General features: G+C 46.9%; 2 protein-coding genes across 21 annotated transcripts in view; one reads left to right on the forward strand and one right to left on the reverse strand.

Moving 5' to 3' along the window:
* The window catches only part of AP3M2 (adaptor related protein complex 3 subunit mu 2), a 48,852-nt gene extending 38,920 nt beyond the window's left edge, over positions 1-9,932 (forward strand). For all 9 annotated transcript variants that reach the window (XM_075601520.1, XM_075601522.1, XM_075601516.1 and 6 more), the window contains 5 exons: positions 1,139-1,224; positions 2,562-2,695; positions 6,521-6,728; positions 8,564-8,708; positions 9,024-9,932. In XM_075601520.1, coding sequence (XP_075457635.1) covers positions 1,139-1,224; positions 2,562-2,695; positions 6,521-6,728; positions 8,564-8,708; positions 9,024-9,124 — 674 coding nt within the window. In that variant the 3' untranslated portion in view covers positions 9,125-9,932. The remainder of the gene's footprint in view (positions 1-1,138; positions 1,225-2,561; positions 2,696-6,520; positions 6,729-8,563; positions 8,709-9,023) is intronic.
* A 41,080-nt stretch (positions 9,933-51,012) lies between these two features.
* Positions 51,013-115,343, reverse strand: PLAT (plasminogen activator, tissue type). 12 transcript variants are annotated; one of them, XM_075601526.1, is made up of 18 exons: positions 115,173-115,343; positions 114,955-115,065; positions 98,618-98,699; positions 89,398-89,467; positions 87,913-87,999; positions 87,469-87,511; positions 86,312-86,443; positions 85,928-86,038; positions 85,266-85,440; positions 73,077-73,168; positions 68,198-68,369; positions 67,606-67,691; positions 66,946-67,141; positions 65,978-66,114; positions 65,276-65,404; positions 64,364-64,512; positions 54,311-54,420; positions 51,013-53,588 (listed from the first exon to the last, which is right to left on the reverse strand). In XM_075601526.1, the coding sequence occupies exons 2-18, from the start codon at positions 115,052-115,054 to the stop codon at positions 53,396-53,398; spliced, it is 2,064 nt and encodes a 687-aa protein (XP_075457641.1). In that variant the 5' UTR covers positions 115,055-115,065; positions 115,173-115,343; the 3' UTR covers positions 51,013-53,395. The 12 variants fall into 12 exon arrangements, with proteins under 12 accessions (XP_075457641.1, XP_075457644.1, XP_075457645.1 ...); XM_075601529.1 differs by lacking the exon at positions 54,311-54,420 and having other exon boundaries at positions 115,173-115,338; XM_075601530.1 differs by lacking the exons at positions 89,398-89,467; positions 114,955-115,065 and having other exon boundaries at positions 115,173-115,337.
* Positions 115,344-121,896: the final 6,553 nt, after the last annotated feature.

The following is a 121,896-nucleotide window of genomic DNA, read 5'->3' on the forward strand; positions in this document are numbered from 1 at the left end:
TTTCAGTGCCTGGGTCCGGCCGTTCTGCACTACGACCAGCGCGAAGGGGAAGGCCCACCTGTATCTGATCTCCTTGTCTCGGAGGAGTTTTGTGATGGGTTGGAGGGCCCTCCTTCGCGCCAGTGTGACTGGGGAAATGTCCTGAAAGATGGCCATTTCTATCCCCTCGAATGGCACCAGTGGGGTAGCCCTGGTCAGACGGCAGATTTCCTCCTTAGTGGTGAAATGATGCAGGCGGAGTATGATATCTCTGGGAGGGTTATTGGGCAATGGGCGGCCTCGCAGTGCGCGGTGACACCGGTCCATAACTAATTCGGCCTCAGATTTCCCTGGCATTATAGATGTCATCCACCTGTTAATCAGCCGCTCAGGGTCTAGGATTTCCTCCGGTATGCCCCTGACCCGAAGGTTGTTCCGCCTGTCCCGGTTTTCGCTGTCTTCGTGGCGTTCCTCCAGCTCGGCCACCCTCCGTTCCAGCCTAGCAATTTGGGCTCCCATCTCTCCTTGGCACTTGGAGGTCTCCTCCACCCTCTCCTCCAGTGCGCTCGTGCGGTTACCGATGCCCAGTATGTCCTTTCTCAGCTGGTCCACCTCCCCTCGGAAGAAGGTCTTTAAGTCGGAGAGTAACTGTGCAATCTCCTGTTTGAGGGAACCCGTGGGCTCCTCCGTAGTCATCTCTAACTCCGGTGCGGAGTCAGATTCAGATGCCGCCATATTAGCCGTCTCTCTGGGCTTTTTTGCGCCGGTGAAGTAGGTGCGCACATCTACCCTCTGCTTAGGCTTTTTGCGAGTCGCTGCCATCCTTTTGTGTCCAGCGCTGTTAGCTGAGTCAGGGGTGATATTTTATTTTGAGTTTTATTGGGTTTTTATCACTGTATCGTGCTAAATATCGCCGGCGGGAAACGGAGCACCCAGATCAAGCCTCCATCTCCGATCCCGTCGCGCATGCGCCTCATCTAACATGTTCTAATGCCTTAGAATGAGACTGCCTTCTAATGAGTGAGATGACCTCCTAGAGTGAGTGAGATTGCCATTGAATGAGACTGCCCCCCAATGAATGAGACTGCCCCCCAGTGAGTGAGATTTCCCCTCAATGAGTGAGACTGCCGTCTAATAAGTGTTTGCCCCAATCCTGCAGGCTGCACGGTGACAGCTGAAATTCAGGGCGTAATTGACGCCTGTGTGAAACTGAGCGGAATGCCTGATCTGACACTCTCCTTTATGGTGAGGAATTTATTTATTTATAAAATGTTATCCCAGAAAATTATACATTGAGAGTTATTTCTCGTTTTCAAGTATGTCCTGGGCACAGAGTTATGATGACAATACATGGTTACATTAAATGAACAGGGGTAAAGAGGCAGTGGAAAAGCATTGAAAGGCTAGAAAGGAACTGGGAGAAATTGGAAACTGGGGAGAGTGGCAGGGATTATGTTAAATTTAGGAGACAAAGGGAATAGGAGCGTTTGAGAGGGATTAGAAAAGATTGAGAGGCACTGGGCTATATTGGGAAAAAACTGCAGAAAAATGGAGAAAACTGGGAGGCATTATTGTAGAACGTACCAAAACACAAAAAACATCCCAAAGTGGGCAGGGAAACGCCCAAAGAACATGAGGGGGTGCAAGCAATAGAACAAACTATTAAACAAAACATAGTGGAATCACAAAACTATTAAAACTAATGAAAACAAACCTCCAACTATATTTAGCCGGCAACACCTGTGGCCTTTATGTATATTTAGGACTATTCAGTTTATAGATTTTCACATTTACTGGGACCCGTTGTTACCTTTCTGTTAATACTATACAGTATATTTTTGTTCCCGGGTACAAGAGCCCATATTTACCGTGGTGGTCCATCTGTCCCCCCTCCAGATCTATGATCTCTTGGTTTCATTTGTGTATTATACTGTTATTATGTGTTATTTAGGTGTACCTCTCCTGACGTTGTTTGTTTTAATTGTTTTGTGATACCGCTGTATTTTGTTTAATAAATAGTTTATTTTCAATTGCTTGTACACTTCTGACTGTTCTTGGGTGTTTCCCTGTCCAGTTTGGAAGGTTTTCTGTGTTTTCATATTGATTAATTACTCCTGAGGTGCACCCCATGTAATTTTACTGTGAAATAGAGGCTTTTTTGGTGCATATCATGAGCGGGTTGTAGTGCAGACCTTCTATTTGGCTTGATTAGTATAGAATGTGTCTTGGATATTGCAAGGGGATCAGATTAACTGGGCCATATGGGGGAAGGAGTGAGAGGACTGAAAGGGGTTAGGGAAGATGGGGATACACTAGTGAACTGAAAGATACAATGGGATTTATATGGATATGCTGGTATATATATAATATATATATATATATATATATATATATATATATATATATATATATACACATATACACATATACACATATATACATATATACACATATACACATATACACACACACACACACACACACACTGGGGCATACAGGAAAGGGTCTGGAAAGAGTACCCTCCAACCCACAGATATCACACTCCCCATCACGCCACTCACACGCCCCCTTTCATTTCCCAGAATCCTCGACTCCTGGATGATGTCAGTTTCCACCCCTGTGTGCGCTTCAAGCGATGGGAATCAGAGCGAATCCTTTCGTTCATACCACCTGATGGGAACTTCCGACTGCTGTCCTACCATGTCAGCGCACAGAAGTAAGTGGGGGGCACCAAAACTGATTACATTGGGTTACAGTCACTATACATGGGATTCCTCTAAGCTAGTAGAGTCCGTGTCACCTCTGTTTCACTAGACAGCAGGCTTAGCAATAGTGCCCAAAGTCATGCAGTAGCTGCAAAGGCAAACAAGATTTATCTTGTTTTAAATGGGCAATAGATGGAAGGGAAGTAAACATAATTATGCCCCTTTACAAAGCATTAGTAAGACCACACCTTGAATATGGAGTACAATGTTGGGCACCACTCCGTAGAAAAGACATTGTGGAACTAGAGTTAGTGCAGAGAAGAGCCACCAAATTAATAAAGGGGATGGACAATCTAATTTATGAGGAGAGGCTAGCTAAATTAGATTTATTTACATTAGAAAAGAGGCGTCTAAGAGGGGATATGATAACTATATACAAATATATTCGGGGACAATACAAGGAGCTTTCAAAAGAACTATTCATCCCAAGGGCAGTACAAAGGACTCGGGGCCATCCCTTAAGGTTGGAGGAAAGGAGATTTCACCAGCAACAAAGGAAAGGGTTCTTTACAGTAAGCAGTTAAAATGTGGAATTCATTACCCATGGAGACTGTGATGGCAGATACAATAGATTTGTTCAAAAAAAGGTTGGACATCTTTTTAGAAAGGAAAGGTATACAGGGATATACCAAATAAGTAAACATGAGAAGGATGTTGATCCAGGGAATCATTCTTGGAGTCGGGAAGGAATTTATTTTTTCCCTTTTGAGATATCATTGGATGATATGGCACTGGGGCTTTTTGTTTGCCTTCCTCCGGATCAATAAGTAAGTATAGATATAGGGTAAAGTATCCTTTGTCTAAATTTAGCATAGGTTGAACTCGATGGACGTATGTCTTTTCAACCTCATCTACTATGTAACTATGTAAGAAATACATTGCGTAAGAGCCTCTTGCCACATAAGAGGAAAATGCCACTGACACTATTGTATGTGTTACCCATATGTGAAACTGTGAAACACCCTTTCACCCCATAGTAAAGAAGTCCCAGTGATCCTATTAACTTATTGAAATAATCTGCGTTAAGACGTCCTATTATCCCATATAAGCGAGGTGCCACTGATGTAAACATTTGAATCCGGTCTGTGAGGCACACTCTTATTCCATAAGAAGATTCTATTAATCCGATTAACTTATATGAATCCTTTGTGTGAGACACTCTCGTATCCCATTAGGAGGCACAACTGACCCCATTAGTTTATTGAGATCCTGTGCATTAAGAGGTCTTCTTATCCCATAAGACAGGGGTGACAGTGATTCTACTAACTTACAGGAATCCCCTGTGTGGGCACCCTCTCTTATTCCATAAGTAGGTGCTACAACCCTAATAACTTATGTGAATCCTGTAAGAGACCCTTTTATCCCATAAGAAGGCAGTGCCAGTGATATTAATTTATAGGAATCCTGGGTGTAAACCACCCTCTTATCACATATAAGGACAGTTCCCCTTACCCTATTAACTTAAAGGGACCCCATGTGAGATACTGCCTGTTAACACATCAACTAGTAATATAGTCAGCAGGGATTTATGAAGGATAGGTCATGCCAAACTAACCATATTAGTTTCTTTGAGAAGGCAAGTAGGAATTTAGACCAGGGTAATGCAGTTGATGTGGTCTACTTATATTTTGCAAAGGTTTTTGATAAGGTGGCACACAAGGTTAGGGTACAAAATAAAGGAAATTGGTCTGAGTAAAAATATTTCCATCTGGATTTAAAACTGGTTGAAGGATAGACAACATAGAGTTGTCATAAATGGAACTTTTCAGGTTGGGCTAAAGTTGTGAGTGGAGTACCTCAAGGATCGGTACTGGACCCATGCTTTTTAATTTTTTTTAACTTGTTTATTAACCTTGAGGTTGGCATAGAGAGCAATGTCTCCATCTTTGCTGATGACTCTAAATTGTGTGTAAGGTAGAAAAATCAGAGCGGGTTGTAATTTCTGTCCAGAAGGACTTGGATAGACTGGAAACTTAGGCAGCTAAATGGCAGATGAGGTTTAATACAGATATGTATAAGGTTATGCATTTTGGAAAACAAGAATAAACAGACAACTTACAAATTAAATATACAAAGATTAGGGGAATCCTTGATGGAGACGGATTTTGGAGTGCTTATAAACAGCAGTCTTAGCAATAATGCCCAATATCAGGCAGTAGCGGCAAAGGCAAGTAAGATGGATGGGTATGGACGGAAGGGAAGAAAGCATAATTTGGTTACAGTTTTGGGCACCACTTCATAAAAAAGACATTATGGAACTACAAAAAGTACAGAGAAGAATTAATAAAGGGGGATGGAAAATCTGACAGAGAGGCTGGCTAAATTAGATTTGTTTACATTAGAAAAGAGGTGTCAGAGAGGATATAATAACTATATACAAATATATTCAGGGGCAATACAAGAAACTTTCAAAATAACTATTCATCCCAGGGACAATAGAAACGACGTAGGGTTATCCCCTAAAGCAGCACTCCTGTCGACACTTTGTGTTTTTATTATAGGTTTGAAAGAGGGGTCCCGGAGCTGAAATGCATGGATTTTAGCTCCGGGGACCCCCTGCTTAATAAAATACTTACCTCTGTAGGTGCTGCCGGTATCTCTGCACAGTTTAAATATCCTGCATCATGTTAGCCAATAGGAAGTTGCAAGGGATGACGTAACGGTTTCCTATTGACCCACAGGACATTTAAAGCCACCATATTTATATCCCGACTAGTCCCACCTGGGCTGCTACCGGCACCCCCTTTCGAGGTAAGTATCTCAGGAAGCGTAGGGTCCCCGGAGGAGAAATTACTGCAGTTCAGCTCCGGAGACGCTCTGCTTCAAACTGGGAAAAAATTATGAAAATAACACACAAAGTGTAGCCAGGAGTGCTTCTTTAAGGTCCTGGTGCTAAGTTCAGTGATAGCCAAACCATTACATTTAATATTCAAGGACTCCATTTCCACAGGCTCAGTACCACAAGATTGGTGTAAAGCGGACGTGGTGCCTAAATTCAAAAAGGGATCTAGATCAAAACCGGTGAATTTCAGACCAGTAAGCCTGACATCAATAGTGGGGAAGCTATTACCCATGGCAACTGTGATAGCAGATACAATAGATATCTTTAAAAAAAAAAGGTTGGACATCTTTTTAGAAAGGAAAAGTATACAGAGATATACCAAATAAGTAAACAAGGGAAGGATGTTGATCCAGGGAGAAATCTGATTACCATTATTGGGGGTCTGGAAGGAATTTATTTTTTCCCTTATGAAAACGCTTTGGATAATATTTCACGGGGGTTTTTTGTTTGCCTTCCTCTGGATCAAAAGATTGTAAATACAAATATAGGATACATTACTGTATTTGTCATCTAAATTTAGAATAGGTTGAACTTGATGGACATATGTCTTTTTTCAACCTCATCTACTATGTAACTTCAGGTTATTAATCCTTATTAAGTGGGTATTTATAGAGCAGAAGTTGGTGTTTTTTTCTGAGTCATGGGGGTGTGGTTTGTCACATTAATAAATAAGACTCATTAAGTATGTAGGTCGTGTAGCTAATTCATTATGGGAGATTTTCACATTAATTATGACTTTGCTCATTTGACTTGCAACTTGGGCCCTGATAATTAATATTTACGTGGCACGTCCTTGTTCATTGGTTATAAAGCAAATTCCTTTGCTCATCAGTTATGTGGTCTCATTAGATAAGCAGCAGTGGCCCTACTCATTAATTATGCAGGACCTGTCCCTACTCACTAGCTATGGGTTCTGATTGGCTATGCTTTGCAGCCTGGTTGCGATCCCGGTGTATGTGAAGCATGGTATCAGTTTCCGGGAAGGGAGCAGCGCCGGGCGCTTTGAGGTGACACTGGGACCCAAGCAGAGCATGGGCAAGACCGTGGAGGGGGTGACCGTAACCGGACAGATGCCAAAGGGCGTCCTGAACATGACTCTGACCCCCTCTCAAGGGACGCATGTCTTCGACCCTGTTACTAAGGTCAGAGGGGCAGGGGTGTTGTGTGTGTGTGTGTGTGTGTGTATATATATATATATATATATATATATATATATATATATATATATATATATATATATATATATATATATATATATATATATATATATATATATTAGTTAATTGTGTGTGTATATAGACTTGTGTGTTGTTTAACTGTTTGCCTGTGTATGTGAATATTTATAATGGTGTGTGCATGGTCATGTTTTCATTTATTGTCAAATGTGCTCGTATTATTATTATTATTTTGTGTGTGTGTATATATACATACATACATACATACAAAGCAACTGTTATAAACAAGGGCAAAGAGACGACAGCACTCAGCAGGTCTCAGAAACAGTAATTGTATTAGAAATACTTGCACATATGACCGTTTCGATCCACACAAGGGGATCTTCCTCAAGGGGGGGTGCAGCGAACAAGTGACAGCTAGTGACTTAAATACACCGCATCGTGGTCCCGCTCCATAAGCTTGTACGCTGTATCGTATTAAACTGATTCTATCAGAAATGGTGACAGACAGGTATAACTGGCAACCTATAGTAAGCATGTGTTTTCACTGTACTGTGTGCATTTGCAGGTTTTTCAGCAGCCATTACTGCCTCCCTTTACATATGAGCGTATATATCAGTATTTGCCATGCTTACTATAGGTTGCCAGTTTTACCTGTCACCATTTCTGATAGAATCAGTTTAATACGATACAGCGTACAAGCTCCTGGAGCGGGACCACAATGTGGTGTTGACATGCTCAATGCGCATTACTATTACCATGGCGATCAGGGACGCCAGTTACTGCCTGTTCACGTGAACGGACTGAGCCATATGACGGGACTCCATTACGGCTGTTGCTGATTACTGTTGATTATGCCACTCACCTGCAATTTCGCGCGTTTGGGTTATTTTTAATTAGTGGGTGTGTTCTAGAGCACTTGGGTGGTGGGTATTTAAGTCACTAGCTGTCACTTCTTCGCTGCACCCCTCCTGATGAAGATTCACTTGTGTGGATCAAAACATTGGTCATATGTGCAAGTATTTCTAATACAATTACTGTTTCTGAGACCTGCTGAGTGCTGTCGTCTGTCTGCTCTTGTCGGTAAAGTATACTTTATTATTTTTATATTACAAGCACCAGCACATTATTACATTACTATCCGCCAACAGGGGGGGGGGGGGTTGGCGTCCCGGGCCCGGTGAATCATGGGTGCCCGTTTCATTAAAAAAAATGCCTGCGATCCCCATGCGCAGAGCAGAGGTCTCGGTGCGCATGCGCAGGGAAGCATGGTGTCCGGCCTGCTGCCTGTGGTCACACTCCCCCCTGCTCCCAACGTGGGATGGAGGGGAAGCGCCGTTGCGAGCCCGCCAACCCAGCTCCCCCTGTGCTCGCCAACCCAGCTCCCCCCCGCACCAGCCGCGGGGACCAGGGGGGTGGGGGATGCTCCTGCGGGAATTAGCCCGTCAGTCTTGACCCCCCCAGCCCACCTCCCGTGCCCCCCCCCCAGCCCATCTCTTTCGCCCCCTCCTGCTCCTGGGTATATATGTACTGGCTTCTAGCTTGCCATTTAACTGTATTCCCCATCTCTCTCTCCCCACTTTCTTTTCTGCTTTCTCTATTCTTCATCTCTATCTCAATCTTTCTTCTCCTCTACTCTTCTCCCTCTCTTCTCAATCTCCTCCCCTCTACCCTCTTCCTCTCTGACTTTCCTTCTATTTCCCCCCTTCCTCCTCCCCCTCTCTCATCCCCCTTCCTCATCTCATCCACCCTCTCTTCCTTTCCTTCTCCTTACCCTTCACTTTCCCCCTTCCTCATCCCAGTTGTTGTCGTGGGACGTGGGGAAGATTAACCCTCAGAAGCTACCGAGCCTGAAAGGGACAATGATCCTACAGACAGGGGCGTCCAAACCCGATGAGAACCCCACTCTCAACCTACACTTCAAAATCCAGCAGCTGGCTATATCAGGTAAGGAGCAAAGAGAACTCAGAAGATGGGTTACCCTATTGGGATATCACTGCCAAGCAATAAGGCACTTAGTAGATGGGTTACCCCCTGATATCACCTTGTACTGTGATTCTGCCAAGGCACTAGGCACTCAGGAGATTGGATACCGTCAGGTGATATCACCTGATACTGCAAGGGCAATAAAGCACTCGGGACATGGGTTACCTCCTGTAATATCACCCTAATGGATTGTACAGTGATACTGCTAGGGCAATAAGTTACCCTGGAGTTTTCTACCCCCTGGAGGTGTATTAAGGCTGTGTTTTGCCCCCACAGGTCTGAAAGTTAACAGGCTGGACATGTACGGGGAGAAATACAAACCCTTCAAAGGCATTAAATACATGACCAAGGCCGGCAAGTTCCAAGTCAGGACATAGGAAGGGCTGCAGTGTCCTGGGGCAGGAGAAGGGGGTGTGACTAGGCCCCAAATACACACTCCACCTGTGAGATGAAGAACCATTCCTAACCTTCTGAGATTCATTAAGCAGGCTGTGCTGTGCACTGTGTGTGAAGAGGGTGCACTGTTGGTGGGTGTGGTGTTTGTGTGTAAGTGTATAAGTAAATGGTGCACTTTTGTAGTGTGTGTACAGGGTGCACTTTTGTAGTGTGTGTATAGTGTGCGCGCTGTGTGTATGTGTAGACTGCTCTGTTGTGTGTGTATAAAGTGTGCGCTTCTGTAGCGTGTGTGTGTGTGTGTGTGTGTGTGTGTGTGTGTGGAGGGTGTGCTGTTGTGATGTGTGTGTGTGTGTGTGTGTGTGTAGAGGGTGTGCTGTTTGTGTGTGCATAGAGTGTTCTATTTGAATGGTTGTATGTGATGACTGTAGCTCAGCTCTGCTGTATGTGTGACTACTATACAACCCTACCCTGTTAGTGATAATACTGTACCAGAACTCTGGTGTGTGTGTGTGTGAAAATACAAAACTACTGTGCTGTACTGTACACTGCTGTGTCTATACTGTATGTATATGAACATCCTCAATTACACTGCTGTGTTTGTGGGAGAATTTACCATGAATTATAGTATTAGGTGTGTGTGCGTGAAATAATTGTCTGTAACACTGTTATGTATGTGTGAGAATGTTATATGACTGCAATTTGGGCGTAACAATTGTTCATGACTGTTGTGTAGAAATCTTGTGTACAACAATGTCATGTGCGCCTAATAAAAGTTATCACAACCAGGCAGAGCTGTGTGTACTGTATTACGACACTTCCTGTATATATACACACATACACAAAAATATGTATGTATGTATGTCTTCAAATGAGGGCTCCACGGATTTGCTCAATGAACTAATTTATTGCCAATAGACTTGACGTTTCGGCCACACAGGCCTTTCTCACAAGAACTGCATTCTGGAGGCAAATTGTATCGTGGGTACCAATGTGTCCGAGGAGCAGGAGAAGGTACAATTGCCAGACGAGTACGCTGAGTTTCAGGACATCTTCGATAAGGTCCGATTGAAGGTTCTGCCCCCTCACCGCCCGTTCGATTGTCCCATCGATATACTTCCAGGCACTACACCCTCCAGAGGGACTTCTTACCTGTTGTCTATGCCGGAGACCTAGGCAATGAAAGAATACATTGCGGAGAACTTATAGAAGGGGTTTATCAGGAAATCCACTTCTCCTGCGGGCGCAGGGTTTTTCTGTTTGAAGAAGGACGGATCCTTACGCCCTTGCATAGACTACCGGTCCCTTAACAAGATTACCATTAAAAAAACGCTACCCCTTGCCCCTTATCAATGTTTGATCGATTTATAAGGAGCTAGTATCTTTTCGAAGTTGGACTTACGAGGTGCCTATAATCTGGTCAGGATCCGTCAGGGTGATGAATGGAAGACGGCTTTCAACACCAGAGATGGACATTATGAGTACTTAGTCATGCCCTTTGGTCTGTGCAATGTCATGTTTAAGGATTTCGCAAATTAAATTTTCAGAGATCTCCTCAACTCCTTTGTAATCGTTTATCTTGATGACATTTACATTTTCTCCAAATCCAGACAGGAACACATCTCTCATGTGAAACAGGTGCGCCTTCGCTTACGTCAGAACAAACTTTTTGCTAAACTGGAGAAATGTCATTTTCATCAAACATCCATCATGTTCCTAGGTTACATCATTTCTGATTCCGGTCTCACCATAGATCCCATCAAGGTCAAAGCCATCCTAGATTGACCACAACCTACCACCCTGAAGGCAGTACAACGCTTCCTTAGTTTTTCAAACTATTACCGGAGGTTTATCCAAAAAATGTCTTCTCCAGTGGCTCCACTTACGGAATTAACCAAGAAGGGAGCGGACCCTGCTTCTTGGTCTACTGCTTCTCTCCAGTCTTTCGCCCGTCTCAAAAGAGCTTTTGTATCCGCCCCCATTCTCATTCACCCTGATCCCAAGCTTCCTTTTACCCTTGAGGTCGATGCCTCAGATGTGGGCGTAGGCGCCGTTCTGTCTCAAAGGAAGAATTCCCTGTCCAGGTTGCATCCTTGTGCATTTTTTTTTTAATTTCTCCCGACCAATGCAACTACGACGTCGGGAACCGGGAACTCCTGGCCATGAAGCTAGCTCTCAAAGAATGGAGACATCTGCTTGAGGGCACTGAATATCCGATAACCATCCTCACGGATCATAAGAACTTGCTTTACATTGAAGGCGCACGCCGCCTGGGAGCCTGCCAAGCCAGATGGTCACTGTTTTTCTCTAGGTTTAATTTAATAATTTCCTATCTTCCCAGATCCAAGAATATTAAAGCTGACCCTCTTTCTCGACAATTCTCCCTGGACAACAAGACTGAGGATCATCAAAAACCCATTTTACCGCCCAAATGTATTCTCTTGGCCACATCATTTGGAGCACTCAAGGAAATTGTCCGCCAACAAAGCCACATCCCTCCTGGCATCTCGCCTCCACAGGACCGTCTCTTTACTTCACCACCACATCGTAAGAAGGTCCCCTGAATGGAGTCATTCGTCCAAATCTGCAGGCCATCCCGGCACCAAAAGGACCTTGGACCTCCTCTCTCGCACCATTTGGTGGCCAGGTATGCAAAAGGACATTATTTTTTTTTGTAGCTGTGCGCCCTACGTGTGCCAGGACTAAAACTCCCAGGATACCTCCTGCAGGTCTCCTTCAACCTCTACCTGTTCCGGATTGGCCATGAACACATCTGTCGATGGATTTCATTGTAGACTTGCCTAGTTCCAAAGGTATGGACACGATTCTTGTAGTAGTAGACCGTTTTTTGAAGCAGGCCCACTTCATACCACTCAAGGGTCTGCCCAACTCTCCCAGATTAGCTGACATCTTTATCAGGGAGATCTTTCGGTTACATGGCGTACCCTTGGAAATAGTTTCAGATAGAGGATCGCAATTGATTCTCGTTTCTGGCGCTCGTTTTGCCTTCAGCTAGGTATCGCCCTTTATTTCTCATCGGGATACCACCCACAGACCAATGGTCAAACGGAGAGGACCAACCAGTCTCTGGAACAGTATCTACGTTGCTTTACGTCGGATTCCCAAGATGACTGGGCGGAACTCTTACACTGGGCAGATTTATGCACGAAGCAGCTCTACTCTAGAGTCACCGTTCTTTGTGAATTACGGTTTCAACCCTTCTACTCTTCCTCTTGTTTTACCTTCCTCAGGGGTCTCAGCGGCGGATGACAGGATTAAGAACTTACAGGACCTGTGGCGAAAGATTCAGGTCAAAATCAAGCAAGCTGTCAATAGGCAAAAGAATCAGGCAGGTCGCCATCGCAGACCTGCTCTTGACCGTAAACCTGGCGACAAGGTCTGGTTGTCATCCAGGAACATCAGGCTGAAGGTACCCTCTATGAAGTTTGCAACTAGATTTCTTGGACCCTTTGCGATTTCCGAAAGGATCAACCCGGTGGCATATCGTCTCGCTCTCTCGCCTTCTATGAAGATTCCTTCTGTTTTTCACGTCTCTCTTCTCAAACCGGTGGTCCAGAATGCCTTTTCAGTTCCGGTGGTTCCCACCTCTCTCCTCATGGTTCAAGGACAACCTGAATACGAGATCCAATCTATCCTTGACTCTAAGATTTCCAGAGGTTCGCTACACTATCTGGTGCATTGGAGAGGTTTCGGCCCGGGGGAAAGGTTCTGGTTTCCGAGCCACCGAGTCCACGCAGCCAAACTGGTCCGTATGTTCCATGCCAAATTTCCAGAGAAACCTTGGTGGAGTTGCCCGGAGGTCGCTTCTAAAGGGGGAGGTACTGTGAGGATTTGAAATCCTGGCGGTCGCGGACCGTCTCCTCACCCCAACAAACTTTCCGTGATGGATAACCAAGATGTGCGGTTTCGTGGTCCCAGTACGCAAGCGCATGGACCTTGCGCATCCAGATCCCCCGCCTGCGGATTGGGATCCTGTCCCCATCTCTGTCGCACGACGGGAGCGTTCGGCCAGCCTCCCTGCTGACACGCGAGTCAAGCTCCGTCCCCGCTCTGGGGAAAGTCAGGACCGCCATAGGAATGACGCGTGTTCTCGTCTCCGCCCCCTGAACTCCGTGATGCACTCAGGTCGACACGCAACTGGTCCCACCCCCTCTTGTCTCAAGAATCGGTGTGGGGGTGACGCGCGCTCCAAACCCCGTCCCCTGGCCTCCGTGACACTTGCGGGACAGCGCGAGCAGTTCCACCCTCATCCCCGATTAGGCTGCATAATAGGGCACACCTGTGTGCACCAGCATCAGCTCTTACTTCCTGGTTCCGCCCTGGCTGGCTATTGGAGGCTCCTCCTATTTATACCTTCAGTCTGCTATCATTCCTTGCTGAGCATAGTCATTGACGCCGTGCCTTCCACATCCTTGTTCCTGAGACCTTGCCTTGCCTTACCTGCCTGTTAACCTCTTGTTGCCTGAACCCTGCTAGTGCCTTGGACTCCGTTTCTCTCCACTCCTGATCCGGCTTGTATGACCATTCTCCTGGCTCCAGTCCTGACCTTGGATAAGTACTCCAACGATCCAATATTCTCCTATCCTGAACCTGGCTACGTACCCCGACTATCCGATACTCTCCAATCCTGAACCTGGCTACGCACACTGACGATCGGAACACTCCTCTCCTGAACCTGGCAAGTACCTTAACCATTCTACTATCTGTAATCCTGACCTGGCTTGAACAACTACTCTACATCCTAGGCGTGGCTGTGGGTCAGCGTTAACCAATTCCCTACTTCAGCATCGCGGTCTCGCTTTGTTTGTGGTGAGCTATGCGTTACACGAATAAACCCCTTTTGTAGATTTTCATGAATATAATCCTTCATGGCTTTAGTCTCTGGAAGAGAAAGTGGGTATGAGCTTCCCCTAGGCGGTACTGATCCGGGTAGCAGGTCAATAGGACAATCGAATGACTGAAGAGGTGGCAGAACCTCTGATCTTGCTTTATCAAAAACATCATGAAAATCGGTGTAAACCTCAGGCAAAGTTATCCTCTCTTCTTTAGGTGCAGCAACCCCGCATATACTTTTGATGGGCACGGCACAGTTCTTGGAACATGAAGCGTTCCACAGGACAGGTTCCTCGTCAGTCCAATCTATATTTGGGTTGTGAAGCTGGAGCCACGGAAGGCCTAGAATCACGTCGACCGATGGGGTATGGATGGCATCCAGCTGGATCTCTTCCGTATGTTCATCACCTGTACGTAAACGAAAGAGAGTGGTCTGAAGGAGATGAATGCTGGTTGCAGTGGTCGACCATCAATTGCTTCCAACCCCACAGGGATTCTCGTTTATGTAGCTCTTTATCCCAGCCAAAAAATGGGGGAGCACAGGTTGAGGGACTATACAGACGTTTATAAACTGCACGGTATAGAGCTGTGAGTTGAAATATAGTAAGGTGTGCAATAACGTAAACACTTACTCGGCCTTGTGTAAATGCTTTCACATCAAGGTGTCTTTACTTTAGGTGTCTTCTCTGCAGTGTTCTTTCCGCTTATACTTTTCTTCTCCTCTGTTGTGTAGTTGAGTGTTTCTGGTCTTCTCCCCACGAATGATTAGCGATGTTGTCCTCAGCATTAAATGAAACGAGAACAAATAGCGTAAGGAACAATACAGGAAATAAAATGAAATATAGCTGGGGTAGACAACTGTATTAAAATCAAAAAAGCAGATGATTACTGCATCCACTCACACGGACAAGCGTGAGTGATCTCTGGAGGGAGGTATCTTTTAAGGCACTTAACTGCAGGGCTGTCACATCCCCCACCTGCTCCTTTGTACCATACAGATAGGGAAAGAAGGGGTAAAGGGGCGGAGGTGGATTTAAAATGTAACCACGTAAGGTTAATAATAGACTCACACGGCCATGTGTGAGTATAAACTCTGATTGGTATCTCTTCTCCCCTCACTGGAACTTCAAATCCAAACCTTCAACTGGGTTTGTTGAACCACTCAAATAGTGCCTGGATCACACGATGATACACAAGGGTGCAGAGGTGGAAAAGCGTGATATTTTATTAACAACAACAGGACAGAGTCCTAACAAAACATTTAAAAAAGCACTTAGTCAAAATGACTCAAGAGCTAGGTGTGCATAGACACAGCCAGTCCATCGGAAAATGTTTGTGCAGGATACTCAAGTGCGCAGCTAACTCTCCGCGTCCGGTTGGTCTGCTGTGCTCCTGCCTCCTGCTTCCGACGGTGGCTGAAGTGGTAAAAAAAGTCTCAGGGATACTAGCTAGTATCCCTGAGACTTTTTTTACCACTTCAGCCACCGTCGGAAGCAGGAGGCAGGAGCACAGCAGACCAACCGGACGCGGAGAGTTAGCTGCGCACTTGAGTATCCTGCACAAACATTTTCCGATGGACTGGCTGTGTCTATGCACACCTAGCTCTTGAGTCATTTTGACTAAGTGCTTTTTTAAATGTTTTGTTAGGACTCTGTCCTGTTGTTGTTAATAAAATATCACGCTTTTCCACCTCTGCACCCTTGTGTATCATCGTGTGATCCAGGCACTATTTGAGTGGTTCAACAAACCCAGTTGAAGGTTTGGATTTGAAGTTCCAGTGAGGGGAGAAGAGATACCAATCAGAGTTTATACTCACACATGGCCGTGTGAGTCTATTATTAACCTTACGTGGTTACATTTTAAATCCACCTCCGCCCCTTTACCCCTTCTTTCCCTATCTGTATGGTACAAAGGAGCAGGTGGGGGATGTGACAGCCCTGCAGTTAAGTGCCTTAAAAGATACCTCCCTCCAGAGATCACTCACGCTTGTCCGTGTGAGTGGATGCAGTAATCATCTGCTTTTTTGATTTTAATACAGTTGTCTACCCCAGCTATATTTCATTTTATTTCCTGTATTGTTCCTTACGCTATTTGTTCTCGTTTCATTTAATGCTGAGGACAACATCGCTAATCATTCGTGGGGAGAAGACCAGAAACACTCAACTACACAACAGAGGAGAAGAAAAGTATAAGCGGAAAGAACACTGCAGAGAAGACACCTAAAGTAAAGACACCTTGATGTGAAAGCATTTACACAAGGCCGAGTAAGTGTTTACGTTATTGCACACCTTACTATATTTCAACTCACAGCTCTATACCGTGCAGTTTATAAACGTCTGTATAGTCCCTCAACCTGTGCTCCCCCATTTTTTGTTTGTTTTCCCATATCACCAAGGATCCTGGATAGGTCCTCTTTGGGGTTTGAGCAGCGGGAAGAGAATCGGAAGTAGAGGGGACCTTAAAGTACCCTTTAAGGTTGTATTGTTCTATCACTAGAATTGTATCACCCCATTAGTCAATCTTTTGAGGTAGCGCCCGGGCTTTTCTGTACAGCACTTTATCCCAGCCACCCCGTCTCGGGTACATGGTCGATACATAATCGGGACTTCAGCCCAAGATTTAAAGGTATCTCATTAATGTGCTTCTCCAGGGGGACATCAACCTTGTTTCTAATACTTCCTAGATGCTCAAGTGTTCTCCTTCTAAATTGCCTTTTGGTCTTACCGATGTACTTTTTCCCGCAGGGGCACACCACTTGGGAGATTACCCCAGCTGTGCGGCAATTAATGAAGTGTTTAATCTTGTATGTCCTTGTATCATTCCAGTTATTGAAGGTGGTTGTAACTTGTGAAAACTGGCAGGCCCTGCAGCCCTGGCATTTATGGTTACCGCATGCTCTTTTGAAATGCCATGTAGTTTTTTCAATATTCTCAAAATGGCTGTGGACAAGAATGTCCTTGAGATTAGAAGCCCTACGACTCACCACAGAGGGTCTCATGGGTAAAACTAGTTTCAGGTCTGGGTCGTCTAAGAGAATATGCCAGTGTCTACTGAGTATGTTGTTGATTTGCCGCCATTGTCTGTTGAAGGTTCCTATCACTCTTATCACTTTCGTAGTCGTTTCTAAAGGTTTTTAAAATAGTAAATCCTGTCTGTTTGTATATTTAGCCCGGTGATACGCTCTCTCCTTATGCTGTTTCTACTGTATCCCCGTTCCTGAAATCTATCTTTCATTTTTTTGGATTGTTCCTCAAATTCCTCTTCAGTTGAGCAATTTCTCCTAACTCGAAGGAATTACCCTATTTGTATCCCATTAATAAGGCTCTAAGGATGATGGCTGCTGGCCATAAGTAGACTTTCGTTCTATGGACAATTTATTTTGTTTCCCCATCCCAGTAAGTGATTATTAAGTGTATTCTGAGGTTGTCGTGTGTTTGTCTGAAAATAAATAAATGACAATTTATTTTGCCCGCCTTGTCGTGCTCAATCGAGAATCCCAAAAATATTAAATTGTTCAGAAGTACTAGTCTACCGTGACAGGCTTATTTACTGGTGGCAGCGTGTGGGATACTGATTGAGCCTATGCTATAGTCTCATGCGGGATTCTGTAGTATAGTGGGGGACCTCGTGGCTTGCGAGCTCCCCAGACAAGTGGCAACTTACACACACTTCTAAAGAACATGAGATATTTCACTGTCCCCTTTGCCCATACCCTGATAGCACCATGAGTAACCGCTCAGGAACGTTCCGATCCTGGGACCGGGCGGAGATCGTGGAGAGATGTGCGGGTTATGGACTACCAACAGATGGTCAGTCAAAGATGCAGCTGGAGGAGGACTTGTAACTTCATGAGGCCAGGATGACCCCACCAGAGGGGCATGGCCCCATAGCTGCTGTGGCAGCGGACGCAAGATTGTATTGTATGTCTTTATTTATATAGCGCCATTAATGTACATAGCGCTTCACAGTAGTAATACACATGGTAATCAAATAAATAACAGATAATATAAATAACAGATCATGGGAATAAGTGCTTCAGACATAAAAGTAACATTAAGGAAGAGGAGTCCATGCCCCGAGGAGCTTACAGCTTATAGGTAGGGAGAACGTTCAGAGACAGTAGGAGGGAGTTCTGGTAAATGCGTCTGCAGGGGGCGATGCTTTATGTATCATGTGTTCAGAATATCCACAGTGCTATTCATATGCTTCTTTAAGCAAGTGTGTCTTAAGGTGGGTCTTAAAGGTGGATAGAGAGGGTGCTAGTCGGGTACTGAGGGGAAGGGCATTCCAGAGGTGTGGGGCAGTGAAAAAGGTTTAAGGCGGGAGAGGGCTTTAGATACAAAGGGGGTAGAAAGAAGACATCCTTGAGAAGAACGCAAGCGTCTGGATGGTGCATAACGAGAAATTAGGGCTGAGATGTAAGGAGGGGCAGAAGAGTGTAAAGCTTTAAAAGTGATGAGAAGAATGGAGTGTGAGATGCGGGATTTGATCGGAAGCCAGGAGAGGGATTTCATGAGGGGAGATGCTGAGACAGATCTAGGAAAGTAGCGTGACTCTGGCAGCAGCGTTTAGGACAGATTGTAGGGGAGACAGGGGAGAGGCAGGAAGGCCGGACAGCAGGAGGTTACAGTAATCAAGACGGGAGAGAATGAGGGCCTGAGTCAGAGCTTTAGCAGTCGAGCAACAGAGGAAAGGGCGTATCTTTGTTATATTGCGGAGGAAAAAGCAACAGGTTTTAGAAATGTTTTGAATGTGAGGGGCGAATGTGAGAGAGGAGTCGAGTGTGACCACTAGGCAGCGTGCTTGGGCTACTGGGTGAATGATCGTAGTTCCAACAGTAATGTGGAAGGAGGTAGTAGGGCCAGGTTTGGGAGGAAGTATGGGGAGCTCTGTTTTAGCCATGTTGAGTTTGAGGTGGCGGAGGGCCATCCAGGATGATTGCTGACCCAGTACGCCCTGACCACAGAAGCATACAGGGGCAAGTTCTGGACGGGAGGGGGGGTACTCCCCTGGGTGTCCTTTGCTGACTATGCCGGCCATTTGGCCTTACATGGGACTCAGTGGGTGGAGGGGAATGGAGTTACAAAATTCCATACCCTACTGGACTTGGTGTTTCAAGAGCAGCTACTGCAGCAGCTCCTCTCAGGCGTGAGGGCATGGGTTTTTAATCACAAACCTAAGACCTATGAGGAGGCTGCAAGGATGGCTGATGAGTATGTGGCCAGCAGGGCTGCAATGGATGAGTCAGCAGCTCCTAAAGGAGTGGCCCGCGCGGCCAAGGGAGCTAAAACCACCCCTCAGTGGGCACCCAAACCTGCAGCAGAAGGCAACGCACCCAAGGCTGCAGAGATTAGACACGAGAGGCGGTGTTTTTCCTGCAATAAAGCGTTCATCTCGGGCCAGACTGTCCGGACCAGGACTGGTCCGTGAGACCCCATCAGGGGCAACGATCACCAGCTGTGAGGGCGGTCGCCCGTGTGCGACTGGCACATACAGAGGAGCCAAGCACAGCAGTGAAATCAACCCACAGAGGGACGTCCACGGGAGAACCTGCACTTGCAACCTCGGGACCAGCAGTGGAGATCGGAGGACATCAGGTTGCGTCAGTGAGGCTGCAGCCCAGTGATGTCCGGCAGAAGCATCTGCGGAGGGTGTCCATCGGGGATCGGCAAGCGGACGGCTTGCTGGACTCTGGTGCCACTGTTACCCTGGTACGCCCTGATATGGTGCGGCCAGAGGATTTGCTCCCGGGCACAGGGATGGAAGTGACCATGTGAAAAAGGAAACTTATCTAATAGTGGCGCTCTATATAAAAATACTAGCTATACATATAATCATAGTGATAATAATAATCAAAAGGTGATACTTATGCAAACACATAAAACAGGTGCTGCTATGACCCGGTGAGGATTGCTCTGTCAGTCCTCGTGTTGAGAAGTAGGGATGAATCTCCGGGAAGCGCAGGGATATGTGAAAACAAAAATGTATATAGATAGTGCAATATTGCTGTGACAAATTAAATAAATTGGCTGATCTAATGCAGATGTACTCACAAGTGTGAGAAGGTTAAAGGCACGTAAAGGTATCTTTCCCAGAGTATGGATGTCACACTGTATTCAGGAAATCAATCTCAGCCCCATATAGAATCCAAGAGACCTTAGAAAAGAAGACTGGACATAGCGCAGACTGTATACCAAGAATTTATAAAAGGTAAGTGAAAGGTATTACACTCACATGATTTCAAAAGTTTAAAAGCATTTCGATCACACGCAGTGGATCTCAGCAGCCGGATAGATGGTGTATCTGGTTCCCCTCCTTCCTTGGCGTGCGTGTCACTGGTTTGCGTTCCAACTGCACAGGAAGTGATGTCATCGGCTTCTAGGGGTTCCGGCCAATAGTACAGACGTCACTCTACGCGTTTCATCTCATCGATTTCATCAGGAGTGACTTTGTGATGGGTGTGGGATGCATATATACCCCTAACTTAGTTCCCATTGGTGAATGGCTAACTAGATTTTAATTGGGTTAACGATTATACTGAGTGGATACACATGAGATAGAAAGAGACATGTAATTAATCCCTCTACATCTTACATATGCAGAGGTCCAAAAAATAATACAATCAATCAATGTTGAAAATTTAATGCAGAAATGTATCTTTAAAAATGCTAATGCATAGATATAAAAAATGTTTAAATAAACATTATAAAAATATAAACATAAAAACAGGTGTATATGAAATAAATAGGCAGTAAGTAAAACAATATGAGTCAGAACAGGGAAACTAGCTAATTATAAAGCATAGTTGATTCATAGGAATAGATGAAATCTATTGTGGAAACAAGAAACAGGGCATAAGTAACATTATAGAAAAGGTTTCAAATCAAATTCCAAATTCAGACCAGCAGGAGACATGGTTTTTAGTTCGAACATCCAATATGATTCTCTTTTTATCAGTGCTTTATCTCTATTACCCCCTCTCCAGTGAGGCATAACCTGTTCGATGGCTTTAAATTTTAACCCTTTAGGATCTGAATTGTGTGATAAATAAAAATGATTTGAAACACTGTGTGTGGTCAATTTTCTTTTTATGTTTCCTATGTGTTCCAATATACGGGTTTTTAAAGATCTTATAGTTTTCCCAATATATTGTAGACCACATTCACATTCTAGTAAATAGATTACAAAATTGGACCTACAATTTAAATGTTGTTTTATTTTGTAGCTTTTTTGTGTAGTATTAGAATGAAAGCTATCAATAATGTTAGAGCTATATTTGCAGGCAGTACAGTATTTACAATTGAAAAAACCTTTCGGGGGGTCCAACCAGGTTGGATTGCTGTTTAAACTAACATTTTTTAGTGCACTTGGTGCTACCTTATTTTTAATGTTAGGTGCTTTTCTATATATCATTTGAACCTTGTCGGGTAGAAGAGTTCCTAAGATAGGGTCATTTTTAAGAATAGGCCAGTGAGAGTTTAGTATTTTATTAATTCTATGTGCATCTCTATTGTATTGTGTAACAAATGGTACCTTGATGAGTGCACTATTAGTGTCCTTTACTTTTGGGACCAGCATAGATTCTCTTGGTGTACACTTGGTCTTAGCCAAAGCTTTCTGGATGACATCCTGATTATAATTCCTCTCCACAAACTTTCTGGACAGCACGTTGGATTGCTCCTCAAAAACACTGTTATCCGTGCAATTACGTTTCAGTCTACAGTATTGACCATATGGTATATTATTAATCCATTTATTCAAATGGCAACTAGACTGTAGGATGTAGTTGTTAGCATCCACGTCTTTGAAAAAGTTTTTTGTTTTAATAACATTGTTATCCAAATATATAGTAAGGTCCAGAAAGTTTATGGATGTTTTACTCATGGTGGAAGTGAATTTAAGATTAAACTCGTTGTTATTGAGGTACTGGAGGAATAGATCTAGGTCCTCCAATGTACCCTTCCACACAAAAATGATATCATCTATAAATCTCCGCCAGGTTACCAAATTCGCGTCCAGACCTGCCCAGGACCATATATACAGATTTTCCCAAAGGGCCATTAGTAAGTTCGCATAACTGGGCGCGAATTTGGTCCCCATAGCGGTTCCACATAATTGCAGAAAAAACTCATCACAAAACCAAAAGAAATTCTTATTCAAAACAAATTGGATACATTTAATAATGAACTCTATCTGTGCTTCTGGAATTCTCCCTTCTTTTTCCAGAAAGAATTGGACAGCCCTACATCCATCAGTGTGTCTTATAGATGTATATAGTGCTGTTACATCTGTGGTGACCAATATATAGTTATCCTGCCATTGGATATCCCTGAGAAACATAATTACGTCTCTGGTATCTTTGATATAAGATTTTTGTTGTTTTACAATATCCTGTAAATAACTAACTGCCAATCTGTCTGAATTTATCGACAGTTATTTACAGGATATTGTAAAACAACAAAAATCTTATATCAAAGATACCAGAGACGTAATTATGTTTCTCAGGGATATCCAATGGCAGGATAACTATATATTGGTCACCACAGATGTAACAGCACTATATACATCTATAAGACACACTGATGGATGTAGGGCTGTCCAATTCTTTCTGGAAAAAGAAGGGAGAATTCCAGAAGCACAGATAGAGTTCATTATTAAATGTATCCAATTTGTTTTGAATAAGAATTTCTTTTGGTTTTGTGATGAGTTTTTTCTGCAATTATGTGGAACCGCTATGGGGACCAAATTCGCGCCCAGTTATGCGAACTTACTAATGGCCCTTTGGGAAAATCTGTATATATGGTCCTGGGCAGGTCTGGACGCGAATTTGGTAACCTGGCGGAGATTTATAGATGATATCATTTTTGTGTGGAAGGGTACATTGGAGGACCTAGATCTATTCCTCCAGTACCTCAATAACAACGAGTTTAATCTTAAATTCACTTCCACCATGAGTAAAACATCCATAAACTTTCTGGACCTTACTATATATTTGGATAACAATGTTATTAAAACAAAAAACTTTTTCAAAGACGTGGATGCTAACAACTACATCCTACAGTCTAGTTGCCATTTGAATAAATGGATTAATAATATACCATATGGTCAATACTGTAGACTGAAACGTAATTGCACGGATAACAGTGTTTTTGAGGAGCAATCCAACGTGCTGTCCAGAAAGTTTGTGGAGAGGAATTATAATCAGGATGTCATCCAGAAAGCTTTGGCTAAGACCAAGTGTACACCAAGAGAATCTATGCTGGTCCCAAAAGTAAAGGACACTAATAGTGCACTCATCAAGGTACCATTTGTTACACAATACAATAGAGATGCACATAGAATTAATAAAATACTAAACTCTCACTGGCCTATTCTTAAAAATGACCCTATCTTAGGAACTCTTCTACCCGACAAGGTTCAAATGATATATAGAAAAGCACCTAACATTAAAAATAAGGTAGCACCAAGTGCACTAAAAAATGTTAGTTTAAACAGCAATCCAACCTGGTTGGACCCCCCGAAAGGTTTTTTCAATTGTAAATACTGTACTGCCTGCAAATATAGCTCTAACATTATTGATAGCTTTCATTCTAATACTACACAAAAAAGCTACAAAATAAAACAACATTTAAATTGTAGGTCCAATTTTGTAATCTATTTACTAGAATGTGAATGTGGTCTACAATATATTGGGAAAACTATAAGATCTTTAAAAACCCGTATATTGGAACACATAGGAAACATAAAAAGAAAATTGACCACACACAGTGTTTCAAATCATTTTTATTTATCACACAATTCAGATCCTAAAGGGTTAAAATTTAAAGCCATCGAACAGGTTATGCCTCACTGGAGAGGGGGTAATAGAGATAAAGCACTGATAAAAAGAGAATCATATTGGATGTTCGAACTAAAAACCATGTCTCCTGCTGGTCTGAATTTGGAATTTGATTTGAAACCTTTTCTATAATGTTACTTATGCCCTGTTTCTTGTTTCCACAATAGATTTCATCTATTCCTATGAATCAACTATGCTTTATAATTAGCTAGTTTCCCTGTTCTGACTCATATTGTTTTACTTACTGCCTATTTATTTCATATACACCTGTTTTTATGTTTATATTTTTATAATGTTTATTTAAACATTTTTTATATCTATGCATTAGCATTTTTAAAGATACATTTCTGCATTAAATTTTCAACATTGATTGATTGTATTATTTTTTGGACCTCTGCATATGTAAGATGTAGAGGGATTAATTACATGTCTCTTTCTATCTCATGTGTATCCACTCAGTATAATCGTTAACCCAATTAAAATCTAGTTAGCCATTCACCAATGGGAACTAAGTTAGGGGTATTTATGCATCCCACACCCATCACAAAGTCACTCCTGTTGAAATCGATGAGATGAAACGCGTAGAGTGACGTCTGTACTATTGGCCGGAACCCCTAGAAGCCGATGACATCACTTCCTGTGCAGTTGGAACGCAAACCAGTGACACGCACGCCAAGGAAGGAGGGGAACCAGATACACCATCTATCCGGCTGCTGAGATCCACTGCGTGTGATCGAAATGCTTTTAAACTTTTGAAATCATGTGAGTGTAATACCTTTCACTTACCTTTTATAAATTCTTGGTATACAGTCTGCGCTATGTCCAGTCTTCTTTTCTAAGGTCTCTTGGATTCTATATGGGGCTGAGATTGATTTCCTGAATACAGTGTGACATCCATACTCTGGGAAAGATACCTTTACGCACATGGAAGTGACCATGCCAGATGGAGGACCGTGGTCACTCCAGGTTTCCCTGGTCTTTTTGGATTGGGGTGCCAGACGTGGCATGAGGGAGGTGGGGGTATTGCCTGGGTTAGATGCCGCAGTTTTGCTCGGCAATACTTGGGGCATGTTACCTGTGTGTTCACATCCGAACTGGCTCCTATTGCAGCGATTCCTAGGAGCCAGTCATCAGGGATCACCACAGAATTAACACCTGTTCCCCTGCATTTGGGACCAACAGTTCCAGCGGTGTCTGCGGAGACCAGACAGGTAAGACAGACTACTGAGTCGCAACCAGTGACTGACTTACTGTTCCCTTTATCTGTCCCTGACTTAGAGACTAAGGGAGGGTGGTTAGTGTTAGGGACAGAATTTAGGGATGGGGTGAAAGCTGACCCCAGCTTAGAAGGCATGAGACTGCGGGTGTCCGCATCTCGGGAAAGCAGGGGGGGGAGGGGGGTCAGGCCACTTGCTGTGGCACCGCGGGCTCTGGGTTAGGGAGCCAGGACCTAACACGTTAGACATAGTCTGGGCAGGTAGGAGACTGATGGTGGGACCCAGGGAGTGTAGGCAGCAAGGATTGTGGGAAGCCCACTCCATTCCACTAATAGTGGGTCACTCAGCTGAGAGCCAGCTGTTGCAGCTTTATTCCTGGCCGGAGACATCAGGGGCAGGGGCAAAGTTCTGCCACCCCGGTGATGCCTGCCCGCCAGACAGTGAAGCGGGTGATTGTGTGCGGATGCTCCTGAACCTTTTACCAGGAATGGGGACACTAGTTCAGGGGGTAGCTAAGGCAGTGCTAGGGATCTTTGCTAGTACAGGTTCGCCTAGAAGGGTGCTAGCAGAGTTAGGGTGCCGGGTGAGTAGGCAGCCAGGAGCAGCAGCCAGAGCTAGGTCAGGACAGCATAGGGTTCTATTCTCGGACCAGCCAGGCAGAACACATATTGCAGATCCCCCCTGTGCTGACAGGTAATCTGTGTCCTCTGCATAGGAATGCCTATGGTGTATCAGCAGAGGAGAAGGGCAGTGTAGAGGGGGGCTAGGAAGGAGTCAGATTTCATAATTCTGAATGGTTTCTGGGAGTCTATCATGTCGCCATTCAGGGTGAGGAATGGCTTGGCTGCCTTCTGACGCCTGGTCCCCAGGGTACTGGAGGGAGTGCAGCGCAAGGTAAGGGCATACATGTGGCAGTTGCATTTCCACAGACATGGGTTGCGCATCCAGCAGAGGTAGCCGCAGGGCTAGCCAGGAGTCGGGAGGCAGGGCTTGCTTTAAAACCCACCAAGGGCTTAGCCGGGATGGCAGAGGGGTTATACCTGTGGCACAGAGTGCAGGGAGGGAAGCGGGGCTACGGTAGAAAGGTTATCCCACAGTCCAGTGCTGTGACTGAACCCCTGACTGACTACCCAAGAGCGACTGTCTGTGCTGGTTGTCTGGTCTCCTGCCTGTGAAGTCGCCTTCCAGGTGCTGAAGATTGCACTGGCCAGTGCCCCTATCCCTGCTGCTCCAAGTGCAGCGGCAGTGGTTCCGGAACGCACGGGTTAAAACATCATAACCAAGGATTTACCCCTACTTCAGGAATTCGTTAGCACTGGGGATCCCAGAACGAATCCCAATGAACCAGAACAAACTCTCTACAGTTGGCAGAAATATCGGGCAGGCAAGTTGCGCCCTAGCCAAAAGGATTGTGAGCCAGAGTCTATTTCTTCATCTTTCGTTCTATGGACAATTTATTTTGTTTACCCATCCCAGTAAGTGATTATTAAGTGTTTTCTGAGGTTGTCGTGTGTTTGTCTGAAAATAAATAAATGACAATTTATTTTGCCCACCTTGTCATGCTCAATCAAGAATCCCAAAAATGTAGTCTACCGTGACAGTCCGTATGCCATGTTCAAGGGTAGGAGAGATTGCCGTAGTCGAGGGTATGCCAAAGTCCAAAATCCAGAAGGGTCCACAAACCTTCGGTAAACAAGAGGTTTACTACAAACGAAACAAAGCACTGCACAACAGAAGTGAGCTACACAAGCTTACATGAAGTTATGCTGAGCAAAGCATGGGAGGAATCAGGAAGTATTTACAGGCAGGGATGACCAATGGGAACAGGAGGCAGAGCGGAGGCGCGGCCCCAGTGGAGCTGGGATAGGCTGCAGTCAACCAGGCAGGGAGGAGAGACTTGCCATGCAGCTGGGGAATGTCGCACGTCATCACGTGTGCGCGCCGTGCGGGAGAGACATGCGGGAGGCGGGACCAGGTTCCGTGCGGTAGATAGAAGAGCTGCAGGTGCGTGCGCAGTCTGTAATGAGAGCGGGGGAGCGCACATGGGCAGGAGCAGTGGCCGCGGCGGCAGCAGCAGGTAAGGAGGGAACATGCCGCAAGGGACGTGTTCCCCGATTCCTTACAGTACTCTCCCCCTTGAAGATCGGCCTCAGGACGATTCCTATATGGCTTATTCGGAAACCTGGCATGGAACCGCCTTAGTAATCCCAGAGCATGGATCTGGCGAAGTGGTATCCATGAGCGTTCTTCGGGTCCGAAAACCTTCCTATGAACTAAAAATTGTCTCCTCCTCTGGAGTGTCTAGAATCAATAATCGACTGAACCTCCAACTCTTCCTGTCCCTGAACCATGACCGGAGGTGGCCTAAGCGAGACGTCGGGGAATCGAGCTCTGAAGCACGGATTTTAATAACGAGACATGAAAGACTGATAGTAACTTCATCGATGGAGGCAGTTGAAGGCGATAAGCCACAGAATTGACCTGTTCCAGAATACTGAAGGGATCCATAAAATGAGGAGACAGTTTCATCATAAGCGTCTTAAAACTTATATGCCTTGAAGATAGCCATACCTTGTCACCTGGCCTATATTTGGGCGCCTTCTGGCGATGGAGGTTCGCCTGTCCCTCCTGTCTGAGGACTGTCTCCTGAAGGTTTTTTTTTTAATTCTCTTCCATGAGTTTTGAAGAAAGATTACCCTGGAGTCTGCTGCCGGAACTCCAGAGAGATTGGATGAGATAGGGAGACGGGCTGGGTGGAAGCCATAATTTAAAAAGAAGGGCGACTCTTGGGTGGAAGGAACTTAGCATGCTGAATATGTTCTGGAAGGGACTTAGAATAGATGAGGATGTGTGAGGATTCGGGATTGCATACCTTGCGGCGCGGTTTCTCCTCTCTACATAACAGTACTGCAGCGGCTGGTGCCTCCGATCTGCCCCCCGCTGGTGCGCGCAACCCCGCTCTGTTTACAGAGCGCGTGCGCACCCGCTCCTCTTCTACCAGGTCACAGACCTTAGCTCCGCCCCTCGGTCACGCCGCACCTCCGCTGCGCGCGGCGTGCACGCGTGACTTCGCGCAACGAGCCCCAGCTGCGAGTCAAGATTGCTGTGAGCCCTTGTCTCCTGCAGCCTATCCTTTGCATCTGCAGAGGCTCCGCCTCCACTCCGCCCCCTCTCCTACTGGTTCCTGTCTCCTATAAGAAATTTCCTCTTCCTGTCATACCTTGCTGAACATAACCTTGTGTAGCCTTTGCGTGTGCCTGTGTTGTCCAGCCCAGTCTTGTCTTGTTCTCTGCAGTTAACCTCTCGTGTACCGACCTGGTTTGCATTTGGATTCTCTCTGGCTCCTGACCCCTGGCATACGGATAACGACTACGAGTACCTCTCCAACCCCAAACCAAAGGCTTACGGACTCCAACTACGTGTACCTCTCCAACCCACGGACCCCGGCAAGTATTGGATTAACCCTTTCTACATACCCAGACCCAGCAACGCTACAAACCACCTTCTGGGCTCGCCCCCGCTACTGTGGGTGTGTGGCACAGTCCTTCCCATGTCAGTGCCGGGGTCAGGTCTTGTTTGTGGGCTCGCGCAAGCGTTACAGTATGTTCAGCCCAACAAACATTGACCCCCTGAGGTGGGCCAAACCACAACTGCTGCTACTCTAGTGGGAAACATACCCCAGGAACCACGTCTTCCGACACCCAATCGGTATGCGGGTGAACCCCTAGGATGCCGAGGCTTTCTAATCCAATGTGACATCCACTTTGAATTAACCCCTTTTCGCTTCCCTACCGATAGGTCTAAAGTGGCTTATATCATTGCATTGTTAACCGGAGACGCACTGGCCTGGGCATCTCATATCTGGGAGTTAATGCCTGAACTCACGCAGAACTTTATTTCTTTCAAAAAAAGGTTTCAACAGGTTTTTGGCACTCCTGGCCATGAGGCTACTGCGGCCTCTTCTCTTTTCCATATCACCCAGGGCCACTGGACCTGGCGAAGTACGCTCTTGAATTTCGTACTATTGCCGCGGAAACCGGTTGGAACAACGAGGCTTTAACTGCAGCCTTCTGGCATGGCCTCTCTGACTCCGTGAAAGATCAATTGGCTGCACGTGTAAGACCCACTGCCCTGGAGGATCTGATCTCTACATGTATACGGGTGGATCAACGCCTCCAAGAGAGACGAAGTGAACGCGGACTACACGTACGCCGGTACCTATACCTATCTCTCCTACTCTCTCTCCTTTTGTTCCAGTTCCTGAAGCGCCAGACCCCATGCCGCTGGGTACTCACCATTTGTCCTTTACAGAAAAGCAGCGCCGGAGAAGCGAGGAGCTATGTCTTTATTGTGGCCTAGCTGGTCATTTGGTGTACCGCTGTCCTACTTGTCCGGGAGAACGCCAGCGGCCTATAAGGTATGATGGAGTTTCTTTGGATACCATATCTTCTTGTCCTCCTTCCAAGAAAAATATGCCAAAAAGGATCCTTCTACCTATCATAATGGAGGGTACGGACTTTCATATTTCTGCACTTGCCTTCATCGACTCTGGGTCTGGAGGAAATTTCGTGGATCAGAATTTTGCAATAAAACACCGGATCCCACTGCTTGGGAAGTCCACTCCCATAGGACTCGAAGCGATAGACAGTCGTCCACTCCAGTCTGCCTTTATCACCCTGGAGACCGTGATCTTCACCCTTTCCACCAGGGATGGACACAAGGAACAAATCTCGTTGGACGTCATTCATTCACCATCTGTACAGGTAATCTTGGGCATCCCCTGGTTACAACTGCACAATCCCGTGATTGACTGGACTGATAAACAACCCATACGTTGGTCTACCCCATGTGCCATTCCTTGTGTTCTCACTTCACTCTCTCTTGCCGGTTAAGAGACTGCGGATCCTTCCAAAGGGTCCCTTCCAGATGTCTACCATGAGTTTATTGATGTTTTCGACAAGGTCCTTTCAGAGATTCTTCCTCCACATCGTCCCTTCGATTGTCCCATTGATCTGATTCCTGGTGCCGTTCTGCCTAAAGGCAAGTCTTACCCCCTGTCCCTTCCAGAGTCCCGAGCCATGTCCACACCGGTGGAAACAAAAGAGCGCGAACTGCTGAGATCATTGCGATCTAAATGCTGTTTTTAACCCATCAATATGTGAGTAGATTGGATTTTGTCTACTTCTTTTATTAAATGCCCTACAGTCTACGCTATGTCCAGTGTCTTCCTACCCTAAGGTTATCTGGGAATCTGTTTGCTGTGGCATCACCTTGCACCAGAGACTGAAGTCAGTCCATAAAGATACCTTTATGTGCCTATACTCCACCTCACGTTTGTGAGTATCCTGTGTATACATTCTGTGCTAGCAACTTTCCACAACACTGTTTGCACAATATTGCACAAAAAGCACTTTTTCTTTCTTATGTTCCCACATGGTATGCGCTTCCTGATGATCCATTCTCCATGTTCCATGAGGATTGAGAAAGCAATCCTACACCAGGTTACAGCTGCAATCGACCATTGTGTTTGTATAAGTATCATTTTTATCACTATTGTATTGATTATATCACTGTCATTATAAATGTATATGAGCGCCACTTTTGGTTAGTCACTTCACATACACAATACCTTGATGATATACTAATTTTTTCTAAATCCTTGCCTGAACATATATAGCATACCAAGCTAGTACTCTCTCGGCTTCGTCAGAATCGTCTGTATGCCAAGATGGAGAAGTGTATGTTTCATAAAAATTCTACTTCCTTCCTGGGTTATATAATCTCCGAGAAGGGATTTTCCATGGATCCTGAGAAACTAAAGGCGGTATTAGATTGGCGCCAGCCCACGTCGCTTAAAGCCATCCAGCGATTCCTTGGCTTTGCCAATTATTATCGTAAGTTCATCCATAAATTCTCCACACTGGTTGCTCCTATTACCGCTTTGACCAAGAAAGATGCTGATCCTTCCTCCTGGCCTCCGGAGGTTGGTCTTGCTTTCAAGTCTTTAAAGAACCGCTCCCATTTTGCATCACCTCGACCCCTCCCTTCCCTTCACGTTGGAGGTCGATGCTTCGGATATTGGAGCCGGGGCAGTGCTCTCCCAAAGACGTTCTCCTCAAGATCACCTGCATCCATGCGGCTACTTTTCCAAGAAATTCTCCCACGCGGAGATCAACTATGATGTAGGTAATAGAGAACTTTTGGCTATCAAACTTGGCTATCAAACTTGCACTCCAAGAGTGGAGACACCTTCTTGAAGGTACCGAGAAACCGATCCTTATTCTTACTGACCACAAGAATTTATTGTATATTGAAGGTGCTCGACGCCTTGGTTCCCGTCAAGCTCACTGGGCTCTCTTTTTCTCAAGATTCAATTATGTAATCTCTTACATTCCTGATACAAAGAATTTGAAGGCCGATGCTTTGTCCCGTCAATTCATTTCCGAAGACCAATCCGACGACCTTCCAGAGACTATTCTTCCTTCAAAATTTATCATTGCAGCAAATTCCTTCGATATTTTGGACAAAATTCTGGACTCTCAAACCCGGGTTCCAGAGGGCCTGGAGGTACCTGAGGGCTGCCTATATGCGGCAACCAAGTTCCGTCAAAAAATTCTTGAGTGGGGTCATGCTTCCAGGTCGGCCGGTCACCCTGGGATCAGAAGAACCACCGATTTAATCAGACGTACTTTCTGGTGGCCAGAGATGTTGAACGACATTAAGGAATTTTTTTAATCTTGTTCCATCTGTGCTCGTAATAAGTCCGTTCGAAAAAAGCCTTCTGGTCTGCTACGCCCGCTCCCCATTCCTGAACGTCCCTGGTCCCATTTATCAATGGATATTATTGTGGAGCTGCCCATTTCCAATGGCATGAATACCATCTTGGTTATTGTGGATAGGTTCTCCAAGCAGGCCCATTTCATACCCCTCAAGGGCCTTCCTAACTCTGCAACTCTAGCTGATATCTACGTCAAAGAAGTTTTTCGTATACATGGGATTCCTGTTTCAATTGTATCCGACCGTGGATCCCAATTTGTATCAAAGTTTTGGCGAGCTTTTTCTCAAAGACTCAATATCTCGCTTCTTTTTTCTTCCGGGTATCACCCGCAAACCAATGGACAGACTGAAAGGGTAAATCAATCATTAGAACAATATCTAAGATGTTTTGTTTCTGATACACAAGATAATTGGGCTGATCTCTTACCATGGGTTGAGTTCGCACATAACTCCCTTAGAAACGAATCCACCCAAGAGTCGCCCTTCTTCGTCAATTATGGCTACCACCCTAACGCTCTTCCTATTTCTTCTAATACCTCTGGAGTCCCTGCTGCTGATGCCAGAATCAATGCTCTTCAAAAGTCATGGAATAAGATTCAGAGAACTCTCCAGGAATCCGTTCTGAGACAAAAGACCCAGGCGGATCGATATCGTCTAGAGGCGCCCAAGTTTAAGACAGGAGACAAGGTATGGCTCTCATCAAAGAACATCAGATTAAAGACACCTACCTTAAAATTGGCTCCCAGATTCTTGGGACCATTCAAGATCCTGGAAAAGGTTAATCCTGTGGCGTACCGCCTGGACTTACCTCCCTCTATGAAGATACCATCGGTATTCCATGTCTCTCTTCTGAAACCTGTCAAACAGAGTTCCAGGTATCCTGATGTTGTTCCCCCTCCTCCCCCTGTGTTGGTGTATGGTCAAGAGGAATTTGAAATCCACTCTGTCATTGACTCAAGAATCTCCAGAGAAAAGGTGCAGTTCCTTGTACACTGGAGGGGTTTCGGTCCTGAAGAACGTTCTTGGGTCTCCAGTGACCAGATTCACGCTCCCGGCTTGCTCAGACGCTTCCACGCCAGGTACCCAGACAAGCCATTTATGGATCGTCTGGAGTTCGATCATCAAGGGGGGGGGTACTGTGAGGATTCGGGGATTGCGTCCCTTGCGGCGCGGTTCCTCCTCTCTACATAACAGTACTGCAGCGGCTGCTGCCTCCGATCTGCCCCCCGCTGGTGCGCGCACCCCCGCTCTGTTTACAGAGCGCGTGCGCACCCACTCCTCTTCTACCAGGTCACAGACCTTAGCTCCACCCCCTCGGTCACGCTGCGCCTCCGCTGCGCGCGGCGTGCACGCGTGACGTCGCGCAACGAGCCCCAGCTGCGAGTCAAGATTGCCGTGAGCCCTTGTCTCCTGCAGCCTATCCTTTGCATCTGCAGAGGCTCCGCCTCCACTCCGCCCCCTCTCCTACTGGTTCCTGTCTCCTATAAGAAATTTCCTCTTCCTGTCATACCTTGCTGAACATAACCTTGTGTAGCCTTTGCGTGTGCCTGTCTTGTCCAGCCCAGTCTTGTCTTGTTTTCTGCAGTTAACCTCTCGTGTACCGACCTGGCTTTGCATTTGGATTCTCTCTGGCTCTTGACCCCTGGCATACGGATAACGACTACGAGTACCTCTCCAACCCCAGACCACAGGCTTACGGACTCCAACTACGTGTACCTCTCCAATCCACGGACCCCGGCAAGTATTGGATTAACCCTTTCTACATACCCAGACCCAGCAACGCTACAAACCACCTTCTGAGCTTGCCCCCGCTACTGTGGGTGTGTGGCACAGTCCTTCCCACCTCAGTGCCGAGGTCAGGTCTTGTTTGTGGGCTCGCGCAAGCGTTACAGGATGTCATCAAGGTATACAATGACGAAAATGTTAAGGATATCACGAAAGATTTAATTCCCGAACTCCTGGAAAACTGCAGGTGCATTGCAAAGTCCAAAGGGCATAACTAAATACTAGTAATGGTCGTCGCGTGTATTGAAGGCCGTCTTCCATTCGTTTCCTTGTCGTTTACGTATAAGATTATAAGCCCCACGGAGGTCCAGCTTGGAGAAAATGGTAGCACCTTGCAAGCTGTCAAAGTTCGGAAATAAGGGGCAAGGGGTAGCGATTCTTCAGAGTAATCTTGTTTAAACCTCTGTAATCTATACACAGGCAAAGTGACCCATCCTTCTTGTTAACGAAAAAGAACACTGCTCCAGCAGGGGAAGTAGAATTTCTTATAAAGCCCTTCTTTAAATTCTCTTGAATATATTCGGACATGGCCTTAGTCTCCGGGAGAGATAATGGATAAGACCTAACTTTGGGAAGGATGGCACCAGACAAAAGATCAATAGGGCAGTCAAAGGGACGATGAGGGGGCAGAACCTCAGAACGAACCTTATCAAATACGTCAAGAAACTCCAAATATATTACAGGAAGAAAAGGGTTGGCAGGTTTTGAGGTCTCTAGGCCGGCAACGACTTGTACGGGTGGCGTAGAAGGACTCAGCGACTGTATCCCACTGTATAGGTTTGTTATCAGTCCAATCTATCTGAGGATTGTGGCGTTGGAGCCAAGGTAGACCCAGGATTACCGGCACCGCAGGGGAGTGAATTACGTCCAAAGATATCTTCTCTTTATACCATCCTTCGTGGAGAGGGAAAGAAGAACTGTCTCCAAAGAAATAAAGGCTGGCTGGAGAGGTCTTCCATCAATGACCTCGAGACTGACAGGTACAGACTTCTGTATCATAGTGATGTTGTGCTTGTTGGCGAAATCCTGGTCCACAAAGTTTCCCACAGACCCGGAGTCGACAAAAGAGGACCCTCGAAGATTGGAAGCATAATCCTTTTTGATATTCTTCCCATAGTAGGGGAAGAAGAAGAAATAGTACCCAATGAGATTCCCCATACCTCATTGGGTGTTGGGGTTTCCCAGCTTGTAGGGCAGCGGCGCACCAAATGTCCAGGTAGACAGCAGTAGAAACACAGACCCTCATTCTTCCGGCGTTGTTTCTCGGAATAGGAGAGTTGATGACTTCCTAACTGCATGGGTTCTGGGGCCTTTGAGCTGGGAGAATGGTAGGAGTAGGACTGCGGATAGGAGGCATAGAAGTGAGAGAGCGAGCATGATGGCGTTCAAGTCGCCTTTCCTGAAGGCGTTGATCCAACCTTATACATACGGCTATCAGGTCCTCTAACGCAGGAGGTCTTTCCTGAGCAGCTAACTCATTCTTCAGAGGCAATAAAGCCTTATTTTAATTTCACCCTAAAAACAGTCTCCATTGCGTACCTCTGCACACGTCTCTTACATATGGTGTCAGAAGTTAGGATAAGAGGTGGCCCTTGAAGTTCAAAGGGGACCCGGAGATTGCCTGTGAACATTTTTGTGCTTTTGCCTGCATACAGTTCCTGCAAACAGTCTGAGCAACAAAACCAAAAGAATCACATGCAGCAGTGACCAGAATTAAAGGCCTACACATCCAGGCAGGAAAACTACACTGCACTGAAGAAAGCCACAATGCCACAGTTGGACTGGGAGGACTGCGACAGACGGTGACCCACACAAGGGACTGATGCTGTGACCAGATTCTACCCCACCACTGGTGAAAAAAAAACAAAACCCTGGGAATTTAAAATGGCCGCCCAGCTGAAGTCAAAAACAGACTCTGCAAGAATGGGGAAGAAAATGTGTTCCTGGTGTAAAGAGCCCGGGCCACATGGAGCAGTGTCCCTTCAGGCCTTATTCAGACTGTGAGGTTGCCCCTAGAAAAAGGGCAGTAGCCAGAGGACTATTTTTTTCAATGAACCAAGGAACTGCAGCAGCAAGCAATGTGCTGTGGACCCAAGGAAGGTACAGAAGTTTTACTTAGCAAGTGCACATCCAGTATGACTGATGAGAAAGTATGTGTGCACAGTACTGCTGATGTTGTAAAGAAGAAAAAGTCTACAGAGACGCCTGTGAGAGCTATGAAATCTACAAGAAAAGTCTGCCCTCCTGTAGGACTACCACAATTTGGGGTTATATCGAATACAGTGACAACAGCTGCAATAGCGCATCCTGAGGTCAGGAAGAAAAATACACCTGACAGCCCCAAAATGGAGGACAAGATGTGGCGTTCCTGTAATGAACCCTACCCCACTGAGGAGTGGCCCTTCCGGTCCGATAAGGAGGAAGACATCTCTTATGGGGAACCCGAACCGAGTCACACCCACAAAACAACCCACGAATGGTGGGGGGTACCTGAACTCGGTACGAACCAAAAAGACCACTCTCTATGATGACGAATGTGATCGGCAGGAGCAAAAGCGGGAGCAGCAGATCACCGAATATTCCTGTCGGCTTTCGCAACTGCAAGAAAAGCCTGGCGGATACAGTAAAGCTGCTGAAATTCCATATAAAGACAGAGACCCCAGTATCCCTGATGGGAAGGAGTCATCCAAAACAAAAAGGCAGAAGAAGAAAAAGAAAAGCGGTTCTTCACTTACCATGGAAGGAACAGACACGTCCGCAGATCCCGCAGAGGAAAAGGGGGACCGAGATGCCCTGCAGCCTAGAGAAAATGGAGGATTCATCATGTGGATGACAGAATATCCAGAGGGCCCAAGGCAAAAGTCGTGTAACCCAAAGAAGTGTCTGTCCGGTGCCAAAAGTGAGGAACCCTCAACCAACCATCCCTGGGAAGCGGAAATGGAGAGGGAAAATAATTATGAGCTACAGAAGATGGTGCTGCGAGCCAAGACTGAGCTAGCCACTGCAAACATTACTAATGCCACCATGGTGCAAAAACAGAGTCAATCTGATAGAATGATTGCTAATCTGAAGCAGAAGTATGAGGAGGCACTGAAAGAGATTACAGTCTTTCAGCAAGAGGTTCGCAAGTGCCATAGAGAGGTGGAAGTCTCTAGGAATGAGGTTCACACTCTTCAAATGAAACTGAATGCCTCACACCAGGAGGTCACCAGTGTCCGGACAGAGGTGGACATATCCCTGAAGGAGGTTCATACTGTCCGCATAGCACTGGATACCTCACACCAAGAGATCAGCAGTTGCCACACAGAACTGGAAGTGTCCAGAAAGGAACTTCACAGACTCGCTGAGGAGCTGGACATCTCTCAAAAAACTATCCTCAATCTTAATATAGATCTCAGATAGTCTTTCAGAAGGAGCTTCAGACCCTCAAACTAGAGATGGAAGTCTCATGCCAGGAGATTGTTAGTGTCAAAGCATATGTGCGTAAATGGAAGGAGGACTACAAGGAGGCCCTGAGGACTGCAAAAAGAGAAAATTTAAGACTGAAAGAAGAAAATTCTGATTTGACAGACCAAGTCAATGGAAAAAATGAAAAGCTGCACGAGCTTGAAAAAATAAAGAAACTTTTGGAAGATGAAAAGTTTGAAGCAGAACACTGTAGAGGGAGAAAGGGGGTGGCCCGGTATTAAAGGGATTGCACCCCATTTGGCCATCCCCTGACCTCACCAGGGAGACAAGTGGTTAACTGGGCTGCGGTCCAGAAATGTGGTTTAACCCTTGTTATAACATGAAAATGTATATTCCTCTGTCCCCATGCTTTATTGTGATATCTGGTTATATCAGTGTCTGCATCACACACACACTGGGATCCATCCGGGAGGGCAAAGGTTAATAGTTCTTTAGTGATATAGCCCTTGTGTAATTTTCCCGCCTTTTCAGGCACCATTTTGCAGAGTCCCATAGGTCGCCATTAGAGCTCAATGCATTTCAATGGCGGATCTTGCTGTTTTGGACCTGTTTCCCTCGAAGACCAGCAGGTGGCGTCCGAGAGGAGGAGCGGCGGTTTACCATTGTAAGTCAATGGGCTCATTGACTTCAATGGAGGTTCCTCGACGGCGCTTTCCAGGAACGAGTTGGCTGCCGTCCAAACCGCAAAGCGGATAATTTTTCTGAAAAAGAGCTTTGATCACTGTTAGTCAAGTTCAACGTTAAGTGGCGTGGGAATCTACAGTTCTAGGGCCCCCAGAAATAAAATTATTTTTGTCCCTAGTTCCTAGACCTCCCCCCACTCGACCACCACCGGGTCCCTGAATCCTGGACCCCCGAGAAGGGTCGTGCCGAGAGAGCGGGTCGCGCCATAGGTTCCAATGGCGGCGGCAGAAACAGCTCAGGAATTTGACTAAGTGTGAAAAGCTAAAAACCATGAATCCATACCTCCGGTTCCGGAGGGTCCTGAGGGCCAGGGTTTGGGGTACCTGTAGGCACTGCTCCAGCATGGCTGCAGAACCATCCTTGACCCTCTTGGACCAACCCGACGGAGTATGGACCCCCTTGAAAGTTCGGGGAATTCTCCCATAGACTCCAATGGCGGCCAATTTCCATTGACCGGCTATGGCGGAGAAACCCCATAGACTTCAACGGCGGCGATGCCCTGTTGAAGGTCTATGGCGGCGGATTCCCATAGCCGCCAACGGCGGCGGTTTGCCATTGAAAGTCTATGGCGGCGGAGCCCGTTGTTTTCAATGGGGATTTAGTGAAAAGCCGTGATTTAATTTACAGCGGAGATTTTTGTATTAAAATAGGAAACGGTTTAAGTTGTATTTGTGTAACTCCGTTTCCGAAGGTCGTAGCGGGCTTAAACTCGAACCATATGGTGTCCCAGTTCCGGCATTAAAATCTGGGTACTTTGGGCCCGCTAGACCCAACGGACCTGGATATTTTAATATGTTTGTATTTTACCTATAATACTGTATCCTAAGGCAGGGATAAAACCCAGAGGAAATTCCTTTGCATACAAGGAAACATATGGTCAGAGAGGCGACCCAATGTCTAGGACTTAAGTGTGGTTCAAAGGATTTTGCCACCCTCACTGTTTACCTGAGGGCGGAGACGACTCAAACCAGAGCAGTCTGTGAGTGTCATATTTTACACCTTCCAACAAAGGGTATCCTGCCAGAAATTCCATTTGGTAGACTGGCTGGCATTACCGATGTAAATGTGGGGCTACAGAAATGAGACCCCAGGGTCCTAGTGCGCATGAGCTAACTAGCAGGGGGCATGGATTAAAATGTGTTCCCACGTTAAAGATTGGCTACAGCTATTTGTTATCCAATAGCTGGTACTTAATGTTAAGGATAGGGTTACAAAAGATATATAAACTGTGGTCAACCCTATATCCTTTGTCTTCTATACCATCTTAATTGTTACCTGATTGCTGGAGAATTGCTACTTGATACTTCTCATTCCCCACCCCCAAGTAAGTGTTACTTCTTGCCTGTTACTGTACTATATTGCTGTGATCACCTATTTAAGGAATAAATATACTTTATTATATCTAAGCCTCGTTCAGTTCAACCCAGTTATTTGGTGTATTATTATAGCCTGTCACAAAGCTCCCGTCACAAACACCGACTGCAGAACCAACTGCAAGGTCTGCGTACACACCTCCAGAATGCCGAGGAGATGCAGCGAACTCTGCAGGAAGAAAATCTGCAGGCTGCTTAAGAAGTACAAGTGCTGCAGGAACATCTGATTTCCCAGTGTGTTCCCTCAAAGCAGCATGAGAAACTGAAGGCTGCCCTGACAATCACCAAAGCATCCCTAGGGGCCAAGCTTAGAGGCCAGGTGACTCGGTACAAGAGGGAGCACAAGAAGGTCCAGAAACTGAGACAAGTAGCTGCGGCCCGAGCAAAGAAATTCACAGTGCTTCACAATATAATGAAAGATACGTGGATGCAAACTCCGAGAAAGCAAAGGGAAGAGATAAAGACCCTGAAAGGAGAATTGCAGAATGCACTCAAGAAACAGAGTGAGGCTCTGCGGACCAGTAAAGTACCAGTGTCTCCGCTACAAAAAAAGGTATTGGCCCTACCCAAGCGTCCGTATCCCTCAGCGACTAAAGCCCATTGTCACGGTGGACCAGAACTTATCAACACCTTTTATATTTTTGGGATTCTCAATTGAACACGACAAGGAGGCAAAATAAATTGTCATTTATTTACTTGATAGACAAACACACGACAGCTTCAGAATACACTTAATACAACACTTACTGGGATGTTGCAAGAAAGCGCAAGAAATGCAGTCTCTGTTTAAAGTCTGTTTGGCTAGATCGCAAGTTGCCGATCTAATAACTCCGGCAAATAAAGGAATTTTGTAGAAGTACGTAAGAATTCGTTCAGGAGTCACCAGGGCTAGCGAATTCCGGAGTTCGGGGTAAATCCTTGGTTGCGATGTTATTAACCCCTTGCGTCCTGGAACCGCTACCGCTGTACGCGAACAGAATCTTGTGCAAAGCTTGGTTACGTCATGAATCACACCGAGGATAGCTCGGCGGGCAGTTTTATAGGGTTCACAGACCTATCTCTAACATGCCTGCCCAATCCCCTCCATGGGAAACCTTAACTCACCAATTTCTGATTTGCCCGTAGTTTGCAAAACTGGGCAAAAAGGCTTTCCTGTTTGCACCGCGCATGTGTGAGCTTGACACCCATGCGACTTAGCATACCTGGGGTACATCCTTTTCCTGGCGACCCTTTGTCTGGGGTTTTGCTCCAACGTGTGAAGGGCTCATGCTGAGTATCAGGATCTGGCACTCAGCAACATCCCGGCCACTTTCACACTTTGGACCTCTGAGTGTTTTCATTCCTGGCACTCCACTAGACTTACAGTCTCCCACTGAACAGGGGTCTTTGAAGTGTTGGAAGGAAAATACCCTCAGCTCATTCACCCCTGGCATATTTACATGTCAAAGGGAATTTTTTCCGGGCTCACAGAAAAACTGTTCCTGTGTGTACATTTTAAACTTACAGTATTAGACACTTTATTAAAACAATATGTTCTGGGTGTACCACAACTGTAATTTATATGTGTGTGTGAGTGGTTTATTTATTTAGACTTGCACCCAAAAAATTTGAGTGCTAGCTGACTGCGTTCCCGAGTTAGCCCGCTTACTTGAAAGGTTTGCTGGTAGGAAGCCAAGTTCACCTACTTCTCACGTCAATTGACTGACTTCCCACGGCAATAGACTTTCTGCCTTTCAAGTTACGGGAGCTAACAAGGTATGGATACATTTTATCGGTAAACCATTTCAACCTTAACCGCAAACCACTTATTCAATTGACTTGCGGTTACAGAGTCGAATGCTTGGAAATGGATACCCATACTTCAAACAGACCTCCCAGCGCCAGCCACGCTTATTCAATCAGTGCTGGCTTCGGCGCTCACAACGCCATCTTGTGCCTAAAAAGATTATAGCACGCCTTGCATTTATTTCTATTACTGCAGGCAGGGACCAGCCTGCAAAATGGTGATAAAAGGCTGGGACAGGGGCAAATACATTAGTGTCATGCATATACTTTTAACCCCTTCACTCCCAATACGAGTTTGGGTTAATCAGCCGGGTATAATACCTTTATTAATGGCCTGATTAACCCCACTCTCGCAACATCCATGAAGACAAGGGTACAGTGGAAGCTGGGGATCCCACTCAACTGAAAAATGAGACGGCAAAGTTGGAATCGCCTGAGCGAGCACTAGCTAATCCTTCAGTTGCCCTGCAGGCAACAAACAAAGGTATGAGTGCAGAATCAAAACCAGAAGAATCCATGTCTGAAGAAGCTGAAAAGATAGGACGTTCTCTGGAAATAGATGTGAAATCGCAACTCAATTCCAAAGAAGCTAAATTGGCAAATGTCTTGAGTGGAAAAAGTAAGCCGACTGAGGCTTTGCAAGACCTGAGCAAGGGTTGCAAGGAATGGAAATTTAGGGCTAAATTGGAGTCCATGGAAAAAGTCCTCATCGAACGACTGAGGAGTGCTGACCTCAAGCACCTTCGGGTGGAGACATTAATAACCTGGAGAAAGGGCTCCAATCTCCGTGAGACTGAGGGTTCTCTTCCTCCATCTACCCTCATTTGAGCCGCAGAGAGATCTCGAATGAGAGTGGAAGAATGGGCTTTGGCCATGGTAAGCCCGAGCTTCCCACAAACAGGGGAGGTATGTAACAGAGACTTATCCCTGTTGAAGAAACGTGCCTCTAATCCAGCAGTGTGCTGGTTAATTGCGCACCAGCAATTAGTCAGACTCCCCTGGCTGATTAAGAGTCTGTTAAAAAAAATCCTGTTCCCAGAAACAGGAAGAAGATTTTTCCTTAGTACACAAGGGTGCTGACAAGAGGAAAGGGGTCTTGAGCAGAAAGGCTCTGCTGAGATCAAGACACCCAGAGACTTATATTCCTGGACACAGGGGACCCAGGAACCTACCAGAGACTGACATGAAGGGCCACCTGCTTTAAGGTATCTCTTGAGATTTTGGGGAATAGGGTGGTAATAGGATTATCCCTCCAGCCCTGCAGAAAGGGGCTGGGGAAGTAAGTTAGGCCTTAAACAGGGATAGGTGTTTGTTGTTTTTGTATATTTCTGTTTGCTATGCTATTTAAAGGAACAGGCAATAAAGCCTTATTTTAATTTCACCTTAAAAAGGGTCTCCATTGCGTACCTCTGCACAAGTCTCTTACAGGGTTAATTCAAATTGAATGTCATATTGGTTTAAGAATCCTCGACACCCATGTGGGTCACCAGCATAGCGATTGGGAGTGCAGAGACATGGCTCCAGAGGTACATTGTGCTCCGGACTAGTGGAGGACAAGATTGAAGGTCTGAGAATGCGAGACTGATGGAGCGAAAGGAGGTGACTTGGTTGTTCAAATACTGAAAATGTTCGGTAATGGAGGACAGGGCAGAGCCCACCTCAGGGGGGTCTATGTTTGTTGGGCTCAGAATACTGTAACGCTCGCGCTGCTCACAAACAAGACAAGACCCCGGCACTGAGGTGGGAAGGTATAACACAGGCCTGCACAACTCCAGTCCTCGAGTATGACTGAGCCACTAATTGAGCCATCTGTGCTGAAGTAGAGATATCCTGAAAACCTGGCCTGTTTGCGGCCCTCAAGGACTGGAGTTGTGCAGGCCTGGTATAACACTAGAAAAACACAGTACAAGTGCGCAACTATAATGAATAAACAGAGTGAATTGAAATAAAGTGCATTAACCACTTAATACCCAAGTGAGTATAAGTAACTAGGTTACCAATAAGGAGCATCTGCTGCTGTGATAGGGTGGTCCAAGACCCTGAATCTAGACAAAACAAAACACAAAACAGTGCACAACGCTCATGGTGAAGTAAGAATGAACAATTTATAGTAAAAAGTAATTCAAGGTTCTGCGTACATCAGATAAAACGGTAAAACAGGCATGTAACTGTAACTATGACAGTTGTTACCACTCAGGTATCAGGACACAGGAGAAGGCTGCAGCGGATCACCCAATGCCAGGAGTCTGCAGTCATATCAGGCTGTGCTTTCTTCTGCTGGGCTCTTTTAGAAGCGGAGGGTTCCCTTTAGGCTCCCACGTAATCCAGGTCGATAAGTCCCAAGCTCCGTTTAGGAGTAGCTGGTAGAGGGACAGTCTCACCGATCAGGGTCAGCTCTGCCTCCCACGCCAGGGCACTGAGTGCCGATACACACCGACAAACAAAGATGACATCACCGGAGAGGCGTCGGCTGAGAATATGCCAAAATCGAACTCTTCAGTTAACCAGCAAAGTGATAGAATACTAAGGGTACTAGTGGATCAATAAAAGTATAATTCCAATTAGTTTCGTAGCAACTATAAAGGCCACTTCATCAGCAGCTGAGGATCGTCGCACGTCATCGTGTGTGTGTGTGTGTGTGTGCGTGCCGTGCGGGAGAGACGCGATATGCGTGCTGGAAGCGGGACCAGGTTCCGTGCGGCAGCTAGAAGAGCTGCGGGTGTGTGCGCGCTCTGTAATGAGCGGGGGAGCGCGCATGGGCAGGAACAGTGGCTGCGGTGGCGGCGGCAGCAGCAGGTACGGAGGGAACATGCCGCAATGCTCCCTTATTCCTTACAGGCGTGAGCTGCAGGAACAAGATCCGCCCCTCTTTGGTGCCAGCCCAGTAGCTGCCTGCACACGCATATACAGATTGCGATGCGCGACCACAGTTTTGCAAAGACAAGAATCTTGACTTTGCTAGTGGCGACGGAGCGCTGGCCACGTCACGGCGGTGGCTCAGCGAATGAGGGCGAACCAGCCGCGGGACGTCATGGCCAGGTCCCCGCCTCAACATCTTGTCTTTACCCCTGCGGCTCAGCCACAAACCCCAGATCGCGGCTTTCACATATGCATGTGCTGCCAAGCGCGCATGCAGCTGCTGATACTCGGGACATAGCCTTAGAGAAGGAGGAGCGCACGGATTTTTTGGTGAACTTTGGGACCACGAACAGACTTTTGGAGTCAGTTCTCAGGTGATAAGTGATGCATGTGGTAGGGGTGAGGAGCTTGTTCAGATAGGCGAGTACTGTAGCTTGCCCAGAAAGTATTTGAAGGCAAAACAGGAGAAATGAAATTTGCGCATAGACTCCAGTGATAGCCAATCAAGTTCTTTGAGCATTTCGCAATGATGTGTGTTGTAGTTACATTGTAGGACAAAGCAGCATAAGGAGTTGTAGCGGGTGTCTAGTTTGCTAAGTTGAGTTTTGGGTGCTGTACTATAAAGTATAGAGAAATATCTTTCTGATTTTCTGCAAGCTTTTGAACCACTATAATTTCTGCTGAGTCTATGAGAGAAAATGTTTTCCAAGAAGTCTTTCTTTTATGTTTGCTGGTGTCCTGAAAAAACAATGCAAGCCTAAGCAACAGAACTCTTTTTACACCCTGCCAGTTCCACTAATTGTCTTACAGAGATAAGCAATAACATAAACAACAAGATACATGTTATCTACTGTACATGACACACGACTATCCTTACTGATAAAGGCATGTCATCAGAAGATATCACATTTTCATGGTCAACTGCGACATTTACAGGAGGCTGGTGGTTTGCTGACACTGCAAGAAATTCTGTGATATTACATCAGTTATTGACTTTATTGGCTGGGACTTTTCTCATGGTGTGGGTGTGATGTTCTTAGGGATAGTATAATACTATGGTTCAGTGTGTGTGTGTGTGTTTGTTGTGTGTGGACACACATTACACAATGGACAAGGCTATACTACACCTGTATTATGTACTGAGCTTATTAAAATGAAGTTACTTGAAGAACATCTACGTGTCAGAATTATCCTTCTTTCATTTACCATATACTGTACTGTGTCCCCATAGTCTATAATTGACATTAGCATTTGCTGTGTGATACGCTTTCTGACCAGCAGGAGGATTTGTTCATATAAAGTACACCTAGTTTGGCATACGTTTTGGATGTTGGTATCAATGTGCAATCCAAACGTTAAATGGGAGTCAAACCATACACTGGCGACACACTTTATTCGAGCTCGGCTAGTCCCACGAATTCGGGTATACCCGGGTGTATTGAGGTTTGTGACTGTTTTCTGCCCGAGTGCATTGGGTTATTTTCCAGGCAGGGATTGAAGCATTTTATTCCCACTGGCTGCAATACTGCACAGTATATATATATATATATATATACTGCATTACAATTCATGAATTTATGCCATCTGGTAGACACGCGAAGCATTGCAGCCTATTAAATCCTAATCATTATCATTTAACAGATCAGCCGCCCGTCAGCCAGGCATGAACCCAGGCTGGGAAGGCAAACGCAACGGGGCTTGTCAGAGGTGAGGAGCGGCGCATTCCAGGTATCTGCCAGGTACATACTGGGTATTTGCTCGAATAAAGTGTGTCGGTGCAGTATGCACTACTTTAAAGGAGAATGCATATAAAGTCCTGATGCGGTGGTACCTTACCCCAATGCGATTGGCAAAGTTTGTTAAGGATTACCCTCCATTGTGCCCGAAACAATGTGGGGAACAAGCAGACTTGTTGCATATGCTGTGGAGTTGCACCAAGGTGGCCCCAATATGGGAGGAGATTCAAAATTGGCTACAGAGAATTCTCTGACTCGCGGTCCCCTTGGACTCCTGGTTGTTCCTGCAAAACAGAAGCACCTGGGGGCTAAGCAGACCGGTGCATAAATTGATTGCACATTTTGCAACAGCCCTGAGGTGCGAAATCGCTGCATTATGGAAACAACCAGATCTACCCACGATTACGAAAATTAGTAATAGAATTTGGTATGTTTGCCGGATGGAACAACTGACGAGTCTGGTCAATGACACCGGCACAAATTTTCTAAAAGTATGGGCTCCGTGGCTGGCCCAGTCTGATATCCCAGGGGTGGATGCAAGCACAATCTTGCATTGATAGTAATAAATACGTTCTCCTTTGACAACAGCAGGATTCACGACCACGTAGCAACGTGACAGGTAGGGCATGAAACACAGACATGTGACAGCTAGCCAGGGTGCCTGAGTCGATTAGTCCGAAAACCGAGGCATGAGAGGCGACAAACACTGGCATCGAGGCCAATCTCCCTCCCTCCCCCTTCTTGTGTTTCCCGATGTCTTTCCCCCGTCATGTGGGTCACGTCTGTCTCGTCCTGTGAGTAGGTGTAGTTTGTCAAGTTGGTTACATGTCTAAAGGTTATTCCATGTAAAAATGGGATGGTCAGTTTATTTGTATCTTGTACTGGACATTGGTTTGTGACACATTGTACGAATTGTAAAACCCAATAAAAATAAAAGTTATAAAAAAAATTAAAAAAAACTAATGACGGGTTAGAGTTGGTTCTGATCGGAAACTCAGTCATTGGTTGCTTTAGAGATGTAGCCTTATTCCCAAATACCACATTGTTACAGTCTTGTCACATGTTTAAAAACAATTTGTTTTGGGAAATCCAGTTTTCAAGTCTTGAAAAATCAGATTGAAGTACGTGTCCAAGGTCAGCGAGGCTAGATTACTCTTCTCTACCTTGCTCCAACACATTTACTTAGATTGTAAACTCTTTATGGCAGGGACTCCTTTTCCTAATGTTACTTTTATGTCTGAAGCGCTTATTCCCATTATGTGTTATATTATTATGTCATGTGTATTACTGCTGGAAAGCGCTATGTACGTGGATGGCACTATACAATAAAAAAAATCATATATATATTTTTTATACACACACCAGAGCTGTCAAAGGTCCCCCAACTCCGAAGTGTGAGAAGGGGCATCACGCATACAAGACCTATCCACACCTTCTGTGTATTCCGGGGCAGGGTCCGTGGTATGCAAGGGCAGCATTATTTAGTGTCTGGGCGGGGGTATGACTTTTACCTAATGCCCTAATGCATTACCTACATACATACACTGTATAGGGGAGTAAGTGTCTATAATACACACTAAATACTGGCACTGACGAGTATGAAATCAAAAGGTGAGTTTATTTACCCATAGAACACCAAGTAACCGACTTTTCGGTCCCCAGAGTTATACTTGGTGTTCTATGGAGTAAATAAACCCACCTTTTGATTTCATACTTGTCAGTGTCAGTATTTAGTGTATATTATATGCACTTATCCTGTACTCCCCTATGTGCATTTTCTCTATTTACCTGACACGGCTACCAACCTCTAAGGGCTTTTTTCAGCAGGAGATTGCGGACATTTTGAAAAAAATAATAATAATTATATATATATATATTTATTTATTTATTAATGAATGGGTTTGAAACCACACAAAAGTCTGTGACATCACCACGCGGGTGACAAAATGAACTTGTCCGTGGGCCGGATATATCACAAGAATTAATTACCATCGATGGAGAAAAATGGCACTCAACTTGATTCCAAGAAAGATTACAAGACCAAGGAGCTTATGCACTAAACTCCGATAAGTCACTTATCGCCCAAAAATGCTACTGCTATTCAGTAAGCTCAGATAAGTCGTCGATAAGAGCGCTTTTCAGCAAAAAAAAATTGCCCCCAAAAATCGCCAAATGCGCATCGATAAGCCATTTATCACCACTTATCGCCAGCTTTTCAAACTCGTGGTATTCTAGTAGCCCCGATTAGCTTATCAAGGCTTATTTGTCTAACCAAGGTCTACAATTAGGTACGTCAAATCTTCAATTAATATCAGGTTCTAATGATTAGGGCATGATAATGAACAGACTCGTTCTTTATAAAAACACATGGAAGGTATTGTTTTAAATTATTTGTTTTATCAGCGTTAATTTATTCAAGTCACGTGTCTTCATGACATAACTACTTATACCACTCAAATCTCACATTTACTTTGTGGTTGAGATGGCGGATGCAGTGATGGAGATAGAGTTGAGGCACATTTTGTTGAGAAGGAGAGCACTGGCTTTGGAGGAGAAACAGGAGAGAGGAGAGGGGAGAGAAGGAAAGAGGGGAGAGAGGGAGAAGAGGGGAAACAGAGAGGAGAGTTGATAGAGTTGAGGGACAGGAGGGAGAGAGGAGAGAGACGAGGGGAGAGGTTGTGCCCGACCAACTGTTATACCATGACAGAACACTTTTGGAGGGGCTTAGTGAGGAGGAAATTATTGGCTGCTATCGCTTGAGTTCAGCAGCAATCTTTGATCTTTATGAAGAGTTAAGCGAAAATTTAGATTCCGTAACAGGCGGAGATAGTGCAGTCCTATGCCTTGTTAAAATGCTGAGCTCATTACATTTTCTTGCTTCTGCGTCTTTTCAGACAACTGTGGACATAGTAGGCAGGGTCTCACAGTCGGCATTCTCACTGACTCTTAGCGAGTTTCTATGTGCACTGACTAGACGCGCTAGGAATTATATTGATTTTCCTAAAGAGCAGACAGAGTGGCTGGAACTCAGGAATGGCTTTTATAACATAACTAGGCTAACCTGTGTGTTGCGTGCAACAGATTGCACACTGACCCCACAGACTGTAGATGAGCATGTGTTACGTAACAGGAAACACTTTCACTCCATCAATGTGCAGGTTGTTTGCAATGCCAACATGAAAATTCTGAAAGTGGTAGCCAAATTCCCGAGTTCCAGTCAAGATTCGTCTATTCTGAGAAACTCATCAGTCATCCATGCATTTGAAACGGTTTATTTGGGGCATGGTTGGCTTGTGGGGGAGTACATCTAATATCATTAAGCGTTAATATCATGTTTGTTTCATGTGTATGTCTTTTAGACAGAATATTCAGATTACTTGGATATATATTCTTTTGGTTATAATCAGATCTATATTAATTATTAGTTTCACCTACATGTTGGAATGTGTCAAATAGTTGTTCACATACAAATTTACATGTGAATATAGTATTTCACATATATAAAGACGCACCTTTTTAACACAATACAGCTGGTATGTCATCAAGACTATTCTGCATAGTTGTAGTGAACATAGATAACATTCAATCATGCCAATTATGAATGTATATATTATGGATGTGTAATTTGCCACACTTACTTACATGCTGCAAGAATGCATCAAACACAAAACTCTAGATGTTGGATGCGCCTGTCCTATATGTATAAACACCTCACATTTAATCATACATAGTTCTTGTGAAGCTCTTGAATGTTTGAGGCCAATAACAAGACATATCTGTGTACATAATTACATTGTCAAATGTGTAAATCATTTTTATTTCAATGTATTATAGGTGATTCAGGATATGGGATTCGACCGTGGCTCCTAAACCCTACTGGCTAACCCTCAATCCCCTGCAGAGGAGTGATATAATGTGGCACACATATCCACTCAAGCGATTATTTAGCGGACATTTGGACTGTTGAAAAGTCGGTTCAGATGTCTGGATAGGTCTGTTGGTGCCTTACAGTACAAGCCTGAAAAGGTTTGTGACATAGTAATATGTTGCTGCATTCTGCACAATATTGCACTGTGTCACAACCTTCCAGGCAACATACGGGAGGAGGACCATCCTGTCCAAGCTGCAGGGGATCATGAGCAGAAAGCCAGTGGGGTGGAGACATGGCGCAATGTCATCGAAACATATTTCTCAGGTAAGCTGCAAGTAATGTTTTCATATAAATGTATACTGCCGTTAATGTTCTTTTAATTTAAATGTACTAATATTTTCTCATTATGGAATAGTGCAGTCTGCACACATCTTGGGTTTACAACCTATGCTGAGCATACGTGCCCATCTGACTATGATATGTGAAGCTCACAAACATTTGTTATAACCATGTCAATAAATATGAATCATGTGTGCATGAGGGATCAATGTAGTACATGTACAAACTAAATAATGTTTTTTTTTTGTGTATGCATGAAATTAATGTGATATTGATGTCATCTGCTAAATATTTCACACTTCATATGTGAAGTCAGCTTACGTACTGTAAGTGAGGTACATAAAACTATATTATCGTGTGAACAAAATTATTGATTACACTCTACATTTTAACATATTTAAATATGTACGTCTATTTACTATATAGTCTAAAGAACTGTGAATTAATCATATTGAATTTCATTCACAAGAACAAATGCAGGTATTCTTGGTGACCACAAAGGACATGCAACTAAATATTGAAGATATGCTGATGAACACGGACATACACAGAAACACGTATTGTTGTAACACTATAAATATATAAACTGGAGTACTTTTAATGTAGTAGCGTGGCTCCAGTCCTGTTTGCTCTGTGGACCGTGGTCTTTGGGTGGAGGGGCGCACTGTGTCGAATTGGTATATTCGACATTGGCGAACGCGCAGGCGTGAGCAGTAAGCCCCGCGAAAATCTGTTGTGTGTATTTTAATTGTAGTGAAAGTGTACATATGAAGCTTAATTATATTTTTTTCAATGTTTACAAAATACATTTGAAGTAAAAAAAATGGCTTAAAAAAGGTTTTACAGATACTGTCATGACATTTGCTCAGTAACACACTCCATGTCTCCTTAAGCTGTATTGTCAATTAGCATAACACAGACAATTATAGGAGCTGTATGTAGTATTAATTCTGAATATACCTCAAATTTGGAGAATCTAATTGTACATACTTGTGCACTACATTCTTTTTCTGTTGCTCTCCCCCTTACACGCACTGTATGTAATAGAATGTTAGTGTATTTGTTCAATTACAGAAGTACAAAAAAAAACCATAGTGAACATTTTGACAGCCATTACTGCCCTTGTTTGTCCAATACAAATTTGAACAACATGTATTCCCTGTTACTATATTTATGAAAGGACATTTTTTCCAGGCCAGATATTACAATTAGACAAAAAATGTTTGTTTATAATAAATGTTTCATGTGTATGTATTAGCCAATAATAACAACAACAACAAACCGAATGAAGTTTAATTTTTTTAATTCATTTTGACGCAGGAAACTGTGCGACCTAGTCAATGGGCGTGTGCTTTGTGCATCTTGGGTACGTCGTCTACCTCGTCCACAAACATTTGCTATTATTGGACGCACAATTGCTTTTTCTGGTGCTGTTGGCAGTGGAATGATTACAAGTGGGTGTGCCAATGGTTCTGGAGCCACTGGAGGGATTACAGGTGTCTGTGCCAGTGCTTGAGCCACTGCAGTGATGACACATGTCTGTGCCAATGTTGCTTGAGCCACTGGAATGATGACAGAAGGTCATGCAAGATGTCCAGGTATTGCAATTAAAACACAGGACCAATTAACCGGTAGGGTATTTAAGAGACTTTTAGAGATGAGTGAACATTGCCGAACCTGACAAAGTATCGCGAGATACGAAACGCGTTGTTCGGGCAAAGTTCACTCTTTGGACTCCAGCAGGCTTCCGTAGGACTCCGTCACCACTATTCTCCAGCTCTGCACACCGGACGCGTTACGCAGAGGAGCTTTTAGCGTGACGCAGCCCGGAGCAGAAAGGAGCACCGATGTTTGTTTTATATGCGAGTGCATTGTAGCATTTATTTTGTGTGTAATAAATCCTGTGTTTTAATTGCAATACCTGGACATCTTGCATTCCTATGGGTACCTGACACACCACGAGGGTCCCAGTATACAGAGAGACGAGGCTACCAGATCCTGGGTAACAGACACCTTTATATGAACAGACTCACGCATGGCCGTGTGAGTTTAGATATTTATTAATATTCTTTTCCCTTCACAGTGTTGACATCACAGCACACTGGGGCATGCAGTGTTGTTTGTCTGGCACCCACCCCTGTGCATCCACATGTCAGTGGTTTTAGATTGCATGTTCCACCCCAGCATTACTGTGTGGGCAGTTTTGCATGTTCCACTCTAGCTATTCAGCTATTTCGGGTTGATTCCATCTTGTATTTCTGATTGTGTTTCCCTTGGGCTCCCCTATTTCTTTTCCATATACCATTCAAGGACCGTGGGACGAGTCTCTCTGGATTGAGCTGCACTATTCATCATTGGGCCAGTATTGTTTTTATACATTTATTCGTTTTATATATTTCTTCGGCCCACCACACGCTTATTGTGAGTCACATTGGAGCGCCCTAGTCTTTTTCCCTATCGCACCACCAGTCACACCACCAGTCACCCACCATCACCATTTCCTCGTTTTCAGAGTGACGATAATCACGCCGACAGCTTCTCGCCATTTTTGCAAATGTTGCTATCATTGGTATTCGGGGCTCTCTGCATACCGTGATAGCAACGCTAAAAAAAATGGCAATTTAAAAACCATGGTGTTTTTTTTCAGAGCTTAGTGCACAGGCCCCCAAGTCGGCAATCAAAAGAAAGATGAGAGGATGAAACCAGAAAATGTGTTGGAGCTACATGGAGACGAGAGACTTTCAACGGCAGTACCTGGAAGATCATTGGGGAGGCCTTCATCCAGCAGTGGGTCAACAAGGACTGAAGATGATCAAGCACACGTACATGGCACAGATAAGCATTATACATCAGTTTATTTATTCAAAGTAAAATAATTTATAAAGAGGTGCTTGATATGAGGTGCAGTGCATAGCATCATAGTGAGGCTTTGGGTGTGCACGTCACATGCTGTTAAAGGGTACGTCCCCAAATAAACCCTGCGCTGCCAGAGCAGCAAAGCAATGAGCTGTAAGCTCTGCATAGGAAATAAACATGTATTTTTTTTTAACACATCCTGTTACTTGCCCGTTTTTCATTCTAATCCCAAACCTTGCTGTCAAACTCTCCAATGGTTCTCAACCCCAGAGAGATATCCAGATTAGATTATTTTTGCGGGGCCTATTAAATATGGCCGCTGTTGAGAATTCCGCTGAGAAATGCCCTGTGTTGCACAGCCCAGTTTTGAAAAGTCCGCAGCATTCTGACCTCATTTAGTGCTGATCCTTTAATGAGAACAATGTGTGTTGTAAAGTGTCTGGGGTTTGTCTTTGGATTATTTTAAAGTTCAGCTTTTGGGGAAAAATATAAAAACTTATAGACATTCTATGCTATGATAACAAGCATTAGACATGATAGAGACTGTGTTACGTGGCTCAGTACTTATATCGCCAATTCGATATATCTTTCCTTATAAGGACTGGGGATTTCAGTTACCAAACTGTAGGGAAGCCATTATATGGCTGAGTGCTTCTCCTAAAACATATGTAGGACAGCACCTTTAACCCCATTCACTGCCTGAGACCAGCAAAGCTCATCAAAAGGGGTTAAATAGGAATGACTCAGAAGGCATTGTGTGGGTACGTGCTTTGGCTCCGATACTCATCCAGTATAGAAGCACTGGTTTAATGGTTAAAGCAGGTGTCCTGCTTCTTCTGAAATCCGGTCAGATTCGCGCATGTTCTCGTATCCAGTCCACATATCTGGTAACCCGCGTATACACTCCAGGGGTGTCCTTCTGCCCACATCCCACCCCCCAGCTGATAATGCCGAGTAAGTGCATGCGCTCCTCATGCATACAGATGAGGGGACCACCGGAGTCACCCTGCGGGGGACAAGAGAAAAGAGACCAAGTGAAAATCATAAGCATTTCTCCTATTTCTCCATATAAAACTGCTCCTATCGCTTTATATACAGTAACCCCTCCCTATAACGCCTCCTATTGCTCCATATAACCCTCCCAATAACTCCTCCTATTGCTCCATAACCACTTCCTATTACTCTAAATAACCCCTATCCCTCTATATAACCTCTCCCTATAACTCCTCCAATTGCTTCATATAACTGTGATGGTGAAGGGGTAACCAGGCCATCAATAAAGGTATTATGCCCGGCTTGTTACCTCTGAGCGCTGTTTCAGGTTTTAGAGTGTCAGCTCTTCAACCTGGGTATTGTACCTGTAATGAATGTAATTGTATGGCAATAAAGAATGTGTGTGTTTTACCTTTCCAGGTGTGCTAACCAGTGGAGATTCTCAGGCTATGAGTTTCAAGGAGGGTTTTGCGGTCAAACTGTTGTCAGATTGTGTCTAGGTAGCAGGGGTCCAGATTTGCTGGCTACTCCAAAAATGTGAGAAAGATATCAGAGCATATTGTGCTCTAGGAAACCGGTGCTCAAGAGTCACTCACAGATAAGAAAATAAGGCAGAAGTTCCGCTGCATAGTAAGAGAACACCCATCAATGGGTAACATTACTCACGACTTGGCAAATGGGCTGCTGGAGAGGGGGGGAGTGTCTGGTATAGCAAATAATTGTTGCAAGCCTTACATCAGGGAGTAATCCTCGACTAGCACATCTCTCACGGCACTGTTGATGTCGAGTGTGGTGTCCACGCCTCCCGCGTTGCTAAACTCAGCTCTGTAGCGGCTCTCACAACTCTGCGTCACAGCCAGAAGTATTCAGCGTCAGAACCCTCAGACCTCTCTGCCCAAGCTGCATGATGTAATCGCTCTCAATGGATGAAGTAAAAGGTATGGTGGCTTGTAGTTGCCAAATAAACACAGCATAGTGGATCCTCTGCTTGGCGTGCTCCCTGGTATCTGCATGCAGTATGTGAACAACTCCCCAACAGGGGACAAACTGGTGCACAGCGAAGGGATGAATGAATAATCAGAGGGATTTATTTAGATAAAAAACATGGACAAAGAAAGCACTGATACAGTCACTCTAACATGTTTCACACGCAGGGTGCTTTATCAAGCTCTTTGATAAAGCACCCTGCGTGTGAAACATGTTAGAGTGACTGTATCAGTGCTTTCTTTGTCCATGTTTTTTATCTAAATAAATCCCTCCGATTATTCATTCATCCCTTCGCTGTGCACCGGTTTGTCCCCTGCTGGGGAGTTGTTCACATACTCCAAAAATGTATCAGGTTATATTCCCGGGGATATATAGACACATCACTCCGATCAAAATCCTCCCTTGAAAACAGTTACGCAACTCACCACCAGGCTTCCCTGCTTCAGCACAGACCAAAAAGGTAAAAGGGGGCCTAGGGATTTGTGTATCCCGGGTACAGTCAAGGGTCCCTGGGTTGGTAAGGGGTCCCCAGTATATGCCCAGGTACCCAAGATTAGTATAGAGATTCTGGGGGGTTTCTCCAACTCTATATTACGTTGCCAGAAGTTTTATGAAACCTAAGTCAGAGGTTCAGTAAAAGAAAGAGATACAGCCCTTGGTTCTAAAGAAAATTAGGTTTCCTTAAGGGAAGGAACTACAGCTCTGGGATTGCAGCTAAGCATCTTTTCATTTCACTTCAGGACTTAAAAGAAAAATGGGAAATATTTTTTCTGTTTCATAAAATGTTTAATAGCCAATGTGGCTATAAGGTTTTTACAGTCTAACTCAGGTTTACAGTGTATGAGGGATATGGCTAGTGGGAATAAAAGTACATAGTCCCATTCTACCCCTCATAGCCCAAAAGACTTAGAAAAAGTAAAAAGTGTAAAAGTATATTTTTATTAAACTGAGATGTTTGTAATAAATTATAATTATAAGCTGGGACTTTAAAAGATGGTTCTCCGAGGGGGGCTAGTGGGCTACCAATTTGTGGTGTCACTAAGTCTGCCCTAGGTCCGTACTTCAAAGTCACAGATGCTGCCAGAGGTATTAAAGCCATTTGTGCAGGATGGTTAGGGGGAGTACCCTCGTCCAGGAAAAAATGTAAGCCATCGCGGCCAGCATTTGCCTCCCCAGACTTGGAGGCATCTAACCCAGCGGGTGGCTTCTGAATAACAAGTAGCTAGGGTGACAAACTCACGCATGCCCTCGTTGCATTCAGAAGAACCGCTTGCCCGACTTTGGAAGACTGGCAGCCCTCTGATTGGCTGGTTGTAAAGTTCCCTGGCTCGGATTGGTTGTAGTATTTCATGAATGAATCTGAAATACTATAAGAAACCCAGCAGCCAATCCGGTCCTCAGATTCGAAGTTCCAAAACAGCAGCGGTAAATTCAAAGATGCTCTGTGAGAGATGTCAGTGAGCCAGGTTCGGAAATGTCAAGGCGAGAATTTTTGTAAGTCCCACTTTTCGGGGCCAAGTTCTCAGAATACTTTGTAGCTGTTGTGGCTGGAACTGCAGGCTGCAAAAAGTACCAGGACGTTTGGTACTCGCTCCCGGTCATGGAATTTCAGTACTTCCAGAGTGGAAAGAGCGGTGGCATCAGGAACTGCATGCCAATTTCAGTTCCAGGACTTTTCGGGCTTAGTCCCGGTCATCATAAAGACTTTGTTCTCTGTGCTATTTCAACTAGGAAAGGTTAGTTTTGTAGCCCAGACCCCCAGTAAGTGTGTTTTCTCTTGTTTATTGTAATTCAATGTGTGTACGTCTGTTTCAATGGAATAAATGACAATTTGTTTTACTTCTTGGTTTTGCTCAGTGATATGATCCCGGTATAAAAGTGTAAATACCTGGTCTCCCGTCACAGGCTATATATTTACTGGTGGCAGCGGTGGGATCATTGTGCCTATGTTTTAAAATCTTGCGGGGTCTTATAACATAGAGGGAGACTTGAAGATTATGAGCTCCCAACCAAGTGGTAATGTACACACGTTTTACAAAGCAGGGAAAGCACAGGTTCTCATGGTCACTTAGTTTAGTGCCATCAGGCGAACATGGACAAACGGTCAGGTCGGTACCGGTCATCGGACCGAGCCAAGATTGTTGCTTGGTGTGAGAGCTACAGATTACCGACGGTCGGTCGGTCGGTCAAAGTCTTTGCTTGAGGAGGACTTTGAAGCTCATTAAGCAAGCATTGCTTCACCAGAGTGGGACATATCCTCAGCTGCATGGGGAGGGAACGGGCATCAACATGGATCTTGTTGGGGGACTGGTTTTAGGGAGTGCGGCCGTGGTAGCACCAGTGACTAACGGACTCTCCACACCTGGACCCGCCACACTCCTTGCTTCATGGGGAGAATGGGCTACCCTGGACGAAAGGGTCCGGCTGCTTGCAGCCGCACAAGGGACATCAGACCCGCACTCCCACCTTGTTAACAGGGAGCAAGCCACCCCCCAAGTGGACCACCACAGCTTTGGCAAATTCGTTGACGGCACAGACAAGATTGACAGGTTTCTAAAGAACTTTGAAACCCAATGTCACCGGTACCGGGTGCCAGAACGGGACTGGGTTTTGCGTTTAAACCCGTTATTGTCCGGCGCGGCCAAGGAGACGCTTGGTTCCTCCCGCCAAAGATGGCAATGACTATGGACACGTGAAAGCCATGTTGCTAACACAGTATGCCCTCACCCCAGAAGCTTGCAGAGGCATGTTAGGATGGAGGAGAGATGCCACCGGCAATCCTACGTGCGGTTTGTGTCCCGAATGGCACTGCATGGAACACTGTGGGTGGAGGGATATGGTGCTACCAAGTACCACTCGTTACTGGACTTAATGTTTAGAGAACAGTTATTGCAGCACTGCTCCTCGAACGTGAGGGAGTGGGTCTTTGACCGTAAACCAATGACCTATGTGGACACTGCTAAAATGGCTGACGAGTTTGTCACCAGTCGGGCAGTGATGCGCAAGAAAGGGGCTACCCAGGACACAGCCACTCCGGCCAAGAGAGCCAAAGGCATGCCTCAGTGGAAAAGCAAGGCTGCAGCAGATGGAAGTGCATCCAAAGCTGCAGAATTCAGACACGATAGGAGGTGCTACCAGTGCAATAAAACTGGACGCAAGCCAGACTGTCTGTACCGTCCAAGGTCTGGTGGACCCCATCAGGGGCAAAGTTCTCCAGCTGCAAGGCCGGTCACTGGTGTGCAACTGGCACACACAGAGGAGCCAGGTACAGCCATCCAGCCCGTCCAGCGAGAGGCGCCGACATAGGATCCTGCACCTACAGCCTGTGGACCAGCAGTGGAGACGGAGGAACATCAGATTGCACCAGTCGGGTTGCAGTCCAATAATGTCCGACAAAAACATTTGCGTACAGTGACCATTGGAGATCGCCAAGCAGCCAGCTTGCTCGACTCCGGTGCAACTGTTACCCTGGTCCGACCAGATATGGTCTGGCCAGAGGATCTGCTCCCGGGCACAGGGATGCAGGTAACCATGCCGGATCGTGGTCCATTCAAGTTGCCCGGGTATTCCTGGATTGGGGTGCTGAACATGGCATGAGGGAGGTGGGGGTATTTCCTGGGTTAGATGTTGAGGTTCTCCTTGGTAATGACCTGGGGCATGTTATATGCATGTTTACGGCAGAACTAGCTCCTGTTGCAGCGATTACTAGGAGTCAGAGCTCAGGAGTTGCACCTTAGGATGTCGCATACCCCTGCATTTGGGACCAACAGTTCCATGGGTCTCTGAGGAGACCAGGCAGGTAAGCCAGACAAGGTCACAACAGTGTGCTGACTTACCTTCCCCTTTACATGTTCCTGTTTCCCCCAACTTAGAGACTAAGGGTGGATGGCCAGAATTAAGGACACAGTTTAGGGATGCGGTGAGGTCTGATCCCAGCTTGGAGAGCATAAGACTCCGGGCGTCCAAGAGTGTCTCGGACTGCGGTTCAGACCGGTACTTATGGCACCATGGGCTCTTGTATAGAGAGCAGGGTTCTACAGGTCTAGATAGGGTTTGGACTGGTAGAAGACAGTTAGTGGTACCGAGTGCATATAGGCAGCAACTATTACAGGTAGCCCACTCTATACCATAAGCTGGGCATCAGGGGGTCACTCGTATGGCTGTGTAACATCAAAAGAGTCACATCTTAAGTGTCATATCTAAAGTGTATACAAGAGTTCATTTTCGAGTGAATCATCTCTGGAAGTTTTCTTTCTTTATCTTTAATCATAGATGCATTCTGAATATCTCAACTAATATACAGATTCATTTCGTCAAACAGGTATGTGTCTGTATGCTGTCTCCAATCAATTGAGAGAATTGATAATCTAATTAACTATTTGGTGTGTCTGATTTGATTAGGCAAACTCACCCCTAAGTATTAGTCAAATGCATGTGATTAGGGTAATTAAGTCAGTGTGACTTGGCTGTGAGCCATATGGCTGTGTAACATCAAAAGAGTCACATCTTAAGTGTCATATCTAAAGTGTCTACAAGAGTTCATTTTGGAGGTGAAGATTGGAGGAAGATCTGGACTCTGCATTACAACTTTGCCACTGTGAGACATTCTCTTTTAACATCTATGATTATTTGTTCATTTTTTATCCCCCAGTACCTGTGAAGTCTCTCCTCCTGCATCTTACTATGCCCTCCCTACTGCTTTTTCTGGTTACTGTTTCCTCACTCCTTTGTGAATGTCTCTGTTCTCTCCAACTTCCCCACTCCCCACTGCACCATTATTTATACACCCCTCTCCCAACAACTTCTATACCCCTCAATAAAAAATACCCACACAAATCCTCTATTCACACCCTCTATCTACTCCTTCCTGCTGCTGTGGATCTCCCCATAGCCTGAAGTCAGACATACACACCTGATCTCACTCATGCGTCCCTGCCATCTCTTCCCCTGTAAATAGTGTTAACCTTTTCATTTAATACTGACCAGCCTTAAATCTCACCCCACAAATCAAGTATCCCAATAGCCTGCACTCATGGCTATTGTCCCACACCCACAGTCACTCCTACCACACATTGTGACCAAGCACTGCCATCTACAGCACTTACTCCCTCACCTACTGTATCTGTAAGTTTCCCATTAAACCTCTTAGATTGTAAGCTCTTCGGGGCAGAGATTTCCTTTCCTATAGTCTCATTTTGCTACACTTATTGTATGATTATAATTCCCTGTATTGTATTCTTTGTGAAGCGCTGAGTACACTTTTGGCGCTATATAAATAAAGACATACAATACTCGGACGAGAGCCCGGCTGTTGCAGCGTTACTACTGGCCAGGGCATAAGGGGCCGTGGCAAAGTTCTGCCTCGCCTGTGATGCCTGCCAGCGAGTGGGTAAGGCGAGTGATCATGTGAAGGCACCCCTGAACCCACTACCGGTAATTGGGGAACCTTTCCAGAGGGTAGCTATGGACATAGTGGGACCCCTCATGATCCTCAGTTTCTCGGCAAGCGTTACATACTCATGGTGGTGGACTTTGCCACCAGATACCCTGAGGCTGTAGCACTTTCCACCGTTGATGCTAGGGCAGTAGCAAAGGCAATGTTAGTCATCTTCCTAGAGTGCGTTTCCCTAGTGAGATTCTAACCGATCAAGGGTCACAATTCATGAGTGAATTGTTACAGTGTCTCTGGGATGCATGCGGGGTGAAGCACCAGTGCCCGACCCCTTGCCACCCCCAGACAAACGGGTTATGTGAGAGGTTCAATGGTACCCTGAAGCAGATGCTTAGAGCATTTATAGAGGCTGAAGGAAAAGATTGGGAGATTTATTTGCAGCACTAGCTATTTGCCTACAGCGAGGTACCGCAAGAATCTACCGGGTTCTCTCCCTTTGAGCTGCTACATGGTTGCGGGGTACAGGGACCTCCTGACATTCCGTGTGGGATGGGAAGGGGAGAATACCAATACGGATGCATCTGTGCTTCAATATTTGGTAGATCTCAGGGACCGGTTAGAAATGCTTATGGGGTTGGCAGAGGACAATCTCAGGGCAGCTCACACCAAGCAGAAGACTTGGTATGATCAAAATGTCCGTAGCTGATCATTCATCCCAGGAGAGCAGGTACTTGTTCTGAAGCCCACTCGGCAGAACAAATTAATGAAAGATGAATGCGTGCAACTACATTGTACAGTTAGATGGAGAGACATGTAGAAATAGGACTTATCATATTAATATGCTTAAGGAATATTTTACCCAGGGTGTGGCATCAGTGTTGGCTATCTGTAGCCCAAAAATGGGGGACCCGGTGAGCAATGCTCTGCCTGACCTTCTAGGTGAATATAGGCAGGGGGGCACTGTAGAGCAGGTGGAGATAGGGTCTCAGCTCAGTCTACAGCAGAGGGTGCAAGCAGGGGTTAGACCTCTGAATACGCATGCTTACAGAGTATCAGCAGAGGTGAAGAGTAGCATAGAGGAGGTAGAAGAGATGCTGGCTCTAGGGGTAATTGCACCATCTCAGAGCCCTTGGGCTTGTCCGGTTCTGGTACTCAAGAAGGACGGAACCACTTGGTTCTGTGTGGACTACTGGCAGGTCAACGCTGAGACGGTGTCAGATACTTATCCCGTGCCGCATGGATGAGCTGTTAGATGAGCTTGCGGGAGCAATGTTTCTGACCACCATGGATTTGTCCAAAGGCTATTGGCAAATCCCTCTGACCCAGGAGGCTAGGGAGAAGTCAGCATTTATCACTCCAAGCGGTCTCTATGAATTTCTTGTGATGCCATTTGGGATGAAGAATCCCCCGGCTACTTTCCAACACCTGGTCAATAGGTTACTGGAAGGGATGCAAAGTTTTGCAAGGGCATAACTGGATGACATTGCTTTGTTCAGTAACTCGTGGGACTCACATTTAGTGCATGTAGCTGCGGTGCTGACAAGGATCAGAGAAGCAGGATTGACACTGAAGCCTGCCAAGTGTCTAGTGGATATGGCGGAAGTGTTGTATCTGGGGCACAGAGTGTGTGGAGGGCACCTTAAGCCAGAACCAGCTAAGGTGGAAGCTATAGTGCAGTGGCCGGTACCTAGGAACATAAAGCAGGTCATTACTTTTTTAATCCCCGCAGGGTACTATAGGAAGTTTGTCCCTCAGTATAGTGCCATTGCAAAACCCCTGACTGACTTAACACAGAAGCGACTCCCAGTTCTGGTAGCCTGGTCTCCTGCCTGTGAAAAAGCTTTTACATTGAAGACAGCACTGGCTAGTGCTCTGATTCTGGCTGCACCAGATTATGCCAAGAAATTCCTGGTACAGACCGATGCCTCCGACTACGGTATCGGTGCTATACTCAGCCAAGTAGGGGAGGAGGGGGTGAACATCCTGTGGTGAATCTAAGCAGGAAACTTTTACCCCGCGAAGTGGCTTATGCCACTATTGAAAAAGAGTGCCTGGCTATTGTTTGGGCTCTGCGGACACTGCAGCCCTATTTGTATGGCAGGGCATTTACTGTTATCACAGACCAAAATCCATTAAGTTGGCTACAACGGGTGTCGGGTGAGAATGGCAAATTGCTCCACTGGTGTCTTGCACTGCAAGAATTTGATTTCTCCATCCAGCACAAGAAAGGCAGCGAGCATGCAAACGCTGATGGACTTTCCCGACAAAACATTCCTTGCGAGCCAAAAGCCTCAAGAGGTGTCAGGCTAGTCGAACTGCCGGACGTGGCGTCTGCAACCGAGCCTTCATCTTGAGGGGGAAGGTGTAACCGTGAAGGGGTAACCAGGCCATCAATAAAAGGTATTATGCCCGGCTGGTTACCTCTGAGCCTTGTTTCAGGTTTTGGAGTGTCAGCTCTTCAACCTGGGTATTGTACCTGCAATTAATGTAATTGTATGGCAATAAAGAATTTGTGTTTTACCTTTCCAGGAGTGCTAACCAGTGGAGTTTCTCAGGCTATGAGTTTCAAGGGGGGGTTTGCGGTCAAACTGTTGTCTGATTGTGTCTAGGTAGCAGGGGTCCAGAGTTGCTGGCCACCCCAAAAATGTATCAGGTCAGATTCCCGGGGACATATAGACACATCACTCCTGTCAAAATCCTCCCTTGAAAACAGTTACACGACTCACCGCCAGGTTTCCCTGCTTCAGCACAGACCAAAAAGGTAAAAGGGGGCCTAGGGATTTGTGTATCCCGGGTACAGTGAAGGGTCCCTGGGTTGGTAAGTTGTCCCCAGTATATGCCCAGGTACCCAAGATTAGTATACAGATTCTGGGGGTTTCTCCAACTCTATATTACGTTGCCAGAAGTTTTATGAAACCTAAGTTAGAGGTTCAGAAAAAAAAAAGCGATACAGCCCTGGGAGTGTGCCTAAGCGTTTTTTGGTTCTAAAGAAAATGAGGTTTCCTTAAGGGAAAGAGCTACAGCTCTGGGATTGCAGCTAAGCATCTTTTCATTTCACTTCAGGACTTAGAAGAAAAATGGGAAATATTTTTTATGTTTCATAAAATGTTTACTAGCCAATGTGGCTATAGGTTTTTACAGTCTAACTCAGGTTTACAGTGTATGAGGGATATGGCTAGTGGGAATAAAAGTCCCAATCTACCCCTCATAGCCAAAAAGACTTAGAAAAAGTAAAAAGTGTATTTTTATTAAACTGAGATGTTTGTAATGCATTATATTTATAAGCTGGGACTTTCAAGGACGGTTCTCCGAGTGGGGCTAGTGGGCTACCAATGTGTGGTGCCACTTAAGTCTGCCCTAGGTCCTTACTACAAGGTCTAAGATGCTGCCAGAGGTGTTAAAGCCATTTGTGCAGGATGGTTAGGGGGAGTACCCACGTCCGGGAAAAAATGCCAGCCATCGCGGTCAGGATTTGCCTTCCCAGACTTGGAGGCACCTTACCCAGCGCGTGGCTTCTGAATAACAAGTGGCTAGGGTGACAAACTCACGCATGCCCTTGTTACATTCAGAAGAACCGCTTGCCCGGCTTTGGAAGACTGGCAGCCCTCTGATTGGCTGGTTGTAAAGTTCCCAGGCTGGGATTGGTTGTAGTATTTCATGAATGAATCTGAAATACTATAAGAAACCCAGCAGCCAATCCGGTCCTCAGATTCTAAGCGCCAAAACAGCAGCGGTAAATTCAAAGATGCTCTGTGAGAGATGTCAGTGAGCCGGATTCAGAAATTTCAAGGCGAGAATTTTTCTAAGTCCCACTTTTTTGGGCCAAGTTCTCAGAATACTTCATAGCGGTCGCGGCTGGAATTGCATGACGAAAAGAGTACCATGATGTTTGGTACTCGCTCCCAGACAAGGGATTTCAGCACCTCCAGAGTGGGAACAGCGGTGGCGTCAGGAACTGCATGCTGATTTCAGTTCCAGGACTTTGAGCTTAGTCCCGGTCATCTGACTTTGTAAAGACTTTGTTCTCTGTGCTGTTTCAACTAGGAAAGATTTGAACCCCAGCCCCCCCCCCCCCCCAGTAAGTGTGTTTTCTATTGTTTAGTGTAAATCACTGTGTGTACGTCTGTTTCAATGGAATAAATGACAATTTGTTTTACTTCTTGGTTTTGCTCAGAAATATGATCCCAGTATAAAAGTGTAAATGCCTGCTCACCCGTGACAATAACCCCTACCTATAACTCATCCCATTGCTCCATATAACCCCTCCCATCTAAGGGGACCACCGCAGTCACCTTGCAGGGGACAAGAGAAAAAAGACGAGGTGACAATCATAAGCATTTCTTATATGACCGCTCCCTATAACTCCTATTGCTCTATATAACTACAACCTGTAATTCCTGTGGGGTTACCTTGCAGGCATCATCCTGGTTCCGGGTGTCACCCGCACACAGCATATTTGGGGTCACCGTCTGGTTAGAGAGACGCTCACTGGTGCAGAAGCTGTCGGGGTACAGTCTGACGTGACCCTCCTTCAGCTGATCGGAGTAGAAAGGGGAGACTGCGGAGAGACACACTTATTACATATTGGGAGGTGTGGGGTGAATCACAGTAAATGATGCTGTAATATCCATTGGAGAATATGGAAGTTAATACATTGTTAACGGTTTTACCCCCTTCTCATTGTATTGTCAAGAGGTAGGTGGAGAAAAGTAAGAGAGTGGGAGAGAGGTAGAAGGAGTTTAAAAAGAAGGTACTGGGGAAGTGTAAGGACAGCAGGAGAGGTATGGGGAAAGTATAGGAAAAGGAACTGAGGTATAAGTGTCAGGGAAGTTCTGGCTCCCAACTTGGAGTTCTGCCTGTCTGCCACCAGGACTGCTGTTGTCTGCTACTGATTTCTGCAGAGACCTTTCTGAGGACTCTAACTATTTAGAACCTGTGCCTTAGCCAGGACTTTATAAGACCTCTGCTTCCTGTTTATTGTGATTCTTCCCTAAAAACAAGGTCACTGCTTCTGCTGTTGCTGGGTGCCAGACCCTTTCGGACCTCACTTCACTTGCCTCTCTTCAGCCTGACCTTCTGCCTGTTTACTGACCATTGCTACCTGCTTGCCGCCGGCCCCAACCTCGGTTTTGTTCCTGACCATCCTTTGCTTATCGCAAGCCCTGACCTCTGCCTGTTTCCTAACTATCGCTACCCACCTACCAGCCTATCACAGCCACTGGACTCCAGCCCTGCAGCCGCTCCCCTTGACAATAAAGGCAGTAGTACAGGTATTTAGACATTAGGGAAAGTAAAAGGGACAGTATGGGGTATCTCCTCACATTCCTCATGCTTCCCATATCCGGACACCTCGCACTCTGTCCAGTCTGGCAGGGTCAGTCCTGGCTCCGGGATGCACACAGGCCGGGTGCTTTCTGTCTCCACCGCACAAGAGCGAAGCTTTAGGAGAGCTGGAGGTGGAGGAGAGAGGGTTGGAAGGGTTACTAAAGGGGCAAGAGGAGACTGTGAGGGGAGGAGATGACGCCCCATAGAAAGTGGATGCCAAGGGGGAATGAGTCCCTAAAGGGGGAGATAGGGAGGGGAGGGATTGATACAAGTCTTCTAGGGTGAAAGGGAGGGGTGAGATAAGAGAAAGGGGTGTGGTAGAGAGGGAGGAGGAATGGTACAGTAGAAGGAGAGGAGTAATGATACAGTAGAGGGGGAGAAAGAGTAGGAGAAGTCATGAGGGAAGTATGATGGGGGACATGTTAGAAAGGAGATGCAGTCAAAAGAGGGGCAAGGGGGAAAGTTAGAAGAAGTTGCAATGGGGCAGAAGCCAAAGAGGATCCTTGAGGGAAGATAAGTAATGGGGGGGGGGAGACATGTCACTAGATGGCACCAGGGTAGAGGTAGGGGAGAGGATATGATAGAGGGGGAGGGAAAGAGCCAGAAGGAGATGAGATGGGTCACAAGGGGGTTTTGAGGTGGTATACAGAACAAGGCGGGGAGGAAGAGTGAGGGACGCAGGGTTTTCAGGCCCTTACCGATGTCATTGTCAAAGGTCTTGGGGTCAAATCGTGGGTGCACATAGTATCGTTCCACCAACAACTTCTGCTCCTCCTGCCCAGGTACAACCCTGAGTGTCCGACCCAAAATAACACGGAGCCGATAGGATGGGAACCTGGGGTGGTTGTGATAGAGTATGACAATGAGTGATGCAGTGTGATGGACAACATTTTATGCCGCTCCATTTTTTTATTTCGTACATCAGCAAGTGAATTACTGACTATGCAATTGCTCTATACCTATTCCATCAGGGTCCATGTACTTTTAGAAAGGGGGGGGGATGGGTGTTATAGTCAAGTGATATTTTGTATAGTGTTTTGTATTGTATATGTTGTATGGGATGAAATAATGTTTATATTTTTGTAGTAACTTGTTACCATTCCAATATTTTCTTTTTATACAGTGTTTGTTACTGTGCAATAGAGTAATACAGTGTTTGTTACTGTGCGATAGAGTAATACAGTGTGTGTTACAATGTGTGACGTGTTGTTAATGAGAGAGAAAGATCTACTGCACTGGCCCGAAATATTATAGTTTGCATAAACCACATACCGCTGATAAGTGACCCTGGAGGGCTACTTTTCTGGGACTTCAATATTCTGGGAACCTTCCTTTGAGCAGCACATGCAAGTATTGCATATTTATATACATAAAGTGCTAGGATACTATCTTTTGAGCATTGATAATGAGTGATACAGTGTGTGTTACTTTGTATGATACAGTGTGATGAGAGTGAGTTACATTGTGTGATAATGAGTTAGTGTGTGTTACATTGTGTGATAATTAGTTCGTGTGTGTTACATTGTGTGATGTGTTGATGAGTGAAAGTCGGTTATAGTGTGATAAGGAGTTAAATGATACAGTGCAACATTGCACTGTAAGAGGGACATTGCCCTTGGAGGCTGTGTGACATTGCACGGTGACGCTGTGTGACATTGCCACTCACCTCTCAGTGAAGCAGTGTGCGGCAGACAGTACCCAGCAGGAGTGTATGAGCGTCCCCCCGCACAGGAAGTGCTCCCCCACTGAGCGCCTGGGAATAAGAAAGATGGCCGCCTGCCAGGGGTGTGATGTCACCTGTGCCTCCCGCCCTCCTAGCATCCGGAACTGAGCCATGGGGGGGCGGCGAGTGCCACAGGAGGCTGTGGAGAAAGAGAAGGTTACTCTGAAGTCTGTCCAACACTAAACCCCTTCACTACCGGAGACCAGCAGATCGTTGCTACATTAACACCTCCCCTGCTGTCTAAGGCCAGGGCCATGGTCAAAAAGACCGCGCTGAGAGGAAACATTATCCCTATCAGCACGGCTTTAGACGGCGCTTCCGCAGGCGTGCGGAATTGCAGCCGACATAAAAATAAAATTTTTCCCGCTGAGGGAAGCGCAGGGCCGGTCACGTGACTGCCAAAAGCCAATGGCAGTCCGTGACGTCGGCGCCGTGACTTGTTGCGCTAGCCCCGCCTCCTGCCCCGCCTCTTACCCCGCTCCCACCCGGCTCACAAGCGCACACGCTGACGCTCATGCAGGGACAAGAAAAATCTCCTGCTTGAGCGTCAGCACTGTGAATGCCACCATGTCCGAGGCCTAAAGGTTTCACTGTGTCACTTACAGCATCGGGGAACATCACAGAGCTCCCATGCTGTCTCTGTCCCTCTGGCTATGTGACACCACGGACGAGCATCATTATCTGGGTTCCTGCAGGAGAGAAAATAGCAGGCAGAAGAGCTGACACTTTAATACAGATTCAATACAGAGAGAAGAGCTGACACTAATACAGATACAATACAGGGAGAGAGGACTAATACATACACAATACAAGGAGAAGAGCTGACACTCTAATACAGATATAATATAGGGGGAAAGACTGGTCTGGAATGAATTACATGGCTGATTGTCTTCACTTTATAGCAGTTGCAGGATATTCGGTATGTTACTAATTGTAGTTGTAGATTTATCTATTTTACACAGTGCATGTTTAACACTATGGAATTATAAAGGGTAATAGTAGAGACGAGGGATAGAAAGGAGGCAGCCGTAGGCATATCTTTACGCCCTTCACCGTCTGTCCAGGGCTGCCACCTTTCTATCCCCTTTGTCTCTATTACTATCATATGTTGCTGGCCCAGAAGGTGTCAAAGCTCTGCCCAGTGCTGTCTCCTCTCTACCCCCTTGTGCTTCTGGGCCCAGGAGCTAGCACTCACCTGCAGTAGTTGTGGCTACCCAGCCCCAGGCGGCGGGCACTGCTCCTCCAGGATGTATACACTTTGCTCTGCAGTAATGGGGAGTCCCAGCGCAGGCAGCGCACGCCCGAGGAGGTGATGCTGTGAGTACCGCGGTATTCTGTACCACGGGCGGAGTAACACGCTGGGGTAGCTGGGTAGGAGGATAAATATTTATTACACTGTTTGGACATTTACGTACTGATATGGTATACAAATACTGTTTTACATTATATACACAGATATAAATGTGTGTGTATATATACATACATATACAGCATATAAAAATATCACTTGTGAGCACATTCACATGTCTTAGACCGGTCTGCAACCCTGCTTTTCACCATCATCACCTAGCATACAGTGCTCCCACTTGTCTTAAAGCCATTATTACATACATTATATATATATATATATATATATATATATATATATATATATATATATATATATAATCAAAAAATAAATAGATGATACCGTTCTGTGGCTAACGAAATGCTTTTATTTGTGCGAGCTTTCGAGATACACTGATCTCTTCTTCCGGCGATGTTACAATGAATGAAGCAAGGATAACTTAAAAACAGTGTCTCTTGGAATGTTATCTGTGCTTGTCCTTGTGTGGATGTGTGGATACCTCTACATATATATATATATATATATATATATATATATATATATATCTTGATGGTATAAGGTTTGTATTTTAAGGCAAAAACAAGGCACAAATCCCGACGTTTCGGTCCTCAAATGGGACCTTTCTCAAGTTGGCATAATTATTTACAAATATACATATTTAGTCTTATAAGAGCAGTACTGGATTTGGTAATATCAAACAATGTAGAAGTAATAACAAATATTCAAGTCCTGGAACATTTGGGTAACTGTGATCATAACATGGTCTCATTTGAAATAAAATGATCAAAAAACAGATTACTTGGGTTCAACAAAGACCTTAAACTTTAGAAAGGCAGATTTTAATAAACTGAGGTCTAATCAACAAGTAATACATTGGGATGATGTTTTTGCAGGGAAAAATGTAGAAGATAAAAGGGCAGTCTTTAAAACATTGTTAGAAAAGCACACTTATCAGTGTACAGTATATATACCCTTGGGTAATAAGTTTAAAAGAAATAAATCAAACCCATTGTGGCTAAATAAACAGGTAGGGGAGGAAATGGACAAGAAGAGGAAGGCGTTTAGATTCTTTAAGTCAGAAGGGACAGAGACATCATATCAGAATTATAAGGAATGTAACAAAAATTGCAAAAGGGCAATCAAATTAGCAAAAATGGACAATGAAAAAAGGATTGCAATAGAAAGTAAGGTCAACCCTAAAATGTTCTTTAATTACCTTAATAACATAAATAATGAGAAAAGAAAATATAGGACCCTTTCAGTGTGAGATGGGTTGGCAGATTATTGGAGATAAGGAAAAAGAATAGGTATTAAACAAATTATTTGCCTCTGTGTTTACCAGGGAAGAATCTAGTTCAATAGTAGTGCCGCAGGAGGAAGCCACAACCTCCATATTAATGAACAATTGGTTAACTGAGGAAGAAGTTCATAAGCGACTTGAAAAAATGAAAGTAAATAAGGCACCTGGCCCGATGGCATACATCCAAGAGTTCTCAAGGAGTTAAGTTCAGTAACAGCCAAACCATTATATTTAATATTCAAGGACTCCATTTCCACAGGCTCAGTACCACAAGATTGGTGTAAAGCAGATGTGGTGCCTATATTTAAAAAGGGAGCTAGATCACAACCGGGAAATTACAGACCTGTAAGCCTAACTTCAAAAGTGGGGAAACTACTTAAAGGTTTAATACGGGATACTATTCAGGAATACCTAATGGAAAAATAAAATTATTAGTAATAGTCAGCATGGATTTATGAAGGATAGATCATGCCAAACTAACCTTATTTGTTTCATTGAGCAGGTAAGTAGGAATTTAGACCAGGGTAATGCAGTTGATGTGGTCTACTTAGATTTTGCAAAGGCTTTTGATACGGTTTCACACAAGAGGTTGGTGTACAAAATAAAGAAAATTGGACTCAGTAATAATATATGCACCTGGATTGAAAACTGGTTAAAGGACAGACAACAGAGGGTTGTCATAAATGGAACTTTTTCAGGTTAGGCTAAAGTCGTGAGTGGAGTACCTCAGGGATCGGTACTGGGACCCCTGCTTTTTAACTTGTTTATTAATGACCTTGAGGTTGGGATCGAGAGCAAAGTCTCCATTTTTGCTGATGATACTAAATTGTGTAAGATAGTAGAATCAGAGCAGGATGTAATTTCTCTTCAGAAGGACTTAGAGAGACTGGAAACGTTTGCAGGTAAATGGCAGATGATGTTTAATACAGATAAATGTAAGGTTATGCATTTGGGATGCAAGAATAAAAAGGCGAATTACAAATTAAATGGGGATAAATTGGGGGAATCCTTGATGAAGAAGGATTTAGGGGTGCTTGTAGACAGCAGGCTTAGCAATAGTGCCCAAAGTCATGCAGTAGCTGCAAAGGCAAACAAGATCTTATCTTGCATCAAACAGGCAATGGATGGAAGGGAAGTAAACATAATTATGCCCCTTTACAAAGCATTAGTAAGACCACACCTTGAATATGGAGAACAATTTTGGGCACCAATCCTAAGGAAAGACATTATGGAACTAGAGAGAGTGCAGAGAAGAGCCACCAAATTAATAAAGGGGATGGACATTCTAACTTATGAGGAGAGGCTAGCTAAATTAGATTTATTTATATTAGAAAAGAGGCGTCTAAGAGGGGATATGAGAACTATATACAAATATATTTGGGAACAATACAAGGAGCTTTCAAAAGAACTATTCACCCCACGGGCAGTACAAAGGAGTCGGGGCCATCCCTTAAGGTTGGAGGAAAGGAGATTTCACCAGCAACAAAGGAAAGGGTTCTTTACAGTAAGGGCAGTTAAAATGTGGAATTCATTACCCATGGAGACTGTGATGGCAGATACAATAGATTTGTTCAAAAAAAGGTTGGACATGTTTTTAGAAGGGAAAGGTATACAGGGATATACCAAATAAGTAAAACATGGGAAGGATGTTGATCCAGGGATTAATCCGATTGCCAATTCTTGGAGTCAGGAAGGAATTTATTTTTCCCCTTATGAGATATCATTGGATGATATGACTCTGGGGGGTTTTGTTTGCCTTCCTCTGGATCAATAAGTAAGTATAGATATAGGATAAAGTATATGTTGTCTAAATTTAGCATAGGTTGAACTTGATGGACGTCTTTTCTCAACCTCATCTATGTAACTATGTAATATTTAATAAAAACTATATATACATATTTATTAATGATGATTAATAAAAAAACATGTTTATTGTGAAACGTTTCCGTAAGAACTGATACGTTTATCATGTAATAAAGTCTATATTTTCATTTTGAATTTATACACAGATGGTGTAACCCTTTAGTATCTCTCAGAACTGCTATGTGTAAATATATATATATATATATATATATATATATATATATATATATATATATATATATATATATATATACACACATACATACATACATACATACATACATACATACATACACACACAGGAGGCCTGAACCTCCGCTGCTTGGAGCCTGGGGGTGTACTTGGATCGTCTGGTGACAGCGCCTCCACCTGTGAGGGATCCAGACAGCACCGGATAACCCCTTCACAGGACCCAATGCAATAAGTACACAGTGTATATAATAAGAAGCTGATTGACATGCAATAGTCAACACAATAACACATATAACGCGGCCTCGCACGGCCTTACCCACACACCATACCCCACTGTCCATTTACTTAGTCCACACCCAGGTGAGAGTGTCCTTCAATGTACAGAGGTGCCCATGACACCTACCCAACCCAGTGTCCACAGAAGCCGGCCCACCCGGAAGTGTGTGACAGCGCTGCCCACAGTGTATAGTTAGTGCACTTTTTAGATGGGGTATACCTGCCGGGTGCTCCAACACCCGGTAGCACAAACTGAAGACAAGGGGCCGTCCAGTCCCACGCCGTCAGCGATGAGTCCGCCTCCACGTGGGGTGGTATCCAGCTTGAGGGTCCCACCTTAGCAGTCTCTTTATGCGTTGGTGGTCTAGTCCCAGACCACAGGCCGCATCTGCTGCGCGGCGTCCTTTGCTGTGTCCATGACACTAATCTGATAATGGGGCAGTGTCCCTGTCTAAGGGGCATGTCCCTGTAGCAGCCACAACCTACAGGGGAGTCGGGGCCTAGGTGGGGCCTAATAGAGGGTCTCTGGCCTAGTGCAGGGGCCACAGACACCCTGCATATACACCCTCGCCCTTCTGTGTGTAGGGAACAAAGGGGACCCAGGGGGACCTGGCCACACACAGACATACACACACACACATATACCATATAAAAATATTACTTGTGAGCACATTCATTCACATATCTTAGACAAATCTGCAACCCTGCTTTTCGCCATTATCACCTAGCATACAGTGCTTCCAGTGCAGCAAGGGATTCTGGGAAATGCATGCAAATGAGCACACAGTGCCAACTTTTGTCTCAAGTCTATTATTACATGATACCCTTAAGCCAATGTTTTAAACACAGCTTTTAAACATAGCCTGGGATGAGATGCAAAGCCAGTGAACCCACTCACAGACAGACTTTTTCGACCTTTTGGGTCTCATCAGTGTGAGGTTGGTTGTACTGGCTTTGTAATTTGAGACGTTGGGTAGGTCTTCATCACATATTATTTAGGTTATGGTGGGTGAAAAGGTGACTAAAAACCCTCCACCATATAGCATATAAAAATAGATAGATAGATATGGCAGAGTGCCATCTGGTGGTACTCACCCACACTGCAGGCTGCGACAGCACAGTACTCCCAGTTGTACCCTCCTTCCTTAAAGACATAACACCAGGGCTTGGAGTCACCGTCTGGGTTCCTGTGTGGAAAAGTAATGTAGAAACATAATGGGGTATGAAAGTTCAGCAGAAAGAGCAGAGAGAATCCTCATTCAGTTGACAAAGAGATACTGGCTCCAAATAATCATCGGAGTATGCTACAACATCAAGTTATCGGAAGGCAATATTCAAGCACACAAAGAAAAATTTAGCAAGTCAGTAAAGTCAAATGAAAGTAATTGTAATGACTTAAAGAAGTTATAGCAGCCTCCAACATTACATGTACATGAAAGCACCTTCTTCAGGGATGTATGTATTTATATAGCGCCATCCAGGTGCATAGCGCTTTACAGAAGAAATACACGTGACATAATAATATAACACATAATGGGAATCAGCGCTTCAGACATAAAACAATAGGTAAAGAAGTCCCTGCCCGAAGAGCTTACAATCTAAGTGGTAAGTGGGGAGAACTTACAGAGCCAGTAGGAGGACGTTCTGGTAAGTGCGCCTGCAAGGGGCCAAGGTCAGTGCATATCAGATGTACAGTATCAGCCAGCAGAGCTACCTATTTGCTTTGTTAAAGAGGTGTGTTTTAAGAAAGGTGCTAAAGGTGGATAGAGAGGGTGCCGGTAGGATATTGAGGGTAAGGGCATTACAGAGGTGTGGGGCAGTCAGTGAGAAAGGTTATAGGCTGGAGAGGGCTTTAGATACAAAAAGGTGTAGACAGAAGACATCCTTGAGCAGAACGCAAGAGTCGGGAAAGTGTACAGCGAAACATTAGGGCTGAGATGTAAGGAGGGGCAGAAGAGTGTATAGCCTTAAAAGTGAGGAGATTTCGAGTCTCTCTCCAACATTTAGCGATTTTTAACTAATTTCTGGGAGGTCGGGAGATTCCGCCAAATATGTTCACTGCAAATCTGGCAATTATTCATAAAGCAGACCGTGACCCCTTCCAGTGTGACAGCTACCAACCCATCTCTCTGTTGAATTCGGACATTAAAATATATAGCAAAATACTCGCCAACAGATTAAACCCAATCCTGCCAAGACATATTAATATAGCTCAGGTTGGCTTTATAACTGGCAGGCAAGCATCAGATAATACCAGAAAAATAATAGATATTATAGATCATGTACAATCTACTGATAAAAAGGCAATCTTACTCAGCCTGGATGCAGAATATGCTTTTGACAGGATTAATTGGGCTTTCCTGGACAAAACCATGCAATCTTTTGGATTCTCTGGGCCTTTCCTGGAGGGGGTCAGAGTGCTCTACCACACTCCTAGGGCCCTGGTCAAACTCCCAGGAAATAACATCGAACCTATAATTATAAAAAAAATGGCACAAGGCAGGGGTGCCCACTATCTCCCCTTCTATTCGCGCTCACTATAGAGCCCTTAGCGGCAACAGTCAGACTGCATCCGGACATCCGATGGATAGATTTTGGAAGTAGAACATGCAAGATATCATTATTCGCAGACAATGTCATCCTGACACTAGCTAACCCTGTGATATCGCTTCCCAATCTGATGCAGTCTCTGGGGGAATTCGGCAGACTATCAGGATACAAAATAAACGGAGGCCCTGAATCTGACTCTCCCAGGTCCAAAAATCCAAAGCTTGCAACAAAAATTTAAATGGCGAAACGACTGCCTTAAATACTTGGGGGTCAACAACTCCAAACATTACGAATCCCTATACCAGGACAATTACCCTTCCCTATTTGGGAAAATCAAAAAGGACATACTGGACTGGAGCGATCACCAGATCTCTTTGTTTGGAAGAATGGCTTCTATAAAAATGAATGTACTCCCTAGATTACTATATCATTTCCAAACTCTCCCAATCAATATCCTAAGAAGGGAACTGAGAATAATACAAAATCACATCTTCAGATTTATTTGGCAGGAAAGAGACCCAGAATCGCTACATCAGTCTTGCTAGCCTCTAGATCAAGAGGAGGTATGGCAGTCCCAGACATAGTTAGCCCAGCCCAGCTACGCCAAATAGTAGTGTGGAACGCGGACCCAGCCAAGTATTGCTGGGTGGAAATGGAGTCTTCGACCTCAAAAGACCGCCCAATACCCAACATGCTATGGCGACAAGAGAAAAAAGAACCAGGACAGAAAGGATGTGTTGGGTCCAAAAAATTCACGTTGAATCTCTGGGCTAAGGTAAAAGATAAATAGAAACTTAGATCCACGGTCTCCCAGCTCTTACCTATTTTTAACAACCCTGACTTCCCACCGGGAATAGGATAATTTTGTTATGTTAAAAAAATAAAAAAAATAAGTAGGTTTGATGACTTTTTCCACAAGGGGAAGATGCTGAGAACTCAAGCAGCAACATCAAGCCCCAGATTTACCGCCTTTTCAATACTTGCAAATAAGACATTTTCTCTTATCTATTCTAAAGAAATCAGAGCTACCGGAAATCACAAAATTCGAAGCTCTCTGCAAAGGCGCAGAGTACAAGAAGGGAACGATAACGAGAACATATGCAAGGATAGAAGTGGCTGGGAATACCCCGCCTCACAGATACATGGCCAAAGGGGCCAACGACTTAGGAACTGAAATAGACTGGGATGACTGGGACGACATTTGGGACAATGCCGCCAAAACATCCATCTGCACAATTACAAAAGAAAACATCTATAAAATAATCAATGGCACCCAACGCCCTCAAGACTAAAACAGATTTTCCCAGAAACCTCAGACCAATGTTGGAGGGCATGTGGGCAGGGAGGCAGCATAATCCACATCTGGTGGGAATGTCCAGCAATACAGAAGTACTGGGGAATGATACAGGAAATCAAAGTCACTACTGGCCAGACCATCCCACTTGACCCTGGTGTACGTTTTAGCCAAGCCGACCGAAAAAAAAACAACTCCCTGATCAAACGCCTAATCTCACATATCCTGACGGCCGCCAGATGCGCAATAGCGGCAGCCTGGAAGAGCCAATCACCCCCTTCCAAACACATGGTCATAAACAGAATAGGGGAGGTAATGCTGATGGAGAAACTCTCAGCCTTCCTCAGACACACTACCGAAAAGTTTCATAAGACCTGGGATCCATGGCTAGAAGCTCAAACTTAGGAGAGTGTCAGGGTAACAAAGAGAGGAACTAGATTCAGATAAAGGAAAGAGACGGAAAATGGAACAAAACATTCTTATGCCAAAAAGAATATTCTATGCCCCACACCTCTGGAATGCCCTTCCCCTCAATACCCGACTAGCACCCTCTCTATCCATCTTTAAGACCCACCTTAAGACACACTTGCTTAAAGAAGCATATGAGTAGCACCGTGGCTAATACTATACGCCTGATACATCAAGCTTGGTCCCCTGCAGACACACTTACCTGAATGCCCTCCTACTGTGATTTTCCTCCTACTGCCTCTGTAAGGAATCAAATTCTTCGGTGAATATTTGAGTCACCTACGATTTGCAGACGACATTCTAATTTTTGCCACAAGTCCAAAAGAACTCCAGCAACAAATCAGAGAACTCGTCCAAGCAAGAAAGAAGATGGGCCTCTCCGTATGTTCATCAAATGTGTAAAGTCTACAAAGATCAAGTATTGAGAAAGGATGGGGGGGGGGGAGGAAATATCTCTCATGTTTCCTCCTGTATTGAAGGACAGCTGGCTTGTTTGATGACTGACCCGCTCATCACCTCTACGGTCCACAAAATATATATGTAGAAGTTAATCACACCACTCCTTATTTTTTTATTGTAGCATCAGGAAATAACTAAAAAAGGTGATCACAGCAAAACAAAAAAACAGAGACAATATAATACATTCTGACTTCTCATTGTCCCGGGGGCGGATCTCCGTCTGCCACTATATATGGGAAACCGTTTTACTGTGGGAGATTACCTTCATACATCTGGAGCCTACAGCAGATGGAGGCACTGAGTACCATGGAGTAAATGTCGGGTATGTACCCCAGAAGCCTGTTCTGCAGTTGCCCCCCTAACATCGGCGGACACCTCAGCCTCTTGTGAGCCTACAGGTAGCATGCACCATACACCTGGTAACAGGGAATTCTCCCATAGGGTGGGGGGAACACTGTTACATATGTATATCTATTTGGCGCCTTCTATGTACATAGTGCGTCACAGCAGTAATACAAGTGACATAATAATATAACACATAATGAGAATAAGCGCTTGAGACATAAAAGTAACATTAGGAGTATCCTTACATTCTCTGAATATGTGCAAAGAGAAATGTAGCAATGATAAATCTTTCTGTCAGACTCTAAGTGTTTGAAGTGTATATGTGTATCTGTATTGAGCATGATTCATTCTCATGACATAAACATTGTATAAATAGCATGTGGGGTCACATATGTTATGCCTGTAACCCTCCATCTGGTCTGAGTTAGTACCCTTCCTCCCTCCCCAGTTCCCCAATTTGTTAACTTTTGCTTTATTGTTCCACTTTCCCAATGTTTTTGCTATGCTGATATTTCTTTGTGCGAGTCTTCATTTTAATATTGGCACGTTCTGTGCGTTGCCTAGCAACGAGATGCTATTCTCGCTAGACGCGTACTGCCGGGTAGCGGGTCTGCGCGCCTCAAAGTGAAAAAAAGACACGCACCCACATCATGTGCTTCTGATGATATCAGATGCGTAGGGCGCACATAGCGGCAGACGGAGAGCTGAAAAGAACAAATAAATGGAACAGAACTAAAGGAAGTCGAAAACTGTCTACCATGCCAGCAAGTATCAATGGATGGAAACGTTTCCAATGAAATCAATTAGAGAATGAACATTGGATGAAGCCAGGTGGAAGAAACATGACAATCTTTCAAGGGAACCGTGTTAGCGCCTTCGCTCCAAGGAGGAGGAAGCTACAGGGGAGCCGGGCACAGTGGGCTGTATTAGTGCCTGCGCACTTGGAGTTAACAAGGGACTGGGCCTGCTCTAAAATCCATATACTGGAATGAAAAGCACGGGTGGGGTAGACGGGTTTGGGGCCAGATGTCTGTGGTGGGAGGGGGTTACGGTGCCCCATATCATATACCCCGGTGGACCCTAGATGCCCTAGTGACAGTTCAAAATTCTGTAAACTCGAATGGGGATAAGATTAGAGTTACCACGAGTCTCACCATTGGAGCTTAAATCAGTGGATTTGCTAAACCTAAGGACTCATCTGCACAATCATTTAGCTCCAAGGACTTTCTACCGATACCCCATGAACCTTAACTCTCTGCCCTGAGGCAGCCATGCTTAGTGCGGCCAGCCACTTCCCTGTAAGATTTAGGCTTTTGGTACCTTTCTCTTTATTTAGCTGTTCCTGGTCTGCATTTCTATTCTTTGTGTACTGTATATTAACCTTGCATGCCTTTGTAATGCTACCCACTGCTGTTCTTTCTGTTTTTGGTGTGCTTCCTGGGAACCCTGTGGCCTCCTGTTTGATAGTAAGGCCCCACTATCCCGAGACCTTGTCTATTTTTGTAGATATCATGTTCTTTATCTAATGAAGGGCGTGTGACGCAACACGTTATAGACATGATGTTGTACTGTGACCGTTTTTACGAACTTGGTGGTGGTAATCTACTGTTTTATTTTATAAGGCTGTTGATGCAATTTTTGTTGCTGCTGTTAAAGAATATTTTTAAGATAATAAAAGTGTGACTTTATAACAGAGTTCTTTAGCTCTCCTCTCTATTGCTGCTGTACTTGGAGGTTTCCAGGCCTCTTTATGCTAAATAGCAGCCAACCATTCTCTGGTTAGCCTGGGAGAGCGCTTTTCACAACATTTTTTTTCAAATCCCACAGGATTTGTGTGCCACTCTCTATGGCTTTGGTATCTTGGGCCGATAACAGGTGAGGTACCCTGTGGAGGAAGCAGGCATTTACTCAGACAGTGGAGGTCTTAGTGGTGCTTGTGAATGTCACACAACCACAGGTTGTGCCACACTACCCTTTGTTTTGGCACAGCCGGATTCCCTTGCAGGCTGCGTACAAAAGAAGCATCTCCCAGCTGATTTACTGGTCACTTACCTTGGGTGCCTGTAGAGATAGACATAAACATATCACTTGAGAGCACATTCACATGTCTTAGACAGGTCTGCAACCCTGCTTTTTGCCATTATCACTTAGCGTACAGTGCTTCCACTGCAGCAAGGGATTCTGGGAAATTACATGCAAATGAGCACACAGTGCCACCTTTTGCCTGAAATCAAATTTTACATGGAACTCATAAGCTAATGCTCACTCCACCTATGGTGGAGGTTTCTTGTTGCCTGTGCACCCAACATAACTAAAAATAAAAAAATAAAATTAATATATATATATATATATATATATATATATATATATATATATTTATATATATATATATATATATATATATATATATATATATATAAAAATAATGTTCCCCCCTCTGGGAGATTATGACTATGCGATTGCTTGGTGTAGTGCTGGTTACCTGCTGGGTACAGGAGAGATGAGTTTCCCGTGATGGTGTGGGGGTACAGGGCAGACCTTTAGGGATCCCTCTGGTTCTTCTCGTCGTGGTGTCAGCGCCTCCAGACATAGGAGGCTTCAGCAGTGCCTGAAGGGAGTCCCCGCTATGACAATCCTTAATCTCTCAACCTCTCTCCGTACAGACTGTAGCAGAGCCACAGCTGGTGTTATTGCAGCGTATGCTCAGATTCACTGGGTAAATTCCGGGCTTCTGGATGGTACTGGCCTGCGAGTATTGGTGAGGCCTAGCTGGATTATGTTATGTGTTCAGCCCATGAGGGGCTGAGCACATGTCTCCCTCCCTGCTGGGAGGAGACGTTCTCCAACACATCCTACCCCATGCAGGGGCTGGCTAGAACTCACTGAAGGTCTCACACCTAAGGGGCTGAATTTCAAACTATAATTTAGGCACTTCCTTCCTGTAGCTCAAAGAGGGAGGGCCCAGCACATGCACCACCACTCAGGAAGTCCGCATGAGGAAGGGAAAAACCCCATAGGATAGTCTGTCACTGTCCACCTCTTATTAGAACTTACATGACAGGAGAAGGTAGAGAGTTAGCTGGAATAGCCACCGCTATACTCTCCCCTAGGTGAAGTCTCCAACGGCCTCGCTTGGATCCAAATATGGGTACCATCCGTCCACCTGGTCACTGAAAACAAATACAGGTTATAGCAGATGTACAAATAACCTCATACTGTACACAGTTTACTAACCCTTTATCATCCACTGATAACAGCGATGATAATAAGATAACTTATTCTCCCAATGGGAAGATACAAGAAAAAAAACTCACTTGTAATGTTTTGGGTCCGGCTTCTTCACCACTCTCGCATCGAATAACTTAGTTCAGATATAGTATATCTTAGGAGGACCAGGGCACTGTCTAACCGCTACTCTGTCTTTAAAGATACATGTGCCTATGAGCCATTCCTCCATTACAGAATGAATCTCGTCATCTTTAATAAACCTGTCATCACTGGTTTTGGTCTTAATATTCTCAATGTATGTATGTATGTATGTCTTTATTTGTATAGCGCCATAAAATGTACATAGCGCTTCACAGTAGTAATACATGTCATATAAATAAAAAATATAAATAACACATCATGGGAATAAGTGCTTCAGACATACTGTAAAAGTAACATTAAGGAAGGAGTCCCTGCTCCGAGGAGCTTACAATCTAATTGCAATGACTGCTAACCTCAACCACTCATGTCGGTGTTGATCTATTTAGTCCATTATGGGCTCAGGTACATACGGAAAGGTGTATCCGTGAGATTGACGGTACCTATTACAGATAGCTTAAATCAGCTCTACTTAACCTTTGGATTTTATGGCCATGTCCCTGACCAGGTAATACCCAGAATTGGGATTTACTTAACTCAACCTCCTGGTAGAATATGGAGGGACCCTTGGGGGTTCTTACTCCCAAATTTATTTCACCCATCCTCTTGCGTAGGGCTTCTGCTATCTCTTCCTGGGATAGTTGCCCTACCTCCCACCAACAGTCCACAATAGCACCATTTACCAATAGAAGTCTTGTTCTATTAAGAATAGGGGCATAACCCTCAAACATGGGTTCCCACCACTTAAGGGGTTCGCTGGACTCATGTGAACTACTGGACCTGGTGTCCATCTGGGAGGACACACCAGAAGTAGCAGATTTATGGGATAGGGATGAGTCCCTAAATGACATAAACGACCTGGGAGACCTTTTCACAGGAATGTGGCTTGAATTGGGTATTTCACCATCAGACCCAGATGAGCACCCATCCTTCCTCACAAAGTCTCAGTCTCTCAAGTCCATGGACATACCCCAAGATAACTTCTCACAAGGGACTGTTAGTACAAAATTAGCAGCATCAGGATTTGCCTTCCCTTTACCTCTAGTGGATGGTGTTGGGCTAGGGACAGGGGCTGGTGATGGGGCAGGGACAAATGAGGCCGGTGATTTGGACCTAGTAATGTCCATGATTTTTACCGGTAGGTCGGCCACGACCTCTAGGGGACAGTACGGGGATCTTCTGAAACGATCCACGCCAGCTTCTTCCCCAGGTTGGGGTCTGTAGTGGAGCAGACGTAGACGAACACCGTCCGGTACTCTCTCCAGTAGGCAACAAAGGAGGTTCCGCATCCGACATGGCGGCCATCTTTACGACATCATCGGAAATAGCCAAGCTTGTGAGACTCCCAAGCAAGCCCTTGCTCTGCACCGGCAGCGATGTCACTTCCGATTGTACATGCCTCACCCCGCGGCATGGAAAACAAGGCTCAGCCGGGTTCCGTCTCCAGCAAGGCCGCAGCGGACTCCTGTCAGGTAGAAAGTGATAGTCTCACCCAAGTGCAGGTAGGAAATGTCATCGGCATGGATTTTTTCCTCAGTGGTGGTGTCTTGGCCAGCACCAATGTACGCCTCTGGCACGGGTCTCTTCCAGACCTCCAGCAGCAGCTCCTCACTTGTCACCAGCTCCGCAGAAGTGAAGCTACACAGGGTGTGGCAACTCTTCCCATAGGTTGAGACAAAGTCCTGATTGGTACAAGGCATTGCCCCTCCGCTAGGTGGAACACAAGGTTGGGGTGGGATGGACCAAGTAGTGACCAGGCAACGGATGAGCAAGTCACAATGAAGGGTGTGGCTACACTTTGCCACTGGAGAAGGTTGCAACTTTTCAGAACTTTTGCAAAACAGGAGGTGGTTTTGCAGATTGGGATTTTCCAGAAAGGGCGCTGGCCTCCTTCAACCCATGCGATCCCACTGGTTTGGTGGGCGCGCCACCTTGGCTTCACTACACACTCCATTTTGGGAGCACTGCAATAGAGCTAGAATACAATTACACGGGGTCCCCGGTGATGCGTCCAGGGCCCGCCTCATACTCTTTATCGACTTTACACACGTCCAGAGCCTTGAAAGGTGCACAAGGTCACACACGGTACAGTGTGAGAGGCACGTCCCTTGTAGAACAGAGATGTAGGATACACGCCCCCGGGATACATTTTCCACCGGGTGCGCACCCATAAGCACATTCCATCGTGCTTGGTGCACGGGTTGTCCCAGAGCCTGAAAGGTCCCATCCCATAAACACAGTCTATGTGTAGTGGTACCCAAGGGTCCTCACGGCACACTGTGAAGGCCATGTCCCATTTTCCAGCAGCTGAAGAAAGGTAACAGCGCTCCCCGGTAACATCCCATCGGGGGTCGCCCCAACTTGCACAGTCTATGTGCACAGGTACCCAGGGTTCCTCACGGTACGTGGTAAGGGTTGTACTGGCTCTGTCTAGGATATGATGAAGGGTAACAGCACTCCCCAGTAACATCCCATCGATGGGGTTGCCCCAACAAAGTCTATGGCAAGGGTTTAGACAGTCCCCTCCCGGTGTTGCCTCGGGCAGAGACATCCCCCCCTCCTTGTCCCGACGTGGGTACCCGGGGTCCCTGGTACATACCATCAGGGGCCCAGCCCAGGCCTCTTTAATTACCGCCGCTGCCAGTGCCTATAAAGTGTGCCTTGCCACTGCCCATCTCAGCAGCGCCTCCATTTGTAGCACATGTCGCCCCCCCCCCTCTGGGAGATTATGGCTATGCGACTGCTTGGTGTAGTGCTGGTTACCTGCTGGGTACAGGAGAGATGAGTTTCCCGTGATGGTGTGGGGGTACAGGGCAGGCCTTTAGGGATCCCTCTGGTTCTTCTCTTCGTGGTGTCAGCGCTTCCAGACATAGGAGGCTTCAGCAGTGCCTGAAGGGAGTCCCCGCTATGACAATGCTTAATCTCTCTACCTATCTCCATACAGACTGCAGCGGAGCCAAAAGGTACAAATGAGGATGTTCTTTATTTCTGCAGCCACAGCTGGTGTTATTGCAGCGTATGCTCAGATTCACAGGGTAAATCCCAGGCTTCTGGATAGTACTGGCCTGCGGGTAATGGTGAGGCCCATCTGGATTATGTTATGTGTTCAGCCCATGAGGGGCTGAGTGTCACGGTAGCTTATGACAAGATATAATGAACACCAAATATCTGGGTTGAACTGAACGAGGCTTACTGCACCGACACACTTTATTCGAGCAAATACCCAGTATGTACCTGGCAGATACCTGGAATGCACCGCTCCTCACCTCTGACAAGCCCCGTTGCGTTTGCCTTCCCAGCCTGGGTTCATGCCTGGCTGACGGGCGGCTGATCTGTTAAATGATAATGATTAGGATTTAATAGGCTGCAATGCTTCGCATGTCTACCAGATGGCATAAATTCATGAATTGTAATGCAGTATATATATATATACTGTGCAGTATTGCAGCCAGCGGGAATAAAATGCTTCAATCCCTGCTTGGAAAATACCTCAATGCACTCGGGCAGAAAACAGTCACAAACCTCAATACACCCGGGTATACCCGAATTCGTGGGACTAGCCGAGCTCGAATAAAGTGTGTCGCCAGTGTAGATATAATAAAATATAATTTATTCCTTAAATAAGGTGAACACATCAATACAGACAAGAAAGTAACACTTACTTAGGGTTGGGGAATGGAGAAGTATCAGCTAGCAATTCTCCATCAATCCAGTGACATTCCAGGTGGAATCAGAAGCACAACTCCAGCAATCCAGCACAACTAAAAACTGTAGGGTTGACACAGTTTATATACCTGTGCAACCCTATTCTTAACATTGAATACAGCCTATTGGTGAACAATTATCTGTATCCACTCCCTAACGTGGAGACTAACAGACTAACCCATGCCCTCAGGTAACAATTAGACTGACAGAGTTTGTTTATTGAGTAATACGTAATCCCTAGACATTGGGTAACAATCACGGCAGTTAGCTTTTTGATCACCGTGCTTAGGCTACTCAGCCGTCTGCCCTTCATGACCTATTAGCCTAGCAAATGGCGTCTGCATTTTCAGAACAGATCCAAAATAAAATACATATACACTTTAATATCTACACATACTAATAAGTTCCATTCTGGTGGGCTCAGTGGGTCGACCTTTGCCAGTTTTTAATGCCTACAGTGACTCCACATATTGGCCAAATATGAACTCTCTGCGACCTCCAGAATTGGAGATACAGAAATGCACTTTAAAACATTAATATACATGCTTATAATGAAACATGGGAACAGGGGAACATACATTTTCAAGGTATAATAAGGTGCAAACCTCATCCCTGGACCGCAGTCCACTTTACCCCTTGTCTCTCTGGTGAAGTCAGGGGATGGCCATATGGGGTGCAACCCCTTTAATACCGGGCCACCCCCTTTCTCCCTCTACACTGAGCACATGTCTCCCTCCCGGCCGGGAGGAGACGTTCTCCAACACATCCTACCCCATGCAGGTGCTGGCTAGAACTCACTGAAGGTCTCACCCCTAAGGGGCTGAACTTCAAATTATAATTTAGGCACTTCCTTCCTGTAGCTCAAAGAGGGAGGGCCCCGCACATGCACCACCATTCCGGTCACTCAGGAAGTAAGCATGAGGAGGGGGAAAACCCCATAGGATAGCCTGTCACTGTCTACCTCTTATTAGAACTTACATGACAGGGGAAGGTAGAGAGCTAGCTGGACCAGCCATCGATAGAGATAGATAGATAGATACATAGATAGATAGATATTACACACTAACATACACACACACACACACAAACCAGCATACCTGCAGTATTTGTGGTTCCCTAGTCCCAGTTGCTGTGCGTTTATGTGTTGTGTATTATATCTGCGCTCGCTTAAGGCTGTTGAGTTCCAGTTCACACACTCTGCTCCGCTCTGTGTCACGCTCTGTGCCCCTCTGTACGTTTCCCCCGAGCCCTCGTAACACGTCACCTGGGTGTCTGCAGAAGTGTATAGAGGTACTCAAAATTATTACACAGTGAACCATGTACATTGTCAAGGGCTAGAAGCATTTATAGGCATCACTATATAGTACAGCATATTCATTATCAGAGACTAGAAGCTTATAGAGATACTCATCATCATTATACAGTGCAGTATGTTCATGATCAGAGACTGGAAGCTTATAGAGATACTCAGCATCTTTACCCAGTACAGCATTTTAATTATCTGAGTATAGAGATACTCATCATAATTTTACAGTGCAGCATATTTATTATCAGAGACTGGAAGTGTGTAGAGATATTCATCACCATTATACAATGCAACATGTTTATTACTAGAGGGTGGAAGTGTATAGACATACTTATCATTACTATACAGTGCAGCATGTTCAATATTACAGGTTGGAAGTGTATAGAGATCCTGAGCATCATTATATAGTGCAGCATGGTCATTATCAGGGTATAGAGACATGCCACCTCATACCTGTCTCACAGTGCACTCCGGTGAACCCCCTGGCACAGTGGCACAGGTAGTGTCGGGAGTACAGAGCCTGCTGGCAGTGCCCCCCGTTGTAGCATCGCAGCTCTGTGCAATCTGCGGGGAGAGGAGGTGAGAGTGAGTGTCTGTGCCTCTCTGTGAGTGCTCCTGGTGTATTCCACCCTGGGTGTGTGTCTGTATTGGTTTCCATGGCTATAAGCCTTCTTTGTATACCAATGTGACTGCCTATTAGTGTCAGTGTCCCAATGTGAGTGTTGGTGTGAGTGCCAGCTGGAATGTGCCCCCTTGTGTGAGTGTCAGTGCCCGATAGTGTCTACCTTCCCCTGTGTGCCAGTTAGCGCATGTATCTGCCCGGTGCCTGCTCCTTACCTATGACAGGCACACTGTGGCACCGGTTCCGCCCACTCTCGCAACGACAGAACTCCACCCTCCCGATCGCATGGCGCAGCCAGCTCTCCCCCTGCAGGAAAATCCTCCCCGAGGGGCGATCCACACACAGGGCTGCATGGAAGGGAGAGAGGAGGGCACATCAACATGAAGACCAGTACATGAAAAATACCCCCACTTTAAGAATCCAGCACCCTAAGCTTCCCCCCTTAACCTGTGCCCACCATATTTAGGATTCCCTTCTTTCTTTTCCAGTTCCTTCCTGGTGTTAGCCTTAACCCCCTCTGCTGGGAGGCTGCCCCATAGATCCACTACTCCTTCCTGATACCCCTGAGGAATGTGAGAGTCTCACTCATTTCCCTGCTCCCCCTCCTTTCTCCGACAATATCTACTATCCCTCCATTCTCTCTCACATACCATTCTCCCTCCTTTCTCTCTCATATGCCCCTCTCCCATCCCCCCTTCTTTCTCTAACACCCCCCTCTCACACATCCCCCTCTCCTTCCTTCCTTTCTCTCTTGTAACCCACTCTCCCCTTTTTCATATCCCCCTCTACCTCCTTTCTCTCTTACATCCCCTTATATTTATTTTCTCTCCCACATCTCTCTATTTTCTCTCTCACTTCCTCCATCTCACTGGTCTCTCTCACACATCCCCCTCTATCTTCTTTCTGTATAGTAACCCACTCTCACTCCTTGCTCTCTCACATATCCCTCCTCTCGCTCCATTCTCTCATATTCCCTCTACCTTCTTTCTACCGTTTACATCCCGCTCATTTTTCTCTCTGATATCCATCCTTCCTTTCTCTCGCACATCCCCCTTTCCCTTTTTCTCATGCCCTCCTCACACTCTTATTTCTCATTCCCCATCTCTCTCCGTTCTCTCTTATCCTCCTCTCCAATATACCCGTTCCCCACTCTCTCTCTCATATTCCCCTCTTCCTCATACCCACCTTTCCCTCACATCTCCCTCTCTACTCTCTCATATACCTAAGTTTCTCCCTTATACTTTGTAGCCTACTCTTTTCCTGCCACATCCCCTTTCTGTTTAAACCCATATTCTCTCCTCTCCCTCCTTTCTCTCTCCCTCTCTCAATCTTTTTTGAAGTTGAAGATTTTTGTTGGGGGGGGGGGTATCACCTTTATATGTTCTTGTTCCCCTCTTCACCCGATGATGCAGACCCTATAAGCAAGAAGTATGGGATTTAGGAGTTACTGGAACTACAGTACTGTGGGGGCAGATGCCTTAATATAGGGACAGAATAAAGGACAACAGGGGTAGATATCTGGGTAGTGGGTGGATAGATGGACATGGAGCCGAAGTGGGTTGGATTAATTGCATGGTGGTCCAGGGTTCTGGTTTAAGAGAGACAGAGAGACAGATTTTCCTGACAGAGAGACAGATTTTGGGGATAGCTACGGGTATACCAGGTTGGCTTTTGACGTGAAGCATGGTTTGTAGATTATGGGTTTGGAATTCATGACATTTAGATTGTGGGGCTTGAAATGAACCCAGGAGATAGGTTGCAGTCAGGCCCTCTCCACCTAAAGGTGTAACCCCCTTCAATCCCCTGGCCCTCTCACCTTGTGGCTAGAAGACATAACCCCACCAAGCATGATAATGAAGAATAAGACCTTCATCGCACAATGACCAAGAGGAGACATGAGCACCTACACAGGGTAAAACAGTAGGGAGGTAAGAAGCGAGAATCCAACACAATACAGACCTACCCGTCGGGGGCAAATAAACCTGAAATTAGAGAGACGATTCATACAACATTTCTACTGTCCCCTCAGCCCTTTATAACTGTGACTGCCCCCTCCCTGTGGGCCTCTCTTCGGTCTATACCTTACAGTAGTGTCTCTGTCTCCATGTCCTGTTGCTGTCCCCTTGCCTCCTTCTCACCCTGGCTGTGCTTTTTCCGCATCTCTGACCTTTGGAATGTTTTATGAGTGTCCCGGAAATTAAAGTCACGTGACAAAGTCAGGTATCTGTGTGCGGTTTGGCAACATTTTCAAATAATACATGTCGAAATTAAGACTCATTGCCCCCCACCCCCCTATAACTTCTCCATCTCTAACCCTCCTCCCAGGCTAAACAAGAACCCTTTGTCTGTGCTCAACAGGGCAACAACAGAACAAAATACCTTAAGACACTGACATTAAAGTTTAGTAATTGCAGTAACAAGTTCAATGGGTCAGTGCCTCATATGACCAAAATGTACTAATAGCAGTGACATGTTTAAGCGGTCAGAACCTCCTAGGACCAAAATGTACTAATAGCAGTGACATGTTTAAGCGGTCAGAACCTCCTATGGGCAAAGTGTTCTATTAGCAGGGACATGTGTAAGAGGTCAATCCCTCCTAGGGGCAAAGTGTACTATTAGCACAGTTACACATCTGTTTAGACTGTTCAAAACTTTACAAAATGTTGACTTTTGGCTCGCTCTTTAGGATTGCAGCTTCAAATCAGCCAGTCCCATGTACCAACATGTGTGGGATCTGCAACAAAGTGAAAGCGCTCCCTCATGTAACTCCTTCACTACAATTTGTAATGTCTGTTTGATAATCTAAACTATAATTCTAAGTTGGATTCCATCTGTTTGTTTGTTTGTATGTCAGAAGCATCGAAATCTCAGAAACGGCACCACGTAGCACAACAAAACTTTTACTGGACATTCTGCTGCAGATTTGTAGGTCAACGCAACTATTTTGAGCTTCCAATGTCACTCACCTCCCAAATTATGGACATTGTAAGTGTCCCTCAGCTGTCCAGCAAATCTGTTAGAGCAGGAGCGGGGGGCAGGGCATGGCTACTAAGGGAGGGGGTGTGTCTGCAGAAAATCTCACTCGGCAGTCAAACCGAAGGGACGGGGCAACGGGACGGACGTGCTGGACGAAGGGACAGGGGTGGTGGACGGAGGGACAGACAGTATATTACGCTGTGCAGAATAACACCCCACCCCCCTCTCTACATCTCACCCCCCTCCACAGTCCCCCCCAGTTCTCCCCCAGTTCCACATCTCTCTGCTCCCACTCCCCGGTTCACCTCTCTCCGCCTCTTCTTACCCCATTCATTGGCTGGTGAAATATACAATCTGCAGTCAAACCGAAGGGACAGGGGAACGAAAGGGACGTGCTGGACGGAGAGACGGAGGTGGTGGATGGAGAGACAGACAGTATATTAAGTTGTGCAGAATAAAAAACCCCGGCTCTACATCTCACCCCCCCCCCTCCCCGGCTCCCCCCCCAGTTCCACATCTCTCTGCTCCCACTCCCCGTTTCACCTCGCTTTGTCTCTTCTTACCCCATTGATTGGCTGCTGAAATATAGAATCTGCAGTCAAACCGAAGGGACGGGGGAACGGGAGGGACGTGGTGGATGGAGGGCCGGGGGAACGGGAGGGACGTGGTGGACGGAGGGACGGGGGAACGGGAGGGACGGGGGAACGGGAGGGACGTGCTGGACGGAGGGACGGGGGAACGGGAGGGATGTGGTGGACGGAGGGACGGGGGAATGGGAGGGACAGGGGAACGGGAGGGACGTGCTGGACAGAGGGACAGGGGAACGGGAGGGACGTGGTGGACGGGGGAACGGGAGGGACGTGGTGGACGGAGGGACAGGGGAATGGCAGGGACGTGCTGGACGGAGGGACGGGGGAACGGGAGGGACGTGGTGGACGGAGGGACGGGGGAACGGGAGGGACGTGCTGGACGGAGGGATGGGGGAACGGGAGGGACGTGGTGGACGGAGGGACGGGGGAACGGGAGAGACGTGCTGGATGGAGGGACGGGGGAACGGGAGGGACGTGCTGGATGGAGCGACGGGGAACAGGAGGGACGTGCTGGACGGAGGGGCGGGGGAACGGGAGGGACGTGGTGGACGGAGGGACGGGGGAACAGGAGGGACGTGGTGGACGAAGGGACGGGGGAACGGGAGGGACGTGGTGGACGGAGGGACGGGGGAACGGGAGGGACGTGGTGGACGGAGGGACGGGGGAACGGGAGGGACGTGGTGGACGGAGGGACGGGGGAACGGGAGGGATGGGGGAACGGGAGGGACGTGCTGGACGGAGGGACGGGGGAACGGGAGGGACGTGGTGGACGGAGGGACGGGGGAACGGGAGGGATGGGGGAACGGGAGGGACGTGCTGGACGGAGGGACAGGGGAACAGGAGGGACGTGGTGGACGAAAGGACGGGGGAACGGGAGGGACGGGGGAACGGGAGGGACGTGCTGGACGGAGGGACAGGGGAACAGGAGGGACGTGGTGGACGAAGGGACGGGGGAACGGGAGGGACATGGTGGACGGAGGGACGGGGGAACGGGAGGGACGTGGTGGACGGAGGGACGGAGGGACGGGGGAACGGGAGGGACGGGGGAACGGGAGGGACGTGCTGGACGGAGGGACAGGGGAACGGGAGGGACGTGGTGGACGGAGGGACGGGGGAACGGGAGGGACGTGCTGGACGGAGGGACGGGGGAACGGGAGGGACGTGGTGGACAGAGGGACGGGGGAACGGGAGGGACGTGGTGGACGGAGGGACGGAGGGACGGGGGAACGGGAGGGACGTGCTGGACAGAGGGACGGGGGGACATGCTGGACGGAGGGACGGGGGAACGGGAGGGACGTGGTGGACGGAGGGACGGGGGAACGGGAGGGACGTGCTGGACGGAGGGACGGGGGAACGGGAGGGACGTGGTGGACGGGGGAACGGGAGGGACGTGGTGGACGGAGGGACAGGGGAATGGGAGGGACGTGCTGGACGGAGGGACGGGGGAACGGGAGGGACGTGGTGGACGGAGGGACAGGGGAATGGGAGGGACGTGCTGGACGGAGGGACGGGGGAACGGGAGGGACGTGGTGGACGGAGGGACGGGGGAACGGGAGGGACATGCTGGATGGAGGGACGGGGGAACGGGAGGGACGTGCTGGATGGAGGGACGGGGGAACAGGAGGGACGTGCTGGACGGAGGGGTGGGGGAACGGGAGGGACGTGGTGGACGGAGGGACGGGGGAACAGGAGGGACGTGGTGGACGAAGGGACGGGGGAACGGGAGGGACGTGGTGGACGGAGGGACGGGGGAACGGGAGGGACGTGGTGGACGGAGGGACGGGGGAACGGGAGGGACGTGGTGGACGGAGGGACGGGGGAACGGGAGGGATGGGGGAACGGGAGGGACGTGTTGGACGGAGGGACGGGGGAACGGGAGGGACGTGGTGGACGGAGGGACGGGGGAACGGGAGGGATGGGGGAACGGGAGGGACGTGCTGGACGGAGGGACAGGGGAACAGGAGGGACGTGCTGGACGGAGGGACAGGGGAACAGGAGGGACGTGGTGGACGAAGGGACGGGGGAACGGGAGGGACGTGCTGGACGGAGGGACAGGGGAACAGGAGGGACGTGCTGGACGGAGGGACAGGGGAACAGGAGGGACGTGGTGGACGAAGGGACGGGGGAACGGGAGGGACGTGCTGGACGGAGGGACAGGGGAACAGGAGGGACGTGCTGGACGGAGGGACAGGGGAACAGGAGGGACGTGGTGGACGAAGGGACGGGGGAACGGGAGGGACGTGGTGGCCGGAGGGACGGGGGAACGGGAGGGACGTGGTGGACGGAGGGACGGGGGAACGGGAGGGACGTGGTGGACGGAGGGACGGGGGAACGGGAGGGATGGGGGAACGGGAGGGACGTGCTGGACGGAGGAACAGGGGAACAGGAGGGACGTGGTGGACGAAAGGACGGGGGAACGGGAGGGACGGGGGAACGGGAGGGACGTGCTGGACGGAGGGACAGGGGAACAGGAGGGACGTGGTGGACGAAGGGACGGGGGAACGGGAGGGACATGGTGGACGGAGGGACGGGGGAACGGGAGGGACGTGGTGGACGGAGGGACGGAGGGACGGGGGAACGGGAGGGACGGGGGAACGGGAGGGACGTGCTGGACGGAGGGACAGGGGAACAAGAGGGACGTGGTGGACGAAGGGACAGGGGAACGGGAGGGACGTGGTGGACGGAGGGACGGGGGAACGGGAGGGACGTGCTGGACGGAGGGACGGGGGAACGGGAGGGACGTGGTGGACAGAGGGACGGGGGAACGGGAGGGACGTGGTGGACGGAGGGACGGAGGGACGGGGGAACGGGAGGGACGTGCTGGACGGAGGGACGGGGGGACATGCTGGACGGAGGGACGGGGGAACGGGAGGGACGTGGTGGACGGAGGGATGGGGGAACGGGAGGGACGTGCTGGACGGAGGGACGGGGGAACGGGAGGGACGTGGTGGACGGGGGAACGGGAGGGACGTGGTGGACGGAGGGACAGGGGAATGGGAGGGACGTGCTGGACGGAGGGACGGGGGAACGGGAGGGACGTGGTGGACGGAGGGACAGGGGAATGGGAGGGACGTGCTGGACGGAGGGACGGGGGAACGGGAGGGACGTGGTGGACGGAGGGACGGGGGAACGGGAGGGACGTGCTGGATGGAGGGACGGGGGAACGGGAGGGACGTGCTGGATGGAGGGACGGGGGAACAGGAGGGACGTGCTGGACGGAGGGGTGGGGGAACGGGAGGGACGTGGTGGACGGAGGGACGGGGGAACAGGAGGGACGTGGTGGACGAAGGGACGGGGGAACGGGAGGGACGTGGTGGACGGAGGGACGGGGGAACGGGAGGGACGTGGTGGACGGAGGGACGGGGGAACGGGAGGGACGTGGTGGACGGAGGGACGGGGGAACGGGAGGGATGGGGGAACGGGAGGGACGTGTTGGACGGAGGGACGGGGGAACGGGAGGGACGTGGTGGACGGAGGGACGGGGGAACGGGAGGGATGGGGGAACGGGAGGGACGTGCTGGACGGAGGGACAGGGGAACAGGAGGGACGTGCTGGACGGAGGGACAGGGGAACAGGAGGGACGTGGTGGACGAAGGGACGGGGGAACGGGAGGGACGTGCTGGACGGAGGGACAGGGGAACAGGAGGGACGTGCTGGACGGAGGGACAGGGGAACAGGAGGGACGTGGTGGACGAAGGGACGGGGGAACGGGAGGGACGTGCTGGACGGAGGGACAGGGGAACAGGAGGGACGTGCTGGACGGAGGGACAGGGGAACAGGAGGGACGTGGTGGACGAAGGGACGGGGGAACGGGAGGGACGTGGTGGACGGAGGGACGGGGGAACGGGAGGGACGTGGTGGACGGAGGGACGGGGGAACGGGAGGGACGTGGTGGACGGAGGGACGGGGGAACGGGAGGGATGGGGGAACGGGAGGGACGTGCTGGACGGAGGGACGGGGGAACGGGAGGGACGTGGTGGACGGAGGGACGGGGGAACGGGAGGGATGGGGGAACGGGAGGGACGTGCTGGACGGAGGGACAGGGGAACAGGAGGGACGTGGTGGACGAAAGGACGGGGGAACGGGAGGGACGGGGGAACGGGAGGGACGTGCTGGACGGAGGGACAGGGGAACAGGAGGGACGTGGTGGACGAAGGGACAGGGGAACGGGAGGGACATGGTGGACGGAGGGACGGGGGAACGGGAGGGACGTGGTGGACGGAGGGACGGAGGGACGGGGGAACGGGAGGGACGGGGGAACGGGAGGGACGTGCTGGACGGAGGGACAGGGGAACAAGAGGGACGTGGTGGACGAAGGGACAGGGGAACGGGAGGGACGTGGTGGACGGAGGGACGGGGGAACGGGAGGGACGTGCTGGACGGAGGGACGGGGGAACGGGAGGGACGTGGTGGACAGAGGGACGGGGGAACGGGAGGGACGTGGTGGACGGAGGGACGGAGGGACGGGGGAACGGGAGGGACGTGCTGGACGGAGGGACGGGGGGACATGCTGGACGGAGGGACGGGGGAACGGGAGGGACGTGGTGGACGGAGGGATGGGGGAACGGGAGGGACGTGCTGGACGGAGGGACGGGGGAACGGGAGGGACGTGGTGGACGGGGGAACGGGAGGGACGTGGTGGACGGAGGGACAGGGGAATGGGAGGGACGTGCTGGACGGAGGGACGGGGGAACGGGAGGGACGTGGTGGACGGAGGGACAGGGGAATGGGAGGGACGTGCTGGACGGAGGGACGGGGGAACGGGAGGGACGTGGTGGACGGAGGGACGGGGGAACGGGAGGGACGTGCTGGATGGAGGGACGGGGGAACGGGAGGGACGTGCTGGATGGAGGGACGGGGGAACAGGAGGGACGTGCTGGACGGAGGGGTGGGGGAACGGGAGGGACGTGGTGGACGGAGGGACGGGGGAACAGGAGGGACGTGGTGGACGAAGGGACGGGGGAACGGGAGGGACGTGGTGGACGGAGGGACGGGGGAACGGGAGGGACGTGGTGGACGGAGGGACGGGGGAACGGGAGGGACGTGGTGGACGGAGGGACGGGGGAACGGGAGGGATGGGGGAACGGGAGGGACGTGTTGGACGGAGGGACGGGGGAACGGGAGGGACGTGGTGGACGGAGGGACGGGGGAACGGGAGGGATGGGGGAACGGGAGGGACGTGCTGGACGGAGGGACAGGGGAACAGGAGGGACGTGCTGGACGGAGGGACAGGGGAACAGGAGGGACGTGGTGGACGAAGGGACGGGGGAACGGGAGGGACGTGCTGGACGGAGGGACAGGGGAACAGGAGGGACGTGCTGGACGGAGGGACAGGGGAACAGGAGGGACGTGGTGGACGAAGGGACGGGGGAACGGGAGGGACGTGCTGGACGGAGGGACAGGGGAACAGGAGGGACGTGCTGGACGGAGGGACAGGGGAACAGGAGGGACGTGGTGGACGAAGGGACGGGGGAACGGGAGGGACGTGGTGGACGGAGGGACGGGGGAACGGGAGGGACGTGGTGGACGGAGGGACGGGGGAACGGGAGGGACGTGGTGGACGGAGGGACGGGGGAACGGGAGGGATGGGGGAACGGGAGGGACGTGCTGGACGGAGGGACGGGGGAACGGGAGGGACGTGGTGGACGGAGGGACGGGGGAACGGGAGGGATGGGGGAACGGGAGGGACGTGCTGGACGGAGGGACAGGGGAACAGGAGGGACGTGGTGGACGAAAGGACGGGGGAACGGGAGGGACGGGGGAACGGGAGGGACGTGCTGGACGGAGGGACAGGGGAACAGGAGGGACGTGGTGGACGAAGGGACAGGGGAACGGGAGGGACATGGTGGACGGAGGGACGGGGGAACGGGAGGGACGTGGTGGACGGAGGGACGGGGGAACGGGAGGGACGGGGGAACGGGAGGGACGTGCTGGACGGAGGGACAGGGGAACAAGAGGGACGTGGTGGACGAAGGGACAGGGGAACGGGAGGGACGTGGTGGACGGAGGGACGGGGGAACGGGAGGGACGTGCTGGACGGAGGGACGGGGGAACGGGAGGGACGTGGTGGACAGAGGGACGGGGGAACGGGAGGGACGTGGTGGACGGAGGGACGGAGGGACGGGGGAACGGGAGGGACGTGCTGGACGGAGGGACGGGGGGACATGCTGGACGGAGGGACGGGGGAACGGGAGGGACGTGGTGGACGGAGGGACGGGGGAACGGGAGGGACGTGCTGGACGGAGGGACGGGGGAACGGGAGGGACGTGGTGGACGGGGGAACGGGAGGGACGTGGTGGACGGAGGGACAGGGGAATGGGAGGGACGTGCTGGACGGAGGGACGGGGGAACGGGAGGGACGTGGTGGACGGAGGGACAGGGGAACAGGAGGGACGTGCTGGACGGAGGGACAGGGGAACAGGAGGGACGTGGTGGACGAAGGGACGGGGGAACGGGAGGGACGTGCTGGACGGAGGGACAGGGGAACAGGAGGGACGTGCTGGACGGAGGGACAGGGGAACAGGAGGGACGTGGTGGACGAAGGGACGGGGGAACGGGAGGGACGTGCTGGACGGAGGGACAGGGGAACAGGAGGGACGTGCTGGACGGAGGGACAGGGGAACAGGAGGGACGTGGTGGACGAAGGGACGGGGGAACGGGAGGGACGTGGTGGACGGAGGGACGGGGGAACGGGAGGGACGTGGTGGACGGAGGGACGGGGGAACGGGAGGGACGTGGTGGACGGAGGGACGGGGGAACGGGAGGGATGGGGGAACGGGAGGGACGTGCTGGACGGAGGGACGGGGGAACGGGAGGGACGTGGTGGACGGAGGGACGGGGGAACGGGAGGGATGGGGGAACGGGAGGGACGTGCTGGACGGAGGGACAGGGGAACAGGAGGGACGTGGTGGACGAAAGGACGGGGGAACGGGAGGGACGGGGGAACGGGAGGGACGTGCTGGACGGAGGGACAGGGGAACAGGAGGGACGTGGTGGACGAAGGGACAGGGGAACGGGAGGGACATGGTGGACGGAGGGACGGGGGAACGGGAGGGACGTGGTGGACGGAGGGACGGGGGAACGGGAGGGACGGGGGAACGGGAGGGACGTGCTGGACGGAGGGACAGGGGAACAAGAGGGACGTGGTGGACGAAGGGACAGGGGAACGGGAGGGACGTGGTGGACGGAGGGACGGGGGAACGGGAGGGACGTGCTGGACGGAGGGACGGGGGAACGGGAGGGACGTGGTGGACAGAGGGACGGGGGAACGGGAGGGACGTGGTGGACGGAGGGACGGAGGGACGGGGGAACGGGAGGGACGTGCTGGACGGAGGGACGGGGGGACATGCTGGACGGAGGGACGGGGGAACGGGAGGGACGTGGTGGACGGAGGGACGGGGGAACGGGAGGGACGTGCTGGACGGAGGGACGGGGGAACGGGAGGGACGTGGTGGACGGGGGAACGGGAGGGACGTGGTGGACGGAGGGACAGGGGAATGGGAGGGACGTGCTGGACGGAGGGACGGGGGAACGGGAGGGACGTGGTGGACGGAGGGACAGGGGAATGGGAGGGACGTGCTGGACGGAGGGACGGGGGAACGGGAGGGACGTGGTGGACGGAGGGACGGGGGAACGGGAGGGACGTGCTGGATGGAGGGACGGGGGAACGGGAGGGACGTGCTGGATGGAGGGACGGGGGAACAGGAGGGACGTGCTGGACGGAGGGGTGGGGGAACGGGAGGGACGTGGTGGACGGAGGGACGGGGGAACAGGAGGGACGTGGTGGACGAAGGGACGGGGGAACGGGAGGGACGTGGTGGACGGAGGGACGGGGGAACGGGAGGGACGTGGTGGACGGAGGGACGGGGGAACGGGAGGGACGTGGTGGACGGAGGGACGGGGGAACGGGAGGGATGGGGGAACGGGAGGGACGTGTTGGACGGAGGGACGGGGGAACGGGAGGGACGTGGTGGACGGAGGGACGGGGGAACGGGAGGGATGGGGGAACGGGAGGGACGTGCTGGACGGAGGGACAGGGGAACAGGAGGGATGTGCTGGACGGAGGGACAGGGGAACAGGAGGGACGTGGTGGACAAAGGGACGGGGGAACGGGAGGGACGTGCTGGACGGAGGGACAGAGGAACAGGAGGGACGTGGTGGACGAAGTGACGGGGGAACGGGAGGGACGTGGTGGACGGAGGGACGGGGGAACGGGAGGGACATGCTGGACGGAGGGACGGGGGAACGGGAGGGACGGGGGAACGGGAGGGACGTGCTGGACGGAGGGACGGGGGAACGGGAGGGACGTGGTGGACAAAGGGACAAACAGTATATAAAGTTGTGCTGAATTCATAAAACATCAATACAATGACTGAATTCCAAGTTGTGACCCCCGGTCCCCGCTGCGGTGTTGAAGGATTAAAATAAATAACTATATCACATTACAATGTGTTTTTTTATACAATGTATTCAATCAATATTACAGTCCCCGGGCGAAGCCGGGTACAAAAGCCAGTGTAGTAAAAGATGTCCAATATACAGGAGTATACAAAACACGCTGCTTTTGTTTGGGGCTCATTAAGAGATCAGAAATAAATGAGGCAAAAATTATACAAAGATTTCAAAACATGGCTGAGTTATAAGGGAAAGGGATTTCTAAAGGATAAAGAGGAGTCAGGGGGGCAGCCCTATATTAGATATAAACCCAGGAAGTAATACATTGAGAGATACCTCTCGTTTTCAAGTATGTCCTGGGCACAGAGTTATAAAAAATACATGGTTACATTAAAAGAACAGGGTTATACAGTTATACAGATATAAACCCAGGACTGTCGGAGCCTGTCCCTGATAATCTGCAGCCAGGAGGTCACCGTACATTCAATATAAACCATGCCCAGTGGGGAGACAGTCACTGACCTCTAGGACTAGTGTCGTGTGTCAAGGGGCGTTCCTCACCTTGTCACTACTTCCTCGGTCTTGTCTTGTTTGAACGTTGTGCAGTTGTTGGCTTTGTGTTTTCTCTGCAGACTGAAAGCAGCTGCAGAGGGATGAGAGAGAGAGAGAGAGAAGAGATGAGAGGACAACATAGCTAAGGAATTAGTCAGCAAAAAGATAGACAAAAAAGGGGATTGTTATAGGGAGGAGGGGAGAGAGAAAGAGAGAGATACAGGGAGGGGAGATATACAGGGAGAGAGGACTAAAGAGGGAGAAGAGGTAAAAAGAAATAGATGCAGGGAGGGCAAAGAAGATACAGAGAGGAGGATACAATGAGAGTGCAGGCAGATGAGGGTGAAAGAAAGAAGGAAGCAAATAAATAAATAATGTGACTGAGAGATGTAAAGAGGAGGAGGGAGAGAGAAAGAGAGAGAAGGAAGAGAAGACAGGAAGGGAGAGATACAGAAAAGAAGAGAGAGAATGTAGAAGAGTGAAAGGGGTCAAGTGAGAAAGAAAGATACAGAGTGGACAAGAGAAGAGTAGAAAGGAGGGAGAGACAAGGAACAGAGAAGGGGTGAGAGGAAGTGTAGAAGAATAAGAGCACGACAAAGAGAGGGAAAGAGAGATGATGTGAGAGTGAGACAAAGCAAGGGAAAATATACTTCCCCTAAGTACGTGAGAGTAGGGTGATTGGTGGGAGAGGGAGAGAGAGGGAGTTGAAGAAAGACTGAGGCACAGGAGAGAGATGCAGAGATGAGAGAGAAGGTCAGAGAGTCAGGGAGGGATAAGAGAGTGTGGCAAGAGGGAGAGGGATATGAAAAGGAAAGCATGAAAGATATGGAAAGAAATGAGAGAGGAAACAAAAAAGGGGATTAGAAGAGAGGGAATTTAGAGTAAGAAAAATGTTGCTATATACACATATGTGCACTGATAAATATACTCATACTCACTGACAACAATACTCAAATAATCAGACTAACATACTAAAGTGCACACTCACATACACTCACATACACACACAAACATATACACAGAAGGGAGATTACACAGCCTATGCTACCTAGTGTGTGGTGCGATACTGGTTAGGGTCAGGAGAACTAAGCTCATCTGCGGTATTGTAGAGATCAGGACAGGCTTAGGTTCTTCCTCTGGTTCTTCTCATGGTGCTTAGCGCCTCCAGCAGCAGTGGGCTCCAGGATGTTCGGAGGTCAGCCCCCACTATTGCACTCTTTCCCCCTCGGCCCAAGGACTAATTCTCAGATTGAGGTATATTAGAACAGGATCTTTATTCAGGCTTGCACTCACTGCAGTTCTTCATCACAGCGGCGCATGGTCTCAGAGGTTCCAGGATGGTGAAGGCCCTAATCTTACAGGCCTCTGTGGCTGAATCTGATGTTCCCCCAACCAAAGGCTAGGGGTGAGCACACTCATCCTGCCATTGGAGAGACTCACAGCTCAAGCAGGACTCTCACTAACTTGGTCACACCCTCCTAGGAGACTCAAGAAGGGACGGGCTCATGGTCTATACCTATCCTTGATAGGCTTACACAGGCCACGAGTCACCACCTTACTTCTATCACTCATAAGAGGGGCATAAGGGGGGTCAAGAGCCAATAGATTTAACCTGTTACTGCCTGAAGCTAACAGGACTTACATAACAGGGATAAGAGGGGGAAAGAAAGGTATAATGGGACATACTCTGTTACATAAAATATAAGTACATACACACAATACATGAAAACATACAGTACACAGACACACAAGTACACACAACCAAATAATCCCACACAAGTGCATACGCATGCATATATAATTATACACACACAAATGATCATACTGTACACACAAGTATATATACATAAATATGCTCAGAATCACACACACGTACATATACATACAGTAAACACACAAATAAGCATACACGCAAATACATACACAAATAAGCATACACACAAGTACATACACACACGGCTAATTACCTTTATATTGGCAAATCTCAAGGAAACTACTCTGATTCTTTTGGACCTCTCCTTAGCTTTTCATACTGTTGAGCACCCTCTTCTACTACACATTCTTCACTCTCTTGGCATCTCTTACCTCTCTCACCATTGCTTCAGTGTCTCTTATGCCAACTCCTCCTAGACATCTATGGAACTCTCTGTATGTGTACCTCAAAGCACAGTTTTAAGCCCCTTATTTTTATCTCTATATACCTTCTCACTGGGTTACCTCATTGACGCTTTTAGATTCACCTATCATCTCTGTGCTGACACACAACTATATTTATCTGCACCTGACCTTACACCTGAAGTCCAGTTAAAAATTACAGAGTGCCTATCACCTAACTGGATGGCCTTTCGTCGCCTCAATCTTAACATGATTAAGTCAGAGCTCCTTATATTACCTTTCAAAACCAGACCACGTTATTCCCTTCTCCATTACAGTCAATAACACCACTATTCACCCAGTGTGACGGGAGGGGGTAACCACAATAAAGGTCAAGCCCGTTTTACTTACACCTGCTCCGTGTATAAGGGTCTAAGAGAGTTAGCTCTTGGGCCCAGTAGCATTGTACCATTCCAATGTACTGTATGTAATAAAAGTATTTGTTGTGTTTTTCCCTTTCAGAGCATGCAATCAAGCAGGGATTGCTAGGGTATGAGTGTCAAGGTAGACCAGGGCTTACCAACAAATTAATACCGGGATTCTGGACTGAGCACACAAGATGAGTAAAATAAATTGTCATTTATTTCCTTTTAAGACAAACACACAATACTTCACAATTACAGTCAATATACACTTACTGGGATGGGGAAACTAAATAAAATGTCCACCGAACGAAACAAAGTCTCTGGGCACCCCGGCAAGTGGGTGAGCGATGTGAGCCGTGCGACAGTCCTTGGCTAGGTGCACAACTTGCCAGTCCTATATCTCCGCCAAAAGAAAGTCTTTCGTAATGTCCTTACAGGATTCGTTCGGGAATCCTTAGCTCAAACGAATTCTGGAAGAGGGGTGCAATTCTTTGTTACGGTGTAGTTAACCCCTCACACTCCGGAACTGCTGACTCTGTACTTGGACGCGGCGGCAGGCATTTGTTTTAGGGTTAAGGGTCCTATACCTAACATATACACCCAATCCTCTCATGGGAATAATTTTCCCCACCTATCCCAGACTTTCGAGTACCTTACAAAGAGGGCATAAGTTGCTTCCTGATTTGCACAGAGCATGTGCTAACCTCACACCTGAGCTACTTAGCATACCGGGCCCAACCTCTTACCTGGCGACAGCAAGTCTGGGGTTTGGCTACCAAGTGTGAAGTGCCCATACTTCACACCAGTATCTGGTACTTAACAATATCCCGGCCACCCTAACACCTAGGGTCCCTGAGGCTTTTCAACACCCAGACTTCTCTTAGACACTGGGGCACCATTTTAGCAGGGTACCCTTTGAAGTCCAGAGATGAAAAATCCCTTAGCTCATTCATCTATAACATATGGGTATGTTAATGGATGCATTGCCGGTCTGGCAGGAAAGAGTTCCTGCCTGTACATTTTAAAACACCATTACAATACAGTTTATTTATAAATGTATGTTCTGCTTATGCAACAATTATAAACCTTATATGTATGTTTATGGTTTCTTTTTACCTAGCTGCACTCCAAAAATTAGAGTGCTAGCTCTTTCCCAACGCAAGTTAACCACTTAATTGAAGGGGCTCTGTGATGTGGGCTGCGGTTTGACCTATACTCGGTCTGGGTTACAAGCCGGCATACAATGTATCCGTGCTGGCTTTGATCGGTAACCGCAGACACGCACCACTACTTCAACTCAAGTGGACAACAAGACGGCAGGATACTATGTATCACGAAGGCACTTCAGCTAAACCGCAGACCACTTATTCAATTGACTTTGCGGTTTCATCGTCTATGGTCTGAAAACTGATACCTATCTTGAAAGCAGCTACTTATTCACGGGCACACTTCGTCAATCAGCGCTTGGCACAGCGCTAGCAGCTCCCCCTTGTGTCGCAAATACAGTTAGCACAGAGTTAATTCGTTCATTCTACAGCAGCTAGCTGCTAAGCTGTAAAACAGGAACAATAAAGGTAGTGTAGGGGAAAACATGGTGTTATGATGGCAATGCATTTTAACCCCTTCTGTCCCAACACGGTTTAGGGTTAACCAGCCGGGCATTAAACCTTTATTATTGGCCTGCTTAACCCTCTCACCGCCACAATGAGTATCTGTGGCTACTAGTTTGCTTTCCTCCTGGCAGTAAATCCTGGTACAATCAGGTTTCCAGTAGTCGATATGGGGTTTTCACCCTCCTTGGTACTGCACTTGAGTGACAGCGGGAGGCAGTGACATCAGGCCTGGGCATGACCAATCATGAGATAGACCTGGTGCCCTCCTCCTGGCTGTACTTAAAGGCAGGTACCACCCAAATTTAGCAGTGCCTCTACCCACTTGCGAGGGGCAGGTCACACAGCCGAGAGCCTGAACATTGGGCCTTCTCTGGCCCTCTTCCCTCGAGGGAGAGCGAGTGTGAACCATACCTCTGCTAGGGAGGTGGGGAAGAGCTAGGACAGCTGCGGGTGCGCTTGGCCTGTAGTAATGGTCCAGGGACCATCCTTCAGTGATAGCTGAGACTGCATTGGGCAGAAGCCTGCCGTGTAACTGTGCTGTACAAAAGAGATAATAAACCGTTCCTGTTGTTATACCTCCTGCCTTGTGTGTGACCTTACTGGGGGGGAGAGGTAATAGTTTTACCGTGGGAAATCACCTCCAGTTCCTGCAGCCTACAGCAGATGGAGGCGCTGCACTGCTGAAGAGATATGTAGGGTATAAACCCCAGTCCTGTGTCCCCACTACTACCGTGGACAACTCAGCCCACCTGTTGCCAGCAGGTATATGCACCATACATTGTGGTAATGGCCAAATCTCCCACCGGGTGGGGGAAACACCGTTACACGTACATAAAATTAATGTTACAATCATAAATGCTAGTAAAAAGCAAGTGCCAAAAATATATATGTATCAACACCTAATGAATAGAATCATAGGCAAGTTAATACCATGCCACCCATAGCTAGACACATAATGTGACAGTCTCACTGGTGGCAGCGGTGGGATACTGATTAAACCTATATTGCTGTTCCTGCGGGGCTCTGCTTGCGAGCTCCTCAGACAAGTAGCAACTGACACACACTTCTAAAGAGCACGAGAGACTTCACTGTTCCCTTCACCCATACCCCGAAGGCACCATGAGCGATCGCTCAGGAAGATTCAGGTCATGGACCAGAGAGAAAGCCGTGGAGAGATGTGTGGGGTATGGCTTACCGACAGATGGGCGGTCGAAGGCACAACTGGAGGAGGATTTGGAGAGGAATGAGGTGAGTGATCACCACAATGACGTGTGCTGCAGAGTGTCAGTATTCTCACAGCATAAAAGTTCTCCACACTGCCAGTGTATGTCCGGAATATATGAAGTCATAAACGGAGGGATTTAAGTCCAATGACTAAACCCCTAGTGTGGGGGACGGGTTAGCGGTGATACTAAGAGAGGGATGACCGGGGGTCTTTCGACCGGCACCGGACCCCTTCAGTTTAACTAGCCTCATATAAGACCAATCCTCCTGGGGGCACTCCGTGATAAATAAATCCACTTACTGCATCTGCATCTGGTGGGTCCGGACAAGCGTGCTCCTCGCTGCTCGTGATACACAAAGGGGAAAACTTCTCACTGGAGGGAGAGAAGGGACAGCGGGCACTGCTCGGCAAATAGTGATGGCTGGACTGCACTGAGTTAAAAAGTTAGTTATTTATTTAGCCATTTGCAAACATAGATTAAAAAGGGAAGGTCCCCCGTAGTAGCTTTAACGCGTTTCGCCCCTACGGGGCTTGGTCAAAGAGGATTTGGAGCATCATGAGGACCACAGGGTCCTACCAGAGGGGCAAGTCCCCGTAGCTGCTGTGTTGGCAGACGCTATTCAGCCCGGAGTGCAGGAGGTCCCTCCAGCTCCGGGGCTCCAAGGACATGAGGAGAGTGCTAGTGACCCCCCGGTCGTGGGTGGCTTGGCGCCAGGGGTTGCGGACGAGGTAGCAGCTGCGGCTGCCGAGCGTGCCGTCCCTGGGCTCACTGCACTTCTGGCTACATTGGGAACGGGTGTTAGCACTGCGGAGCGGGTACAGCTCCTGACAGCAGTGCTCAGAAGAACCCACAACTCCTACCTTGACAACGGGGAACAAGGTCTTTCCCAGGTGGATCATCACAGCTTCAGCAAGTTCATGGATGGCACAGATGACCTTGATGCATTCCTGAATGACTTCGAGACGCAGTGTTCCCGGTTCCGTATCCCAAGGAGGGACTGGGTGGTCAGACTGCGACCACTGTTATCTGGCAAAGCCAAACGGACTGTGATGGGTATTCCACGCGTGGATGCCAATGACATGTGAAAAGCAAGCTGCAAACCCAGTATGCCCTGACCCCAGAATCTTACAGGGGCAAGTTCCATACTCCCCGGAGAGTCATATAGCACCTATGCCAGTAGGATGGCTTTGCATGGGACTCAGTGGGGTGGAGGGGAATGGGGTTACAAAATTCCATACCCTGCTGGACTTATTCTTCCAAGAGCAGCTGCTGCAGCAGCTTCCTACAGATGTGAGGGGATGGGTCTATGACCATAAACCTCAGACCTATGAGGATGCAGCGAAAATGGCAGATGAGTATGTGGCCAGCCAAGTTGCAATGAAGGACCCTGTAGCACCCAAAGGAGTGGGCCGTGTGGCCCAGGGTGCTAAGACTACCCCTCAGTGGACACACCAGCCTGCGGCAGGAAACAGCGCACCCAAGGCTGCAGAGTTCAAGCATGAGAGGCGGTGTTATTCCTGCAATAAAGTTGGACATCTCAAGCCAGATTGTCCGGACCGGGACCAGTCCAAGGGACCCCATCAGGGGCAACGCTCACCAGCTGCAAGGCCGGTCGCCCATGTGCGACTGGCACACACAGAGGAGCCAAGTACAGCCTGTCACGGTAGCTTATGACAAGATATAATGAACACCAAATATCTGGGTTGAACTGAACGAGGCTTAGATATAATAAAATATAATTTATTCCTTAAAAAAGGTGAACACATCAATATAGTACAATTAACAGACAAGAAGGTAACACTTACTAAGGGTTGGGGGATGGAGAAGTATCCACTAGCAATTCTCCAGCAGTCCAGTGACATTCAAGATGGAATCAGAAGCACAACTCCAGCAATCCAGTGACATTCAAGATGGTATCAGAAGCACAACTAAAAACTGTAGGGTTGACACAGTTTATATACCTGTGCAACCCTATTCTTAACATTATACACGGCCTATTGGTGAACAATTATCTGTATTCACTCTCTAATGTGGAGACACAGACTAACAGACTAACCCATGCCCTCAGGTAACAATTAGACTGGCAGGGTTTGTTGATTGACTAATACTTAATCCCTAGACATTGGGTAACAATCAAGGCAGTTACTTTTTGATCACCGTGCTTAGGCTACTCAGCCGTCTGCCCTTCATGACTTATTAGCCTAGCAAATGGCGTCTGCATTTTCAGAACAGATCCAAAATAAAATACATATACACTTTAATATCTACACATATTACAATAATAAGTTCCATTCTGGTGGGCTCAGTGGGTCGACCTTTGCCAGTTTTTAATGCCTACAGTGACTCCACATATTGGCCAAATATGAACTCTCTGCGACCTCCAGAATTGGAGATACAGAAATGCACTTTAAAACATTAATATACATGCTTATAATGAAACATGGGAACAGGGGAACATACACTTTCAAGGTACTATAAGGTGCAAACCTCATCCCTGGACCGCAGTCCAGTTAACCTCTTGTCTCTCTGGTGAGGTCAGGGGATGGCCATATGGGGTGCAACCCCTTTAATGCCGGGCCACCCCCTTTCTCCCTCTACACAGCCATGGAACCAGCCCACAGAGGGATGCCAAGCGGAGAGACTGCTCTTGCCACCTCGGGACCAGCAGCGGAGAGCGGGGGACATCAGGTTGCTCCAGTCGGGGTGCAGCCCAACGATGTCCGGCAGAAGCATCTGCGGAGGGTGACCATCGGAGACCGGCAGGCAGACGGCTTGCTAGACTCTGGTGCCACTGTGACTCTGGTTCGCCCTGATATGGTGCGGCCAGAGGATTTGTTCCCGGGCACCGGGATGCAAGTTACCATACCAGATGGAGGACCGCGGTCACTCCAGGTTGCCCGGGTCGTTTTGGACTGGGGTACCGGGCGTGGCATGAGGGAGGTGGGGGTTTTGCCTGGGTTAGATGCCGAGGTCTTGCTGGGTAACGACCTAGGACACGTTACCTGTGTTTTTACCACTAAACTGGCGCCTGTTGCAGTGATCACCAGGAGCCAGTCAGCAAGGTTCGCAGCAGAACCAGCCCCTGTCCCCCTGCATTTGGGACCTACAGTTCCAGTAGTCTCTGCAGAGACCAGACAGGTAAGCAAGACTCAGTTGCTTTCTGACACTGACTTACTGTTCCCTGTACCTGTTCCCTCTTCCCCAGACTCACATGTGACCGGGGGGTGGCCAGAGTTAGGTGCCCAATTTAGGGATGCGGTGCGATCTGATTCCAGCTTGGAGGGCATGAGACTGTGGGCGTCCGAGTCTAAGCCAAGCAAGGGGTCTGATTACTTCTTGTGGCACCGCAGGCTCCTTTATAGAGAGCAAGAGACCATCGGGTTAGATGAGGTATTGATGGGGAAGAGACAGCTAGTGGTACCCCGGGAGTATAGGCAGCAGTTGTTGCGGGTAGCCCACTCCATTCCACTAGCGGGGCATCAGGGGGTCGCTAGGATGCGAGCCCGGCTGTTGCAGCGTTACTACTGGCCGGTGGCATCCAGTGAGGCGGCAGAGTTGTGCCGATCCTGTGACGCCTGCCAACGAGTAGGTAAGGCGGGTGACCATGTGAAGGCACCCTTGAACCCGTTACTGGTAATAGGGGAACCCTTTCAGCGGGTAGCTATGGACCTCGTGGGACCCCTCATGGTTCCCAGCTGGTCAGGCAAGCGCTACATTCTCACGGTGGTGGATTTTGCCACCCGGTACCCTGAGGCAGTAGCGCTTGCCAGTATTGATGCTAGAGCAGTAGCTAAAGCTCTGTTAGCCATTTTTTCTAGGGTAGGTTTCCCTAGTGAGATCCTAACCGATCAGGGGTCGCAGTTCATGAGTGAATTGCTCCAGTGTCTCTGGGAGGCGTGCGGGGTGAAGCACCAGCGCACAACCCCTTACCACCCCCAAACCAACGGACTATGTGAGAGGTTCAATGGTACCCTGAAGCAGATGCTGCGAACATTTATAGAGGCAGAGGGAAAAGACTGGGAGATTCACCTGCAGCACTTTCTGTTTGCATACCGATAGGTACCGCAAGAATCTACAGGCTTCTCTCCCTTTGACCTACAATGTGGTCGCAGGATACAGGGACCTCTGAACCTATTCCGTGAGGGATGGGAAGGGGAGACTACCAATACTGATGCTTCTGTGCTTCAGTATGTGGTAGATCTCAGAGACCGACTAGAAACACTCATGGGGTTTGGCACAGGACAACCTTAGGGCTGCTCAGACCAAGCAGAAGACTTGGTATGATCAGAATGCCCATAGCAGAGAGTTCATCCCAGGGTTGTCAAGCCCATTCGGGAGAACAAATTAATGGCTGCCTGGTCGGGACCGTATCCGGTACTGCGAAAGATGAACGAGTGCAACTATGTTGTACAGGTAGATGCTGAGACAGGGAGAAATAAGACTTATCACATTAACATGCTGAAGGAGTACATAGCACCGAGTGTGGCGTCGCTGCTGGCCATTTGCAGCCCACCGATGGGGGGTCCAGCGAGCAATGCTCTGCCAGATCTCCTAGGGGAGGCTAGGCAGGAGGGTACTGTAGAGTAGGTTGAGATAGGGGCTCAGCTGAGAGTCAGGCAGAGAGCAGAAGCCAGGGCTATGCTAGAGAAGTATAGGGCTCTGTTCTCAGACAAGCCAGGGAAGACACACATTGCAGATCACCCAGTGCTGACAGGGGATCTGAGACCTCTGCATAAGCACGCTTATAGAGTGTCAGCAGAGGTAAAGGGCAGTATAGAGAGGGAGGTAGAAGAGATGCTGGCCCTAGGGGTAATTGTACCGTCCCAGAGCCCTTGGGCTTGTCCGGTAGTCCTGGTGCCTAATAAGGATGGAACCACCCGGTTCTGTGTGGACTACCAGCAGCTCAATGCGGGCACGGTGTCAGATGCCTACCCCATGCCCGCATGGATGAGTTGTTAGATGAACTCGCGGGGGCAAAGTATCTGACGACTATGGATCTCAGTAAAGGGTACTGGCAGATCCCTTTGACCCAGGAGGCTAGAGAGAAGTCTGCATTTATTACCCCAAGTGGCCTCTATGAATTTCTAGTGATGCCATTCAGAATGAAAAATGCACCGGCTACCTTTCTTCAAAGCCTGGTCAATCGCTTGCTGGAGAGTATACAAGGGTTTGCAAGGGCATACCTGGACAACATTGCTGTCTTTAGTAACTCGTGGGACTAACACTTAGGGCATGTAGCTGCGGTGCTAGCCAGGATTAGGGAAGCGGGACTCACGTTGAAACCCACCAAGTGCTTAGTGGAGATGGCAGAGGTATTGTACCTAGGGCACAGAGTGGGTGGCGGGCATCTTAAGCCAGAACCAGCTAAGGTGGAAGCTATAGTGCAGTGGCCCATTCCCAAAACCAAGAAGCAAGTCATGGCTTTCCTAGGCACCGCAGGCTACTACAGAAAGTTTGTCCCTCAGTATAGCGCCATTGCCAAACCCCTGACTGACATGACCCAGAAGCGACAGTCTGTGCTGGTAGTCTGGTCTCCTGCCTGTGAGGTCTCGTTTCAGGCATTAAAGACTGCACTAGCCAGCGCTCCTATACTTGCTGCTCCAGACTATGCAAAAAAAGTTCCTGGTGCAGACTGATGCCTTGGACTATGGCATTGGGGCAGTACTCAGCCAAGTGGGGGAGGAGGGCAGTGAACACCCAGTTGTGTATCTAAGCCGCAAGCTGCTGCCCAGAGAGGTGGCATATGCCACCATTGAGAAAGAGTGTCTGGCCATAGTGTGGGCTCTAAAGAAGTTACAGCCTTATTTTTATGTCAGACATTTCACGGTAATAACAGACCACAATCCTTTGAGTTGGTTACAGAGGGTGTCGGGGGAAAATGCTAAACTTTTGCGCTGGAGTCTTGCCTTACAGGAGTGGAACTTCACCATCCAGCACAAGAAGGGAAGTGAGCATGGTAATGCTGATGGCCTTTCCCGCCAGGACAGCCCTCAGGACTTAATTCAATTCAAATTCAATTTGTCGTTTTGTTCTCCAATGCAACTATAACACACATCACTGCGAAATGCTCAAAGAACTAGATTGGTCATCACTAGAGTCTAGGCGCAAAGTTCACCTTTCCTGTCTTGCCTTTAAATTCTTTATGGGCAAGCTACCCAGCTATCTGAACAAGCTCCTCACCCCTACCACATGCAGCACTTATCACCTGAGATCAGACTCCAAAAGACTATTCATGGTCCCAAGGCTCAACAAAGTATTCGGCCGTTCCTCCTTCTCTTACCGTGCACCCCAAAACTGGAACAACCTACCAGAGACTCTCACATGCACCACCAGTTTAAGTTCTTTCAAATCTAAGGCTGTCTCACATTTTAATCTGGTCTGTAACTGTTTCATTCGCCTATAATATATATATATTTTTTAACTGTGCATGCAATGTCTTGTATATAATGTATACCCTGTTCATTTATGTAACTGTATTTGTAACCATGTATTATTTGTCTTAACTCTGTGCCCACGACATACTTGAAAACGAGAGGTAACTCTCAATGTATTACTTCCTGGTAAAATATTTTATAAATAAATAAATAAATTACTAACTTCAAGAGCTATATTTAAAACCAGAGACATAACATAAAACACAAACAAAGCTCAGTGCACATCCAGTAAAACTCATACACGGTACAGTGCCTAAATATACATGTATAGATAACTAATAAATAAAATGGTCTTTTAGTTTAACATTTTGGCCAAAGTGTTGTAAGCCCTTGAGGCAATGCACAGGTTATTAAGAATCTATATTAGTGTAGGGACCCTTGAAACGTGGTCTGCCGTGCAGTTGGCTCAAGGGCTTACAACACTTTGGCCAAAATGTTAAACTAAAAGACCATTTTATTTATTAGTTATCTATACATGTATATTTAGGCACTGTACCGTGTATGAGTTTTACTGGATGTGCACTAAGCTTTGTCTGTGTTTTATGTTATGTCTCTGGTTTTAAATATATATATTGCCATGCTCAGTAGCACTCCTCTGTGAAACTTATATGCTTATATATATGTTGAGGTTATTTTGGGGGTTCAACATGAGCTTGTAGGTGTTCTGTATGTTTTATAACTTCAAGAGCTGGCAGGTCAGCCCAGTCACCGGATGGGGTGGTCAGGGCAGTCCCTGCGTCTTGAGTGGGGGAGGTGTGATGGGGAGGAAGGGGTTAATACCTGATTTGCTATGCATTACTGTGGTTGCCCTGTCCCAGCCATTTGTATTCCCCATTTGCAGGCCATTCCCTGCCTGCGAGGGTAAGAGACAAGATGCATTGCTTGCCATACCCTCTAACCGACACATGATGGCAGTCTAGCAGATGGCATTTCAATGAGAAATACTAATTCTAGAACGAAAGCACCCAGAAACCTGATTTTTGAGGTGCAAATACAGTGAACCCCTACATGCACATAGATATAAAAATTACAGTTATAACCCAAACGAAACATGTTGTTTTAATAAAGTGTGTAAAGACTACAGATCTTAACTGTAAGGCAGGATGTATGTTGGAAAGCCAGAGAGGAACAGCTGTGAGATGGGTGAATGAGCTGTAGGTATTTTTATGACGGAGCCTCAAAGGGGTCTCAATGAGCTGTAGGTATTTTTATGATGGAGCCTCAAAGGGCTCTCACAGATTTAGAGTCCCCCTGTCTAAAAGAGTATCAGTTATGAAAAGACCCAAAGACCCATAATGTATACAATATTGGCATACTGATGCACAGCAGATGTCAGGCTAGTAACACCTCTGAGTCAGAAATCAGACTCAGTGGCCCCAAGTTATGGGTGTAGCCCAGGTATGCTAAGTGGCATGGGCGTCAACCTGACCCATGCACCCTGCCCACCGGACAGCCCTTTTGATCGGTCTTATAAACTGTGGGTAACTTGGCTATTCGTGGGTTTTTTTGTTCCACGAGGGGATTGGATCCACATGTTAAAGATAGCTTTGGGCAGTCTATAACTGTGGCTCCCCAGGTATCCCCAGTGTGATTCCTGAATTTTAATCCATGATGTAAAGATGCAAGACTTTGTTCCAGCACAGCAGCAACTGGTCCAGGAGTGAAGGGGTTAATAACAACATAACCACAGGACTTTTAAAACCAAGGCTGCATTTCTTGCACTGGTAAGCAAAGGACAATTTATTTCGTTCCAAGGACAATTTATTTTGTTCCCTTATCCCAGTGAGTGTTGTTTTAAGCGTATTCTGCAGATGTCGTGTGTTTGTCTATTAAGGAAATAAATCACAATTTATTTTGCAACTTGTTCTGTTCAATCAAGTACCCAGAAATATAAATGTGCTGATAAAGTTGGTGTCAGCGTGACACATAACCTCATATAAAGCCAGTTACCAACACATCTATATGCACACTTCTAATGTTAAATAATACAAACAACATTATTACATAAGACCAGCTAGACAAGGTTAATAAAGACACAGATACCCAGAAAGCTCTAACCCCCCCCCCCCCCAATTACCACACACACTATATATACATATACATATATACATACACACATATACATATCTCAAAAGGAGTGCCGCTGGGCGTGGCTAAATGTATACATTTAGTTTAACCCTTTAGCAGCAGGCTTAAGACGCTGTGGCCAAAGGGTTAAAATAAATGACACTTTTTCAAGAGAATATATAGATATTTCAATGTGTATTTTTGTCATATTGGATGTAGCTCCTGCAAGTGTTTGGGAGAGGGGGACCCCTCTACAAGGGTTTGATGAACACACAGGGACATAACACAAAAGGCCAGAGGAAATCAGACCCCTCCCAAGTCTAACTAAAAAATAAATAAGAAATATAGGTGTCAGATTTGCGTAAAAAAAGGTATCAATTATCCAGATGAGACCCCTTCACCCTTTGTATGCTGACTTTTCTGCGGTAATCGCGTCTGCACTCCACAAACGCGATCTGTGAGTTAGTGGAACAGAAGGACTCCTCCTCTCTCGTTATCAGTGACAGAGCGATCATGTGACCACGAGTTTCCAGTGGGGCCGTGGCACTCAATGGATTAAACATGTCACTGTAATTAGTTCACTTTGGTCCTAGGAGGGATTGCCCATTTAAAAGCATCTCATTAAATGATCTCCGCCACAACTTGACTCTAGATGCACTTGCCATCCCTGACTGCACTTTAATTAAATGCATTTGTACTCCTACTCTGTCTGTAAATCTCCCAATACACCACTTAGATTGTAAGCTCTTCGGAGCATAGCATCCCTTTGTTTTATGTCATCAGTTACTTGCTGTGCTTACTCCCACTGTGTGTACTTTATTTTACCTGTATTGTAATTGTGTAAGAAGCTACGCACAATGTGGCTATATAAATAAATGTACACATACATGCACAGACGCTCAGATAAATCATACACAAGTACATATACACACATGATAATCATACACATAAGTACATACTGTATACACACACGCTCAGATAATCATACACAAGTACATATACACACACGATCAGATAATCATACACAAGTACATATAAACACACGCTCAGATAATCATACACAAGTACATATAAACACGCTCAGATAATCATACACATAAGTACATATACACACACTCGCTCAGATAATCATACACATAAGTACATATACACACACACGCTCAGATAATCATACACATACAGTAAGTATATATACACACACGCTCAGATAATCATACACATAAGTACATATACACACACGCTCAGATAATCATACACATAAGTACATATACACACGCTCAGATAATCATACACAAGTACATATACACACACGCTCAGATAATCATACACAAGTACATACAGTATACACACGCTCAGATAATCATACACATAAGTACATATACACACACATACTCATGCCTGCTGATAAACACACACATACAAACATTCAGATAAATGCACACACACACAAACACACACACTCCAAACCACATATAAATAAAGTATGCAGATAAACACACGCGCGCATACACACATAAAAACACACACAAACTGATACAACAGTTTTGTTAATACTTTTCCATGCTGTATAATGTTTTTTTAAGTCCCATTTACTGGCCTCTGCAATATGTTGGTATATATGAGTTGAGCAGGTGCCTACTGGACAATACATACCTGATACGTCCAGTTTCCTGCATTCCCATGTTGTTATGATTCACCCTGCGGTTTTAGTGTGTATATAGGCTGCACTGTGTGTGATCGTCTTCCACAGACCTTAAGGGTTATCTCACCCCTCCATGAAGGTTATCTCACCTTGGCAGCCAGCCACCCTCCCTACCTCTCAAAGCAATACAAGTGACCCTAGTAAGCCCAAAGAAAAAACAGCATTTTATAAACACTAGAATAGTTAGGATCTGTACAGTGACTTCATGACTGCAGATTATCAGGGACAGGCTCAAACAGTCCTGGGTTTATATCTAATGTAGTGTGACCTCCTGACTGCAGATTAACAGGGACAGGCTCAGGCAGTCTTGGGTTTATAGGGTGACCTGACTAAAGGCAAATAAACCATAGAAAATCCAATTGTATAAATGGGATTAAAAAAAAAAGAGGCTTTCTCCTATAAACTGAGATGCAGATCATGGAAAAGATCCTATTGTATAAATGGGATATACAATTGCGTCTCCGTCCAATAAACTGAGATACCAACTATTAACTATTGGGTCAACTATTATATTAAAAAGTAGTATTATATCAATGGGATTTATGATGGAGGCTCTGTCTTGTAAAATGAGAAACAGATCCTATACAGTCCTATTGTATAAATAGGATATATGAAGGAGTCTCCGTCCTATAAATTGGGATACAGACCATAAAAAGTCCTATTGTATAAACAGCATATACAATGGTGGCTCTGTCCTATAAACTGAGATAGAGAACCTATTAAGTCTTATCATATATATGGGACATATACGACCAATGCTCTATCCTATAACTTGAGATATAGACCATAGAAAAGTCCTATAAGATCGTCCTGTTTCTGTCCACTTTGAACATGACCGTCCTGTATCCCTGTCCTGCTATCTCTGTCCCCTTTGCTTCCTGTCATTGTTCCTGTCCCTTCAATGTTAAACAGCTACTGTAAATAGTTAAACAGATATCCCAATCACTAGCCAGCCATGACCCCCTCCTAATCTTAGCCACCGGTGCAGTAATTAATGTCATACCTTCAGTCACAGGCTTTGCATTCCTCACCTCTGTGTCTGCCCAAGAAATGCTGCGATTACTACTCAGACTCCTTCTTAATAAAGCAGTTTAAAAAGGGAGGGGGCTATAGGGCATTGAGTCAGTGGGTGAGCGTTAAATGAGGTCACTCTCCCTCCCCTTTAATCCCCCCCCCAAGACTGACTTAATGAGTTCAGGACATTGGGACTTCCATTTTATCACTTATTATTCCAATCCCTCCCTCCGCTTACTTTCCCTTTTTTTACTGAATAACCGGAAACTGGCAGCGGTGGAAACAGGAAAATAACAGATTGTGTCCTGAACAGTAACGTGTAGGAGGTAGCAGGGTAGAAGGGGCACAATGTTGGTATTTGAATGACATCCTGACATTAACACCCAGAAAAGCATGTGGTGCTGATCAGATACTAAGTAGAAAGATGCTCAGATGCAGCAACAGTGACTAGCAAAATGATTCAACATAATCCTACGTCAGAAGGGTTTATCAAACCAAGAATCTACAAACAATCCCACCAACCCAGTTAACTATAGAAGGTCAGTGTCAATGGCACGGCAGATCTCTTCTGTATCATTAACAAGAGAGGATTACAAGTACTACACTAACTAACAGCAAAAGTTTGCACAGGAGTCAGACAGGGTTCCTCCCAAAACACAGAACCACTGACCACATCTTCACCTTACAGAAGGGGTGGGCAACTACAGCCCTCAAGGGCCACCAACATGTCACGATGTCCTTGCTTCAGCAAAGGTGGCACAATCAGTGGCACAGTCAAAGACTGGGCCACTCATTGAGCCACCTGTGTTGAAGCAGGGATATCCAGAAAACCTGACCTGTTGCTAGCTCTTGAGGACTGAAATCTGACCTGTTGCTAGCTCTTGAGGACTGGAGTTGGCTAACCCTGCCTTACAGGCACTGATTAACAAGAATGTAAAAGGCACCCCCTCAGGGAAGATATTTTCTATGTTTTGTTGATTGCAAGAAATGAAATCACTGGTCTCAACCTGACAGCAATGATAAAGAACACATGAGCACATTCCATTGTCTCAGACAGGTCCCCAAACCTGTGAAAAAAGGAGTTTTATCATAAATAGCGATCAAAAGCTAAATATAAGAGCAAATCTTAAATAGGAATATATGTAGTGATATAGTGATAGAAACAGACAATTAAGTGATCAAGATTTTCTTTTTAAATCAAGACATTAAAAAAACTCTGTAAAGTGCTGCTCAAACCCTTGTTGGTATTGCTCTCAATCCTATGCAGTGTTGAAGTCTAATTGATGGGGAGCGCAAACATATGAATAAAAAAATACAAACACAAAATAGTACAATATGTCTCTCAATTAGGACAGGGCAGACTTTCAGTAGCTTATAGAATGTGTACTCACATACTATGGGTTCAGGCAGTAAAGTCCGATAGAACAAATCGCCAGGGTTTTTAATTCACCATTTTTGGCAGCGTTGCTATCACGGTATGCAAAAAGCCCCGAATACCAGTGATGGCAACATTTGCAAACATGGCGAGTAGCCAGCGAAGAGATGATCGGCCACTCTGAAAAGGGCTTACCCGGCGAGTTGATTCTGCTGCAGAGAGAGAGAGAGAGAGAGAGAGACGCCTCTCCCTGCACAAATCTCGGACGAAATAAAAAAGATATATTTAAAATGTTATTACTAGTGCACGTGACGCGGGACAGTTCAATGCATAAGAGATACCGGCACTCCATAACGGGGCTTGTATCTCGGGAAGCAGGGGATCCCCGGACCTGAAAACAACACAGTTCTGCTCCAGAGACTCCCTGCTCATCTACACTAGTAATAAAATTAAAATATGTAGTAAGTATCAATACACAACCCACCCCCTGTGTCCCCACATAAAATCATTATTTATTTATTTGAAGACACAATTGATAACATAAGCCGACAGGGGTTCCCGGGTGTTCCCCACGGGTCCCCGGGGGTCCTCGGGTGGTCCCCGTGGATCCACACTAGCCTGCGGGGTACCATTCGTATTGTAAAAAAAAATAAAATAAAGATGGCCTCCATTTCAATAAATACACCTCCCCCCCAAACACACACAGTACAGTAATGTGCAAACTAACTATTATCCAGATATGGATAATAGATCATTTGCCCATTATTAATCACAACATTAGCCAGCTAGCATAAATAAAGTAAATAAAAACCGTTTTACTTTCCCCTGCCATTATGAAGGGCGTCCTCGTCAATATACTGCAGGGTCATGTCCTCCGTTGCCAGAAACAATACATAAAAAATACAATCTAATGGCCCCTAATCCCGTAATCACCTTAGTGGTTAATAACCGCTATAGTAATTAATGGGTTAACCCACCCTCCCCCGCTACCCACCCAGGAGGCCTAACCACCCACCCTATACCCACCCAGTACCCATTGAGATGCATAGTAGTACATCATACCCATATAATATGGGCATGATAAACTACTATAACAGTCAATGGTCACCCCTAATACAAAAGCATGAATGTCCAAAATACACAATAATCAAACATATACAACAAGCACCTAAGCCCCCAAAATAAAAAAATTAAAAGCACTAGCCAACCAATCAATTACCTAAATAAAACCCCTAGCCAATCAATTAAAGAAATAAAGCCACTAGGCATTCAATAAAATCATTAAAACCACTAGGCAATCAATTACATAAATGATACCACTAGCCAAACAATATATTTAATACATAAAAGCAGTAAGCAACAAAACAATTAATTAATACAACCACTAGGCAACACATAAATGAAAACCAGTAGCCAACAAAATACATCATTTAATAAAAACGCTAACCAATCTGTCCCCCAAAAAATTACACAAGCCATCACAATTCAAAACAATGTGATCTAAACAATAAACATAAATAGAGAATATAACAGTCAATAGAAGAAATGCATTTGGCCAAAAATGCGTTGGCTACCAGTGTATTCATCTATACCCTAAACAGGCACAGATAAATACATTAGCAGTCAATGGGCAATGAAAAACATAAAAAAAAAAAATTCCAATAAAAAAACCTGTAAATATAATTGTACATACATTCAATATTTATCTTACCTTTAGAAGCGTTGGCCCTCCGAATCCTGGGGAATCATCAAGCTCTCGTACCGTGACGTCATGAAACTCAATCCAACGCCATTCACCGTGAAGATCCGGAACCGATAACCAAATTCTTCTTTCTTTATTCTTCTCTCATCTTCTTCTTTCTTCATCTGTGATTATTTCTTTATTTTCTTTAATCTCTGTCTTTATCTTCTATCTTCATGTGTTAATCCAATAACCCCATGTTAAATCCACGATGTTGACCGGTCATCTTCTTGAGCTCAAATGAGACGTCACGACCTTAAATATAGTCTGTGACTTCACATTTGGGCGGCAAATGGTTCCCACACCAACTGATTGGCTGTGAGAACCATGTACCCTTTTGTTTTTTAATGTGACGTCATGTAAAGGGACTGAAGCCAGCCAATCAGAATGGCTTTGCTTCATTTCCCTTTAACATGACATCACCAAATCAAACATGGCTTCCATCACATGGTCTACAACAACCAATCAGATTGGGGATATAGTTCTCACAATCTGATTGGCTGAATTACCATGTCATGGCAGCCATGTTGGATTTTGTAACTATATACAGCTAATGTCCCTAGCTTAGTGTTTCCCTGTAGCAGCCAGATTCTGATTAGATGATTGGGGACTAACTTGGACCTAAGGGGGTTAATCTGACCTAGTCTGGGTGTCACTGACACCCAGACTCTACCTTCCCTTTCTCTGTTCTGGCTCTAACTGTCCTAACTGTCTACAACTATCCTAACTCACTGCAACTGTCCTAACTGTCCTAACTCTCAGCTAATGCAGCAGCCCTATTGGCTGAGCCATACTGGGTGATCATTCCCCTACAGCATTTTGGGGAGTGTAGTTCCCTTGCAGAGTCCCTTTGCAAGATGGCCACCGCTATCCAGTGCTCTGCGCATGCGCGAGTAGTGCCAATATGGCCTCTGCCAACTTGGGTGCTACTGGGCATGCGCCGGGAGTACAAACACGGCTGCCACATTTACTGCGCATGCGCGATCCAGGTGATGTCCATCGCAACTTACTTCTGCACATGCGCACCATCTCGCGCATGCACGGACACTACAAGATGGCGGCTCCTCGTGAAGGGAGCCTCCGGCAACCCGGTCACCCCTTCACCAGCCGCAAAGCCCCCGCTCGCCCCTCTGGGCACAACTGAGCACCTCCCCGCACTCTCGCCAGCCTCCGCTGCCTATCTGATGGTAAAGGGACAAACTGGGGACCAGGGGGACCCAGGCTATACATATGTAACACAATAAAATACTCCCCAATATAAACATATAAAGAGGACCAAAAATTATTTAATAGGCACAATAAAATTACACAATAAAAGTACATATATAAAAATTATATAATAAAAAATGTGCACTTCAGAATTGATTGGGCTCAGATATGAGAATAATGAATAAATATCACAACTAGGATATTTGCTGGAATGAAACAAGAACAAGCATTAGATCAAAATAAAAGAATCTGATAACATATAATGGTGGGATTGGACAGGACGGTAGATCCATAAAGACTCTGAAATGCTTTTTATAAAAAAGCCCTCAACTATATCTATATTTAATCCAGATGGAATAAGTGAATCCAATTGATGGATCCAAAAAGATTCTTTTTTCATTAGATCTATATTCCTGTCCCTTCCTCTCCAATATTGCTGGACGATTTCTATCCCGTGATATTTTAATCCTTCCGGGTCTGCATTGTGAACCAGGGCAATGTGTTTGGAAACACTAAGTACAGTATCATAAGTTTCCGACTTATGTTCCCTAGGTGTTCAAGGATACATGTTCTCAGGGGGCGTATTGTTTTCCCCACATATTGGAGGCCACAAGGGCACTCCATGAGCTACACCACGAATTTCGTCCTGCAATTTATATGTTTTTTAATTTTAAAACTTTTTCCTGTAGTATTTGATCTAAAATGATCCACTTGATTAAAAATAAAAGCTGCACACCTTACAACTTTTACAACAATATAAAACTTTCGGAAGATCTAACCATGTCTGATTTACCACTTCTTTGTTACGGAGAGCACTTGGCGCGAATTTATTTTTGATATTAGGTGCCCTTGTAAATAAAACATGTGGTTTCTCTGGGATTTTATTTTATTGACCTCTCTATTTTACTGGGTAATAAAGGGTAGCTCAAATGTATTCGTACTAACTTCTTTCTTTGTAGAACGAATGATGGAACTTCTGTCGATTATTGGTTTTAATGAGAGCATTGTGATAATAGAGCAGGTTGGATTTATCATAATTCCTTTCCAAAATTTTTTTAGTCAATATATGTGATTGTTGTTCAAAAACACTGTCAATTACAATTCCTTCTAAGCCTTCTATTTTGGCTGAAGGGAATGTTTTGAATCCATTTTTCAGAATGACAGCTTGACTGCAGGATGAAATTATTACTGTCTACTTCTTTGAAGTAGGTCTTTGCTGTAATAACATTATTTTCAATATATATAGTCAGATCTAAAAAGTTAATTTCGGATCAGCTAATAGTAGATGTAAATTTGAGGTTAACAGGATTACTGTCAAAGTACATCCTAAACCCATCTAGGTCTTCCTTTGTACCTTTCCATATAAATATGACATCATCTATAAACCTCCTCCATGTGACGAGGTTCGCATAGAGTCCCGCCCATCCCCATATGTATTGCTCCTCCCATGCGCTCATGAAGAGGTTGGTGTAGCTCGGTGCGAACCTGGTCCCCATGGCTGTCCCACACTGCTTAAGATAAAACTTGTCATTGAACCAAAAGAAGTTTGTATTTTCTAAAATTCTTTTTACAGCTTGACACCCATCACTATGTTTGATGGCTGTGTATAGAGAGTTATCATCTCTTGTTACCAAATAGTATCCCTCTTTCCACTCTACAGGCGGTCCTCTGTTATCCGACGCAATGCGTTACTCAAAATGGCATCAGATAGGGAAACGTCGTAAAGCGAATCACATTTTCCCATAGTAACACTGTTTAAATCAAAGGTCCAGTTCCTGAAGGCATTTTTAATAGTAAAATACACAAAATATTTCACGCATACAATAAGATATGCAGCACACACTTAGATTATGATGTAAACATTATATTTATTGATTCCAGAGCTGTATAATAAAACTATATTCTGTACAGTAATGTACATTATGAGCAAAAAACAAACAAACATCAATTATTGGAGGAAGATGATTGGGGGGTATCTTCAACGGATAACAGACTTCTTGGAGGTGATGTATGTGGACTTGAAGGTTTGGGCGTCTTGAAGAAGCTCTTCAATGAAGTCTGGATAGATCCTTTGCTTTCCTGCCCGTAGATCTCTCTATAGCAGCTGATTAGGTTGGACACACCGTGACTGACTGAAGAAATCCGTTCAATGTTGGGGTAATTTTCCTCAAATATGGCCAGTGCGCTATCAATGTGCTTGAATGCCGCAGTCAGCATTTGGTTGATAAAGATGTACCAGTACGTGGTTGTGCCACTTCAGCAGATTGGTGGGCCTCTTCTTAAGCAATGTTTTGCTGTTCTAATTGCATCAGGTCTTCATTGCTCAACTCGTTAGAATGTGAGGAGAGCAACTCCTCAATATCCTCGGTTTCCACCTCCAAGTTGAGA

This window comes from Ascaphus truei, chromosome 5 (genome assembly GCF_040206685.1).
Source record: "Ascaphus truei isolate aAscTru1 chromosome 5, aAscTru1.hap1, whole genome shotgun sequence".
NCBI lineage: Eukaryota > Metazoa > Chordata > Amphibia > Anura > Ascaphidae > Ascaphus > Ascaphus truei.

Excerpts from the sequence above, each read along its gene's own strand:
- PLAT (XM_075601526.1), bottom strand. The coding sequence starts at position 115,054 with ATGACAGGAAGCAAAGGGGACAGAGATAGCAGGACAGGGATACAGGAC. Across the intron at positions 87,512-87,912 it reads TTATGTCTTCTAGCCACAAG|GGTCTGCATCATCGGGTGAA; the intron begins GTGAGAGGGCCA and ends TCTTGCTTATAG. Across the intron at positions 73,169-85,265 it reads GGGAACCACAAATACTGCAG|GAACCCAGACGGTGACTCCA; the intron begins GTATGCTGGTTT and ends TTTTCCACACAG.